We start from the raw sequence: 121,896 nt of genomic DNA on the forward strand, positions 1-121,896 counted from the left end.
GCCTTCTCAGCCACGGATGGGCAGAAGTAAAGCTCCCTGCTCTATATTCCCTCAAAACTTTTCTCTATCTCTTAAAGCTCTTCATCATTACCCCTTATGGTGTTCTTTTCTACCCAGACCAGGAGATTTTGGTGGCCAGAAGGTGCGGAGTCTACTGAGGTTCAGACATTGTGGGCTGGAATGGATCCAGGAAGTCATTGTGTACAAGGCCTGCCCCCAGGATGATGAGATGGCCAAGACACTGAGCCACAGCCACTGGGTCCGATAGGCCAGCAAGCCCACTTGTCAGAGTTGAAGGAGCTGCTACCATGAGGGACTCTGATGTGTCAGACAGCAAGCAGTGCCGGTGTCAGCTCTCCTACCCTTTGCTGACAGAGCGGGACCCAGGTATGAGGGGGATATCCTTCCCATTACTGAGAGCAGAACATGGCTTTGGTATGGTAGGTATGACTTGGTGGTTCAGTGCTTGGGGAGCCTCAGGAGACAGTGTCCTCGGCTTCCCATGGACATAGATGGTGGCATTCCTCAGGTGGCATGTCTGGGAGCCCACAAGACCATCCCCAAAACTTCCCAGAAATAATCCTCCTAACAGCTCCCATTCATCCAGCTTCTTCTCTGGGCAAGGTGCTGGGTTAGGACTTTCCATGCGTGGCCTGCTACAACCTTCATAACAATACCAAGACTTGGATCTGTTACTAGTCCTATTTTGTACTTAAGGAAACTGAAGCTAAGGCATGTTACAGAACTTGCTCAAGGTGCAAGCTAGAGTGGCAAAGGTGGGATTTGAATGTAGTCTGGTTGACTCTGGGGCCTTGGGCTATTCACCAAAATATTGAACACCCTCAAGGAGAAATGACCGAGGGAGGCTTCAAGGTTGGGTTGGAATGAAATTTAAGTCATTTCTTTTAACATGGCCTCATTTTCTCTCAAGCCTGGTAAAGCCTGGGTGTTTGGGTTACATTTGTATCCTGGCTGCTCTAGGCACCTACCTGGCATCTGTAACTGTTTGTTGTGACACAGCTATGGCAGCAGGAGTCGGGACCATGGGCTTTCCTCCAGGACTCTTGCCTCTGGTGCCCTAAGCATGAACACTAAGCATGAACACTGCATCTCAGTGGTCCTACCTCCCTTGATCTTTGTACATGAGCAAAGATGGTAAAAATCTTAACAGACTTTGTTTGTGATTCATTTCTGCTACTTATTGGCTGTGTGATCCTAGACAAGTTAATGAGCCTTTCTGAGCTCAGTTTCTTAACTGTAAAATTGGAGGAAGAATAGCCACCCCATAGGGTTGTGGTGAGGAATGAATGAGGGAATAGATGTCTAGCCCTTTACTCACTAAAAGAAATCTATCATAACAACAGAAAAGTTCCAATTCTTCTCCTCTTCATTATTATTATCACCATTATTTTGTATGGCTTCTCAACCTCATGGTTTCTACAGCCCAATGAGGAAGATTCTGGGTTCTCTCCCTGCAGCAGGGAGGCAAGTTAGAGCCAAACCTGAGAGCTGGGACACCTAAGTTCTCTCAGCAAGGCCACCAAGTTTGCCATGGAACCATGGGAAAATCACTTTCCCTCTCCAAAGACCAGTTTCCCCATTGGCAGGTATAATAGTGCCTTGTTCACCTCACTGGGCTGTTGGGAGATTAACAGGCTACAAGGGGCATAAAAGCATTTGTAAGGGGTCAAGCCCTAGAAGGGGTTATTGTGTTCCTTGAAAGAAGAGTAAGGGATACAGGAACCCAGAGGAGCCAAACCGTCTCCTGCCTCCAAGCTTTTGCCTAGAACCCATCCTCCTCCTTGTCTGCCTCATTTATTCATTCAACATAAACTGATTGGGATCCATACCAGGAAAAAAAAAAAAAAAAAAGATGCTTCAAACCTTGATCCTGGGCCGGAAAGGATCCTGTGAGGACACTCTTGCAAAAATGGCTGACTTAGTGCCTTTGACCTCTTCATTTTCACCCTCCAAATTTTATCCAAATGTATCTAAATTAGCAGAACCGTATTCACACCCAGAGTCCTAGCTGCAAGGGAGTCTGGAAAAGGTAGTTCTTTTTTTTTTTTTTTCCACGTTCCACCTGTGTCCACCTGCGCAGTACAGGAAGGCAAGCCAGGAGGAAGCAAGGGTTATAGATGCCGCGCCACATTTCCACCACCGTTTCTGCCGGGGCAGAGTCTGTACATTGAATTATTCTGCCCAGGGTCTGCTCTTGCCCACATACCCTTACGACGATGGTGTGGGGATGCTGACATATAGGTTTTAATAGAGACTTCACTGAGGACTCATTTCTTGGAGCTGCCATCCCAGCAGGAGGCGTTTATGGGAAACTCCAAGAAGGCATCACCGTGTCAGGAAAACAAGAATACCCTCATTTTTCTCTCTTTTTCTTAACAGTTTTAAGATATAAAACATATATTATGCGATTCATCCATTTAAAGTGTACAATTCAGGGGTCCCTGTGTGGCTCAGTCGGTTGAGCACCTGACTCTTAGTTTCAGCTCAGGTCATGGTCTCGCAGTTTGTGGGATCGAGCCCTGCTTCAGGTTCTGTGATGACAGTGTGGGGCTTGCTTGAGATTCTCCCTCCCTCTCTCTCTGCCCCTCCCCCACTCATGTGAGTGTGCTCTCTCTCTCTCTCTCTAAATAGACTTTAAAAAGTGTATAATTCAGTGGTTTTTAGAGAGAGTTGTGCAACAACCATGATTTATTTTAGAACATCATCAGTAAAAGTAGACCTTCCTCATTTGCTCCCAAAACTGCCTGCTCTAAGCAATCACTAATCTACTTTCGGTCTTTCCATAGATTTGCCTGTTCTGGACATTTTACATAAGTGGAATCATATGTCACCTTTGTGACTGACCTCTTTCTTTCACTTAACATAATGTGTCAGTGTTCATATTGTAGCATGTGTAAGTACTTTATTTCTTTTCATGGATGAAGAAGATTCCATTGTATGAGTATACAACATTTTGTTTATCCGTTCATCAATTTTTTTTTTTTGAAAGAGAGAGTGCATGAGCTCTCGAGAGCAGGGAGGGGCAGAGGGGGAGAGAGATAGAATCTTAAGTAGGCTCCATGCCCAGTGCAGAGCCCCACATGAGGCTCAATCTCACAGATCGTGAGATCATGATCTGAGCTGAAATCAAGAGTGGGAGGTTTAACCAACTGAACCACCGAGGCACCATATCCGTTCATCAATTCATGGACATTTGGGTTGTTTTCACTTCTTAGCTTTACAACAAATGCTGTGGGGAGGGGTGGAGATTGAGCCTCAAGTTGGGCACTCTCTCTCTCAAAAGAAAAAAGCCAAACAAAAACCAAAAAACTAAAAAACTAATGCTGCTATGAACTTTGTGTGCAAGTTTTTGTATGCACATATGTTTTCAATTCTCTTAGGTATATATGTCTAAGTAGAACTGCTGGGTCATATGGGAACTCTCTGTTTAACTTTTTGAATGACACCAAACTATTTTCCACAGTGGCTGCACCATTTTGCATTCCCACCACCAGCAATGTGTAAGGATTCTGATTTCTCCACTTTGAGCCAACACTTGTCTTTTATTATACATGCATATAATCTCTATACCCAGTGTGAGGCTCGAACTCATGATCCTGAGATCAAGAGTTGAATGCTCTACCGATGTAGCCAGCTGGGTGTCCCTTATTTTATGTATAATATATAAAAAATATTATATATATATATATGTACATTTAAAATTACAATCATTCTAATGGGAGTGAAACAGTGATTCATTGTGGCTTTGATTTGCTTTGCCCTAACGACATACGATGTTGAACATTTCTCTACGTGCTTACTGGCCATTTATACATCTTCCTTGGAGAAATGTCTGAATGAACACTTTTGCCCATTTTTAGTTGGGCTATTTTTCCTTTCTTATTGAATTGTAAAGGTTGTTTATATATTCTGGATACAAATTCCTTATTAGGTATATGATTTGGAAATATGTTTTCCCGTTCTGTGGGTTGTCTTTTCACACTTTAAACACAATAATTTATTTTTTTTAAGTTTATTTACTTATTTTGAGACAGCATGCGAGTGGGGGACAGGCAGAGAGAGAGGGAGAGAGAGAATCTGAAGCAGGCTCCGCGCTAACAGTGCAGAGCCCAACACAGGGTTTGATCTCACAAGCTGTGAGATCATGACCTGAGCTGAAAGCAAGAGTTGGACGCTTAACTGACTGAGCTACCCAGGCGCCCCTAAAATTAAAAATGTTTGTGCTTCAAAGGATTCCATCAAGAAAGGAAAGTGTGGTTTTACATTTTTTTTTAAGTAAAATAAATGTTGGCAAGGTTGTAATGAAATTGGAACACTCATACATTGTTGGTGGGACTGCAAAATGGTGCGGCTGCTGTGGAAAACAGTTTGGTGGTTCCTCAAAGAGTTGAATAAAGAATTACCATATGACGCAGAAATTCTACTCCTAGGCATATACCCAGAAGAACTGAAAACAGGTATTCAAACAAGCACCCGGATACACATGTTCATAGCAGCACTAGGATGGTTGTAATTTTTGAAAAATGTTTATTGATTTTCAGAGAGAGAGGGAGAACATGAGTGGGAAAGGGGCAGAGAGAGGGAGAGAGAGAGAGAGAGTCCCAAGTAGGGTCTGCACCACCAGTGCAGAGCCTGACACGGGTTCGATCCTACAAACCATGAGATCATGACCAGAGCCAAAATCAACAGCCAGATGCCCAACCGACTGAGCCATCCAGGCACCCCGGATGGTTGTAAGTTTTAAAAATAGATAATAAAGGGCACCTGGCTGGCTCAGTTGGCAGAGCATCTGATTTCTCTACATCGTTGCCAACACTTGTCTTTTATTACACACAGTTTTTTTGTAATGTCTATGCCCAATGTTGGGCTCAAACTCACAAAAACGAGATCGAGAGTTGGATAAAGACATTAGTCATTCTTGGGGTGCCAAGGACATCCACGTGCATGCTCTGTAGCGTTGCATGGCAGTTAAGAGTGTATCGGTCCTACTGGATTTGAATCCAGCGTGTCACCTATCCACTTGGAAAGGGTGAGATGAGAGGATGGGTGGAATGACTCAGATGTCGTTTGAAGACATCTCTTAATTTTGTCCTCAGGACTGGGAGGTCATGGGTGGATGCAGGAGAAGATGCAAGAATTTGAGGCCCCTTCTGCAGATGTGAAAGCTGGTGCGCCCTATCTCAGGATCTCCCCGCCCTGGGGTGTGAAGCCAAAACGAACTCATTGCATCTGACAGACTGTCCAGGGAGATGAGATAAGTGGGTGTCAGGCAGAAGGAGGAAGGTGTCAACCACAGAGCAGAGGCAGGTGAGAGCATGGAGCTCCCCACCCTTAACTCTGTCCTCGGAGTGACATCGCACACAGCTGCTTAACTTCTGAACCAGTGATGGTCCCAGATCTCCTCCTGACCTGGATTGCGTACCTGGTGTCCTTCAAACTATCCATGCAACAGAGATCCAGGACCCATGCACTGGGCCAGCCAGGAGTTCAGCCGGCTGGCCAAACGTTTGGAGGTGGCCATGGTGATGGACTGGAGAAGTTTTTGAGGTTTTCAAAGAGGAAGTAGGGCTTTTGCCTGTGGGTCCATTGTTTCTCCCTCTTACTGAACAAGTCAGCTCGACACCCCCGGCTGTGCTTTGCTTCCCAAAGTAGAGGGTGCCTATTCTAATAATAGGAAGTCCTGAGAATTGTATCCCGCTTTCTATTTCAGCAGCAACCAGCAGGCCTTCTGATAACTGAACTGTGAATTTCCAAGGTCTAGGTCGTATTCCCACAGGCTGTATTCCCAGCAAGTAGTCCAGTGCCCGAGACAGAGTTCTCATAGTCCTGAAGGGAATCCAGACCCTACTGTTCCACGTTTGTGGCTCTTTTTACCTCTTCAAAGTGGCCCTCCAATAATTCTTTCTTGGGCTCCCCCTTCCTCCCTGGGACATTGCAGTCCCCACTTGGGTCTTGTGATCTGAAGCCAGTCACTCTCTTTCTCTGAGTTTCAGCTTTCCTGCCTGTAAAACAGAAATAATAGTACCCATCTCGGAGGGTCACTGTGCTGACCGAGTTAAGCAAAACATGTCAGAGTGCTCTGCAGGGTTCCTGACACATGGTGAGCGCCCAAATGCCGAAAACTATAATTATTGTGGAGTGTGGACTGGCGTGGGGACAGGACAGTATTGGGTGAGCACGATGGTCTCCAACTAGGGGCGGATGAATAAAGCAATAAAACAGAATGTAGTTAATCTTTCCAAGTGTGCTGCTCAAATTCTGGTCTTTCCAAAGTGAGCCAGGAACATTCATCACAATTTTAACACTATTAGGAAGCTGCCTAACTTGCTTGCCTAACTAGGCAAAGATTGATGTACAATGTTAACATTAATCCACATTTGTCAAGTGCTTGCTTTGGGCCAGGCACTGGCCTAAGAGCTTTAGGTGAATCAACTGGAGGAATTTTCAAAAGAACATTGTGAAGCAAGTACTATTATTATCCTCATTTGACAGATAAGGAAAGAGGCACAGAGAGGTTAAGTGACTTAGCGTACGGTCACAGAGCTGGGATTAAGTCCCAGCTAGTGTTCTTAATCGCTCTGCATACTACTTCCATACGAGGTCTTTTCCAGCCTTGTGTGGAAGAGGGAAGAATTGAGGAGTCCACAATACAGGAATGCCAGTTTGTCCAACCCTGCTGTGGAACACTATGCAATCAGGAAAAAGCAGGAGGCAGATGTGTTTGTTCTGCATGAAATGATGGTCACAGCAGATTGTTGGATGGAAAGAGCTACAGAAAAGTATATGTATCTTATAAACTAGGTTGTATAAAAACAAAGTTAAAAAGTTCACTTACTCGTTTGTAGGTTCATATGTGAATGTCAGGGGCTAAACACCAAAAAATTCACATTGGTCCCTAGGAAATTGTGAAGGAGGGGAGCTTCCATTTTTTTTTTTTTGTCTTTTTGTTCTCTGCTGTTTGAAATGTTTACTGCTAGTATGTTTTATCTTGTAATTAACAGAACGAAGAAGAAAGTAAGCGTCCATGAGCCAGGAGCCTGAAGACCCTTGTCCAGCCCTCCAGCTCTTGTCAAAGGCCTCTCTGGTGCCCCCCGCTTATCCCTGAAGGCTCCGAATCCTCTCTCCCATCCACAAGCACTTCCCAAGCCCCCCTGTGGTCACTGAGGACTTGCCTTGGCCTGGGTCTCTCATCTGGGTCCAGGTATCTGCACAGGTTCCCTGACTAAGAGGCTGTAGTTCTATGCCTGAGCTACCCCACAGGGATGTGAAACGTGGTGACATCACAGTTAGGCTAATGACATCACGGTGGACTTGAAAGGCTGACAGGACAGAAGACCTGGCAGGGCCCAGGAGATGAGAACAAGGAAGGGGTTGGCAGGTGGAGGCTGTTTTGGGTGGGAACTCGAGGCCCTATGTCCTCAGCCCACCTCCCAGGACATTCCTAGCCAGGCCTTTCAGGGACCGGACAGTCAGAAATCTCCAAGTCTACTTCCCTTTTTGTTTCGAATCAAGAGGTTTACAGACTTTTCTGAGAGTTGGGAGCAAGAGTGTGATGCCAGGGTGGGTGGAGTTAGCAGGTGGAAGATAGGAAGCCAAAGGTGCAGGTGACTCCTCCTCGGAGATGAGACTGGGGTTTTCTGTGGGTGCCTAGCCAGGCCCTGGCTCCCCTGTGATTCCAACAAGGCTGCGCGGGAAGGCAGGCTTGTGGCCTTGGAGGCTGGGAGGGCTCCAGCTTTTGGGGCATGCAGTTTGGGTGGATCAAGGCTACAAGCGGCACCAGGGAGGAGCTCCTTCACCAATCTGAAGGATAGTGAGAGGGCAGCTGAGAAAGGCGGGAAGCTCTTTGTACAGGTAGCTGACTACTCAGATCCTGAAGGCTCAGTATTCCAGCCTGAACGCTGTTGCTTTATCTTTTGTTCTGGGCATATGTTATGGAGATTCTCGGGTTAAGCTACAGAAACCATTTCAGGAGGGTTGAAGAAAAGCAATTCCTTTAAAAGATATGGGGAAGCTCACAGAATGTCTGGAAATGCTGTAGAGCCAGACTTGGAGAATGGGCTGGATCAGGAGAAGCTGAGACCCCGCCCCCCCCCCCAGGACCCAGCTCAGAGAGGATTCTGCAACGCCCTCTGAACCCCTTTCTTTCCTCTGTTGCCCTGGAAGCCGACGTGGCATGATGTGCAGGGTGGAGTCTATACTTACCTGCCTCTTTAGGGCCCCTGGTTTCTGATCCAGTCTGGATGGGGGCATCCAGTTGGCCCAGTCCATGTCATGTGCCTGTATCACGTGCTGGGTTCGGGGAGGTCGGAATCAAGTGTGTGGCCATCTTGGCTTTTATAGTGGGAGGTGCATTCTGCCTCCCTCCAGATGCATGTGGGGGGGAAATTCCACATTCTGAGCATCCAAGAAACCCAATAAATGTCTGCACTGGAAATAAAAATGAGTAGACAGTGGTTCCTGTCCCTGAGACACTCACAGGCACATAGGGGTCATTATGTGGGCAAATAATTCTGATGGGAAGTGATGGAGGCCATGGTGGGGGTGGTCACCAGTCAGGGGCTGGGCTGGCAGAGAAACACCGGTCATATGCCCCTGCTCGTGGTGGAGTGTCCAAGATGTCCCTGTGTGCTCCAGGCCACCTCGATGGAATGGCTGGGTGGAGTCTGATGAGTGGTTGGGCCTGTGTCACACGGGGCCAGACATTGTGTGATACGGATCCACCAACTGGGCAGAATTTGAGTCTCTAGAAATGTGTGCCTTTTCTTGCTCTCACAAATAATGAAACTGCTTGGCCCAAAAAACTGCTTCCTAACCAATGGAGCTTCTCTTTTGATATCTAGCCATTCCTTATATGCATTTTGCTATGCCACTGAATCACCTCTTACCCCTGTTGGGGCCTCAGCTCAGTATCGGGATGAGAGAAAGGATTTCTCAGGATAGGCAGATCAGAGATGGGACGAGAAAGAGGAGGGTGTATTTGCTGCCTCCGGGGCCTCTGCTCCGTGAGATCAGATTCCTTCTCTTTTCTGCTCCACTCCATATCCTTCCGTGTTGCCTGCTCTGGTCTATAACTGTCCCTGTCCCTGCACCACCATCACTGTCCTCCCTGTCATCATCACTGCCCGGTTCCATCTTGGCCAGGCCCCTGTCTCCAGAAGGACCCCAGCTTCAGCCGTTGAGCCTTGCTGTGTCCCTCTTGGCCTCACATAGCCCCACCCCACTCGCCCCAGCTCCACACACTGATATTCCAGAACCCCAGTTTGTAGTAGTCCCAAATCAGCACATTGTCCCGTAAAGTTGCCACAGGTAGGTAAAGGCTGGTGGGTGGGTCCCTCTCATCAGGTCTCACAGGCCCCCCCCCACCCCCGCCTGCCCCCTTCTTCCTACTTGTGGCAACTTCAAATGAAGCACCTTCCTGTCACACTCACTGGGGCCTCAACCACAGGCAGCAGCTGCCCGCCTGCCCACCTCCCTGCATCCCTCAGAGGGAACTTCTGCAGAACCAGGTGAAGAGGCTCACGCAGGCAGGTGAAAAGCCTCTGCTGGGCAGGGTCGGGAGGAGTGGGGGAAGGGAAAAAGGAGACCGTGCTTTGGCAGGCTGAGACACTCGAGTGAACGTGCTAGGGTCCGCGTCCGAGGAGCACTGGAGGAGGAGGGAAGTGTGGCCACTGAGGAGAAGGGGAATGAGCCTTGAGACACTTGCTGAGCTGAGGTGGTCCCTGTGCTGTGTGGCCTTCGGTGAAAAGAAGGCAGAGAAACGGACAGCTGAGCGAGCAGAGAATCTTCCTGTCAGGCCAGTCAGGGGACCCAGGGGACTCTTGGCCTGCTTTCTCAGACTGTCCCTGGTGAGGGAGCTGAGCCTGGGTAGTCTGGGCAGCAGGACCCTAGGGCTTCCTCTGCTGCCCAGAAAAGCTGTGTCGATTATCTCTGAGTTCACTCAGAAGTACCTTCCATGAGGATCTTCCTCTCCGTCCTCTTCCCCAGGGATGAGCATAAGGCCAGCTCAGCTCCTCACCTCTGATTGTCTCCATTCGATCTTCTTCCTGCACCTACGAAGAGAGCATCATTGGCTTCTAAATGTCAGTACTGAGTCCTTAGACATCAGCCTGTCCAACCCTCGTGTTCTGCAGATAGGGAAAATGAGGCCAGGAGGGGCAGTGACTCAAAGTCACACGGTGGTGTAGTGGAACGGCCAGCTCTAGAAGCCAGGCTCCTGTGTGGAGGTCCTTCACTGCTCACCTGTGACTGACCTGTCTTCCCATCGGGTAGTAGGGGCATGAAGGGGGAGTCTGTTCCAGAACTGGGTTGTTGCCACAAGATTCAGCCTCTGGGGAGTACAGGGAGCTCCCTGTCCTCCAGCCCGGACTTCCAGCTCTGCCAAGGCAACCAGGTAAGGAGGGATCCCAGCCCAATCTTTGAGGGCAGCCTGCTTACAAAGGGAGAGGACATTAGGATGAAGTCGGGGGGAGGGGGAAATCTGAAGGGACCAGATTCCCACTGGCCCCTGGTCCTGAGCACTCCTACCCCGCCTGGTACATCATGGAGACCTGCCCTGGGGGTACCAGAGATCCTCTCCCATGCCCCAGGGGCCAGACCTTTCCTGTGGGGCGTGAGAAGGGATAGCATAGCGCCTGCAGGAGGCTTGGCTGTATGACCACGACCTGGGCCTTGGCGGGAGGGAAGCTCAGGGCCATCTCGTGGGGTTTACAGTCTTTGATGAGGGTTTTCTCCAAGTTCATCTAGGCTCCATTCAAAACACAGTAGATGGTCTGAGACACAGTGGGGCCAAAGGGGTCAGGAAGGAAGGAAGGGAGAGAGACCAGGGCTAGGTGAGGGGTTGTAGAGGATAGGAGGAGGGCAGTACTGGGGTGGGTACAAAAGTCTTTGGGGAAATCTTCAAATGAGGGATGGGGAAGCCGTTTGAGTGACAGACATGATACAGGGTGGGTCTTAGCTTCTCCTCTTTTGGAAACCAAACTGGAGCCGGGACCATCCTGGGAACACAGGTGTCCCTGTCTCCCACCCCCAAGTCCCTTGCCCCCTGTCTGCCAGGTCTCCTCAGCTCGCAGGCCACTTCCTGACACCGTGGATGCCCATGGCTCATCTTGTGCCAGCTGGCTGTGCCCCTTGCCGCTGGTGCCAGCCAAGTCTGCCTTGCTGACCTGTCCCCAGGGCCTGGACCTATACCTGTGTGCCCTGCAGCCGGCATTGCTGGGCATGGCCCCACAAGGTCTCAGAAGCGACACCTTCAGCACAAGTAAGCCAGGGCAGAGGGCTGCACCGTGAAGGAGGCAGCGGGTGGGAGAGGACTCTTAGATTTCAGGACAGGAAAGGGAGGGGACCCAGTGTCACTGGTGAGGACGGAGCCTCAGGCACGCTTTACTTCCGTATTCTGGCCTGGAGTCCTGGCCTGGGGCAGGGCGGGGCTTTCAGGGTGACACCTGAGCTAGAGGAGGTGGATGGACAGTGGCTTTCTCAGGCATGAGCATGGGACCTGGAGTAGGGGTAGTCCGAGTCCTGGGACTGAGGATGGAGCCCTGCGCCTAGAATGTTTGAGCCAAAGGAGTCTTCATTATGAGATAGGAGCACTGACCGGGAGCCAGAGAGCTGAGGATAGAGTCCTGGTTCTGCCCTTCCCGGCTCTGTGACCTTGGGCACATCACCGAGGCCAGTTTCTTCTTCCATGGGAGTAGGATGTCACTATACCTATGTTCTAGATTTGCTGCACTGTAACGCACCATTTCATCACACAACTGTAACCTCCTGGAGGGCAGACTGTGCTGCCCGGTCCCTTATTTCCCCAGCACAGAGCACAGAGTGAAACGACAGGTCAGCGAAGTTGGCTGAGCGAATAAATGAGGATCCAAGCAGACATCTACTTTGTGACCTTTTTTCTTTTCAGTATTTCACCTTATATGTCTCCCACCTCCCTGGCTGTTGTGCCTCAGTCTCCCTTCCTCGCTCTTCTCTGCCTACCTCCTGAATATCCCCATGCTCCATAACTCAGTCCAAAGCCTTCTTCTCTCCCCTCCCCCACCCTTTAGTCTCACCTCTTCTCTTCTTTCCCTCCTCTCCTGTTCACTTTACGGAGGGTAGTAGTGCTGTTTGACAGCTACTTCTTTCCTGCAAGAAAGGAAATGATCCGTACTTGTGCTGTTTACGACCGTACCTACTGAGCCTTTTAAACGTGGCTCGTGTGAATGAAGAACCGAATTCTTATTGTACTTATTTTAAGTAGTTGAAACGTCATCACATGAGTCAAGTGGCTACCGTTTTGGACACAGCAGATCAAGGGTCGTCCTTATGCGGTCTCCTCGGGGTCCCTGGCACCCAGATTTATGTCTTCAGCTTGGACCTCTCTTTTATAAACTCCAAACCAAACAGATAAACAAACAACCAACCAAATTCCAAACCAATTCATCCAACTACCTACTTGGCTTCTCCACTTGGATGTCTAATAAGGTTCTTTTTTGTTTTTAATGTTTATTCATTTTTGAGAGACAGAGAGAGAAGGTGGGGGGGACAGAGAGAGAGGGAGACACAGAATCCCAAGCAGGCTCCAGGCTCTGAGCTGTCAGCACAGAGCCCGACACGGAGCTCAAACGCATGAACTGAGATCATGACCCCAGCCAAAGTCAGACGCTTAACCGACTGAGCCACCCAAGCGCCCCTCTAGTAGGCTTCCTGATCATCTTCTCTCCCTAAAATGGTTGAGCACCACAGACATACTAGGTCCTTTTGTTGGCAAGTCCAAGTGCAGACCAGGAAGGCCCAGGGAGGGGAAATGCCTGCCCAAGTCACCCAACAGGCTTGCAAGGCTATGGCGATTTCCCAGCCTGAGCAGGGCAGGTTAGATGGGGAACAGAGCTTTCCCCCAGGTAGTGGGGCCCTGACCACTGTCTTCCTTTTCCCGCTCAGCGCTCCAGCCACCAGGGCTGCATGCAGGCTCCACTGATGGCGAGAAACTCACGGCCAAGCACTCTGCGAGCAGGGACCAGAGGGGAAGCCAATGGGAAAGAGCTGGAGAGGGGGCCCGCTGCCCATCCTTCTGTCCCCACAGCAGCTCTTGCCCACCCCCCTGGCAGAACAGAAGGAGCCCCATCCCCTTAGCTTTCTGCTCCTGTCTGTCCTGCCTGCTGCCCACTCCCATCTCCAAAGAGCTCCCATTCTGCCTTCACCCCTTCTGTCCTGCATATCCACTTCTCCTGCCTCCTCCTTACCTGCTTACCTATGGGGCCCTACCTTCTGTCCGATGCCCCCGCCTCTTCATGCGGCCCCCAGATCCCTCCCACCCCGTCATGGCTATGCCCAGCTTGCTGATGAGTGTCAATGAGCCTGGGCCCCCCACGGCCCAGAGGGAGACCCTGTATCCTTACCCAGGGGCCTCCCAAGCCTCTGGCCAGATCCAGCCTTTCCAGGCCTGGAATCCAGGACCTGGAGCTGTCAGGACCTACTCCTCAGGGCAAAAGAGTGCTGGCAGGGCGGCTCCAGCGAGGCGGACCCCACTGGGCTCCCGGACAGGCACCGCGGCGCTGCCTTACCCACTGAAGAAAAAGAATGGCAAAATCCTGTACGAGTGCAATGTGTGCGGCAAGAACTTCGGGCAGCTCTCCAACCTCAAGGTATCTGCGTCTTGGGCTCCGCTGCTCCCCTCGGCATCCTTCAATGACCCCGTGCTATCCTGCTTCCAGAATCAAGGGCCTTAAAGCCAGAGCAACTCCTGGGCAGCCTCTAGGCTGTGACCTGGGATGCTTCCTTTGGCCTCTCGGTGTCATGTTTGTGGAGAGGAGATGACAAAACGGCCGCCAAAAGTCCTCTCCACTCTAAGAGATAGTCTGTGAGAGCGTCCACTGCACTCAAACATGGGGAAACTGAGGGAAAGTTTTGCCCAAAGTTACTTCGATTTAATGGTGAAGTTAGGCCTTGATATTAGCCTCTCAACATCTAGTGCAAAGCCCTTTCTGGATCCCCAGTTAAGCCTCTTCTTGTTTATTTGTTTGAAGGTCTGGTGGGGGCATAAATTTTAGTGAGCCCAGGCCACCCACCTGACAACCAGCTTTTTTCACGGGGGACCCCATGAAGCAGCACAGTGCCCGTTGGGGCCATCATCCACATCGCCCAGAGGGGACCCCATGGGCACACCTCTTTGTGTCAGCAGAGATGGGGATCTACGCACATGTTGGCGGCACTGAAGTTGAGGAAAAGTTATGGTTGTTGAGGAGGGACGCTTCCGGGTCCCCAGGGCAAGGGTGCTTAAACTTTAATGAGCCTCAAACCACCCGGGGAGCTAGGAAACATGCAGATTCCTAGGTCCCAGCCCCAGGGATCTTCAGTCAGCTGGCCTGGGGCAGGGCCTGAAAATCTGCATTTTTTAAAAAATTTATTTTGTGAGAGAGAGAACACAAGGGAGAGAGAGCACGAGTGGGGAAGGGGCGGAGAGAGAGCTAGAGAGAGAATCCCAAGCAGGATCCACACTGTCAGCACAGAGCCTGACACGGGGCTCGATCTCACGAACCGGGAGATCATGACCTGAGCCAAGATCAAGAGTCAGAGGCTTAACCAAATGAGCCACTCGGGCACCTCATTATTTATTTATTTATTTATTTATTTATTTATTAGTTAGTTAGTTAATGAGAACGTGCCTCTTTAACATGCTCCCAGATGGTGCTGATGCTGCTGGTCTGTGGACCACACTTTGAGTCGCACCGCCTTACCTAGCCTTCTGACCACTGTCATGTCCCTTCCTGCAGGGCAGCAGAAAGAGTGAGGGTACCCTGGGGAAAGGCAAGAGGGGCCTTGAGAAGCCTCAGGGCTAAATAGGGGTCCCGTGGGGATGTGGGGAGAGATTGGGACAGGATCCCAGACCCTGCCGGAGGGGTCTGGGCAGTTGGCAACATTTGTCCCACACCTGGCTCAGGTCCATCTGCGTGTGCACAGCGGGGAGCGCCCATTCCAGTGTGCCCTGTGTCAGAAGCGCTTCACTCAGCTCGCCCACCTGCAGAAGCACCAGTTGGTGCATACCGGGGAGCGGCCCCACGAGTGCCTGGTGAGACCCTACTTCCCCTCCCCTGTACTCCTGGGGGCTGGTGAGTAGTTCCAGGGCCCCGGAGGGTTGGCACCTGTAGCCTCTATTCCCCAATCCTCCTGAGCAGGTGGAGACAGGACTGGAAGCAAGGGTGGAGGTGGGGAGGGAGGTGGAGGGAGGTGAAAATGACCCGAGTCAGCCTGGAAGGGCCAGAATGTGATACGGGAGCTCACTCCCTGGGCCTGGCGTGAGGAATAGAGATGAAGGCCTATGGGAGGAGAATAACAAAGTTGGGGGTGCTGGGGAGTGAATACCTATTACCTACTTCCCAGGGCTGCTGCAGAAGTAAAAGGCCCAGTGTGTGAAAGTACGCACTACGGGTAACACAAGCTTGGTGTTAGCTCCCTCCCTCTGAAACTCACCACAGCCCTTGGGAAGTCAGAACAGCAGGAATGCTTCCCCCGTTTTACAGAAGCAGTCGTGAAAGAAATATAGAGGTTCTAAGTCTGGGCCACTTGGGTTCAGATTCCAGCTCTACCTCCAGCTTGTTGTGTGATCTTTGGCTAGTGGCTCGCCTCCTCTGAGCCTCACTCTCTCGCTGAAATGTGGGAGCTATATTGGTACTTAGTCATGCTTCTCCAGGGTCCTGGGGAAGACCATGTGAGACCAACTCCTGGCATGCCGCAGCTCCCAGTAAATGTTAATTACGCCCGCTAAAGCTGTAGACCCACGCACGAGGGTCCTATGTGATTATCTCGTTCAGTCCATCATCCCTGTGAGGTTAGGTGTTTACAGTAACGTGTTACCAATAAGGAAACCAAGGCTCAGCCAGGAGAAGTCACCTATGCGAGGTCACACAGGGAGTAAGAACCAGGATACTAACCCAGGTCTGCCTGGCACCAATGGGCCAGACGCTGTGGGTCCCAGGGAGAAATCATCAGGGGAAAGCTTCCGGGCCTGCATTACGGGGGGGGGGGGGGGGGGGGGGAGGGGGGTGGTGGGGGGTGTCCAAGGTGGGGAGGGGAGCAGAGCTCCTGAGCCAGCCAGGTGGGCAGAGCTGACACCAGCGCCCCTTCCCACCAGATGTGCCACAAGCGCTTCAGCAGCTCCAGCAACCTCAAGACCCACCTGCGGATGCACTCAGGGGCCCGGCCCTTCGGGTGCAGTGTCTGCCCAAGTCGCTTCACCCGGCATGTTCACCTGAAGCTGCACCAGCGGCTGCACGCCCGCCGGCCCTGCGGCCTAGCTCACACCCACCTGCCCCTGGCGTCTCTTGCCTGCTTTGCCCGATGGCACCAGGAAGCTCTAGGTCTTGTGGGGGTGTCATCAGAGAGGCAGCTGGGCTGGGATTCGGAAAAGGTCAAGAGGTCCTCGGCATCTGGGGCAAGTGAGGGCAGCCAGCCTGAGCCCTGGTGCCAGGACTGTCCTGGGGAGGGGGCAGGGCAGAGCGATTAAAGGATTTTTCTCTACGGCAAGTCGAGGCCTCCTGAGCTTCAACAGTGGCGGGGGAAGCCACTGTGTATTGGTCAGACTTCGCAATCCACCAGGTCAGGGGACACAGCCACGGAGATTCTGTGATGCTCTCCCCTGGGGTGGGGCAGGCAGCCATCTCCTGCTCCCGGTCTGGGACGAGGCCCTCCAATCTCAGCTTGCCAGTGGGTAGTTCGGCCTTCCAGGACTCTGCACGGTGCAGACTATGCTGCCACGCACCGGGCACATTGCTCTTTTTCCTGAACAGATGTTCCAGCACCTGCCCAGATGCATGTCTGCTGCTTCCCACCACCTTCTTGTCTCACAGTTCGTAAGAAGCCATTGTGCCTCCTTAGCTGGTATTCCCTGCCACGGTCAGGGGGCGGGGTGAGCTCCTCCTTCTGCACCTGCTAGGAGCTGAGCCCCCTGTGGGGTGGAGGGACAAGAACACAAGGATGTCAATGTCTACTCATGACCCGGAAGCAAGATATCCCCCTGTGTGCCAGGACCAGCCACCAAAGAGGGCAAAGGGCTAAGGAGGTGCGAGCTCAGGGAAGAGGTAGAGGCTCTACAAGGAGTATAAGGAGGGAAGAACTGGCAAAGAGAGCCTGAGGAGCTAGGACCCTCCTGATGACCTTTCTCTCTGCGGTCCCAGAGGATTCCCTCAGATGTGCAAGGTCTTCTGCCCCCCACTTGGGAGTTAGCAACAGGTGGGGAAAGGGCACTGCCTGAGAAGCAAGATTATTAATCACAATAAACAGTAGCTATTATTGGGGTGCCTGGGTGACTCAGTGGCTAAGAATCCACCGACTCTTGATTTGGACTCAGGTCATGATCTCACGATTTGTGAGATCCAGTACAGAGCCTGCTCGGGATTCTCTCCCCCTCTCCCCTTGTGCCCCCCCCCCCCCGACTCATGTGAGGGCGCGCGCGCTCTCTCTCTCTCTCAAAATAAATAAAGTATAAGAAAATACCAATAGCTGTTATTAAACAGTAATATGGGAATGCAAACTGGTGCAGCCACTCTGGAAAACAATATGGAGGTTCCTCAAAAAATTAAAAATAGAACTTCCTTAGGACCCAGCAATTGCACTAGGAGGTATTTACCAAGGGATACAGGTGTGCTGTTTTGAAGGGGCACGTGCACCCCAATGTTTATAGCAGCACTATCGACAATAGCCAAAGTGTGGAAAGAGCCCAAATGTCCATTGGCTGATGAATGGATGAAGAAGATGTGGTTTCTATATACAATGTAGTATTACTCAGCGATGAGAAAGAATGAAATCTTGCCATTTGCAACTACATGGATGGAACTGGAGGGTATCAGGCTAAGCGAAATTAGTCAGAGAAAGACAAATATCATATGACTTCACTCATATGAAGACTTTAAGATACAAAACAGATGAGCATAAGGGAAGGGAAGCAAAAATAATATAGAAACAGGGAGGGGGACAAAACTTAAGAGACTCTTAAAGATGGAGAACAAACAGAGGGCTACTGGAGGGGTTGTCGGAGGGGGGATGGGCTAAATGGGTGAGGGGCATTAAGGAATCTACTCCTGAAATCATTGTTGATCTATATGCTAACTAACTTGGATATAAATCAAGAAAATAAATTAAATAAACTAAAAAAACCCCAGTAATAACTGGCCAACTTCCAGCAGGGGGCCTCCATTCGCACCCCTGTGGGTTTGAGAGCGGCTTCCCCACCAGGGACTGGGCAAGATTCACCCTGTGTTGTAGGCTCCCCAGGAGCGCAAGAGAAAACTCTTATGGGGAGCCCCTCTTGTCAGGGCAATGGCGTGGTGGGCTTTGGCCTTCCCCGCAGTAATCAACGTCCGAGTTTAAGCCCACCTCGTCACCACTTTGGCTCTGCGCCAGATGCCAACCACTCGGGCTAGGCCCCACCCACTCCGCAAGACCAAGCCCACACCGGTCTTGATCCCGCCCCTGCGTTCTAGCCCCTCCTTCTCGGGGGAGGGGAGAGACCTCTTGTTCCTCCCTGCCTCTTGACCCCCGCAGAACCTAGGTCCCTCTTTCCCCGCCCACCTCGTGCAAGGCCAGCATGGGGGCTGCCAGCACCCGGTGTACCCCTGGCGCCTCCCCAGGCCTAAAGAAGTAGCGCGGACCCGACTGAGAGCATGGCCTGGGCGGGGGTGGGCGAGGCTCTGGCGGAGCTGCCCGGGTTGGGGGCGGCCCCTGCGAAGCGCACCTCGTGCCCTGCACCAGGGGTAGCATCTGGGTCAGTCCCCCGCCCGCCCCGAGTGCGGGCGGGGCTGCTGTTTGCTCCGGGGGGCGGGCCGGAGAAGGCGTTTCCCTGCAAATAAGCGGATCCGGGTGGCCCCCGTGGCTCCGGAGCGGTCTGGTGTCCCGAAGCCCGGGGCTTTGCCTTTGCCATGGCCGAGCGGCACGGGGGCCTGGGGGCACGCCTGGCCCGCCGCTTGGCAGGGCTAGGGCTCGGGAGCAAGCGCAGGGGGAAGAGGACCCCGGAGGAGGCCAGAGCTCGGGATAGGTGAGGGGGATGGAGGAGGGCCGCAGGGGCTCCCCTTGGCCCCAGGGATGTGTGTGTGCGTGTGTGTGTGTGTGTGTGTGTGTGTGTGTGTGTACGCGCGCGCGTGTGAGTGAGCGCGTAGTGGATGTTCAAATAAGCATGTATGAGTGTCTCGGAGCATAAAAATATACGTGTCAGTGTACTAAGATTTTGGATACGTGAATGTGAAAACGATCTTTATAAAAGTATCTGTGCTCTTTTAAAACTTTAAAACAACTTTTGCAATTCCGTAAACGCGATAGGCGGCCTGCAGACAGTGATTTCCTCTCCTGACACAGTTTAAAGGCAAATGCGGTAGCTCCCCCCGCCCCTGTGGACTTTGATTCTCACATCACAGGCCAGTTTACCTCTGGTCTTCGTTCCCTTTGTCATGAGCAGGACAGGTACCTGAATTGCCTCCAACTGCATTGCATTTGCCCTTATGTGCCACAGAAAGGATTTCCCCTGTCGTCCCAGACTGTAATAACAATAAACTTTATTTGCCTTTCATGCCCTACCTGGATTATCTCGTTTAATCCTCACAGCAGCTCTTACGAGGCAGGTATTTCATGTGATTCAGATATAGAAATGGAGGTTCAGAGAGGTGAAGTCACCTGCCCAGTCACACAGCTGGGAAGTGGCCGAGCCTGGTTACAGGCTGAAGCGGCCTGACTCCAGAGCCTATATCCTGAAAGCCCTGGATGTGCTAGAGAGATTTCAGGACTGCAAAGCCAGGGGGCCAGAGCCTCATCCTAACCCTAGGTGCCACTGGGCTTGTCACCTTGAACAAATTGCTTCCTCTCTGAGCCCATTCACTGGTGGCTAATGTCTAAGTGAAAGGAAAAAGGCTCTGGACGGCAAAGCTGAATGGCTGGGAGGGAGGACAGTGAAGAGGATCCCAGCAGCTCACAGTGGAATCTGAGAAGAGCTAGGAATGTGCTCTCAGGCACGGGGTATTGTGTATCTACGGAGTTATCCAGCAATTTGTTCTGATCTTATCATGACAGAGCTGTCTTTGGCCCCTCTGGGAGGGGTGGGAGCGTGATGGGGGCAGAGTGAGAGGAGGGGTTGTACTGTTCTTCCACACCAAAGAGAGAGGGGAGGGGAGGGCCTAGCCACCCTGAAAGCCTGGAAGCCTGGATGCCCGGGGGGGGGGGGGGTACCCACACCCTGACACTGCCCTGCCCGCCCCCACTTGGAGGACACACCCTCTCCCATTACCCTGTATGGCAGGAACCTGCCCTATAGGCCCAGGTGGCACTGCCCCTCCCTTTCCCCACTTGAGAGGAGGCAGGGTTGGCATGCAGGTGAGTCAGGGGTTGGGAGGACAGGGGAGGGACTGCACATGCTCGTGGGCCAGCGTGATGATACATCTCATGCATGCACTTGGAGTTGGTTCTCACCAGACGTGGGAATAGGACTCCAGCACTAAGGCACAGGCCTCTGATCCCTGCTGATTGCCTGGAGTTGGGCGCAAGGTGTGTGGAGGAGGCAGTCAAGGCACTTCCCCACCTTGCCCCCATTAGTGCTGTGATGTCTAACCAGCTTTTGGAGTGGGACGGTCCTAGTGTCTTAACTCCAAGGGTCACTAGCTGTGTGACTCCAGGCAAGTCACTTCACCTTTCTGGACTTCAGTTTCCTTACTGAAAAACTATGGGCATAATATCCACCTTCTAGGATTATTGTGAGGCTCGAAGAAGATCATATGAGCACCATACCTAAGGCTAAGCCCGGCATGGCATGGGGAGGGCCTCCACAAATGGCAAGCTTTTGAATTATTGAGGTGCTGTCCTGCTTCTATATTCTGACCCTGCTACAGACCTAGTCCTCATTTTTGTCTCAAGCTTATCCTTGTCTCTTTCTCTCTCTTTGGGAGTACACAGCTGGGGGAGGGAGCAGAGAGGAGGCTGCTGCATAGACCTTGCCCCACTCGCAAGGTTTCAGGAGCTCAGCCTGCCTGTGTGCCCTGAGAGAAGTGGGGAAGGACCCCAAGGTCCAGTCTAGGGGTGGGAGAGGAGGAAGCTACTTCACTCCCTTCCCTTTGCTTCCTTCCTAGGCCCTGGGGTGGCCAGAGCTGCCCTGACCTGGCCCAGGGCCTGGGCAGCACCAACAATGTCAGCCTCAAGGTAAGAAAGAATCCGAAGGGGTGGGAGAGGAGGAGGGCCAGAAGCTTGGGGAGGAGCTGGGCAGGCCCTGAGAACCTGGAGTTCTCTCATCCTCCCTCTGCCACTGATTTACTGTGTCACCCTGAGTAGATGTCCCCCCTCCCCCACCTCTGAACTTCAGTTTCCCTATCTGCAAAATGGGGACAATAATGCAGCTCAGAGGTGTTGTGAGAAAGAAAGTAAACATGTAAAACATCCAGCATGAGGCACTAGCTGTTCTGGAAGCATAAGCTTCGTCATGCTCAGGCCCTCTGGGGAGGCGCTGAGGGCCAGTGCCTATTCCCAGGACCCCCTTCTCCACCCTCCCTCCTCTAGCTTGACCTTGTCTCATCTTTGGCCCCCGCCTTCCTGGCATGGCTCCCCAGGGGGTAAAGCTGGGCCAGTGGTTTAACCCTCTGGCCACAGTATCCCCATCTTCAGTGGGGACCCGAGCCATGGCTTGAACAGTGACGGGGTGTCCTCCCTTTAGAGAAGCAAATAGCCTTCTCTGGAAGTGGCTCAAGCAGCCATGTGTCTGTGGTCCTGAATGCCATTAGTAATAACTAGCATTTAATTGAGTACTCATTATGTGCCGGTTACCCTGCACGGCTTATCTCCTACAGTCTTCACAGCACTCCCAGGAAGCAGGTACTGTTATTATCACACCCATTTTACACACGGGGACACTGAGAGTGTGCCAGGAAGTACCAGAGCTGGGATCTGAGCCCGGGTTGCCTCGCTGCAGGCCCCTACATTAACCACTGTACCCTCTTGAGGTGTTTAGCCCCTGAGGAAAGAGAGACTGAATCTATTTCATAGATGAGTAAATTGAGGTATTTGGGATCAAGGGCCGCTGCTAGGAGGAATTTTGACCCCAGACGTGGCTCCTCTGTTGCCAAGGACACAAGCCTGTCCCTGAAAATTGGTGGTTTGGGGAGCAGTGTCCATATGGATCTGGGATCCCTGGCCCTGTCTTCTCATTCCCACGGCCCAGCTGGGCCCCAGAGGAAGACAGCAGATGGAGGTTAGGTTTGCCCCACTTTCGGGGGAACCCCCTTCCCTGGCTCCCCCACGGCCCAGGTGCACCTCTGCGCCCAGTGTGTTTGGAAATCTCAGGCTGTGAGGGTACTGGGGAGGGGGCTGCGAGCTGTCTGGAAGCCCGAAGCAGGCAGAGGCCACAGGCACTTGTAGCACGCATGCCCATGCAGCCCCTAATCCCCAGAGCAGCTGGTGCCACAGGGCCAGAGGCCTGTGGATGCCTGGGAAGGCAGCAGTCGGCCTGAGAGTTGGGCCCTCACTGAGTGACTTTAGTCAAGTCAGTGTCCTCTCTGGGCCTCACTTTCCTCATATGTAGAATGGGAGGGGGTGAGTTAAATGCCGTGGGCCTTCCCAGAGCTCTGCCCTTTTGTCTAGTTCTCACGGGCTTTACGGCAGCTCTGCTCAGCTTCTCCTGTGCCAAGGAGGGCAGTCAGGGGTGTTCAGAGGCGCTTGGGGGGACAGGGGAAAGTGCTGTCGCCGGACCCCTGTCTCTGCTTTCCCCCAGGCCCAATCCCAGAGCTGCTCAGAATGGGACCTTCGGGCAGGGAGCTGTGGTTCCTGGCTTTGGAAGAGACGACACAGCTCAGGGGGATCCACCCAACCCCTGGGGCGCCTACAGAGGCCAGCTGTGGGCAGTGCTTCTGACCTGGCCAACTGTGCCTCTGTGGGACCGGAGAGCCTGGCACTGGCAGCAGAGACTGCTCGAGACTTGGCCCTCGTGCCCGCTGCTGCTCCTGGGTGTTTGGAACAAGGAACCTCAGGCTGCGCTTGCCTGCAACCCCCCTACACTGCTCCAGACGTTCCTCTGAGGCCTGAGCCACACGGCCGCCTGGAAGACCTGTTGCCCCGCCCAGCATCCTTCCCCACGGCCCAGGGGGCAAAGGGCGAGCCTGTGCCAGCAGGGCCGGCGCTGCCAGATCCAGCCCAGACCCTGCCCCGGAGTCCCTCTGCCAGGAGGACCCGCTACCACATCACTATCACCCTACAGGGCCATGGGCAGGCACCTGGGGAGGAGCACGAGGAGCCTAAACCGGCCCAACCAGCTCTCCACCCCTGCGGCCCTGAGGAATCCAGGGGCTGGCGGGAGCCTCCCCAGGGGCCCCGCCCCATCACGGGGTGCCTGACAGACCTGCCCCAGGAACCCCGGCCGAGAGCCCCACCGCATCGGGAGATCACAGCCCAGCGGCAGGAGCTCCGGGCCCACTGGACACCTAGATCCCCACACAGACGGTGAGTAGAGGTCAGTCCCCGCATGGGGCGACAACAGGAGGGGAAACCGGCCTGGCTGCCCCGCTCTCGGGTCTCTGGTCTCTGGGCTTTTCCAATTCAAGGCTCATTCATTCAGCTCCCTGAGCATGAGCTGACTGTACCATCTCCTCCCGACCCCAGCTCTGCCCTCCTCTCCCTCCCCTCACCCACAGGCTGCCTCCAGGAACGACTGCCGCTCTCCTCCTCTGTCCACCTGAGGCGGGGGATAGCCTGTCATAGAAGGGATGGGGGAGGGTCACCTTCTCAGCAACACCCACCACTCACTCCCTGGTGCTGTTCAGGAGACCTCAGACCCAGCCTGCGAATGGGCACCCAGCCTAAGCGCTGGGTGTCCGGGGGCAAGCTGCTTAACCTCTCTGGGTCTTGAGTTGTTGAGTAGATTTGGTAGCTGGAGGTGAGGAAGGAGGAGGTGGACACAGGACATGCTTTGAACTCCAGGAGTTGGTCTGTCCAAATAGTAGGGATGCTTGTTACTAACGCCTCGGTCGCAGCATAATTACCTTACCTGGCTCTGGGGTGGCTACCATAGGAACAGCGCAAGGCTCCCAAACCTTGGTTTTTATTTGTATTGAAATGACTCTCCTAAATCTGCCTGGTAGGCCCAGAGCTAGAAGGGTGGGTCCCCTCAAACTCACTGAGGAGGGGGTGACATCTCTAGGGCCTCCAGGCCTCAAACCGGGCTCTGAAAAGTTCCTAGTGATGATGGTGGTGGCTATTATTTGTGGCTTGTTTTCTAAGCATAATTCGTTTCAGTCCTCAAATAGCCCCATGAAGTAGGACTAAAGTTGCTCACCGCCCCCATTACAATAGGGACACTAAGGCTCAGAGAGGTTACATCACTTGCCCAAAGTCAACTAGAAAGCAAAGGGGTCAGATATTTGAACCTGGATGCCTGTGCTCTAACCACTGCTTTATCCTGCCTCTCCCGGAGGTTTCGCTGGTCCTGTGCAGACAGCAGAGGGTCGAATGCGGTTGCCGTAGAGGGTTTATAGGGACCTCGCGGAGGTGGATTTGGCAGCAGCAGGAATGCCCAGGCCCCTGGGCAGGAGTTGGGGTACCTCGTCCTGTGGCAAGGAAGAGGGAGAGGTGGACCCGGGCTTGCTCAGAGACCTGCTCCAGTGCCCCAGCTGGGAGAGAAGGGCTGCAGAGAGAGGGAAGGTAGGCAGCGGAGGCAGGCCTCGGAGAGGAGAAGGAAGAAGCAGTAGGTTCAGCTGAGGGGACCTGGGCTCTATGTGCCACTCCCTGGCTATTTGGGGACTCGGTAGCTAATGACAGACTCTGACCAGAGGCTAAGGCTCAGGTGCAGAAGCAGGAAGCAGGCCTCCAGGGATAGCCTCCTTCTAGGTCCCCTTTCTGGGGAAGCATATCTGGGCCAGGATTGACAGATATTGGGGCAGGGGGGAGGCGCGACACAGTTGGGGCTGTAAGTGGGAATGTGTAAGATACGTGTGCGTCCATGTGTGTGTCCGTGTTCAAGTGCAGGCAGATTTCACGAGGAGGAGGAGGGGGACGGCTGTGAGTGGCCTGTGTGTCTTGTGAACAGGCACGTGTGTCATTGTGTCTGTGTGTTTCCGTGCGTGTGTGACCTGCATGTCCGCTGTGTCTCTGAGTGTCTGTAACTCTGACTCTGTGTCTGACCGTGTGGGTCCGTGTAAGCGCCCCGGTCTGTCTTTGTGCCTGTGTGACTCGGTGGGTCCGTGCTAGTGACTGTGTGTCAGTGTGTGCCTGTGTGACGCAGCGTGTGTTTGTGGGCCTGTGGGCCTGTGGACTGGTTTGGCCTAGTTTGGGGGTGACTCACAGGTAAGCGGGGAGAATCCAGGACTTGTTGGGTTAGACGAGGCTCTTTCCCACACTCCCCCCACCCCCTCCTCAGCCTCTCCCTTTTCCTGCCCCACACACCTCGCTTGGAGGTCACAGTCACCCTGCCAACAGGTCCATGTTGGTCTGGGCCCCTGAAAAAGAGATGGCTTTGGGAATGAGGACTTCTGCTAGCCTAGAAAGGGCATCCTGGGTCATCGGGGGGTGTCTTCAGAGCAAGGATGAAAGGGGGCAGCTATGGGCAGGCAGATTTCCAGCAGAGTTTGAAGAACACTTTAGCAGTCATGACTGTCCAGGGATGGGACAGGTCAACTGTCAAATGGTGACCTCTGTATCCTAGAAATGTGCAGGCAGAAGGCGATGAGCACATGTTTATGGAATGAGTGACTGGCAGGGGTGTTGCTCACGGGCTGGGCTGGCTTGAGAAAGGCGTGGAATCCTACTTGCTGGCAGGTCATTTACAGTATTTGATCTGATGACCAGTGGCTTCCTTTGAAGCTCTTCTTCAGTTGCTTTGCCAAAACCAATGGGGCCTTCCAAATGTAGTTCCTGTTTTTAAATTGAATTCTTTGATCCCTGGACTCCTAGGATACCATTTCTGGGTACAACAAAGCAGGGCCTAGCACATCACCTAAAACTGTTAGCATTGGATGAATGAATGAATGAATCAATCAATCAATCAATCAATGACTTAAAACCCAGGCTCTGCCACTTACTATCAGTGCCCTCGGGGGTAGGGAATCTCACTGAAATCGTACTTACTATTTTTTCAGAAATTAAGAGGAGACTCAGTGGGGGGCTCAGTGAAAAGGTGAGCTCCTTGTCAGGAGTCCCAGCAAGCAGACAGGGTTCTGATGGAAGAAAAGGGACCCCTTAGTGAGGACAGGAGGAGGCCAGGGCCTCAGCCAAGGGCTGTGATCTAGGGCCTCAGGCGTCTGGTTGTGTCCTGCTCTCAGGAATTCTGGTCTGAGGAAAGGATTGGGGATTCATGTCAGCCCCCTACCTTTCCCATTCACAAGGCTATTCCAGGGCCACTCATAGCTTCCATGGTTCTGGAGTCAAGCAGGCTTCCCTGGGCCTCAACCCCTTTCATCTCTGCTCCTCATAAAACCTGAGTCACTGTGAGGGCCACAGAGCAGGATCAAAGTTCTGGGTTCTACCAGGCTCTCAGGAGGGAAGAAGATAGAAATGGGGGAGGGAAGTTGGGGGCATAGGTGCATTTCTGGCCTTAGCTTCTCTTATAATGGCCCCCAGGGGCTGCCTCATGGATAGGAGGAGTGGCCTTAAAGACAGGCTGGCCCTGAGGCTAAGGATGAAAGGCCTGACCTCTTGGGTCCTTGAGATCTGACAATAAGACTGTCTTGGTCAGTGCAGCTTGGAAGTTGGGGTGGGGGCCGGGTGGTCCCCCAAGGACTACTGTGGTTCCCTTTAAAAGTAAATCTCCAGGGGCGCCTGGGTGGCTCAGTCGGTTGAGCGTTGAGCGTGGAACTTCTTCAGCTCAGGTCATGATCTCGTGGTCTGTGAATTCGAGCCCACGGGCTCTGTGCTGACAGCTCAAGGCCTGGAGCCTGCTTCGGATTCTGTGTTTCCCTCTCTCTCTGCCCCTTTCCCATTCATGCTATCTCTCTGTCTCTCTCTCAAAAATGAATAAGTGTTTAAAAAATTAAATAAAACAACAAAAAAAGTAAACCTCCAAACCAGGGTCTCCGTTCACCAGATAATTACATTAAGGAGTTTGGTTTGGTGGCTAAGCATATAGAGTTGGGATTCAGTCTTGCCTCTGCCGCTGTGTGATTCTGGGCAAGTTTCTTTTCTTTTCTTTTTTCTTTTTGAGAAAGACAGAGAGAGTGCAAGCAGGGGAGGGGCAGAGAGAGAGGGAGAATCTCAAGCCGGTTCTGCGCTGACAGTGCAGAGTCTGGGCGAGTTTCTTAACCTCCCTGAGCCTTTTTTTGTCCTCTTCTGCAAAATGGGAATGTTTGTTTATAAGTTATTCTTTGAGGCATCAAATGCATGAGATTCTTTTGAAGATTCAGTAGGACAATGAACATAAAGCAGCTAGCAAGCCTGGCCCAGAGTAAGCCCTCAACACATGGCTGTTATTATTACTATTACTATTCTTTTTAATGTTTATTTATTTTTGAGAGAGAGAGAGAGAGAGAGACAGAGCAGGAGAGGAGATGGGAGGAGATAGCAGAGAGAGAGGGAGACAGAATCCGAAGCAGGCTCCAGGCTCTGAGCTGTCACCACAGAGCCCGACACGGGGCTCGAACCCACGAACCATGAGATCATGACCTGAGCCGAAGTCGGATGCTTAACCACCTGAGCCACCCAGGTGCCCCTATTATTACTATTCCTATTAAACCGGAGAGATTCACCTGAGAGTTTCTAGAGAACAGAGGTCTTCTTCTTAGGCAGTTGGTATTATGACCCCCTATCCAGTAAAGGAGGTAATGGAGACCCAGAGAGATCGAGGGAGTGTCAAAAAACAAAGTAAGACCCAGGCCCCGGCTCTCAAGATCGGAATTTGATATGTGTCTACTGAAGAGGCTCACAGGAATAGCGGGATATGCTCAGAGCCTTGGCCTAGGGGACAGGAGGAAGCTGTCTGGACACGGACTCAGACGTGATTTCTTTAAAAAAAAAATTTTTTTTTTAACGTTTATTTATTTTTGAGACAGAGAGAGACAGAGCATGAACGGGGGAGGGTCAGAGAGAGGGAGACACAGAATCTGAAACAGGCTCCAGGCTCTGAGCTGTCAGCACAGAGCCTGACGCGGGGCTCGAACTCACGGACCGCGAGATCATGACCTGAGCCGAAGTCGGCCGCTCAACCGACTGAGCCATCCAGACGCCCCTCAGACGTGATTTCTAACTGCAGCCTGGCGACTCAGCATCTCCGTCACCCTGGGCCCGCCGCTCCTCTTCTCTGACCCTCAGTTTCTTCATCTGCACAAATAATCCCAGAGGAGAAAATTGAGGGAAAATACATTCAAATCCAAAGTGCTGTGTCCTGCTGGGCTTCGTTCAGGCCCACAGATGCACTCAGATGTGCACTTAGGCTCGGACAGCTATCACCAACATGCTCTTGCCGGTACACGCGTGTGCACGCCTGCTAACATTTGGTCACGGTTCTCCGAGGCGACTGTGGGAAATCTATGCGCCAGTGGTTTCCTTTTTATTTTTTTAATGTTTACTTATTTTTGAGAGAGAAAGAGAGAGCTGGGGAGGGGCAGAGAGAGAGGAAGACAGAGGATCCGAAGCAGGCTCCGCGCTGTCAGTGCAGAGCCCGATGCAGGGCTCGAACGTACGAGCCACGAGATCGTGACCTGAGCTGAAGTCAGACGCTTAGCTGACTGAGCCACCCAGGTGCCCCAGTGGTTTCATTTTTAAGCGACTTTTCATTCTTTTTCTCTTACTGGAGCCGGACAATAACTATGAAACATGTCCTTACCGTTCCAGTTTTGTGGCTGGGGACCCTGAAGCTCGAAGGGGAGAAGCGGCCGGCTTCTAGATCATACAGCTAGTAAGCAATAGGGTCAGGGGAAGCTCAGCTTTGCCTGAGGTCACAGCCCACCTTTCCTTCCCTTCCCTTATAATGGTCAGGAACAGGGTCAGAACAGTTGCCTGGTTTGCTAGTTTTTGGCTCCTTGGGCAGAGTCGCAGCCCCTTCCATAGACCAGTGAGTCTGCCCCATATGCTTTTTTGCTGTCTCCCTTCTCTCTCCTTTAGGCTCAGGCCTCAAGTTCACCCCTTGAAGAACCCCTGGCATTGGGGACCATCTGAAAGTGGGGAGATAGTGGGAGAGCTGGGAGTATCACGCCCATTTTACAGATGAAGAAACAAAGACCCAAAAAGTCAAATGACTTGCCTGGGGTTACTGAGCTCGGGCTTGGCAGGGGTGGTGCCTCTGTCCTGCCGAGAATCACTCTCACCACCCCCTGACTCTGTCTCTCTTCTTCCTGGCACCATCTGCAGGCAGCTGGACTACAGTGAGCCAAGGACGCCTCAGGACAGGTTGCTGGGGCCCAACATGGAGGAGGCAGGTGGGCCCCCAGCTCAGGCTGAGGCTCCAGTGGTGAGTGCCACGCTGATGTGGCGGCGGCCCCCTGCCCAGGAAGAGATGAGACACCGTTTTCACAAGGTGTCCCTGGTGTCGGGGGCCCGGATAGAAGCCCCCTCGGAGGAGACGCTTGAGTACAGCCACGGCCGAGAGGAAGTCAATGGTTTTGCAGCACGGGAAGAAACAACGATAAATTGCCAGGGACCCCGGGATGAGGCTGACTCCAGGAGCTTCCAGAGCCATGGGCCCATCTTTTCCAAGAAGTACATACTAGCCCCCAAGGAGAAAAGGCCAGTGGGAAGGCTGAAGGAGGCCGTAGGCCAGGGCGATGGCAGTCCCCAGGAGCCCAGGACTGAGCCAGCAAGCCGGGGAGCCGTGGCCAGGACTGAGATTTTGGTGCCCCTGCCTGGGCCCCGCGAGCCAAGCCCCCACCCGGGTGTAAGTCTCATCAGCGGGAGCCCCCGGAGCCTCGAGGAACGGCGAGTGACACGCACTGTGCAGACCACCGTGGTGGTGGGAGGGCATGTGGAGCGACGGGTGAACAGCTCTGTGACTGTGGGGCCAGTGCTCTCGGGCGAGGCCCTGCCACGGGGCCGCAATGTTGCTCGCGTCGCACGGGCAGTGGTGGTGAGCCCCCAAGCTGAGGGCTCACCTAGCCGCAGTCAAGCCCGGGAGCTGATCAGTAGCCTTGTGCCTGGCGAGCGTAGCCTACCTGCCAGCCGGCTTCCCAGGCCCACGGCTGTTGTGCCAAGGAGCCCGGGTCTGGGCAGCACGGTGGGGGCAGCCTTGGGGCAGCTGCCTGACACGGGGATGGCAGAGCCAAAGGACAGATCTGCTCTGGCCCCTGCACGCGTCCCAGAGGATGTACACCCACTTCAGAACCTGGACGTCCCTGCAGCTCACCCAGACCAAGACCAGAGCAGAGCCCCAGAGGCCAGAGCCTCTGAGGTCCCAAGGGTGCAGGGAGCCCCCCGCTCCACCCAGCTCCCTCTCCAGACTTCTCAGGACCATGCACCATTACCTTCCTCTCCCAGACACCAGGCCCATCCCCCCTCCCTGGGCCCAGTCCATCCTCCAGAGCAGCCTGTGGTGCCTACTCACCCCAGGACCCAGCTCAGTGGCAAGCCCAGGGGACCCCAGGTGCTGCCCTCTGTAAAGAGGGAAGGACTCACAGATCCCTCTGCTGTCACCATCCCGCCCGCGGTGAAGACCGAGGTTGTTGTTACAGTCCCTGGACAGCCTCTTGCTCCATCTTCTACAAGGAGGAAGGCTGTCCCCAGCTCAGGAGGGCTTTCTGCTTCGTCCCCCCCAAGGAATACGTTTGTTCAGGACTCTGAAGATGTCACTATTTTCTCCTTTACCCAGAAAGAGAGAGCACAGGGCCCTGGTGTTCTGGCTGACCCACCCCCCGCCCAGAAAGAGGTTGTGCAGGGTCGCAGTGCTCCCGTCACCTCATCCCCCAAGCCAGCCAAGGTTGTCCAGGCCCCAGAAGGCAGCCCTAGCTCCCAAAAAGAGGCTGTCCAGAGTATAGAAGGCGGCCTTGCTCCTCTCATCAAGGATGAGGCTGTTCGACGCCTGACTGCTTCCACTCTCCTATCCCCCCAGCAGGGTGAGGTTGTTGGCGGCTCTGCAGTGAGCCCCATCTCATCTCCAACCCAAAAGGAGGCTATCCAGGGTCCTGGTGCTTCTGCTGCTCCGCTTTCCACCCAGAAAGTGATTGTCCAGGACACTGCTGTTCTCCCTGCCCCCTCCTCCGTGGGCAAATTGTCCCCCAGCCCGGGAGGCCTTCCTGCCCCAGTACTGATGGGGGCAGAGGCCAGTCTAGAGTCGCAGCTTGTCTCTGACTCCATTGAGGGCAAGATGCTCCCAGAGACAGCCAAGGAGGAGGAGGTGGCCCTGGCTGCTGACCTGGAGATTTTTCTGGATACTCTGCGGAGCATGGAGCCCCCGGAGATCCTCCGTACTCACCGGCTGCCACGAGCCCCCCGCTCCTCCTACCTGGCCATGTACGCCACGTTGCCCGCCATCGAGGAGGACCAGCCTGGACCATGCGTGCTGGGACCCGGCCCCCAAGAGGTGCCCACACGAGAAGAGAAAGAGGAGGAGGAGGAAGAAGAGGAGGAAGAACCAGAGAATCCTTACTTAAGCGATGATGAGAAGCTCCAGCGTAGGCAGGAGAGCTCCAGGCCCAGCTCCTCCTGGGCCTCTCGCCCTGCCAGGTCCCCCCAGGCCTCTAGTTCTCCTCTGGAGATGATGAAGAAGCACGTAGCAGATGCCAAGGGCCCCCACCCAGAGCTGGGGCCCGAGTGGCAGGTGGGGAGCAGGCCCATTTCCCGTCTTGGAGGCAGCCTTCTCTTTGGCGGTCGGGTGCCTGGCACCCAGGAGGCCCCCGCCTTGGAACCACTGGGCACAAAACTGTCTGCTCTGCCACCCCACGTGGCACCAGGGCTCAGGAAGGTGCCAGGACAGCTGCCTCTGCTCTGCAGTGAAAGGCCACTGCCAGAGAAACCTGCATGTGTCCGGCCCCTGGAGGAGTGGGTGAGTGAGGCCTTGGGTGAGCAAGGGAGGGTGCCTGGCCTCGCCTGGGGCAGGGTCTGGATGGTATGAGGACCATGGTGCTGGGAACAGAGTCTCGAGAAGCCAGAGGATTGGGTCTGATGTCTAGTCCGGTGTGACCTTACACAAGCCACATCTTTCTGGGCCTCAGTTGCCCTATTCACACAGCAGAAAGTTTGCACTGTGAAGTCCAAAGGGCTTAGTGGCCCTGATCTCTTGGAAGCTGGGGAAGGGGAGCAAGAGGCACCCACCCCTGGGATGGGGTGACAAGGTCCCTGGAGGTTGGTGACATCCTCTGCAGGCCAGCTCCTTGGGAGTGGAGGCCAACAGGGAATATGTGGGATCCTCGGAATGGCAGGTTGTGGGGAGGCAGTAAGGAGGCAACTCCGTAAGACTTTTTATCACCTCCATGCCAGAGCCCAGCATTGAAGACCCAGGGCAAGCGGAACACCAGGCCTGGAAAGGTAGGGTGGGCACGTGGGGTGGGGGGGCAGCTGGAAGCAAGGACCTAGGGACAGGGCCTGAGGATTTCCTCTGTGTCTTCTCCAGATGATCCTCTTCTCAGAGCCTGGCTGCCAAGGCAGCAGCAGGGAGGTCTGGCAAGACGTTGCCGACACCTCCGGCTGGGCCAGCGTGGCCTCCGTGAGGGTGGTTCGAGGCTGGTGAGTGCAGACTGCCAGGGCGGGGCTGGGGGGCTGCTTGTGGACCTGGGGGATGCCGGGGCAGTGAGATGTGCCCAGGCCAACCGGGCAGAAACCCCTTTCAGCCACCCTGCCTTGTGGGTACGTCCTCTCCCCATCACTGACCCTGGGTCTCTGTGCCCACAGTTGGGTGCTATACGAAGAACCAGAGTTCCGGGGCCGGAAGCTGGTCCTGCCGGAAGGAGATTTGGAACTAGGAGCCCTGTCGCCAGCATGGAGCAAGCAAGGCATTGGCTCCCTGAGACGGGTTGTCCGGGTGAGTGGCTGGGAGCGGGGGTCAGATGTTGCCCTGCCTTCCCCAGGCCCCAGCTCCTGAGGAAGGGGACAGCCGCAGGTGCCTGGAGTTGTCTATAGGTAGTCGCCTCTAGCTTCTTGACCTCCAAGCCACCTGGGGAAGAAAGAGGTTTTGGGGTGCGCAGCCTGGCTTGGGGAGGGGCAGGCAGAGGCCAAGCCCCAGCTTCGGAAAGCAGCCTGGGGGAGTCTGAGCTGGCGTTGGAGAAGGTTCGGTTAGAGCAACAGAAATGGGGGGAAGGGTCTGTGGGTGCTGGCCCACCACCCAGGGCCCAGGATTTCAGGCCCACATGCAGACTTAGGGTGCCACAGACGTCTGTTCATTCATTTGCTCACCGATGCTGCTTAGTAGTTTGCTGTGTGCCAGGCACCGTGCCAGGCAGTGGGTTGGAGGAGGAGACCTGCCCTCTGCCCTCTGCCCTGCAGGACTCATGCACATGAGCGTATGAGGGTTGGGTTTGAAGCAGGAAAGCCATATAAGCAGATTAGGGATTTATAAACATCTCTCTGGCTGCCGGGAGGAGAAATCCCTGAGCCGGGAACATGAGGCAGGGCTGTGATTTCCAGGTGAGGGGCCCCTCTGAATTTTGAGGGAGAGGTGTGTGGTTTGAAAAGGCATAGTCAAGGGGTGCCTGGGTGGCTCAGTCGGTTAAGCGGCCGACTTCGGCTCAGGTCATGATCTCGCGGTCAGTGAGTTCAAGCCCCGCGTCGGGCTCTGTGCTGACAGTTCAGAGCCTGGAGCCTGTTTCAGATTCTGTGTCTCCCTCTCTCTGACCCTCCCCCGTTCATGCTCTGTCTCTCTCTGTCCCCAAAATAAATAAAAAACGTTGAAAAAAAAATTAAAAAAATAAATAAACGTTAAAAAATTTTTAAAAAAATGAAAAGGCATAGTCAATATTCTAGTTTCATATCCGTAAAGTTGGGGAAAAAATACCGTTTTCATAACCCAAATTTACAAACTACCAAAATTAAGCTGGGTAACACCATCTTGACCACCAGGGAGACACAGAAGAGAAAGCAATAGCTCTGAAAGCAAGGCCGATCAGATTTTTTTTTTTTAATGAAAGTACAAATAACCCTAAGACAGAGCTGTTGCAATCCTCCTGGTAAGAGAGGACGAGAACTGACGAGTCTTAACTAGGGCAGTGGCCCAGCTATGCGAAGGGGGAATAGTTTTGAAAGCCTCTCCAGAAACACCTAAGTGTTTGTGGACAATTTATTGTGAGCTTCTCACAATAAATTCATCTTCATGTAGGAGGTAACGAGGTACGGGAGAAAAAAAACAAGGGCTTTGAAGTCAGGTGGACCTAGTTTCATGTCATTCGTTCAGCATTGATTGGGTGCCTAGTGTGTTCCAGGCACGTGGGAGGTGCTGGTTGCAACAGAGAACAAAAACTACATTGCTCTGTTCTTTGCCCTGCTACGCACAGGCTTTGTGCCCTCGGGCAGGCCGCTCAACTTCACTGAGCCTCACTTTCCTAGCCTGTGAATGGAGTCATAACTCCCGTTGGGAGGGCCAAGTGGGATGGGGTAGGGCACGCCCTTAGCATCGTCCCCTGCCCTCAGTAGATGCTTCCTAAGCGTTTGATGAGGAGTGAGGGAATGAAAACGATCCTAGTGGGGAAGAAACACCCAGAATGCAGATAGGATCCGCTGCTGCCTAGGATAAGATGTGGGTAGAAGCCAGTCTGGACAAGGGCGGGAATTGTATACAGAAGAAGAGTCAAAGTTAGGCCTCAGGAAGTGGCTGTCCATCCAGTTCGTCTCTCAACCGGGCTGGAAATCAGGCTATCCAGGGCATGGCAATTGGCAGGCTCTTGCTGGAACTTTGGTAACCGGTACCAAAGGCCCAGCGCCAAAGAAAGGGCTTTGGTCTCAGGCTTGTGTAGCCGACCTTGCTGAGAACACCCCAGTCACCCTCCTGGCTTCTGCGGCGATGGCCACAGAGGTTTCCCAGAAGTGCCCTGGGGCCTGGGCTGGACAGACTTGGGGAAGCAGATACTGGTGGGGAGGTAGTCTCTGAGGGGTTCTGTTTTACTCTTCCTTTTCCACCTCTCTCCTTCTGCAGGACTACATTATCCCAGAGATCATCTTGTACTCTGAAGAGAGCCTCAAGGGGGAGCAAGTGAAGCTGACGGATGCCTTGGAGGACCCCCAGGGCCTGGAGAGGCCCCTGAGGGTGGCATCTGCCACTGTCTCTGTAGGACTGTGAGTCTGGGCTATTCTGGAATCCCTTCATTTGGCATTCATTGTGCTGGGTGCTGGGGACATAGAGGTGATAGGACACAGCTCTTGCCGTCAAGAAGTGCTTAGTCTACTGGAGGCAACAGTCGAGTAAGAAGACAGTGGCAGAGTTCTGGGATGGGGGAGCATAGAAAAGCACCAAACCAGAGAAGAGCACCTGAAGTCAGAGAAGCCTTCGTGGAGGAGGAAGCACCTCGGCTGGGGTGAATTGGCCCCAGAAGAATCTCAGCGCAGTGAGAGCAGGGCACGAAGGGCTTTTGTATATTTTGTTCACTGCTGTATCCCTGATGCCTGAAGCAGAGGCCGGCACAGGGTTGATGCCCCTAAATATTTGTTAATTGAATGGGGAAGAGTATATCTAGCAGAGGGAACAACACCCGCCAAAGCCCAGAGGTGAGAGATCTAAGCCTCGAAAGTTCAGGCTGGCCCAAGAAGGCAGCAAGTGGGGAGATGTGAGGCCCAGGAAGAAGGCAGGGAGACAGATCAAAGGGCCTCTGTGCATCTGGGCTGTATTGTGGGCTAACGGGGAACTACTTGGGGTCCCTAAGTGGGTATGTGTGCAGGAGAGAACTCTCCAGCTGCTGCATGAAATTAGAGAGTGCCAGGCCAGAGGAAGGGGGACTGATGGAGTGGTTACTGCAAGAGATTATGGGGGCCTGGGGGGCCTGGGTGGCTCAGTTGGTTAAGCGTCTGACTTTGGCTCAGGCCATGATCTCTTGGTCCATGAGTTTGAGCCCTGCTTCGGGCTCTGTGCTGACAGCTTGGAGCCTAGAGCCTGCTTCAGATTCTGTGTTTCTGTCTGTCTCTGCCCCTCCCCTCCACCGTACTCTGTCTCTGTCTCTCTCTTTCAAAAATAAATAAACATTTAAAAAAATTAAAAAAAAAAAGATTATGGGGGCCTGAAATATCCCCCAGCATCCCCTTGCTGGGGGGCCTCTTCTCCTAAAACTTCTTCCCTCTAAGCCTTCCCCCCATCCACCAGTCTGTGTCCCTGGGTATCTGGGATACAGCCGCCTCTCTGCCTCCCCCCCACCAGGTGGCTGCTGTACCCTAAATCCTTCTTTGAAGGCACTCCCTACATCCTGGAGCCTGGAGAATACCCCACCTCGGAGGCCTGGGGTACATCAGACCCCAGTGTGGGCTCCTTAAAGCCCATGAGATTGGTAAGGGGCAGGTGGTCCCAAGTTACCTTGTCCTGGAGCCTGGGGGAAGAAGCAGGGCCTGGGAGCTGCTTCTGGGAACGGGGGCTGAGGACAGGGGGAATTAACCCAAGGGATGGCGGAGAGGGAAGTCACAGGGTTGGCGATTTTTAGGGGGGGTCTCAGGATCAAGTAATTCCTGAGTCACCAGCCCCATCTGTCTTCCTCTATCTCTGGGCTGGTGTCTCAGCTCTGTCTCCTCTGCAGGGCTGCCCAAATGTGGAGAAGCCAGGGGAGCCCAAGGTAAGAGTCTGGGCTGCAGGGTCAAGGAGGGCCTTTGGGTGGGTTGTGTGTATTTGTATGGCTCTCATAGGCTGAAGTGGAAGACAGGAGAGGAGAGTGCTGGGAAACAGAAGCTGAGAAGCTGGGTCTGGAAGGGTGGAATCCTATGAGCTCACTGGGAAGTGGCTTCTGATGTGTAAGGACCAGGTCAGAGGTCAGAGAAGAGGCAGGAGTTACCTAAGGGAATGGAGCTCAGTGAGAGAGTAGGAGGACTTAGCTCTGGGCTGATGCTGGGCAGAGCCATCTGGGCTGGCTGAGTGTATTTGGGTCCAGATGCCTCCCCACAACCCTCCCACCACCCTTTCCGCCAGGTTGTGGTTTATGAGGCCACAGGCTTTCAGGGCCAGAGCTGGGAAGTAAGCAGAGACATCTACAACCTTCAGCAGCCAGAGGACAGCCAGAGCCCCCACCTGGCCTCCGTGGGGTCCCTGCGAGTTCTTGGGGGCTGGTGAGGACTCAGAACCTTTCCTTCTACTTCATCCTCCCTTCTGGCCTCTACCCTCAGAGATGGGGAATGCCCAGGGCTGCCTAGGGGTGGGGGCAGCTGTCTTACCCACCCGAGGTCCTTCCCTGACCCTGTCTGTCTGCCTCTGCCTTTCCCCAGCTGGGTGGGCTACCAGAAAGCAGGCTTCCGGGGCCACCAGTATCTGCTGGAGGAAGGGGAATATCCTGATTGGTCACACTGGGGAGGCTATGACGAGGTGCTGACCTCCCTGAGGGTCATCCGGACGGTAAGCAGGAGCAACTGGGCCATCCCTCTGCCTGTGGGTACAGGCGGACTCCCCCCAGTACAATCTGTTGAGCGAAGAGTTTGTACTCTCTTTCCCTGTTCTCCAGAGCAGCTGGAAGTGTTCCCTGAGGTCTAGCTTCTCTCCGGCCTGCTGCCTTTCCCAGGGCCACACTCACTGATCGCCTCATTCCAAAGTCCCCTGGTGGGCTGCGTCCGCGGGGCCTGGGCACTCCTTGGGGTTTCCGTGGGTGGGCAGGAGAAACCTGACTATCCCTGGGGCCCAGGACTTCGGGAACCCGGCCGTGGTGCTGTTTGAGGCCATGGACTTCGAAGGGCACGGCGTGGAGGTGAGCGAGGCATTGCCGGACGTGGAGCTGGCGCGACACGGCCCCCACACGCAGGCCATCCACGTGCTCAGCGGCGTGTGAGTGACCCTGGCTCCGGGAGCTAGGCGGGTCTGGAGCGGCTCCAGCGGAGAAGCCGGCTTCGCCCTGCTGACCCGCGCCCCGTCCTTCCTGCAGGTGGGTGGCCTATGAGAAGGTGGGCTTCTCCGGGGAGCAGTACGTCCTGGAGAAGGGCGTGTACCGCAACTGCGATGACTGGGGAGCGGGCAACAGCGCCCTCGCCTCGCTGCAGCCAGTCCTGCAGGTGCGTGCCGGCGGTGGGGCGGGGCCATGGGGGAGGGGCTTAGTGCCTGGGAGGTGCCCCCACGGTGGGGGCGGGACTGGAAGAAGCCGGCTCGGCGCGCGTGGGGCGGGGCCTCTGGGAAGGGGCGGAGCTAATGCCTGCCTGAGAAGCGGGAGTGCCATGGAAAGGGTAGGGAAACTGAGGCTAGAGTCTGGCACTCTCCTTGAGTCTCGAAACTTTGGGCCCTCCCTGCAGGTCGGGGAGCACAATCTGCACTTTGTCTCAAAGGTAAGGAGCCTGTGGGGGTCTGTCTCCTTTTCCCCATTCTCTCCCACTGCATCGCCCTCCATTCTCATCTCTTTCTGTCTCTACCTCCAGATTCAGTTTTTCTCCGGCCCCAACTTCCTGGGCGACCACATCTCCTTTGAAGATGACCAGACCTCTCTGCCTGCCTCCTTCCAGCCCCAGTCCTGCCGTGTCCACGGCGGCAGGTGAGGACGTGGGGGAGGTGGGAAGTGGGGCGCACCTGCCCAGAAGTGCTTAACTCAGCTTGGAGATCTGGGCTGCAGGAAGGTCTTTCAAATGATTTCTTTCCTTGGGCTTCCTTGAGATAAGCTATTTTGTCCCGAAGCATTCAATCTTAACACAAACAAAGTAAAATAAAGTTTTAATGGAAAACCTAAAACTTGATGGTATAATACAAAGAACCCCAATCTTGTTTCATGTATCTCTCTGCCTTTTCTTTTCTCTTTTCTTTTCTTTTCTTTTCTTTTTAGTGGAGGATTTAAAATCCCCAACCCTTGGGGCGCCTGGGTGGCTCAGTTGGTTAACCATCCAACTCTTGGTTTCAGTTCAGGTCATGATCTCACAGTTTGTGTGTTCGAGCCCCTCATCAGGCTCTGGGCACTGGGCTGTCAGCTCCGAGCCTGCTTGGGATCCTCTCCCTCTCTCTGCCCTTTCCTTGCTTGTGCGCTCTCTCTCTCTCTCTCTCTCTCTCTCTCTCTCTCTCTCTCTGTCAAAACAAATAAACAGACCAAAAAAAAAAAAAATCTCCAACCAAACATAAAGTTTCACAGGTAAATACTTCAATATATATCTCTAATAAGAAAGAACCCCCCCAACCCGCATAGCCACAGTTTATCACATCTGCTAAAATAAATAACTTGTTAATATTACCTAGTACCCAGTCTATGTTCAAATTTCTCCCATTGTCTCAAAAAATGCCTTTGTGAAATTGGTTTGTTTTTCTCAGAATCCAAACAAGGTCCACACATTGCTTTTGGTCAATTGGTCTTTAATTTAGAGTAGTTCCCCTTCCTTCCCTCTGTTTTATACCATTTGTTTGTTTAAAGAAACCCAGTAGGGGCGCCTGGGTGGCTCAGTCAGTTAGGTGGCCGACTTCAGCTCAGGTCACGATCTCGCGGTCCGTGAGTTTGAGCCCCGCGTCGGGCTCTGGGCTGATGGCTCAGAGCCTGGAGCCTGCTTCCGATTCTGTGTCCCCCTCTCTCTCTGCCCCTCCCGCATTCATGCTCTGTCTCTCTCTGTCTTAAAAATAAATAAAACGTTAAAAAAAAATTAAAGAAACCCAGAAATTTGCCCTGTAAGTTTCCCATCTTCTGTATTTGACTCATTGCTTCCTTGTGGTGTCTTTTTTTTCCTTTGTGCCCCATATTTCCTGTAAACTGGTAGATCTGAAGGCTTGATGAGATTCAGGGTGTTTTCTGGGCAAGAAATCTGTGTAAGTGGTACCCTGTCCTTCTTACTACATTACCTCATGCACAGGTCTGGCTGTCCCACCTTTAATGATATCAAGATGCCTACATTATAAGATCTGCAATTTATCTCTCACTAATGGTTTTAGCATCCACTGATGATATTTGCCTAGACTCACTATTTCTTTAGAGGTTACAAAATGATGCTTTTAAGATTTGGGGTATTCCTTCTATAGATGTTATCTGGAATACTTCCATAAAAAAGAACTTTCCTTTTCAACTATTTGCTTACCTGAAATAGTTTATGCAAAAAAGGCAGTTTGCTCCTTTTCCAAGGATCAATTCTCTTGATCAATTTTCAGGATAATTTCTGAACTGGTGCCCTAGCAACCTCGAGAGCTGAGTAATGAAGTATTGTTTTTTAAGTGTTGTTACGAATGCATGGATTTATATGCAATTGAAATGTCTTAGTGCATTTATGTGCTCTAATCATTCTATCTTTGGCAAATGGGAGCCCCTTCAAATTGCCTGCTTCTGAGATGACTCCAATAGTTTTTTGTGATTTCCTTGTTTTTCTGGTACAATAAGATGCTCTAGGATCACTTTGTACATTTTTCCCCTAAACTTGGAGTCAGTTATGTACCAAGGGACTCTGATTCCAATGGTATTTAGATGGAAGCTGGGTGTTTCAAAACTATAATACTAAATTACTACTAACAGCATAAAGCAGTGAATGCTGTTTGAGGCTTCTCCGTGGTTCTTTTTGTCCTCGGGACATTCACTAAAATCCCTTTTGGTATGAACAGTTCAAAATATCATTTTTAAGACATTTGAAATAATACTTTTGTGTGTATGGTTATGCCACCAACCTGATATACAGTTAGGTTCATTTGTTTTATTTAATTTATTTAAATTTTTAAGAATACGTTTCAGGGGCGCCTGGGTGGCGCAGTCGGTTAGGCGTCCGACTTCAGCCAGGTCACGATCTCGCGGTCCGGGAGTTCGAGCCCCGCGTCAGGCTCTGGGCTGATGGCTCGGAGCCTGGAGCCTGTTTCCGATTCTGTGGCTCCCTCTCTCTCTGCCCCTCCCCCGTTCATGCTGTCTCTCTCTGTCCCAAGAATAAATAAAACGTTGGAAAAGAAAAAAAAAAAAAATTAAAAAAAAAAAAAAAGAATACGTTTCATTTTTATTTATTTATTTTTTTAGAGAGAGAGCATGCACAAGTGGGGGAAAGGAGCACAGGGAGAGAGAGAGAGAGAGAGAGAGAGAGAGTATTTTAAGCAGGCTCCATGCTCAGTGTGGAGCCGACATGGGGCTCGATCCCATGACCCTGGGATCATCACCTGAGCTGAAACCAAGAGTCAGAAGTTCAACCGACTGAGCCACCCAGGCACCCCTAATTGTTTTTGCATTACATAAAGCATTTACAATATCCCTGTCTTAGCTTGGGCTGCTAACAAAATATCATAGACTGGGGGTGGGGGGTGTGTTTGAACAACAGGAATTTGTTTTATCACAGTTCTGGAGGCTGGGAAGTTCAAAGTCAAGGTGCAGGTTCATTTGGCTCTCCTGTGAGGGCTTGCTTCCTGGCTGGTAGATAGCAGCCTTCTTCCTGTGTCCTCACCTAGTGGAGACAGCACTTCCTCCTCTTATAGGGACACTGTTCCCATCATGGGGTGCCACCCTCCTGACCTCATGTGAACCTTCCAAAGGCCATCGTTTTTGAGGTTAGGGCTTCAACATGTGAATTTTGGAGAGACATTCAGTCCAGAACAGTTCCAAAGCCAAGTCAGTCAATAAGATCTATCTCTATCCCTGCGATCTTTCCCCCCCCTTCCCCATAGGTAATCTTTTAATTTTTATTTTTAGTGTTTAGTTAATTCATCTATTGTTTTTTTCTAATGAAAATATAAGCAAATATACTCTCTTACATAAATTTGCATCTAACTATAGAAACCAAATATATTTGTTGCCCTTCTCCCTCATTTTCTGACACAAAAAGAAGCATAGTACAATCTGGTGAGTATACTGAGGACCACTGAATCGTACAGAGTGAATTTTATGGTATGCGAATTTTATCTCAATTTTTTTTTTTTTAAGAGAAGCATACTATAAACGCTGTTCTGCACCTTTTTTCCCTAACAGTTTGGAGATCACTTTACATCCCCTTAAGAGCTCTTCCTCATTCCTTTTTACTGCTGTATTATTATACTCGACACTCTTAGTTGATTCAACTATCCCCCACTGATGGACACTCAGGCTGCTTCCACTCTTTGTCCTTGCAGACAGTGCTGTATGAAAAGCCTTGTGCGTGTGCCATTTCATGTTTTTGAAGGAGGTTTTGAGATTCCATGAAATGGGATTGCGAGTAATTGTGAATAGAGTTCTGCTCGATGTTGCCAAATTTCCCTCCATAGGGGCAGTAGGGTTTCATCCAGTCAGTTCTTAAGTCTTGACCTCAGTCTCTGCTGCTCAGGGCCTGTTCATCCTTGACCTCCCATAGACGAGGGTGGGGGGGTGGTGGTCACAGTCAAGTCTGCATCCACTCTGCTGCATCTCAGAGGGTCTGGGCGGGCCAAGCACAGGACAGGGCAGGCTCAAATACCTACTTATGCCCTCCTACTCTTCCCCTTCCCTAGCTGGATCCTGTTTGATGAGAAGAACTTTGAAGGTGACCAGCACATTCTCTCCGAGGGCGAGTTTCCCACTCTCACGGCCATGGGCTGCCTAGCCTCCGGAGTCCTGGGCTCTCTCCAGAAGGTACCCCTGGTGAGTACCCTTGTCCAGTTCCGGGCAACCGCTGAGGCAGGGGATGCTGCTGGGGGAGTGTGGGCGCCGAGTCTGTCCTCACTGTCAGCTCGGCTGCTGGGGCTTGAATCCAGTCTTCCTCAGAACGACCCCAGCTTCCCCTGACCCCATGGCTTCAAAGTCAGTTCCACTTACTAGAGATTTATTGAGCACCCACTGTGACAGGTCTTGGGGACACTGACACAAACCAGACACAGCCCTGATGTCAAGGAACCCATGACCACACTGACATAAAGATTACAATGCAGAGTGGTGTGTCCAGATGTAGAGGTGGTATGGGGACAGTAGGGACTAGTGCCTCTGGGGTGGGCAGGGGACGGCAGCCAGACTGCTGAGGTGGGGCTTCTGTGCAGGAAGGAGTGGAACAGAGAGCCGTCTCTGCTGTGCGGTGGAGGACAGAAGGGTGGGACAAGGCAGTGGGGTTGCTGCTACAGTAAGCCAGAATAAACGATGATGTCCTGCACCAGGGAGGAGACGGAGGGAAGTGACACAGGCCATGTTAAGGAGTCAGAGTCTATAGGACCGGGTGGGCCCGCTGTTAGAGCACAGCAGACAGCTGACCACTGAGCCCCTACCAGGCACTGGGCAGTGTTTCAAAGGCTTCCATGCACTAAGATGTTTAGTCCTCACCAAAGCCCGAAGAGGTTTGTTACTACCATCCGCTCCCTTTTCCACATGTGAAACTGAGGCACAGAGAGGTCATGCGACTTGCCCCAGGTCACACAGCTGGTAACAAGCAGAGCCAGGTTCTCCCAGAGGCAGCCCAGCTGCTGAGTCCAAGCTTTACAACTATGTGCTGGGCTCTGAACGCAGACAGACTGGATTCTGAAGCCCAGCTCGAGGGATTTGAGCAAGTGGTTTAATCTCCTCCAGACTCAGTTTCCCCTCTGTTAAGCAGGGATAATCAGAGCACCTACCTTATAAGGTTGTTGAGAAGTTATAACGAGGTCAGGTAAAACACTTAGCACAGAATCTGGTGTGTGGTAAGCCCCGAATACGCGAGAACTGCTATAATTACCCATATTATTATTATTACTGTTCTTAGAAGTACCATGGACTGGCACTAGGGGGAGGTTTGAGGGGACAGTAGGGGGCCCAGTCTGGTACATGCTGCATCTGAGAATCTGGGGGACACCCAGCTGGGGGTGTCCAGGAGCCCAGGACCCTGTGAGGCAGACCTCAGGAGGGAAGAGGGCCTGAAATACTGATCTGGGAATCGGAGTATCTGGAAATGGGGGCTGAGTCTGGCGCCGGGGCTCTCTCAGCCTCACCCCTTCTCCATACCCCTGGCCCCAGCACTTTTCAGAGCCCTCCATTTTTCTGTATGGACTGGAGTGTTTTGAAGGGAAGGAGATCGAGCTGGACAGGGAGGTCCGCAGCCTGCAAGCCGAGGGCTTCAACAACCACGTGCTGTCCGTGCGGATCAGGGGGGGCGTGTGAGTGTGTTGGGGGGGCATAAGGGCGGGGGCTGCTAGGGAGCGAGGGCTGGGTCTCTGGCCTCTTGCCCCTTCCCACCTCCCCTCCACTCCCCACCCCCATCCAGGAGGGAGGGAAAGGTTCAGGCTAAGGAGGGTCTTGGACCCCAGCCCAGGTTCTCCAGGACCCTCCTCTGCTCTGCAAACCGCCACTTCCCAGCCTCCCTCTCCTCCCTTGGGACCCTAACACCAGGCAGAGAAGTCTCAGCATGAGAGAAAAGGAGACGGAGAATGTTCTCTCATCTGTGCCTCCTCCTCTGTCTGTGTGTCTGTCTGTCTTCCTCTCTGCATCTCTGGCACCTGCTGGACCCAGCTGGGTGCTGTGTGAGCACAGTGACTTCCGGGGACGTCAGTGGCTGGTGGGCAGCTGTGAGATCACCAACTGGCTGACTTACAGCGGGACGCAGAGGGTGGGTTCCCTCTACCCCATCAAGCAGGTGGGTAGCGTGTCGGGTTGTGTGTTTCCCATATTTCCCAAACTCAGCCTTTGTGTATTTTTGTCACAGTTTTGCCACGTCGTCATTCCTCTTGAACCATTATCTACTTAACACTTTTCTCTAAACCAGCTCACTTGTTTTTTACACTTTGTCCTTATCCTAAGGGCTGATAACCATAAAATCATGGGTTTGATGTGTATGTATGATTTTTCTTTAATTGACATGATAATAAACACAGTACCGTTGAATTTTTAGCAATAAGTTCATCCACTTAGGGTGAAAAATCATCTCACCTACCAACCAGAAATAATAGGCAGGCCTCACTCTGGGAGACACTATCCACTCCTGAGTTTCTCTGTCTGTGAGCACGTGTCTGGACCTGTTTCTCATTTATGTGCATGTGCATTGAGGTGGAGGCATGGCCGTGGTGTGTGTGTGTGTGTGTGTGTGTGTGTGTGTGTGTGTGCGGGCGCACACACATGCCTGTCTGAGGATATTTCTGTGGCCGTGATATCATTTGTATCCACGTGTCTGTGCTTCGCAGGTGACACGGTTGGGTGTGAGGTGTGTATATGACCACACGTGCCTGTTTTTGTGACACTGTTGAGACAGTATGAAGGTATTTGTGTGGCCCTTGTATTCACACTCTTAGGGCATCATTTCTAGAAGAAACCTTGGAGGTTATCTCCGGCCCTCACATTTACAGTTGGGAAAATAAAGGTCCACAGAAGGGAACAAGGATTCGCTCTGTAATCTTGGGCAAGTACTGTACCTCCATGGACCTCAATGTCCTCATCTTTAAATGTTAAAAAAGAATTTCTTAATGTTTATTTATTTTTGAGAAAGAGAGAGACAGAGTGCAAGCAGGGGAGGGGCAGGGAGAGAGGGAGACACAGAATCTGAAGCAGGCTCCAGGCTCTGAGCTGTCAGCACAGAGCCCGACACGAGGATTAAACTCACGAACTGTGAGATCATGACCTGAGCCGAAGTCGGATGCTTAACCAACTGAGCCACCCAGGCGCCCCTCAATTTCTTCATCTTTAAAAGAGGGATAACATAGGGGTGCCTGGCTGGCTCAGTTGGTAGAGCACATGACTCTTGATCTCAGGGTCGTGAGTTTGAGCCCCATGTTGGGTGTAGAGATTACTTACCAAAAAACTAAAAAAATAAAATCTGTTGAATAAAATAAAATGAGGGGGTGCCTGGGTGGCTTAGTCAGTTAAGCGTCTGATTTCGGCTCAGGTCATGATCTCACCACTTGTGAGTTCAAGCCCCGTGTCGGGCTCTGTGCTGACAGCTCAGAGCCTGGAGCCTGCTTCGGATTCTGTGTCTCCCTCTCTCTCTGCCCCTCCCTCGCTCATGCTCTGTGTCTCTCTCTCTCTCTCAAGAATAAATAAAACATTAAATTTTTTAAAATAAAATAAAATGAGGATGACATATATGATGGAATTTTCTGGAGGACTAAAGACAGACAGTGTTTATAAAGCCCACAGGATGGTACTTGAGTGGGTAGGCATTCCACACACGTTAGGTATGATTCTTCTGTTATTACCATCACCACTATTCAAGGCCGCCGGCCGATTTGTGGCAGAGCCTGGTCTGATGTGTGACAGCTGGATGCCCTCCCCACCATGGTACTTCTTCAGCATAGACGTGTGTGTGTGTGTGTGTGTGTGTGTGAGTGTGTGTGTCTGTATTCCTGCATACATCCATCCTTTTAGCAAACATGGGGTGTGGGGTAGGCCGGGGGAGGGGCCTGCACATCACTTAGGAAGCGTGTTTGCACGGCTGTGTGTATCCGTGTGTTTGTATCTGCCACAAACTTCTGTGCAACCGTGTGGACCTTGGGTGTTGCTGCCAGTGCGTCCCTCTGCACATGGTTGTGGGTGTTTGTGGACGCGGAGCCGTGTGGCCGTGGGTGTGCACCACGGATGTGCCCCCCGGTGCGTGGGTGTGAAAGAAAGGGTGGCTTAGAAGCAGGGCCCAGGAAGGTTTCAGGGCATGGAGGAGGGCTTGGGAGCTTGGGATCCTGGCGGGTCCAGAGTTGAGGGTGTCGGGGGCCCAGGTGGGAGCATCCCTGCCCAGGGGTCCCTCACTCAACCTCCCCTGCTCAGCAGCGCCGGGCTTATTTCCGCCTCTGGAATACTGCACTGAGGGGATTCCTGGCCATGCCGGACCATGTGGAGGACATGAAGGCGGGCCGTGTGGTGGTCTCTCAGCCCCAAGAGGGAGGCAGCTTCATCTGGTACTACGAGGACGGGCTGCTCAAGAACCAGGTACGAGTTGAGGGGCGGGGACAGGGACCCCAGAGCCTCAGGCACTCAAAGGCCCATTTCCAGGGGAAATGCCAGCCTGCCCGTCAGAAGCAGGACCTGCCCTTGGGCCAGAGAGATAGAGAGATGCCAGGACACAGATGCCAGGACCCTGGGCAGGTAGAGGATGCAGGCGCCGCTTCCCTGGGCAGTTCGGGCTCTTCTCTGGGCCTCGGTTCCCCATCTGTAAAACGAGAGCGTTGAACCAGACCCTTCTAAGGGACCTGCCAGCTCTGAGATCCTGGGGAGAACTTGGGTCCTATTAGTAATGACAGATTCATGGGGCGCCTGGGTGGCTCAGTCGGTTAAGCCTCCGACTTCGGCTCAGGTCACGATCTCACGGCTCGTGAGTTCGAGCCCCGCATCGGGCTCTGTGCCGACAGCTCAGAGCCTGGAGCCTGCTTCAGATTCTGTGTCTCCCTCTCTCTCTGCCCCTCCCCCACTGGTGCTCTCTCTCTCTCTCTCTCTCTCTCTCAAGAATAAATAAACATTAAACAATAATAATAATGATGATAGATTCACTCCACAAACATCTCCCGAGCACCTACTATGTGCTAGGCCCTGTTCTAGGGGCCGGGAATACAGCAGTGAGAAGACGGAAATGACTCCTGCCCTCCCGAAGCCTACATCGTAGGAGGGGAGAGACAGAGACAATTTAAATGAGTCAAATATCTCTGTGCCTTAGGTGATGCGAAGCGCAGGAGAAAAAAGTAACTAGAGGAGACTAGGGAGTACCGGTAGCTGTGACAAGGCCGACTCTCCCCCAGAGGGTGGCGTTTGAGGGAGCCATCTGTGTAGATGTGCGAAGGAAGAGTGTTCCAGGCAGAGGCAGCAACAAGTGGAAAGGCTCTCGGGAGGGAAGGTTATGGCGGTGCGCACCTTTGTAGGCCATCGAAGGGGTTTCGTCTTTTACTTACTCTCCATTTCATAGGTGAGGAAACTAGAGCACAGAGAAGTTAAGTAACAAGCTGAAAGTCACACAGTCAATTAGTGTGTGAGAGCTTGTCCGATGTTAAATCCTGTGCGTTGGGAGTCAGCCATGAAAGTCTTCCTGGATGAGCTACTTTTTTTCCAGACCTTTGATGGTCTTTCACACCGAACCCTCACAACAGCCAGCACTCAGGGATTCCCATCCCCAAGGAAAACAAAACTCAGAAGAATTAAGAGATTGGCCCAGGGTGACAGTCCACGAGAGCCAGGATTCAAAGCTGGGTGTGTCAAGGGTGTCGGGCTGGAGGAGACCCTGTGGGAAGGAACAGTGCCTGATCACCTGCTGGGGCCTCAGGTGGCCCCTACCATGAGCCTGCAGGTGATTGGGCCCCCCAGCACGGGCTCCAAGGTGGTACTGTGGGCTGAGAGCCGCCTGCCCCGCCAGACGTGGAGCATCAGCGAATCGGGCCACATCTGCAGCGAGATGTTCGAAGGCCGGATCCTGGATGTGAAGGGTAAGGGGGCTCGTGTGCGGGAGAAGGCACCTGAGGCGGCTGCGGGCAGTGGAGTCCTCAGCAATCTCTGACCATCTTCCCCATCTCTTACCCCTTCCCACAGGCGGCCGGGGCTATGACCGGGACCACGCAGTGCTGTGGGAGGTGGCCAAGGACCGGGCGTCCCAGATCTGGACAGTCCATGTGCTCTGACCACCCCCACCTCCCAGCCCTGGAGGCTTTCCCTGGGATGAAATGTTTTTATAGGTTTTTTGTCGTTGTTGTAACATAAGCTATTTTCTAATATGCTCCCAGGTATCCTCATCTTTGTGCACCTCGATATTTGGGGCTGGGGTGCCGAATTGTTCACCTGCCTTCTTTGCCCTGTACTCGCCCTACTTTTCTCCCAGCTCAGGTTCTAGGGCTCAGGTGTAAGGCCTCCCTCTGCCACCAGAGGGAGCCCTGGGCCCAGACTGACCGTGAGTGTGGTCTTTAAAGCTGTCTGTCCCCCCTCAATTGATGGGTTCCAAGAGCCTGCTCTGAGTCCAGTCTGGCGCTGAGCTGTGGGGCACAAACACGAGCCAAGCCCCTTGGTACCTGCCCTCAGAGAACTCACAGTCCAGTGGCAGATTTTGACAGGTAGGGTGATACACTGAGTGATAAGAACGGAAGTAGAAGGATGCACCGGGGAGGAACCTGAACCACTTAGGGGCACAGGGCAGGCCGCTCGGAGGAAGGGATGCTCCTTCCTGAGGTGTGGAGAATGGGAAGGAGTCAGCCAGGCTAGGGGGTGGTACAGGGAGAGTGTTCTAGGGAGGCAGACAGTGTGATGGGGTCACAGTGGGCCAGGCAAGGGAAGTGAGTGGGAGACACAACATTCGCCTTGCCCACCAGCACTCCTCTTAATTTCCCCCCGCTCCAGTCTCCAGGCCTAGAGGTCTGGCCTCTCAAAGAAGCTAGGACAGGGGGTCTGAGTTCTTAACCCAGCCCAGAGATGGCAGGACCTAGAAGAACAGCCCCCTCCATCACCCAATTGAGCCAGCACTTCCCGGTCCCTTGGCCAAGGTCTTCTAGGAAGAGGCAGAGACGGTCAAGGCCCTTGGGGGCTTCTCTGGGTCTCCCTTCCCTCCTCATAGCTCCCAGTACCACCACCGCAGACCCAGGAGGGTAGAAGTGGTTAGAGCAGTTGTGCGTCCTTCCTGCCTTCCCAGCCTGGGGTCGGCGGGGAGGAAGTGGGCGGCCTCCTCTTCATCCTTCTCAGCACCCCTGCTGGACCAACATCCAGTATCCGGTGAGGACAGGAGGGTGACTGTGGGGCTGAGCCCTTGCAGCTGGGGACGTCCGGGGATGGGGTTGGGGCTTCCTCTGGGACCATCGTGCCCAAACACCCAGGGATGGGTGAAGCAGGTGCAATTAAAGAGGTTGGTGAGGGTGGCAGGCTCTGGGCCATGTCCCTGCGCAGGGATCCTAAGGGGAGAGGCCAAGGCACTGGGACTTCGAGGCAGGAACGCTGGGGTCAGCGCCCTCTGGTGCTACCTCTCCTCCTTCCCCTGCATGGGAAGGTCCTTGGTGCTATCGCCAACCTGGCTCTTGGGGCCCAGTGACGTCCAGTGACCACACACGGGACCCCACTCCAAGTACAGGACAACTTTATTGACGTCCAGCTGGGTGGTACTTGCCCCCTGCACATCAGTACCTCCTGGTGTTGGTCATGCCTCCAAGGCACTACCTGTCAATTCCCACAACCTGGTCATCTCTGGCACCAACCCCTCCCAGGGGCTGGGTGGGAGGAGCTTCTCTTGCTAGAGATGATGGCAGCCGAGCAATGGTCTCAGGGGGCACGGGGCTAGGGCTGAGGCATGTCACCTCAGCTGAGGTAGAAGAACTGGACGAGGATGTTGGCCAGGAAGAGAAGGACACTGCCGCCGCTCAGGCTGCTGAGGGGCGGGGTCGCACTCTTGGGTTTCTTGGTGGTGGTGGCGGCGGTGGTGGTGTTTCCCAGGACTCCGGTCTGTATCTGCAAAAGAAGAAGTAGGACGAGCTCGGGGCACTTGCAAAGCTCATGTTATCTAGAGACCTAGTTCCCCTACCCTGATACCATAGTTCTCAATTCTCTGTCCCTCATGACCACGACTTATGCCGCAAGGCCCTGCAAGGACAGTTGGTTGCTTCCTGCCATGACACAGCCAAGGTGAAAGGGGGTTCCTCCTCCCCTTACCACGGGACCTTCCTTTCACCTCCGCTAAGCCACCAGCTCCTCCAGGGCATGGGGGATGGGAACCTGTGGTCTCGGCCCCTGACCTGACTAGCTGGGCTAGGGTCTGAGACTCTGAGCCTGTTTCCTCGTCTTCTGAATGAGCCCATCATATAGTCTTGAGGTCCTGTGTCACACGGCCGGGCGGGGAGAAGGTACCTGGCAACGGGTGGGTGGGTGCGGAGGTGGGGAATGTGTGACCTCTTGCTGGAGGAAAGCACCAGGTGGTTGATCAAACTGTTCTCAGTGCTTGATCGGGCTGCAACTAAAGCTGCTCTTGATGGAGATTAAGCTGTTTTTGATGGTGATCAAGCTGTTCTTGATGCTTGATCAAGCTGTTCTTGATCAAGAACTTGATGGCTCTGGCCTCCTACCGGGACCAGTGCCCTCAGGGCACATGGGATACTGTGAAAGCTGCCTCCTGGAATAGCAGCTGAGTCTGAGTCTGTTTCTGGAGCAGGAGATTTCCTTCTTCTTTGCATTCCCAGACACACTGGCTTCTCTCCCTGGGGGGATCCCTGCTATCTCCACGACCAGGTCTGGCTCCACCTGAACATGTCTTGGCCCCTTCCCAACAGGGCCACTTCCCCAGCTCCCCGCGGATTGATGCCTTCCTCACTCAGAGATGCTTCAGCCCTTATCCCACAACACCCCCTTGCGTGCCTCAGTGTGCCTGGTGCCCTGTGAATGCTCCCCAGCCTCAGGTCCAGGATTCTGCCCAGAGACAGACCTCAAGCAGTCTGACCCCAGCCAGAAGGGCTGGAATGCTGGGACCAGGCCCCTGAGTCCTCGGTTCCCCTGCTGGAGCCTGTGTTCCCATGCAAGAAGGCTCAGTGCCGGGAAGCCTGTATTTCCTCCCTCCCACGCCAGGCAGGTCTGGAGAATCCTGGGCGGTGGTGCCAGGGGCTCCCAGGGTCTGTTCTTACCTGAATCATAACCAGGAGACTGATGGTGAGTAGGAGGAAGAGGAAGCCCTTCATCTTGGGGGAATCTTGGTGGCTCTCTTGGTAGCAGCTTTTAGAGATGAAGGCAGGGTTGTCTGCAGGCTGCTTGGCTTGGCTGCTTTTGAACCAGGAGGCAGGGGAGGCGGGGTAGAAGCGGGAAGAAGGAGGGCCCAGGGGTGGGGGTGCTGCTTCCTTTTTACAGAATTCAGGATTGAGTACACCAGGCCCTAGATTCTTAAGGCCCCCTGTAGATGGTGGGTTCTGGATGGGGACCGAGGCCAGTCTGGGGACGGAGGTGGGCAAAACAATGCAGCAGCTGCGGAGACAGTAAGCAGGGCTCTGGGCCTGGAGTCATGCAGAGTGGGCACGGAATCTTGGTTTAATCGCCTACCAACCCTGAGACCCTGGGCCAGAAACTGTCCCTCTCTGACTTTTAACACAAGAGCTGCCAGGGATTAAATGCAATATAATTAAGATCGGAGCAGGGGAGGGGAGCGGATTTAAGACCTAGAATTTTGTAATTTGGATACAGAAAATAGCAGATCGGTTGTTTGTACTGTCGACCTTAAAACATTTCTTTGATCAGCAAAAATGGGTTTATTCAGGAAGAGCAGAGAATTGCAATTTGGGATAAGCAAGCGACACCAAAAAACCAGAAGATAGATAAGCAAAAGAGAGAAACTTTATTTAAAACAGAAGGAGGAGGAAGTTGGGAGGGGTTGTTTTGAACAAAAGTGCCTGCAAGTCCAGAGTCATGATGATTTCTCATTGGCTGAGTTGCTGGGTAGTCAGTTTCTTTTAGGAGTTTGCCGTGTACAGCTCTTCCTGTTGGGGTCTGTAAACTGACAGTTCTTTCTGTCATTGAGGTTGAGTGGTATGGCAGGAGAGCTCCCCCTTCTAGCCTCTTTGACTCCATTTTACTGAGGTTTCCTTTTATTTCCACATTTCCTTCTTCTGATCAAGAACTTTCTTGAGAAGCATCTCTGATCAAGAGTCAGGTTTTCCTAATTCAGTGGCCTTTTGTCCCTCAGTGCCAGGAAGTGCCTTTCCTGGGTGTCATGTCCCGATCTGAGGGCAATTGTACAGGCTGGAAACTCACATTTGAGTGAGAAGGAGGGGAATCAGGAGAATTCTCAGGCACTTCCCAGCTAGAGTCCATAGTTATCAAGGATGTAGTATTGGAGATCATCTCTTTATTGGGTACATTATTTTACAAAGGTTTGACAGGCAACAAGTATAGAAACAAAAGTAACATGACAGGGGTGCCTGGGTGGCTTAGTCAGTTAAGCATCCAACTCTTGATTTCAGCTCAGGTCATGATCTCACGGTTCATGAGTTTGAGCCCCACATTGAGCTCTGTGCTGACAGAGCCTGTTTGGGATCCTCTCTCTCTCTCTCTCTCTCTCTCTCTCTCCTTCTGCCCCTCCCCCACTCACACACACACACACACTCTCTCTCTCTCTCTCTCTCTCAAAAGAAATAAACTTAAAAAAAAAAAAAAAGGTAACACTACAATTCCAAATCGTATGGTGGTTCCAAACCAGGAGGACCCTTGCTCTGAAAGTAGCCAACTGAAAATATTGGCACGTATTCCAACTTAGGGGAGAAAAGTTCTCCCTGTGGAGGCAAAACCCTGAGTCCTGTATGCCTCCTGGAAATGCCTGCTTAACTTGGCCACAAAAGCAGAACAGTGAATACTCTGCAAGAGCCCATTGAAAGAATTAACTGAGTGCATTTGCGAAAATACAGTGCAGGTATGAACATAAAGCTCCAGCTGGTGAACTTTTTGCAAAACAGCAAAACTTCAAATGTGTTTTTTGTTTTAATTTTTTTTAACGTTTATTTATTACTGAGAGAGAGAGACAGAGCATGCACATGGGAGGGGCAGAGAGAGGGACAGACACAGAATCTGAAGCAGGCTCCAGGCTCTGAGCTGTCAGCACAGAGCCCAATGCGGGGCTTGAACTCACAAACCGTGAGGTCATGACCTGAGCCAAAGCCAGACACTTAACTGAGCCACCCAGGCGTCCCTCAGTGTGTGTGTGTGTGTGTGTGTTTTAAATGTCTATTTACTTTTGAGAGAGTGAGTGGGGAAGGTGCAGAAAGAGAGGGGGACAGAGGATCCAAAGTGGGCTCCATGCTGACAGCGGAGGGCCTGATGCTGGGCTCACGAACTGTGAGATCATGACCTGAGCCAAAGTCGGATCCTTAACCGACTGGGCCACCCAAGCGCCCCCTACCGAAGTGTGGTTACTTTTAATGGAAGCAATTAGGCCTTTGCAATATTGAGGTATATCTCCTTCTATTAAATGTGGGTCAAAGGAGGCAGGGGCCAAGTGCATTGGATGTCCTGTGACTATCCAGGGGGTGGATCTGAGATTTAGAAGGAACAATGGCAATGTGTCAGGCCAAGGTATTTGGAGGGTTTCTACAATCTTTGCCAGTTGAGGTTTATTAGTGCCGTGTTCAACTGGCCCTGAAGGTGGAGGCACAATTGTGTGGGGCTTGAACTCATGAGCTGTGAGATCATGACCTGAGCTGAAGTTGGACGCTTAACCAACTGAGCCACCCAGGCGCCCCTTAATGGTCTTTCTTTTAGGTGACTCATCTAGGGTACAAGTGAGGTGGTTTGCCAATTCAGTTAAATCTGGAGTAGACATAGTTTCCCATTCCATCCTGGTCCTTTTAACTAAAAGAGAAAGATCCTGGGGCGCCTGGGTGGCGCAGTCGGTTAAGCGTCCGACTTCAGCCAGGTCACGATCTCGCGGTCCGTGGGTTCGAGCCCCGCGTCAGGCTCTGGGCTGATGGCTCAGAGCCTGGAGCCTGTTTCCGATTCTGTGTCTCCGTCTCTCTCTGCCCCTCCCCCGTTCATGCTCTGTCTCTCTCTGTCCCAAAAATAAATAAACGTTAAAAAAAAAAAAAAAAAGAGAAAGATCCTGGCTTAGCCCATTAGTAAATTTGAAGGTCTCCCCAAGAGAATCTAACATCTAAAGGAAGACCAGAATTTTCTTTGGAAACAATCTGAAGTTAATTATAACAGTCATGAACAGGTTCATCATATTTTTGTGTGCAAGCCCGAATTTTGTTCCCATGACAGGTTTAGGAAAAACTGTTGCAATTGCTCGGTTGAACTTTTTGGCAAGTGTTCCAGCATTTTGCCATGAGTTAGGGGCTTGTTTTTTAAAATCCTGTTCATGATGTTCCCATCAGGCAAGCTTTATCCAAGGTTTGGCCTGGTCCTCACCAACAAATCTGAAAAACTGGTCTGGTGAATTTGAATAGCTAGTAATTCTTCAACAATCCTGTGAGGGTCTTCAGTCAGTTTCATAGGAAACTCTTTAGCTATGACTCACAATTCAGCCTTCATCCGGGGAACAGAAGACTTTTGGGGGTAATTGAATCCTCAGAAGACTTTCTTTTTATTATTTTTTTTTAAATCCTGGGGCGCCTGGGTGGCGCAGTCGGTTAAGCGTCCAACTTCAGCCAGGTCACGATCTCGCGGTCCGTGAGTTCAAGCCCCGCGTCAGGCTCTGGGCTGATGGCTCAGAGCCTGGAGCCTGTTTCCGATTCTGTGTCTCTGCCCCTCCCCCGTTCATGCTCTGTCTCTCTCTGTCCCAAAAATAAATAAACGTTGAAAAAAAAAATTTTAAAATCCTCAGATGACTTGACTTTAAAGGGGTCATGTGTCTGGAAAGAAAGAAAAGGGGAGAGGGAAAAGAGAGGCCTCATAAGCCCTTTGTCTTTAATTTTTTGCCTCGGTCTAGAAATTGTATTTTGCAGAAAGGCGATTTTAGATTCCTGATAACATTTGGAAGCTTTAAAACATCAAAAGAGGCATCCCATTCAGTTTTGACAATTTTAGATCCACGGTTGTTCAATTCAGTTTTGAGAAAAGTAAGTTTGAAGATATCGAAAGTTCCCCATAATGAGCATTCATGTTCTAAATTTTGGTTAAGTGATCCATTTAGTTAGAAATGCACATGAAAAGGGACTGAAATTTTTAAACATAAAACCAGCTGGTGTGCCAGAAAGGAGGGACACATTCTCAAAGCATTTTGGTTCCTGGGATCTCATTTGATACAGGTTTTTCTAGAGGGGAAAAAATATATATCCTAAACAGTCTAGTTCCAATGGGAATAGTTTCAAAAAGCAGTCAAACCAAAAGCCAAACAAGTACTCTAAGAAAGGACAAATCCTTAAAACAGATCCTGAATAAAGCCTAGAGGGCTTAAAACACAATAATGAGTGGAGCTTGAAATCCAGCAGTCAGAGAGTTACCTGCAAGCTCCAGTGTCAGTGAGAAAGCAGTGAGCTCAATGGTCCTGGTAGGTACTAGCACCTGTTTGCTCACCAGCCTCAGAGTTGTTGAGGCGGTGGGGTGGGATGGGGAGGGGATAGGGTCATCTCTGGATCCCACTTCTGACACCAAGTAATGTCAACCTTGAAATAAAACTATCAGTTATTCTACTAGCAAAAATGGGTTTATTTGGGATACTAGAGAATTACATTTTAGGACAAGCAACCTACAGCAAATACCATAGGCTAGTCCAACAAGCAAAGAAGAGAAATGTTATTTTATGAAGAAGGAGGAAGTTGGGTAGAGTTGTTTTGAACAAAAGTCCAATAGAGAAAAGCATGAGATCAAGGTGATGACAGTTTCTCATTAGCTGAGTTGCTAGTTCACTTCTTGTAGGAGATGCAATGTACATCTCTTCCTGTTGAGGCTATAATTCATGGTTCTTTCATATTGACAATTCTTCTGTTGGGGTCCATAATTGACAATTCTTCCTGGAATTGGCCTTGAGTGAGATGGCATGAGAGCTCCCCCTTCTGGCCTCCCGACCCATTTTAATGAGGCTTCCCTTTATTAATTTTCACAGTATCAATCTAGGATGGATGGGAGGAGGGCTAGTTGAGGGACAAGCAGGTGACTAAAACTGTAGCAGAAGGGATTCTGGGTGGGGATGGCCATGAAGTTCCAGCATGGGGTGGAGAATGAGATAAACCACAAAACTGCTTAGATTGTGCTCTATTCTATTTTTTTTTATTTTGATTTGTAATGTTTATTTATTTTTGAGAGAGAGAGAGCACGCGAGCTTGAGTGGGGGAGGGGTGCAGAGAGGGGTAGATACAGAATTCGAAGCAGGCTCCAGGCTCTGAGCTGTCAGCACAGAGCCTGAAGTGGGGCTTGAACCCACGAACCACGAGATCATGACCTGAGCTGAAGTCTGGCACTTAACCGACTGAGCCACCCAGGTGCACTGGTGCTCTATTCTTTACGCATTCTCTTACTTTATTCTTTCAGTGGGGCTCTACAATAGGTTTTATAAATATCCCCATTTTCTGATGAAGAAACTGAGACTTAGATATTAAGTGACCTGTACAACGTGGCAAATGGTGGAGCCAACCCCATTTGAACTTGAATACCACAGCCATGTATGTAACCTCTGGGGCTTCCCCAGACCCAGAAGTTACTGTTTAAGTCTTGATTTCCTGCCCCTCTCCCTCCTAGAGGATTCAGTGGTTGACTCAAGCCCAGCCATAGCCTCACCCACTCGCCCTTCCTTAGTCTATTTTGTGCCATATTTGCATGGCAGGTAGTAAAAGAAAACCCCTTTCACTTCCCTTCTGTGGTTTTAAGCCTCATGTTGCAAGCCTTAGAAAAACCTGAGTGGGCCTTAGGGGCCTCTAACCCTGGCTGAAAAGAAAGAAAAAAGAACTGAGAGTGGAGACCCCTGGGAGAAAGCCAGGAAAGGGAGGGAGCAGGAGTCTTGAGGCCCCGGGGGTGGGGGGGGGTCCAGAGGGAAGTGGGAGGAGCTCTCAACTACCCATCACTGGAGTCTGAGCCTTGGGAGGAAGAGGGAGGGGGTTGCAGCACGTATTACAATATGGTCTGTCCTGCATCCTTCATCCCCACTGAGAGAGGGGTGTGATCCAATAACACCACAGAGCACTCTAAGGTAAATCTTCCTCAATCCGCCCATCCATCCACCCATCTGCCTATCCATCCATTTCAGGCAATTTATTGACACCTACCGTGTGGCAGGCAAGATGAATGAGTGAGGGTCCCTTCAGGTGAGGACTTCATAGAGGGAGACAAATACCATAATAATCACAAAACTGAACAGGAAATGCTGTAACAGCAGCAGGACTGTTAGAATGCACAGTGTGATTCTGGTTGGGAGGAATGGGGGTATTCATGGAGGAGGGGACACTGGAGCTAGTTCTTGAAAGATCAAGGTGGGTTTTCCCAGGGGAAAAAGGCAAAAGTATATGTTCTCATTGAACACAGGACAGAGCATGATAGTTTCTGGAACACTGAGAAGGGTGGAGGGCAGAACTCATAATCTGAAGGCCCTTTAAACGCCAGGCTAAACTAGAGACGGTGGGTGCTTGACTCAAGGCAGCCTTGATATGGGTGGGGGAGAGGGGAAGGTGGGAGAGATGGCCAGGGTTTTATTCAGAAGGAATGTATGGATTCGGAGGACTTCTCTCTCCTTTATTATTTACTTTTCCCTCCTCAGCTGCTAGGACCCAATAAACTCTTTAACCCCAAAGGAGTCATAATTGATAAGGGTCTTTCAGGAAATGATCTAAAAGCAAAGAGGACTCTGTCCATTCTCAAGAAGAGAGACTTCCACCACCATCTAATGCCAAGTCTGGGGTCTACTTCCTCATCTTACAGGTGGGAAAATAGGCCCAGAGACAACCTTGTTCTGGGCCTCCCTCCTGTCAGTCCAGGATCTGTCCGCTGTTGTCAAATAGTGAACACCCGCCCCGGGGCGGAATGAAGAAGAGGCCGAGTGGCCCCCACCCCAGAAGTCCAGAGGGAATCCTTGGAAGCCAGACAGAATGGCCTCCAATATCCTCCCACACCTAAGTCTTATATGAGCCTGGAGACCTCGGAAAGATTTCCAGAACCATCCAAGGTGAGGGATAGTGAATTCTAAGTCCAAAAAATAACTATGAGGTGAGCTTAGACTCTCTTGTTTTGTTTTCCTAACTTTGTTTCTAGAAAACACCTTTTTAAAATCAGGAATGTGACAATGGTGTGAGATTTCATTTGCACAAGAATCCTATGAGGTGGGTTCTGTTAGTATCTCTATTTTACAGATATGGAAACTGAGGTTCAGTGAAGTAGCTTGAGCAGGAACAGCCAGCTAGCAAGTGACAGAGCTCAGCTTTATAGACTTGCTAAGTTATGCTGGCCCTTAATATATCCTCGATAAATGATGGCTATAATTATTTGCAAGTTTCTATGTGAAATGTATACTTGTTTTATAATAAGGCTCTCACTTGTTGCAATAAATGTTTTTTTTTTTTTCAACGTTTTTTTTTTTTTATTTTTTTTATTTTTGGGACAGACAGAGACAGAGCATGAACGGGGGAGGGGCAGAGAGAGAGGGAGACACAGAATCGGAAACAGGCTCCAGGCTCTGAGCCATCAGCCCAGAGCCTGACGCGGGGCTCGAACTCACAGACCGTGAGATCGTGACCTGGCTGAAGTCGGACGCTTAACCGACTGCGCCACCCAGGCGCCCCTGCAATAAATGTTTTTTAAAAGACTAATAAACTGGCCTACTGGGGCAGAGGGCTCCCACCTCTCTCACAAGAAAGAGATATTTGCTGAGTGTCTGCTGTTCCAGGATCTCAGGCTGGGCTTCAGGCTCTGGGTAGGAGGGAGTTATGTGGTAAATCCTGATGCCAGGGTAAATGCCAGTTCATGCTCCCCAGTCTTGTTGAGGTGGGAGGCAGTAGACAGACCACAGCAGTCTCATGAGGCCAGAACCCCTTCCCCCTGACTTCCCCATGCTTTGGTCCTTGCTTACCTTCAAGAGAAGAATGAATGTAAGCGAGGTGACAGTATAAAGTTGCTAATCCCCTGACCATGGCTCCAACCCTCCAAAAACACTTGGCCCAGGATGACCTCAAAGTTTCTCAACTCCTATACCTCAAGCCTCAGAGAAATTTCTGGGAGCAGCCCAATGGCAAGAGAGCTCTCCCACCTCCGACTTCCAGTCACACCTTCCACCTGAATCCCTACCTTGGCAGTGGACCTGGACCACCAGCACCTTGGCTTATCTTTGCCTGCCTGTTTTACCAAAGTGGGAGCTTCTAGAAAGAGCACAGATTTTGGAGGCAGACAGTTCTGGGTTTGAATCTACTTTTACCGATCACCTGCATAGTCCCGAGCAAATCACTTTCCTTTCCCGAGCCTGTTTTCTCATCAGTAAACCTCATAATGTTGGCATCTGGCACTTGGAAGACACACATTAATTCGTAGTTGCCTCTCACTCCAATGGGTGGGTAAGGAACCCCTCAAGTTGCTGCCCCTCCCCTGAATTCAGTAGTCAAATGGAAAATATTACAAAGTGCAGTCTGAAATATGCAGAGAGACAGTTTTGGTGGTTGAGTCCAGGCATAAGGAAGTGGGTGCCTGAGAGTAGGAGTCATAGGTTTTTAGACCACCGCAGCTGAAAGGTTGAGAGGCAATGATATAGTTAAAAGCAGGAAATGTTTTTGAAAACTTACTTTGAATGGGTGTTGTGATAGGTACTGTGAATACGTTATTTCCTTTACTCCTCAGGGCAACCCTGGGCGGGGAGGGTATTATCCCCATTTTACAGATGAAGAAACTAAGGCGCATAACTTGCCCAAGGACACACAAGTCAGACACCTGGACTCCTGAGGCTAGAGTCCATGTTCTCTAGTTGATCTAACCTAACATCTTACTTTTTAAGATGAAGCTGGGGAGAATTGTCTCACTCAAAGTCAATGTCTTATCCAAAGGCAAAGGGAGTCTCACCTGAACTTTTACACAAAGGAACTAGGATTTGAGCATCCCTGTAAGGCGCCATCTGATTAAGAAGTGAGCAGAGAAATTCAGATTTAGGAAACATTTATTAAGTACTAGCATCATTTCAATTCATGCTCAAAAAAGCCCCCGCGATGTACTGTACTGATCAGATGGGGAAACAGACTCAGCGGGATAATCTCCCCCAAAAATCAACTCAGCAAAAACGGTTGCACTGTCCGATTACACATTCAGGTTTCGGCGGCTTCGTGAGTCTCCCCACTTTCGCGGGGGGAGGGAATAAAGAAACCCTCCATTTCTCCAGACTCCCGAGTCCCCTCACAGTGGTGGATTCTGGGATTTGCAGCATTCCACGGAGAGTTCAGACTCGTGGGCCAATAGAATCCGAGCACAGGCGGCGGTACTCTCGAATTAGCCAATGAGAAGCGCACGGGTCCCGGTCGCCTGGGAAACCGCGTGACAACAAGATGGCGGCGCCGCGGGACGGCTCGGTGGCCCTGCGTGGTGAGTCTTTGCTCAAACCTTTGCGGCTCCGGAGTCTCCCACGCAGGCTGGGGTCCTCGCTCCGAGAGCCCGAGGACCCGCGAGCCCCGCGGCCGGGTTGCCCAGCAGCCTCCCGCGTCATGGGAGCGGCTTCGAGTCCCCGCCGACCGTGGCTTCCCGAGGAGGCGGGAGGAGGCGACGCAGCTCCCAGGGAAGGGTTAGGTCGTGACAGAAGTCGCGTCGTGAGCGCTTCCAGCTGGAGACAGAGGACTTGAAGGCGTGCAGGCGGCCGGGTCCTGTCGGCGCTGGAGAGCACTGGGGCCTGGTGTGGGGGGTGCCAATAGGCTGAGTACGTGCGACGAAGGACGTTATCAGTCAAGCACAACCCTGACTTGGGTCCCAAAGATGTAGGGGCATGGGACACAGCTTTCCTCTCAAAGCCCCGGTCTGAAGGGGAGACAGTCCAACCTTTAGGAGCCTCCAGCCTGAGGGGGAGGTCACAGCCCCTGGAAGCCCCCTCGTGAGGGGAGTAGACGTGGCTCTATCCTCCGGCCCACCCGCGGTCTGAGGGAGGAGGAGACGGAGTCCTGCGCTGAGGAGTCCCCAGACTATAGGGAGAGGCAGCCGTCACCCTCAGGGGTCCCTTATAACCCATGGGAAAATTAATCTGGAGACAGTGTGTTGGATTGGCCTGGAGTGAGACAGGAAGCAGGGAAGTCAGGTGGCCTCCGTTGTGATAGCCCCAAGGAAGGGCAGTGAGAGCCCCACTAGGATGACCAAAGTAGGCATGGAAAGGAGGAGCTCTGTGAGAGACACTGCAGTTTAACCCACAAGATATGGTAATTGATGGGATTAAGAGAGAAGGAAGGAGAGGAAAATTTTGTGGTTGGATGATGTGGCCCCATTAAGAAGGGAGAAGTGGGAGGAGCTTATTTTGAGGGAAGATGTTGGGTTTGGTTTGGGGACCAGATCCCTTTTTTTCTGTGATAGCTTTGTTGAGATATAATTCCCATGCTATGTATTTCACGCCTTTGAAATGTAAATTTCAGTAGTTTTTAGGATATTCATGAGAGTTGGGCAACCATCACCACAATTTAGAACATTTTCATCAGTCTAAAAAGAAACTCTGTACCCTTTAGCAATTACTCCCATTAACCCCCCCACCCCCACCCCCACCTGCTGCCCCCAGCCCTAGTCAACTAATCTACTTTCTGTCTCCAGATTGTCCATTCTGAACATTTTATATCAGTGGGGTCATAACATGTGGTATTTTGTGATTGACATCTTTCCTTTAGCATAATGTTTTCAAGGTTCATTCATGTGGCAACATGGGATTCATTTCTTTTTATTGCCGAGAATACTCCATAGTAAGGATGTACCAGATTTCTTTATCCATTCATTGGTTGATGAACATTTGGGTTGTTCCCATTTTTTGGATATTATGAATAATGCTGCTATGAACATGTATACAAGTTTTTGTGTGGACGTAAGTTTTCATTTCTCTTGGGTACACCCCTGGGAGCAGAATTGCTGAGCCAGGTATGTAACTGTTTAGCCTTTTAAGGAGCTGCCAGACCATTTTACACAGCCACTGCATCATTTTACATTCCAGCTAAGGTTCCAATTTCCCCACCTCCTCACTGACACTTGTTAATTTCTGTCTTTTTTTTTTTTTTTTTAACCAGTTTCTTTTGAAGGGTCGTTATGGTGATGAAAATTTGGAGAAGGGGGAATGATCGGGTTTGATGAAAGTTCGTGGAGGGCAGTGTTAGCCACAAAAGGAACATCGCCTGTTAGCACGATAAAAACGTTCTAAAAATTGATTGTGGTGATGGTTTCACAAATCTAAGAATATACTACAAACCACTGAATTATACACTTTGAAAGGGTTAAGTATGTGAATTAGATCTCAATAAAGCTCTTTTTTTTTTTTTTTAAGGTCAGTACTGTATGATTCCATTTATGGAACATTCTTGAAATAAGAAAACAGTAGTGGTTGCCAGGGGTTGGGGATGGTAGAGGGAGGAGTGTGGGTGTGACTAGCAAGGGGCTTACATGAGGGAGATCGTTATGGAAATGGAATCTTTGTGGTGATGGAGTAGTTATCTTGACTGCATTAGTGGTTACCTGGGTGAAATAGCAGAACAGGGTAGGATACACACGTATAGTAATGTAAAATGTCACTGCTGGGAGCCACTGGGTGAAGGGCACACAAATCCCCTCTGTACTATTTTCCTAGTTTCCTGTGAATCTGTAATTTGAAAATAAAAACTTAGAATATAACAAAACAGACAAAAACAATTAAAAAAAAAAAAGAGCCCAACCAAGGGAAGGGTGCACTTAGGAGTGGGGACCACATTCCAGGAAGGGGTTCCAGGCCAGGGGAGCCATGTGTGTAAAGGCCTGGTGCATTGGAGGCTGGGCTGGCTCAAGTGTGGGGGTGTGGGGGGGGGCAGAGGAGAGATGGGGGAGTGAGGTCAGGAGACCCGGGCGGGGACCCGATCACCTGTGTTATGGAATTTTGAATTTCTTTCCTCTGGTGAGAAGGAGCCATTGGGAGCTTTTAGCAGGGAAGCGGCATGGCAGCTTTGTGTTTAAGAAGAGCCCTCTGGCTGGAGGCTGGCACAGGGGACCACGAGGGCCATCACACTTGGCCACAAAAACCATGAGGATGCCTGGATGAGCCGGCAGGGACTGGGGCAGGCTAGGGGCAGATTTGGAAGGCTGGATGATGGGGGTGAGGAAACTCTGGGCCTGGGGCATGAGTCCCAAACTCCAGAAGGCCGTCTCCAGCTGGTACCAGTCCCCTTGCTGGGAGGCTTCAGGGGCACCAGTGGAAGCCAGTGCCACACATTTTCAAAGTGGAACTGCCTTGGATTTGTCCTAAAAAGACTTGATTCAAGCCCTGATAGAGGTCCTTTGGTTCTAGGATTTCTAGATACTAGCCACATAATATACTTAATTCATTGAATAGAGTAGTGGTCTTTAATTCCATCCCTGATGTGCATTCATCTTTCCAGAAGGAAGAGGGAAGGAAGGGAAAGAGGGAGGAAGGGAAATGAGCATGTGTGAGTGCCCCCGTTGTCTAGTAACAAACGTCACAGCAGCCACAGTTCACATTAAAAAAAAAAAAAAAAAATTTTTTTTAAGATTTTATTTTAGCTTATTTATTTTTTTAAAGATTTTTTTTTAGGGGCGCCTGGGTGGCTCAGTCGGTTAAGCGTCCGACTTCGGCCCAGGTCATGATCCCGTGCTTTTTGGTTTCGAGCCCATCAGGCTCTGTGCTGACAGCTCGGAGCCTGGAGCCTGCTTCCGATTCTGTGCCTCCCTTTCTCTCTGCCCCTCCCCTACTTGCGCTCTGTCTCTCTGTCTCCCCAAAATAAATAAATGTTCTTTAAAAAATTTTAAAGTTTTTTTTATTTTTAAGTAATCTTTACACCCAACGTCGGGCTTCAACTCACAATCCCGAGATCAAGAGTTGCAGGCTCCACCAACTGAGCCGGCCAGGCGCCCCCACAGTTCACATTTTTAAGTGTTTCCTTTCAGTGTGGCACTGGGCTCCGTGCCTTATGTAAGTTTTCCCTGAATCCCCTTGATAACCCTGCCTGGCTGGTACTACCACCAACCCCACTTTATACCAGGGAAGCCAAGGCACGGGTCATTCTGGTGGATGGCAGAGCCTGTGCAGAGCCTGGGCCCTTGACCTCCCTTCCACAAAGAGTGCCTTGGCCACGTTCTGCCCTTGGGTTGCCCCTCTGTGGCTCTGAGAATCAGAGTGATACCTGGGTTCTTGTGGGAGGGGAGGGGACATTTGGGCTTTGTGTCAACCAGCTCCTTGATGGATAGACAAAAACTCCGGGCCTTCTGGGTAGTCTTATGCCCCGGCTCTAAGTTGGGAGAGTCCCAGGCTTCCAGCCCATCTCTGTACCCCACCCCTCCCCCATCGCCCTTTCCCAGCCAGGCCCGGGGCCTCCAGGATCAGAGCAGAGAGCAGGATATCCAGAGGATCGGGCAGACATCCAGCACAGGGGGCCTGAGGCAAAGCTGCCTCCAGAAACCTCTTCAGGGGAGTGGGAAGAAGTGAGGGGTGCTGCTCCCTGGACAAGGCTCCCTCCTGGGACAAGGGGCCAGGAAGAGGACGTTTCCCTGGTCCTGAAGCCCTGGGTCCCCTCTGTCCCCAAGGACTGACTTCCTTCTTTCATCTCAGGGAGTTCCTGACAGCTGAAATCTAGAAGCAGAACTATGAGCTCGCCTTTGGCCTCCCTTGGCAAGACCCGAAGAGTCCCCCTGGAGTCAGAGCCTGTGAATCCAGGGTAAGGAGCCAGCCTCAGGGGGGGTGTCTTTGTGTTCATGCCCCTGCCTCCTCTTGCCACTACCCACCTCCCCCGCCCCCGTCCCCCAGTGGACTAGGAGAATGGCTCCTAGTGTCTCAGGGAAAACAAGGAGGAGTCACATAGCTTTCCCTGACCCCTTTATCTTTCTCAAAAATTTTTAACTCCTTCATCACGTCTGAGCAAACACTGGGCTGGGCCCTGTGGTAGGTATGGGCCGGGTGGGAGAGGCGCAGCCCCCATGTTAGTCTGCAAGCATTGATGGTACCACTTCTCCAGCCTGGCCATGGTGGGGGGGTGGGGGGGGTGGGGTCTCTCGGCAAAGGGAGTTCTTTACATCTGTCCAGCACTTTCATCCTTTCGAAGCATTTTCTTTACCTCTCTCCTTTCTCTTCTGAATACCTCTTTGAGTCATTTGAAGGCCAAGGAGATCCAGAGCGGTTAAGCGACAGGCCTGGGGTCCCAAAGCCATTTCAGAACAGAGCTGGGGCTGGGCTCCTGGGCCTGGGATCTCTTGTCTTCCACCCAAGCCTCTGCCCCTCAGCCCTTCCCCTCCCTTCTCCGTTGGGAGGAGGGGACACCTCAAAGCCTGTCCCTCAGCTTGTCCCAGTGCCAAGGATGGGATTCGGGGAAGGGATGGCCCTGGGAGGCAGAGGCCCAGCCTCCCTCTCCTTTAGGCTCGGCTGGGGATCTGGTGCCCAGAGCCACTCCCCTGATGACATTCCTAACTTGTCTGTCTTCCTTCTCCTTCCTGCCCGGGTTCCCAGGAGGCGAGGGATAAAAATCTACGGAGATGGTAAGTGTGGGGTCTGCCCTGTGTGTCCCCCTCACCTCCCACCTGCTGGGTCTCCCTGGGGTCGTGCAGATGGAGAGAAGGAGAGCGATTGCTGCACTGCTCCCTGTGGCTCCCCCAGCCCCCGAGGACAGGGCGTCCTGGCAGCTCTCTGATCAGAAGGCCCCACACCCTTAGCAGAGGTGTCATTGCTAACATTTGAAGCCCTCCACTCGCTGTGGGGTTGGCTGGTGGGGTTTGAGCCCCGTCCTCCTCCTGACAGCCTCCTCTAGCCCATTACAGCCTTTTCTTCCTGAAGCCCCATCCTTGCTTTGCTGACCCATCCTCGCTGCAGGCTCAGACCTTTGCATCCCAACCCCATTCTTGCCTCCACTGTGCTGCTGGCATGGGAGAACTGCAAGAAGAAGCCTGTTCTCGTTGGATCCTTGCTCCCTGATGTCCCACGTGTTCTATCCGCATATACTTGGGGGTACAGAGTACAGGCTGCTTCATCCTGGCCAGAGCCCAAGGCCTCAGTTTCCTCCGGGGCTCAGCCCCAGAACAGTGACCTGGGCATCTCTCTGCAGAAGACGAGGTAGATATGCTGAATGACGGACGTGGCTCAGAAGAAAGGATCTCTGTCCCTTCCTGCTATGGAGGTATAGGTGCTCCTGTGAGTAGGCAAGGTGAGAACAGAGGCCTAAACAGGTCTGGGTCCCCAGCAGCAGGAGAGGGCCTCAGAGAAGGGGCGAGGCCCAGAGACTCATGGACCTACTCTTGCCTGTTCTGGGTGAGCCCACGGTTCCCAGGCTGCCCTCCTCACCTGGCCTGCACTGTCTCCCAAGGGCTGTGGTGACACTGACCCCAGAGGTGCCCAGATGGGGCTCACAGGGAAGCATCCTGGAGGAGGGAGAGTGGAATAGGCCTGGGCACAGGGGAGGCATGGGCGGGCAGGGTCGGAGTTTGCTGTGGGCCTGGAGGAGCTGGGCGTGAGGTCAGAATGTTCTACTAGCTGTGATATCTTGGATAAGCAACCTCCTGTCTCTCTGCCTCCACTTCCTCTGTGAGGTGGGAGGCAGTCCTGCACCAAACACCCCTCCTTGTTATAGGACAGGGAACTGAGGTGGAAAAGGAGACCAGAAGCACCTGGCCCCACAACCATTCAGACACAAAGTCGGGATCTCCTGCATCCCAGCCGGGGACACTTTCATTAGTAACCGCAACAGCCAGGGCTCCTTGAGGAGCCATCCTGCGCGCTCTCTGCCTCTCCCCTGGCACTTGCTCCCCACCCCACTCTCAGCTGGCGTTTGTCCCCACCAAGGTCACAGTCAAGGACTTGCCTGCCTGTCTCACTTCTGTGCACAGCAGCATTCCACATCGGCCACCGGGCACCGTGCCCTCCTCTGATCGCCCTGGGCTCTTAGCTGCCATGACACTGCTCTCCCAGATTTCTTTCTGCCTCTCAGGCTCTTTCCTCTCTTTGCTAGCTTCTTCTTTTCCTCCCAGCTTTTCAGTGCGACGCTGCTCCCCTGGGTTCTCCTCTCTCTCCCCGCTCCGCCTTGGGAGCTCATCAGTGCTGTCTGTGCTGACCGGGCCCAGAGGTCTATATATCCGTTACAAAGCCTTGACTACAAGTCAGAGAAAACTCTTCTGAACATTGAGGAGGACTTGTCCTGCCCACCAAGAAGTCCAGGAAGCAGCTCCAGGGTTGTTAATCCATTGACTCGAAGACATCCTTGAACAGGTTTCTCCGTCTTTCCACTGAACCATCCTTGACATGTTAGCTCACGTGGCTGGATGGTGACAAATGCAGTTCCTGCTTCACACACAGGGCAGCACGCAGGGGAAGGAGAGGACCCATTCCTTCCCGTGTGTCTCTCTTGTTTTCCTTCTTTTCTTTCTTTCTTTCTTTCTTTCTTTCTTTCTTTCTTTCTTTCTTTCTTTCTTTCTTTTAATTTACCTCCAAGTTAGTTAGCATATAGTGCAACAATGATTTCAGGAGTAGATTCCTTAATGCCCCTTACCCATTTAGCCCGTACCGCCTCCCAGGACCCCTCTAGTAACCCTCTGTTTGTTCTCCATACTTAAGAGTCTCTTATGTTTTGTCCCCCTCCCTGTTTTTATATTAGTTTTGCTTCCCTTCCCTTGTATTCATCTGTTCTGTGTCTTAAAGTCCTCATATGCTTGAAGTCATATATTTGTCTTTCTCTAATTTCGCTTAGCATAATACCCTCCAGTTCCATCCACGTAGTTGCGAATGGCAAGATTTCATTCTCTTTGATTGCCGAGCAATACTCCATTGTATATATATCCCACATCTTCTTTATCCATTCATCCATCGATGGACATTTGGGCTCTTTCCATACTTTGGCTATTGCTGATAGTGCTGCTATAAACTTTGGGGTACATGTGTCCCTTCGAAACAGCATACCTGTCTCCCTTGGATAAATACCTAGTAGTGCAATTGCTGGGTTGTAGGGTAGTTCTATTTTTAATTTTTTAAGGAACCTCCATACTATTTTTCAGAATGGCTGCACCAGTTTGCATTCCCACCAACAATGCAAAAAAGATCCTCTCTCTCCGCATCCTCGCCAACATCTGTTGTTGCCTGAGTTGTTCATGTTAGCCATTCTGACAGGTGTGAGGTGGTATCTCATTGTGGTTTTGATTTGTATTCCCCTGATGATGAGTGATGTTGAACATTTTTTCACGTGTCGGTTGGCCATCTGGATGTCTTCTTTGGAGAAATGTCTATTCGTGTCTTTTGCCCATTTCTTCACTGGATTATTTGTTTTTTGGATGTTGAGTTTGATAAGTTCTTTATAGAATACTAACCTTTATCTGATATGTTGTTGTATGTAAATATCTTCTCCCATTCTTTCAGTTGCCTTTTAGTTTTGCTGACTGTTTCCTTCGCTGTTGCAGAAGCTTTTCAGTTTGATGAGGTCCCAGTAGTTCACTTTTGCTTTTGTTTCCCTTGCCTCCGGAGATGTGTGGGGTAAGAAGTTGCTGCGGCCGAGGTCAAAGAGGTTTTTGCCTGCTTTCTCCTCGAGGATTTTGATGGCTTCCTGTCTTACATTGAGGTCTTTCATCCGTTTTGAGTTTATTTTTGTGAATGGTGTGAGAAAATGGTCCAGGTTCATTTTTCTGCATGTTGCTGTCCAGTTTTCCCAGCACCACTTGCTGAAGAGACTGTCTTCAGCAAGGATATTCTTTCCTGCTTTGTCACAGATTAGTTGGCCTTACATGTGTGGGTCCATTTCTGGGTTTTCTATTCTGTTCCATTGATCTGAGTGTCTGTTTTTGTGCCATCTTGTTTTCTTTCCCCAAATTTCTAATTTTGAAGAACTTGCAGCCTACAAAGCAATTAAAATAATAGTACAGTGCACACCCATATAAATGTCTGTTATCTAGATGCCACAGTTGGTGATATTTGGCCACTAATTTGCTTTCTCTCTGTCCATATACACATATGTACGAATGTAAATGTCTTTTTTTGAGGAACCGCTTAGAAATCAATTTCAGATATCATGACATTTCACCTCTAAAAACTTTAGCATGCATCTCCTACAAATAAGGACTCACGTGACCCCGGGACCGGGACCGCACCCAAGAATGCGGAGGACTCAGGACTGCTGTGGAGCACCGCTTCTGCGCTCAGATCTCCCGAGTTCCGAAGTAGCTCATAGCTATTGTTTTTCCCGATCTAGGTTCTGGTCAGGGCCATGCACTGCATTTGACTGTTACACCTCTGTGGAACAGAGTCCTTGCCTTTTGAAAAAGTGACACGGACCCTGTGAGGAACCAGGCCATGCGGGTCTGTGTACTTGTTTGTCGTTGGTGCGGACTTGCTCCTCTCTCCACTGTGTTCCTGTAAACGGGGGGTGGGGGTGGGGGTGGCAAGGTGTAGGCGCTTCATTTGATTGAGGGTGACTTTCTGAAAATGCTTCACTGGTCATGTGACCTGTGTGGTACAGCACTCACTCATACTCCTTGGACACCTCACTGCACCTCTGCCTCAGTTTCCTAAAGCAGTTCATTTCCTCAGGGGCACATTGTGAGGACAGCATGAGCTGATATGTGTGAAGTATTTAGGACAGTCCCTATTATCTAAGTGGCAGCTGTTAGTATCACCCTTATTTCTGCTTCTGCGGACCCCTGTCCCCCCTCCACTGGACCCCCACACTTCAGCCTCAGCTCTAGGACTTTGTCTGTTTGGTAGTCCCTGTATTCCATGACTCGGAGCTGGTGGCCACCCTGTCGAGGAAGTTGCGGGACCTGGAACAGCAAGTGAAGGCTCAGACTGATGAGCTGCTGTCCAAGGTGGGACCCCCAGCGGTGGGGGTAGGCCCAGGGTCTGGTCTGAGGGGTGGAGGGGCCCAGGCTGGGGAGGCCAGTGAGTTCACTGCCACAGTAGGCCCGGGTGGGTGGGTTCTAGAACCGTCTCTTCCACTGAACTTCCCAGTTCAAGGGCCAGGTATGGCCTGGGGCTGATCTGGGTCCCCGGGAGCTGAGCAGAGAAGCTAAGGGTCTTCTCTACAGCTGAGTAAGGCCACTAGCCTTGGACCACGTGGCAGCAGTGACTGCTGAGCGCTGGGCCACTTGGGCACACTCCACGCCTATCCCCATTTCAGTGGAACCACAAGGATATCTGAGGCATAGGAGCAGCAGCTGTGCCAAAGGATGGCAGGGGCAGGGTCTTTCAACTCCCCGGTGCCCCACAGAGGCAAAAAGTTTGGATCTTCCCATCTGGAAGATGGGTTCTCTTGTGCTCTGGGAACCCCCAGGCCTGCCTGCTCCCCCTCGTCTTGTTGCTGTAGGATCGGAAGATACGGGCCCTGGAGGAAATGTTGCAGACCCTCCGGGAGCACCAGGGTAAGGGGCACTCCCGGTGGGCTGGTCAGCCTTCCTGGGGCACCTCCCTTGGGCCGGTGGCTCCTGGACATCAGGGCTCCAAGAGCATCAAGCTGAGTCCTATGGTGAGGCCTGGACAGCTGAGCCCGGAGAGAGGCAATGACGCACTCAGGGCAGTGCCCTCCTATGTGGGACCGGGTCCCCCCGAATGCAGACATAGCCCAGCCCCAAGCATAGGGCGCGCCATGTCGGGGAACATGGTGCCCTCAGGAGTCCCCGGGTTGGGGGGCTGAGGGGGGTGGCTGGCGGTCTCTTGAGAGTCAGTCCAGGCATCCCCGCCTCAAGGTCAGGGGGAGAGTTTTCAGGGGACCCCTCGAGTTCTCAAGGGGCAGCCTCTCCAGATGACCCTCAGGGCAGAACGCCGGGCAAGGCCAGAGGTGGTCTGGCAGCCTCCTTGCTGGGGCGGCAGAACCCTTCCTGATCTTTCCCTGAAGGCAAGGTCACCCTGCAGCGGCAGAAGCAGCTGGAGACCACGTGCTTGCAGCTGCAGCGGCAGGTGGGGGAGATGGAGGTAAGAGAGGCGCCTGCCCCTCAGGACCTGGCTGGGAGCCCGCCTGTCTGGGTCTCCCTCCCATATATCCCACGTGGGGCCCTGCCCCGTGTTTCCCTCCTCGGGTCTAACCTGAGGAGCTGGGGCAGAGAGGAGGGATTCGAGTCTGCTTTGCGGGTGGCGCTCGCGGGCCTCTCAGCGTCGTGGCTGAGGCCCGGGTGGAGGGGCTGCCACTGACTGAGACCCGGAGGCGCAGAGGTTTAGGAGGCGGGGGGACCCGGAGTCGTGACCGTTGGGGATGAGTTCGTGTTGAGTGAGGCAAGATGTCTAAGCGAAGACGGCTGGGAATGTGAAACCGAGAAGGAGTGATGTGTGTTGCAAGAGATGAAGACGGAAGAGGGCCGCTGGGTTTGGCACCAGGCAGGCTGTTGGTGGCCGCACCCGCGCAGTTCCAGTCAGTTGTGGAGAAAGGGGCTGGGTAGAGTGGGTTCAGGAGAGAAGGAGCTGAGGAAGCAGTGACAGGAAGTGTAGACAAGTCAGAAGTTTTCCTGTGGTGGAGGGGACGTGAGGCCCTGCCCTAGAGAGGCTGCGTGTGGCTCACCGCGTCCTCAGTCCTACGCGGTCCGTGTCCCTGCCGCTCCTCCACTCAGGCCAGATGCATGGGGTGCCCCGCTGCCATCAGGGCCACCTTCCGTGCGGCCCTCCATGCCAGACCCTGCTTTAAGCACTCGGCCTGAATTACCGTCCTGGGTCCTCACAAGCTTATGGGCCAGGTGTTGTTATCTCCGCTTTACCAGGAAGAGCCCGAGGCTCGAGGGGGTGAAGTGGCTTCCCAAGGTCACAGCCAGAAAGCTCCCAAGACCCTGGGGCCCATCTCTTCTGCCCAGTTGACTCTGGGAGCCGAGGCCTGAGGCTGGGGCCTGGGCGGATGCTGCCTGTTCCCCGAGGGGCTGAACTGACTGTGCCCCCTGGGACCTTTCCCTTCTCTTTGCACAGCGGTTCCTCAGTGACTACGGGCTGCAGTGGGTGGGCGAGCCCGAGGACCAGGAGGACTCAGAAGACAACTCAGACTCAGAGGATGGCAACACAGACTGGATGACAGCCAAGAAGTTCTGGAAGCCAGGTAGAGTAGGGCGTCTGCCCCTGGCCCCTCCTACAAAGGGAATTCTCCAACAACACCTTCCTTTGGGCCAGTAGCTGTCCAGAGACCATGCCATTCGTGCTCCTGACACAAGAACTGGGAGGAAAGGCCTCAGCCTCCATCACTGACCACCTAACCCGCCACCACTTTCTTCCTCTGGTCTTGCCTCCAACTCTCTCCTGGCTCATCTTTCGAAGGCTCCAGGGACCCTGAGATACAAGATGTAACAAGACCCCAGGCTTTGTCTCAGGCTCCACTCCGTAGTTTACAAAATGTCGTCCATCCAGAAGATTTTCAAAAACGATTTCTCTGCTTTGGAAGCTGCCCCTCAGTCCCAGGGCTCAGTCCCCTCTTTGGACCTCCTTTATTAGCTTCACTTCTAGCCAGACCGTTGAAAGGGACCTGTTTCCGTGAGATTCCACCAGTCTTTATTTTTAACTTGACTGCTAATATCTAGAGGGCTGCACCCCATAGATTTGGGGCCATAGAAAGCCCGGGTCCATTCTCTTCAAAGCATGGAGGTGATTGCCCAGAAGGTACACTTCTCCAGGCTCCGGAGTCAGTCAGCCCGGGGCCCTTCTCTTCATTCCATCACCCGTTCCAGGTGTGGCTTGGGCACGTGACTTCTGTTCTCTGAGCCTCCAGTCCCCCATCAATAAATGATGGTGTACCCTTCCCCGCAGAGTTGGAAGGAGTCAGTGGGTTAGACGCAGAGCACCTAGCACTGACCTTGCATATCATCAACCCAACAAGTAGGGGGTTTTATTGTTCTGCACAGTCAGATGGCAGTGGCAGCCTCATGGAAGCACTGATGAGCATAGCTCCCGAGGGGAGTGTTTGGAAGATGACAATACTGTCCTGATTTCAAGACAGGCTTGTTGCTGAGTGAAGAATGAGACTCAAAACATGGGAGTCCTGCCTCCCATTCAGGCCTGCGCCCTGGCCAGACCCCCTAAATCTTAGGGCACAGCTCCCTCACTGCTTTGTTCTACTAAACACGTCACTCCCCATCGGAAGTGGAGCTTGCAAAGCATTTTCGTGAATAGCTTTGACGTGGGCCAGGGCTTGTTCCATTTTATAGATGGGAAAACGGAGGCACTTAAGTCTTTGACTGTTGAGTGAAGAGGGCAAGACTTAAGGCTGAGAGCCTATTTAGGAGGTAGGTACAGTCATCCAGGCAGACGATGAGATGATGTCCTGTGGAAGGGTGATCCTGGCGGGCAGGGCGAGGAAGGGCGGGGCAGAGATTTAGGGGGTGGAATCCATGCCCTTGGTGATTGTGCGTTAGGGAGCTGACAGGAGGAATTGGGGATGGCCCTGGGACACCCCCTCCTGCGGTGAGAGGCCGAGCCCTGGAAGGTGACTGCCAGATGCTGTAAGGGCGTTTCTGGGGTCCAGGGCCAGAGGCCTGCCAGCACCATGCCCTGGGCCCCCCGCATGTCCCTGCTGGCTGGAGGGCAGGCTTCCTCCTGGCCAGTGGGGGCCTTGCTGCTCCTTTGGGGGTCAGACCAGCCAGCTGGTTTCCGGACCTGGCCCTGTGGATTCCCACCCTCTCCCGCCAGAAACAGAGCTGACTTCACTCTGCTCTGTGTTGTTTGTTTATGCCCACAAGAAGCCGGCTCTGAAGCTGAGTGCCTCACAGCCAAAGCAACTTGTGAAAACCCTCTGCCAAAACTCCATCTGTGTGTCCTCTTCCTTTGGCTTTCTTTTTATTTATTTTTAAAATGTTTATTTATTTATTTTGAGAGAGAGAGAGACAGAATGGGGAAAGGGCAGAGAGAGAGAGAGAGAGAGAGAGAGAGGGAATCCCAAGCAGGCTCCACACTGTCAGAGCAGAGCCCGACATGGGGCTCGATCTCATGACTGAGATCCTGATAGCTGAAATCAAAAGTCAGACACACTCAACCGACGGAGCCACCCAAGTACCCCTTCCTTTGGCTTCCTGATTCTTCAACATGGAGGGGCCTCAACTGAGCTCTTCTGCCAGATGAACGAGATGCTTTTCATCTCCAGCAGCTTTTCCTCCTGGTCCGTTCCTTCTCCTCCCCCTGCTTTGTCCCCAGGTGCCAGGCTGCTTCTGCCCCCGGGGCCCTCGGGTACACAAAACCGGCCCTTTGCTGGCCCCATACCCTGGCTCGTTTCTCTGGCTCTCCCTCTGTTGGATACCACTCCCCGCAGGCCCCAGGCAGCAGACCGGTTGAGGGTGGCCCAGGGCATCTGTATTGGGCCAACCAGTCTAGAGGCAGGACTCCTGCCTTGGGGAGGGCAGTCCATTGCCCTTTAAGGGGACCCAGCACAGGGGAAGCCTTGCAAGGACTTGGCCTCAGGCTGGATCATTCACCCCTTCCCACCCTCCCCACGGGTAAATTGAGCATTAAATAGGATGCCAGGTGCTTTGGGGTATGCAGAGACATGAAAGGGACAGTCCTACTCTGGTCACAACCCATGGCCAGGTGTTGAGCCTCAGGGCTGAGAGCTCCTCACTCCCCCTTGTCCCCTCTGAGCTCCCTGCTCTCACTCATCTCAGTCTTCTCTGAGCTCCTCCTCCTCCTTCCCTGTCCCCCGTGAAGCTGCTCACTCTCCCACCCTTCACCACCAACTTCCTGCCATCCCCCTACATCCCCGCTCCCCCTGCGGCCTCTGCCTGTCCCCTAGCACCCTTCCTCCCAAGCCCCAGTCTCCTGCACCTGGGTGGAGCCTCTTCCCTCCCCTGCCCGGAAGCTGTGCCGTTTCCAGTCTTCACTCATCCCTGAGCCTCCCTTGAGTCCCTGGAACTGGCCTGGATTAGACCCTAGGCAGGCTAGGCTCCTCCCCACCCTCAGCCCCCCCGTCAGGCCTGTGCTGTGTCCCCCGAAGTGCCTGGTCCCCTTTTGTCCCCTCTTTGGAAGCTTAGCTCAAACCCAACCTCATGGAGTACCTGCTCGAGTGCCTGCGGCCAAGACTGTGCCACCTGCACTGTGCCCAGCATGTGGGAAGGGGCTCTGCATTGGGGTGACAGGGTTAAAGGCTCCAGCTGAGGAGTGGGGGACCTGTGTGGGCGAACTGCTTCACCTATCAGAGTCCGTGTCCTCATCTGTTGTGGAGCGAGGAGATGGTGTGTGACGCCTGGGCCTGAGAGCACCGAATGCCACAATGCACGTGGGGGTTCTTGCAGGCTGCTGCATGGTGGCTGATCGGTGACCACGAGCATGGCTGCTTGGCCCCTGTCAGGCCCCAGAGTGCCCAGCACGGTGCTTGGCCCGTGGGCAAGGGCTTGGGCCCGCGCACATATTGGTGGGGGTGCCTGGGTGCCCAGGCCTAGACAGTCAGGCACGCCAGGACCGTGCAGAGCACGGATGAGGTGGGAACAGGCAGTATGATGCTCAACCGTGGGGGCCAGAGAATTGGTTGTGGTCTCCCCTGGCAGTGATCAGACTCTGAGGCCCTGTTTTCTTTCCACTGGTTCCCCTGAGGAGCAGAGTGAATGCAGGTCCCCAGAGCAGGGCCAGGCTTGCAGGTGTGTGGAGATAGCGGGTCTATTTCTGGTTCAGCCTTTGGGGGAGGTGGTGGGGACAGGCCTGCTGGGGCCCCGGGGCACCACGTTGGTATTCACAGCAGCACGTGTGTCCTTCCTGCAGGGGTGATGAGCCAGCCCAGGGCAGGCCCACCACTCACCTGCTGAGAGTGGCAGGGTCTGGCCCTCCTCTGGGCTCCGCAGCCTCCACGGTGGCACTTACCACGTGCCATTGTCCCTGCTGTCACCCCGTCTCCTTCATTCAAGTATGATCTTGAGGGGGGAAGGACTCTGGGTATGGGGATACCCATGATTCTCAGGGCCTTGCAGAGCTTGGACGCTCCGGACATGTTGGCGGGATGGAGGGATGGATCCAGAATGTGCTTCCTGAGCACCCACTAGGGCTGGATGCTCTAGCCTGCATTCAAGGAGTGCCCATTGTGGCTGGCAAGACCAGCAAATGGAAAAGGACAACAGCCTGTGCCAAGGCCCGCAGGCTCCAGGGACTCGGGAGGCTTAGTCTCCAGGGGAGGGGCTCCTGGCAAGGCGTCTCAGAGGGCATGGTGAGTGAGCACACTGAGCCAGTGATGAGCAAGAGGGTGTGGTGTTAGTGACAACAGCCACCATCTGCCAGGCACTTCCTGTGAGCCTCAGAGCCACCTGTGAAGTGAGGACTTTTATTATCATTTTATAGAAGAGGAAGCCAAGACCCAAAGAGCTAGGCCCACTTGCTCAGAGATCACACAGCTTGGAAGCAGTAATCCTGGCACCGTGGCTCCAGAGAGTGATGGGGGAACAGGCCGAGGGGAGGCTAGGGTACCCGGGCTTCGAGGGTCTCAGGAGTTGAGCCAAGGAGCTTGATCTTGGTCTCCATGCCTAACTCCTCTTTTTAATAGAATCACGGGCTCCCAAAGTTGTCTGAGGCCTCAGAGATGATCTCTCCCTGAACCACACCCCTCCTGAGAAAGGGACCCCAGGGAGCAGAGGCAGCCTGCATGAGGCACCGAGAACAGAAGCTTAGAGTCACCTGGGCCCTGAAAGCTGCAGGAGCGGGAGCAGGTCGCTTTCCAAGGTTTAGTTTCCTCACCTGTAAAACGGGAGTGGTAACAGCTGCCTCTAGGTGCTTGGCACAAAGTAAACACCGAGTCGTCCTTACAGTCCGTTCCTCCTGCTGGATCTTGCGGGCGGGCGGGATAGAGGTTCCTATTCTGTCCCATCCCAAGGAAGAGAGAGAGAGGAAATGCCTCATTAGACCTCTGACCTGCCTCACCCCATGTGACCTGGCAAGAGGCCGGGCTTCTTGTTGCGTACTCCCGGCTGGCCGCGTGGTGGCCATGCCAGGATTCCTGCCTTATTCTCTCAGCCCAGGTCCGCCTGGTGCTGTGGTTCTGTCTCCTGGGCCCCTTGTGTCCCCCTGGGCTGCTGCACCCCATACGTGCCCAGCCCACCTGGCTTTCACTTCTCCATGCCTTAGCCCCACTGGCCGAGAGCCTCCAGCACTATTTTCCTCAGCAAACTCTTTTCCCTCTAGTTGCTTCTTGGCATCCTCCCCTGGGCTTCCACCAGCCCTTTCCACTGCCGACCATCCCGTGCCCATCAGCTCTCTGAAAAAGCCTTGGCCCCAGCGTATCTGAGTGGTCCTGGGTCCGCTTGATGTGATCTCCGTGGGCCAAGTCACCTGACTTTTCTGGGCCTCACTATCTCCACCTGTAAGAGTACAGGGCTGGGGACAGGAGTTCGATGAGATGAGCTTTCGCGTTATTTTTAGGCTTACCAATGTGTTCTGAATGTAGTTTGTTGTTAAAGGAAAATAGTGGCTTGATATTGTTCTGAGTCATACCAGGAATGCCCAGAATGTCCTGTGAGTTTTTCTTGGGAATCTCAGGAACTCTAGGGGACCCCAGGAGGAGGTGGGGGGCCGGTGCAGCCCCTGCAACCTAGGAGATGTAGGGGAGGGGGAAGTCCAGCTGGGGCCTACCATTTCAGCAGCCACAGAGGCAACAGGAAACAGAGCCACCCACATCTGTACTTCCTCCGCACAGCCACCACACCTATAGAGCCATTGCACCACTATGAGGAAAGGAATTCGGTCCCCAGAGTCCCGACCCACATCCTGTCGCAGCCTGGCTGTCCTGGTGAAAATAGCATCCAAGAAGGCCCTGAAAGTCACTGAGGTTTTCTAGGGTCACACCCCTAGTAGATTGGGAGCCAGATCGACTAGGGACTAAGGCCCTTAGTCAAGGACTAAGGACTAAGAACAGGCCCCTGGCCTGTCCCTCTCCAGCATCCCACCTGCCCTCCAGCCTTTCCACTCTGGCATCTGTTGTGGCTGTCCCCACCACCCCCTGAAGCGTATGCACCCCTGTGTGCACAACACATTTTTCAGAAGAGGAGGCCAAAGCATCTTTCAGCTTCTCAAAGGGATGTGTGACCCCGGAAATAGTTGTGTGTCCCCTATCTGTTCTGTCCAGCAGCTGTCCTGACATCCCCCCCGAGTAGCCACGTGTCCCTACCCCCAGGCTCCCCATCCGGATGGTGCCGATGGGTGGGAAAAGCAGACTCTAGAGTCAGTTCCTCCTCTAATTTGCCAAGTGACCTGGGGCAAGTCATTTTTTATCTCCGTGGGCCTGTTTCCTCATGTGTAAAATGGAGATCAATGACTGCTGCGTCATAGCCTCTGGATCGGCCTGAGGTCCGTTTGTGCAAGGTGGGGTTGGTAACAGTAACCAGCTGGACAGAGTGCTTGCTCCGAGCTGGCCCTCACTTGCATCTTCCTGGACCTCGGTAGCCATCCTGGGAGGCAGACACTATCATAGCCTTCTAGGAGAGAATGCTGTCGTGCAGAGCATTGAATGACTTGACCAAGGTCACACAGGTGGAAGCTGCAGAGCTGGGATTTGAACCCAGACAGACTTCATCCAGAGCTGGGAGCTCTGCATTGCGCTTTTCAGTGGCTGACCCCGTGCCTGACACGGGCAGAGCTGGGATCAGATCCCGCTCCTGCCACTTACTCCGTGCATCCCTAGGCAGCCATTAACCCCTGACCTGCGGTTTCTTCATCTGAAGAACGGGGGTGATTGTAGCCCCTACAGCATAGGGTTGGTATGAAGAGACAGTGGCATTATAGGCATTAAGCCTCTAGCATACGGCGAGTGTTCAATAAAAGACAGCTATTATCTAGTGGTAGTTGTCCTTCTTCCTCCCCAGGTGGCCACCTAAGGAGGTGCGAAGGCCACTGCTTAGCATGCAAGGGGCCATGGAAACCAGGGCTGCTGGGGCACACAGCTGCCATGAAGAGAGGCTCATGGGTGTTTATCCTCTTTACCAGGGGACTCATTGGCGCCCCCCGAGGTGGACTTTGACAGGCTCCTGGCCAGCCTGAAGGATCTCAGTGAGCTGGTGGTAGAGGGTGACACCCAGGTGACACCAATGCCCGGGGGAGCACGGCTCCATGTCCTTGAGCCCATCCCACTGAAGCTCTATCGGAATGGCCTCATGATGTTCGATGGGCCCTTCCGGCCCTTCCATGACCCCTCCACACAGGTAGGAGGGGTGGGGAGGGGAGACAGGCCACTCTGGTGCCCTTGCCCCCTCCCCTTGCTCACCATTAGTTGGTGGTGGGGGGCCCAGCCCACCCCCCATAGGTACCCAAGCCCACGTGCAACTTGCAGAAACAACCCCTCCCCCCCACCAAGTCCTGGGGCCCTGAATATGTGCAGAATGTGACCCACTGGGTAAGCCCAGGGCCCGGGGCCCGCCGTCTGGACAGGAAGCAGAGCGGTAGGTGCCGCACGGGTCCAGTCGGGCCTCACTCTTCCGATCCCTGCCGCAGCGCTGCCTCCGAGACATTCTGGACGGCTTCTTCCCCTCAGAGCTCCAGCGACTGTACCCTGACGGGGTCCCCTTTAAGGTGATGGGCTGCTCCTCAAACCACCCTGTGTGGGGATTTGGGAGGGGGTGCAGACAAACAGCTTCCTCAGGCATCACCCGGTCTGAGGTGGGAAGCCACTGCCCCACCTAAGGGGACCCCAGTCTCTGATGACCTCTGGGGAGGAGGGCGAGCCTGAAGCCCAGCCAAGAAGGACAGGGAGGCTGCAGGGGCTGCAGTTGCCCGGTTAGCAAGGGCACCGGCCTGTGGCTAAGCGGCAGGCAGTGCCCCCTGCTGGCACCCTGGAGGCACAGCCTTCGGCCTTGTAGGCCCAGTGCCCCTCCCCAGCGCCCAGGACACCCTGACAGCCTGGGGTCCCTGAGACTCCATGCAAAAGTGGCCTGACTTGCCCCAGGGGCTCCTGAAGCCATCTGATGGGTACGGAAGGCAGTGCCGTGGGGACAAATGTGGGCCTGAAGGACACGGCATGAGCCATCCCCCTGCCGGCGGGGGTGAGATGAGGGGTGCAGTGGGGGGAACTCCTGAGCCGCAGCCGGAAGGCGGTGCGTCATGCCACAGCAAGGGTGCACGAGGGCGTGTGTGCCACCACCACCCCCCGGGCTTGGAAAACCGTGTGAGTCACGACTGGAGGTGTTGGAGGTAGTGCCTGCCAAGGCGGGCTCTGCCCTCTCCTAACACCCTGGTCCCTTGCTTCCTGGCTGGCTCCTGAGAGGGGCTGTCTGGGGAGGATGGCAGTACAGTGGCTCTAGCCGGCATGGCGAGGGGTGCTTGCAGGAGGAGCTGAGCCCAGGTAGGTGAGAGCAGCATGAACTGCAGCTCTCTTGGGGCCTCAGTTTCTTCATCCGTAAAATGGGGATTGCACCAGACCGTCCCTCGAGCCTGTTCCTGGGGGTGGGGGGGTGGGAGGGCGTGCTCTGGGCGAGCAAGGGTGGGGGTGGAGCCCAGGGCTGAAGGTCGAGGCCCACCGCTTTCACCCTTCCTTCTTGCCAGGTCAGTGATCTGCGCAATCAGGTCTACCCGGAGAATAGGCTGGAACTGTTCCCAGGTGAGGGCCGCGTGGTGGGCTGGCAGAGGATTCGCAAGCCCGTGGACAGGATGGAGCCCCCAGGTGAGCTTGGCCCTGAGGCCGAGCCAGGCGGCAGGGCCGCTGTGTGGGACAGGCTCCAGGTGGCCTCCTCCACCATCACCCGTCACTCCCAGTCCCTCCCCAGGCCAAGGCTCCCAATGCACTCCCTGCAGGCTCCAGGATGACTGCTGAGAAGTTTCTGAACAGGCTCCCTAAGTTTGTGATCCGGCGAGGCGAGGTGATTGACATCCGGGGCCCCATCCGGGACACCCTGCAGGTGAGGCCAGCCCTAGCTCCCCCAGCCATCTTGGGCTCCCTGGCCCAACCTACCAGAGCAGTGGCTTGTCTGGAGACTCAGGCTCGAGGGCTGCTGAAGGGGGCCTGGAGGGAGAAATGAGGCTCTCAAGGCAGTTCCACTGTCTCCTGACAACAGTCTGGGGAGGGCTGCATCCAGAGATGGGCTGTCTCCGTGGCAGTACGGCTGTAAGAAGGCGAGAGCCAGAGTCTAGGCCGGGGTGAGCCCAGGGCCCAGGCCACCCCCTCGAGGTCCAGACCAGACTATCCAGTTCAGTCCTGGATACCCCTTCCTGGCCCTCAGAAACATCCTCCTCCTTCCTCACTCCCCATCCCGTGGCTCCTCCCCTGTCTCCACCCATGAAAGGTACCAAACCTCAGTTTCCCACCACGCTGCCTCCTTCGCCGCACATTGCCAGAATCCACGTCTTCTCTCTGTTCCCTCTGCCCGCCATGCTAGTCGAGGCTCCAGAGTAGCCCTCTCAGATACCTGCAGTGGCCTCTCACTGGCCTGCCACCTCCCCTCCTGCCTTGTCAACTGTCCTCCCCCAGCAGTCCTTGTGCTTCTGTAAAAACATAAGTTGGATCTGGGCCTTCCCTGTTGAAACCCTTCAGTGGTTCTCGGGTAAGGCCAAGCTCTTACCTGGCACTCAAGGCCCACCACTCCTTGTTGGTCCTCTTCCCACCTCTAACCTTTTCTTTTTTCCAGTCCAACCTGATTCTCAGCTTTAGCCACATGAACTGCTGGCACTTTCCCAAATATATCACCTCCAGAGAAGCCTTCCCTGACCAGGGGATCTCTGCCCATGTTGTCTGGAACATCCCTGTGCCCATTCCATTTCTATGGACTCCTCATCCTTAGTCACTGCTCAGGGGTGGTTTCCCCTGGGAAGCTTCCCCTGGGAAGCTGGTCATTGTGTGGGGTTCTGTCTCCCCCACTATGCTGAGGGACTTCAAGGCTTCTTAGGGGAATGATGGGGTTGCCTTCCAAAGCTTCCCTTCCATTTCTCCTGCTTGGGCCCCAGTTTACACAGAACACCCCTCCCCTTTTGGCTCACTGGTCTCATCCATCCCTGGTAGGGAAGAAGTCCCCTCTAAGGATTGGGGGGAAGGGTGTGACTCTAGCAGAGCCCAGGGCTCTGTCCTCTTTCATCGATGCCTTCCAGAACTGCTGCCCATTGCCTGCCCGGATCCAGGAGATTGTGGTGGAGACACCAGCCTTGGCTGCTGAGCGTGAGAGGTGAGGGCACGGTGAAGAGGTGAGGACCTTGGGGTTGGGCCACCAGGGGGCACTGATGGCCTCTAGGTCCACAGGAGCCAGGAGTCCCCCGAGTCACAGGCGCCCCTGCTCTCCATGCTGCGCATCAAGTCTGAGAATGGCGAGCAGGCCTTCTTGCTGATGATGCGGCCCGAGGACACTGTTGGCGATGTGCGCACCCTGCTTGCACAGGCCAGGTGGGCATGGTGTGGGGCCGGCAGCTACGGGGAGGGGGGTCTCTGGTCCCAGGACACGGCCTGATCAGTTCTGCCCGGTCCCCAGAGCCGTGGACGCCACGACCTTCGAGATCATCAGTACATTCCCACCCACGGTCTACCACGACGACACGGTCACGCTGCAGGCCGCAGGCTTGGTGCCCAACGCAGCGCTGCTGCTTCGGGCTAGCCGGGCCCCACCGCCTGCCCCAGGCCCTGGCCCCTGATCCAAATAAAGCGCCCGCTCCCACACTGGCTGCTCCGCGTGCACACAAGGCTCTCTTGGCGGGGCAGCCCAGCTGGGCGCCAGAGAAGGCTGGGGGGAAGGGGCGGTGCAGACCCGCCCCTCGGTAACTCGAGCTCCAGCTGGCGGGCCTAGCTGCTGGGTCTTTGTCCTCTAGGTTCCTTTCTCCCCAGAAGGGCTAAGCAGATCCAGTGGAGGGAAGGCAGGCTCCAGCTCAGCCTCAGCTGGTGCAGAAGGGCCTCATGTGCAAGCGTGCCGCGAGCAGGTCCCTGTGCACAGACACAGAGAACCACACGCACATGTGGCCACTTCCCCAACATTCTGCACAAAGCCACTGTGCCCAGACTGGCAGAACTGCGGCCATGAACCCACTTCCATGACACGCCCATACTTAGCCAGGATGCTGGAACCCAGGCAGGCAGCCACATGGCGCGGTCACATTACCGAAAGGCATACAGATGTGCTACACTCACCAAGCCGGGCGTGTCAGGACACTATCACATGCATGTGATTCAGGAAGTGACCCACCCACACTGTTTGGAGAAACGCTGGTCCACACAGTTATGCATATGCCAGACATACACCCACATACGTGCGCGATCATACACAGAGGTGCCACACAGGAGACGGCCCGACCGACCTGCCCGTGGGACCACGGCCTCAGACAATCCCATCTACCAGCCTTGCTCAGACCAAGGACTCAGGCCATATCAAACAGACACGGTGTCAGTGGAATGGGACATTTAATTGTCTCTAGGGGACAAGGAATGCGGGGCCTTTGGCAGAGCCCTGGCTAATGGAACCCACAAAGGTGCCCATCAGCCAGTGCCAGGCAGGGTGGCAGCCTCAGGGCCTGGCTGACAACAGCCAGCACTTGGGCTGTTGCTTAAGACAATTTCTGAGACTAGTGGGTAAGGAATGTTGCCTTTGAATGGAGAAGAGGGGGCTAAATTAGAGAGGGGGAGGAGGGGGGCTTGGGTTGCGGGGAGAGATTCTAAGGTCGGAAGGCTAGGAATGACAGGGAGTTGGTCACAAGGTCCTTCATGGCCGGCGGTGGCTGCGGGGGGACGTGGTGATGGAGTCCAGTGGGCTCAGGCCAGTTTCAGGAACTCCTGCAGTGTATTTTGTTCCACAGCCTCCACGAAAAGCTCATAGTCCTAGGCGAGGGGAGGGGAGAGATGGTCAACCTGAGTGCTGGTGTTTTGTCCCAGGTCTGACTGACTTCTGAGTCAGCAGAAGTCCTACACTTCCCCACTCCCAACCCCCGGGGTTCATACCCCACAATACTGGTCCCCGTTGACAATCTGGGGTGGGGTGGCCTTGGGGTTGCCCGCCAAGGCTCGCATCTCATCCCGCAGGGCGTTGTCCTGGGAGATGTCCACTAGCTGGTACTGGATGCGCTTCCCATCCAGGATGCGGGTCACCTCGCTCTGCTGGGACTTGATCTGGGGGTAGAGGGCGGTCAGGGGTTAGTGAGCAGGCTGGAGGATTTACGGGGGAAACCTGGGCAGAAAGACAGGGACTGTGGCCAGTAGTTTTTGTGTCCCTCCACACCCTGGGCGAGGGTTCTGGCCACTAGGGAGTTAGGAGGATGAGTCAGGTTTGCAGCGGGGCAGGATGAGAAGAGGGACCACCATGCGGAGGGGAGTCAGAACGAAGGGAAGTGGGATAAAGTTCAGAGTGGAGAGAACCAGGAACTCAGCGAGGGGAAGGCAGGGCAGGCCTTGGTGGAGGCAGGTTAAGGGGCCACCCCTGCCTAGGTACACACAAAGTGGGGGAGAGGAAGAGCACGATCAGGACGTGATCGGGGTCGCAGGGGGGTTGCAGAGAGTGCGTGTCTGAGAGATGGGATGGGCGCGGGCAGCTCGTCCTGGGGCTGCTAAGGATCCAGGATGCCCAACGGAGGAGTTCAAGGCACAGACTCGGGGCCCGCGTTGGGACTCGACCCAGGAGGCCGAGCCCCGCACCTTCTCGCCCCCCGCTCCGCCCTGGGGGCGGGTCTCCGGCGCCGGGCCGTAGCGCCCGGGCTCCGCCGCCCAAGCTTTCACCCGGGGCGTGCACTCACTTCGCGGGAGCCGGTGACCGACGTGCTGTAGACGCGCAGGCCGCTCATGCTGCGGGTGGACTGGCAAGCCGACAAGCGGACGGATGGCTGGCTGTAGCGGCAGCCGCTCGGCCTGGAGACGACGCCGCCGCGCTCGGGAGCGGTTTCCTTCCTGCTCTGCCCGCGAGTCACCGCTCTCAGGACCAATGGGCGGCGCGGGCAGGCGTGCGGCCGGGGCGGAGCCTGCGCGACCCCGCCCCGCGCGCCGCTGCCCCCTCCCCTCCCCCTCAGTGACGGGGCGCGCCGAGGACCCCAGTGCTGCGCGAGGCCGTCCCCTCCCGCGCCTTCCCTGATCTGGGGGTTCAGCGTGAGGTGGGGGGAGGGGGCTGGTGGCCGGAAAGGCCAGGGAGGGCCTGGGTGACGGCTTGGCAAAGGCCTTTTCAGCGTCGCCCGGGTTTGCTGCACCCAGCTACCCACCCTCAGTGCCACGATAGCACGGCGCAGCTGGAGCTTTGAAGGCTTGGGCTGTTTTGAAACCTACAGTTCCTTGGCTAGGGAATCTTGCTCCAAGGGACCCCTTCCCACAGTCCCCGGGTGACACTCATACATGGCTAACCCCATAGCACACCAAAGCAGGGACAGCCCCTGCAGGGAGATTTCCCCACAAGTTCCTCTCTACTCAGGCAAGTCTAGACAAGGAAGGGTGGTGGCCGGAGACAGGGCCACACCCTCAAGGCACCAGATGGAGGCCAAGGTAAGAGTTTGCTAGCTCTAGAACGGGTGGAGGCAGCAGTTGGTCGGGACTCCGGGGAGCCCGGCCCGCCCTTGTTCAAGATCCACAGCTGGTCTCAGGGTGGCCCTAGCTCAACTCCAACCCCAGATGGCATTCTAAAGCTGCTCCTGCTCCCAGAAAAAATCCAGGGGGTTGAGAGACTCATCAGCCCAAATTGGGCTCAGCTGTCTGTCTGGGGTTGGCCAGGACTGCCCTCACAGGCCCCCACCCCACCCCAGGGCTCAAATAGCAGCCCAGAAAGACCACCTTAGCTCCGTGAGGCAAACAGGGCCCTGCCTGGCTCCAGGGAAGCCACTTCCTCACAGCAACCTAGAAGCAGACTTCCTCTCAGAGACTTACTGAAACTCTTTCCAACGACAGACTTGCTCAATGACTCAGGGCAGCTTCACCCAATAGAAAGTAGTGTCAGAAGAGATCTTATTTGTCCCCATAGAGAACACCAGAGGAGCGGAAGTGGTAGAAACACAGATGAGAGGCTGGACCTGCCAAAGGTCCCTCCTTGCTGCTGTCTGGGGAACTTGGCTAAACACCCGGGCCTTGGTTCCAATAAGGCAAAATGAGGGGTGGAGTAAGGGATGGTGATAATGGTGATAGAAAACTGAGGAGTTTGTTAAATATTTTATTTTGTAATCAAAATAGGCAATACAAACCAGTTGACATAACAAGGATTCATATAAATAACTGCTTATAAACTTTGAGGAAAAATACCCGTGAGCATGGTGGCTGGGCTCCCAACACAGGGTGGAGACCAACCAGGCAGCTCTGCTTTTAGGAGGCAGGAAGGAGCCCAGAGGCTGAGGGGATGGCTGGGTGGGGCTGCTCTGAATGGAAGGGATACATCACTCCATAAATAAGACACAAAATTGTAAAAACACTTAACGAGTCTCATTCAGACCCAAGAATGAGGTCCAGGATGCTTCTCTGACAGCTCAAAGCTTAGCAACAAACTCAGTGGCTGGCTTCTGAACTGCTCAGTGCTCCTCCATACCCTTACAAAGCCTTGGCTTGGCCTGGCTCCAGATCTAGAGGAGGCCTGGGGCCAGCCCAACAACCGGATACAAACAATTGTGTTCTGAGATGCTCCATACATGAGAAGGCAAGAGAAAATAAAAAGCACAGGGTCCCCAAAGGCCCCAGAGAAACAAAACCCAGCAAATACAGAAAGCTAGAACTTAGAGCCAAGCTATACCGGGTACTCTGAACTTTCAAAGGGGCCCCAGAGCAATAAAGGGAAAGGACCCTGCCCCTAAACAAAAGAGAGGCACAAATCAGGACTGGGCTCTGGCCTCAGCCCCAGGAGGAGGAGGTGAGTAACTTGACAGTTGCCCTGTGGCAATATGAGGGAAAATCCTGCCCAAACCCAGAACCATAGAGAAGAGTTTACAAGGGGGCTACCTGGATGGCCTGAGAACAAAGGAGAAGGGAGCTGTGCTAACCACATGGCCAGGGCCCCATGGGACAGAGCAGCTGGAGAATGGGGTATCCTGTAAAATGGCATGACAGCTCAGATTAAGGAGACCTGGATACAATCCCTAGGCCAATTCTAGTGGGTGCTTTGCTAATAAACAGATCACCCTGAGGCATCTGTGAGAACAAGAGTCCTGAGGAAGCAGCAGTGGGACCAGGCCAAAGAATACCCCGAAAGCCAACTTAGATCCCAGGCAGGCTAGCCGACTGGTCTGAGAATTCTCACATGGCCACTGTGACTGGTACTCAGCCTTTCCAGTGGACATCAGCAGGACCAAAGTATGGAGTGGGAATGAACGTGGATCCATCCAGAGGACGGAAAAGGGAAGTGAGCAGCCTGTTTACCTTTGACGTCAGCCTGGGGCTGGGAACAGTCTGTGAGGACTTATCAGTTAACCTGCAAAAGTTAATTAGTAACTCACCCTCAAAGGGTAAATCAGTATGACAGGACAAATGCAATCCAACAAGGCAAAGCCAGTGTGGGGCAGGGCAGGCACAGTTCCTTAATCAGCCCTTGGCCCCAGATGCAGGTTCTTACCCCCCTCCATCCCTTCTCTCTGGGAATAGCAGCAAATAGGAGGCAAGAGATTGTCAGGGCAGGACCTGCAAGACTGGGCTCTCAGCAGACCAGATCTTCCCTGGGGGAACGGAGTCTATGCCACCCCCAGCATTCCTCACTGAGTGACACAGTTTTCTCCCATATCCTGGGCATATCTGTCTGACATGGTGGTCCTTAAGTCCTCGATGTCACGGCGCAGCTGTTGAACCTCTTCTAGTTTCCTCCTGATCACATCTGGCTTCTGCAAATCTAGTTGAATCCCTGGGTGCTGTGCAGCTGGGGAGAAGAGCATTTCAAGAGAATGTTAGTGAGTCAGTTAGGAGATGCTTTCAATGGAGGGGGTGGTATGGATACGCAGTACTTTGAGACCCATGGTCTTAAAACACATGTTTTTAAAAAAGCAGATGGGGATAGTGGGCTGAAAACTTGCTAAGGGCCATTTTCTGTTTGTCCCGCATTCAAGTACCCATAAGGATGACTGCTTCCAAAACAGATTTACTGAGTATCTACTTTGCAAAACACATAAACTCCCAGGGGCAGTGACCAGGTCTACAGAGCCTTGATCACACAAAGGATGGGAAAATTGGATGGGGGTGACAGAAGAATGAAAGCCACTCTCTCCTGTGTCCCAGACTGGCCTGAGGACTCACAGTGAATGCCCAGGAGCAGGGAGAGATTGGGGTCATGGCCCTGGGCCCTCTGGGTCACAATGCTACAGACAGCCTGCAGATCTTGAAGGCAACTGGCCAACTCCTGGTGCAGTTCAAATGCCAGCTGGGCTGTATCTGGTGAAGATGGAGACCCTGGTTGGGCTTGACGCAGGTGTTCCTGGAGTGTCAGATTCTTCTCGATCAGGTCCTGGTTCTGTACTGAAAGCTGAGCCGACAGATGGGCAAACACATTAACCCAAGCCCAGGGAAGGGCAGACTATTTATACATGTACGTGAATACACGAGTCACAGGGGATATTGACCCCTCCCCACCACTACCAACAGGCTTAGCACTCCCCCTATTCCCAAAACTGGGCCTAAGTTCTCCTGCAGGTAGGTCAGGCCCATAGGGTTCCAGTACTGGAGTCTTCCCCAGCAGACTCTGAGTCATCAGCCTCCAGGTTTCTGTTCAGGAACCAGAGAAGATACTCCCGCCCCTCGGAACTCTATCTGAAGGCAGTCCCTCAGCCAACTCTGTTAACCAGGCTATTAGAGGAGGCTTAACGTGAACTGTGAAATCTGAGGAGACACTGGTTTCAATCTCTCCCTGCCACCCTGACAAAAGTGGCCACCAGCCAGCCTGATCAGAGTGTGTCAGAGGAATAAAGGGGGCAAGAAAGACAACAATACAGCTAGTGGCCACTGGGTGGGGGCCTGAGGGAGCTAGGAACCTGGAGGACACAGCACTGGAATGTGCCCTGCTTGCATTTTTACACCTTCACCTCAGTAGAATCAGGCTTTTCTACAAAGACCAGCTATTCATGTATGTCTGTGTCTCCTTCTCTCTCTCTCCCTGAACAGCTTAACCCATTTTCCCCTCCCTCCCTCTATTCTGTTTTAAAAACACTGAATAGAGTTCTTCCTCCAGTCCCAGCCTTTCACGTACACTGGGCCATGTGACAATCCCAGCTCTGAGAGACTCCTTCCTAGGTCAGTGAACTTGGTCACCCCTTGCTGACAGCTCTGTATACTCCATGAGGACCACCGAGCTCTCAGTCTTCTTGAACCCTTCCTCCCCAACCCCACAAACCTGTGGCTAAAGGAAAACAAAGGGAGAGAGACTGACTTCTTGCATCCAAAACACATTCCTGGGTAAATGTGGCCTAAGATGGGATTACGACCTTTAACAGAAAGGATGATGCGGCGTCCCTTTCCATTCTTCTGTCAAAAACAGTTGTTCAGCAGGGACCTCTCAAACATGAGGGCTCTTGTGGGAGTAGGGATGGGGAAGGTACACTGAGAAATCAGGCTTGTGGAGGCAGTACCACGAGGCCCAGATGCTGCTGCTCACCTCTTTCACGGCTGTGCGAAGCTGCTGCAGGGCTGTCTCCCTCCGCTGGGCCTCCTCTTTCAGGGCCTGGCTTGCTCCTTCTTCCTGAGCCACCTCCTGCTCTAGGCTCTGAATCCCAGGGCAAGGAGTGGTAGGATTGCATATGAGGAGTAACAAATCTGGTTTAGACCATGTCACCTCTGGCCTGGACTACATAGTAAAGCCCCACCCCACCCATACACGGCTTAGAGATTATCTTAGAAAAGCCCTGATCTGCTACTTCCCTTTGAAACCCTCCTATAGTTGCTGACCAATTAGAGGTCAGCTCCTCAGCAGGGCATTCCAGACTAGTCTGGCCCTTACCTACTTTTCTAGCCACATCTCTTTTCACCTTCCACACAGCCTCTACTCCAGCCACATCAAATGACTGCACAGCCTTCATTCCCAAAGGCTCCAGCTCCAAACTTGCTCACTCTCCTTCCCCTTTGTCTAGGCTACTCTTCTGCTCTATAACCCAGGAAACCTTCAAGGCCCACCTGAGCCTTCCTTAATCCGCAAATCAGATTCTATTAATCCTACTCTCGCCCTGCTACTCATACTTCCATCATGGCTCATGAGTACACTTGTTGGCAGTGCACATGGTTCCCCCCCCTCTCCATAACTTTCTTGAGGGCAAGAAATGCCTATTCAGTTGAGTTCAATACTTACTGAACACTGTGACAGGCACTGAGGATACTGAAAAGAATACCAAACAATACCAGTCTTTGAGGAGCCCACAGCCAAAGCCCTTGAGAATACTGTGTATTAAATGCTTCTGACAGAGATAAGGGGTAGGAGTGCTCCCACAGTCACCTAATCTAGTTAGGAGGGAGAGGGGGAGAGGGAGGGAGAGAGAGAGTGTGTGTGTAGGGATGGTCAGGGTCAGGGAGAGGGAGGTATTTATGTTTGTTATTTTTTGCCTCATTCTATTCATTCCAACTCCCCTCCCCCAATTTTGAAACTTATTTGAATAAAGTATTTAAAAATTTTCTGAATTTTCCCATTTTGTATTAATAAAAAACTGCCAAAGGAGAACATCTCATCACCATGAAATACCCAAGGTGACAGTTTTCAATCTACTTGATTCCAGCAAATTCATCTGATATTTTAATTTGCCTGAGAAGTTTCATCATGGGTAAATGTAAAAGGTGGGGCTTTTTTGGGGCGCCTGGGTGGCTCAGTTGGTTGAGCATCTCACTTTGGCTCAGGTCATGATCTTGCAGCTCGTGAGTTTGAACCCTGCATTGGGCTCTGTGCTGACAACTCAGAGCCTGGCACCTGCTTCAGATTATCTCTCCATCTCTCTGTCCCTCTCCCACTCACGCACTCTCTCTTAAATATAAATAAAATATTTAAAAAATATATATATATTTAAAAAAAGTTGGGCTTTTCCAACCTTTTTGAGAGCTGAGGGTTTCAGAGTATGTATCTGAGACACATTAAAAGCTCTACTAGGAACCTGAGATTTTAAATGGATATAAACACTCACTAGGCTTGACTATCTTCTTATAGGACTTGAAATAGGGGAACTAGACAGACGTAGCCCAAACTACATGATGGCAAAGGCAGGACTGCAGCTTTGAGCTGCTCTCAGAGTGAGTGCATTTCACAGTTTTGATGAGAAAACCTCTTTTGGAGTCCAAAGAGAACCTGAGTGCACCTGCTTTACCTAGGGTTTTTTGGAGAACCCAATTAAGGACACCTCCCTACTCTGGCCCAAAATAGAAACCAGGAGTTGTCTTTAGTTTTTCCTTATTCTCTAACCCCCTACATCTTGTCAGTCACAGATTCCTCTTAATTCCACTTCCTAAAATTCACTTGAATCTGTTCCTCACAGCTTCTTCTCCTTGCTATGCTGCCAGGTTCCTTCATCATCTCTCACCAGGATTTCTGCAATAATCCACCAGCCTCCAGCCTTGTTTCTCTCCAAGTGCCAATCTTTCCACACTCAAGCCTGAGTTGCAAATCTGACTACCTCACGCCTAAATTACATTCTATTCGCACTGTCAGTATGGAGCCCGATGTAGGGATTGAGCCCACGAACTGTGAGATCATGACCTGAGCCAAAATTAAGTTGGACTCTTAACCGAACGAGCCACCCAAGCGCTCCGTGTGCTATTCCTTCTATCTGGAATTCTAAAACCAAAGTATTCAGCTCTTCTTTGCCTAGCTAACTTTTCCTCCTTGTTCCAGGCTCATGATCTCCAGAAACCCTTCCTTAACCTGCCCTGCTCTCACTGACTCTTCTATGCTCCCCCAAAGCAGCAAGGACATTGTTCTCATAATACTGTGCTAAAACCTCTTCCCCACAAGATTGTAGGCTAAAAGCACTGATTGGGTCTCATTCTTGCTATACTCCTAACACTGAGCAAATTGTATGACACAGAATATAGAGTTGGTCGAATTCTAGAGATTCCATCAAGTCCTGCTCACCGTGTCATAAGGACACCAGCTCACCTGTACTTGTGAACGCAGCTGATCCATCTTCTGTTGTTGCTTCTCCACAATCTGAAAGGCAAAGTTATCAAGGAAGGCTATAAGCACAGGCTGATGGTAAGGTCAGAGGGCAAGAGGCTACATCAGGATCTATGGTCTATTAGTGCCACTGTGGCTATAGCCAATCAATAGTGAAACCAGGGTGAAAGCAATTTAGCTCTACTTACAGAAAAAAACCCAGATTCCCTATCCTAGCTAGCTAGCTTCACACTTCTGTACTCTACTCACAAAGAGGTTTAAACAGGAATGTAATGTGGACTATGACCACTACTGGGAGGAAGTGGGGAATTCACTCGGATAACTGTGGGCCAGTAGAATAAACTTTATATATAACCAGTGTACATTTTAGTTCTTTAGTAGAGGACAGGACCAAAAATTCAGTTTAATGAAGTCTGGCCTATCCAGAGCTGTGATGAATGCTATTATTTATAGCTTTGGTCACAAGGCTGTTCAAGGAGAGACCACGAATAGGCCATTTCCTGTCCTTTGAGACCTCAGGTATTCTCTGAACCATTTCTGGGGTATATTTATTTATTTTGAGAGAGCAAGTAGGGGAGGGGCAGAGAGCGGGGGGATAGAGAGAGAATCCCAAGCAGGCTCTGTGCTGTCAGCACAGAGCACAAGCAGGGCTCAATCTGATGAGCTGAAAGATCATGACCTGAACTGAGATCAAGAGTCGGACACTTAAACAACTGAGCCACCCAGGTGCCCCTCTGGGTCTTTTTTTTTTTTTTTAACCTACCTATCAGCCTCACTAATAGGTTTGGACTTTCTTCTCTGCTAAATTAGGGCCACTTTGCCAGTTAGAACTCTGCCCAATGCAAGAGGTTCTGTGTGGGGCCTAAGCCATGAATGAAGTGCACCAAGCATCAATGTACCATTTTGGAGCATCTAGTTTGGATGTTCAAAAGCATATCCTCTCCTAATTCTGCTTGCCTGTTGTAAGAATAAATATCTAAAATGCAAACTTATTATGCAGGGGTGACTTCTCAGAAAAGAGAGGAAAGTTCTGGGTAATGCATCTTAGGTGGCCCAGGGCCAGAAATTCATGGTTCCTTCCCAGTACACAATCTTCTCTTCCTTCTCAGCCTGCCCTCTATTACAGCCTGGACACACTCAGTCACCTTTCGGAGGGAATCACATTCTTTCTGCCAGGACTCCATTTCCACTTTTGGACCTTCTCCCTGTTGGGCTGGACCTTCTCCACTGGCCTCCTCCACACACTGCTTATCTTGCAGGCTGAAAGACAGTGGCCTCTTTAAGAATTTTGAAGTCAGGCAGATGTGGCTTTGACTCCTGATTCTATTATTTATTGTACGTTTGGGGTAAGACACTCAGGCCCTTCCAAGCCATATCTGGGGATAACGTGTTAGGTCTGTTGTAACATAGGGTGTACCACACACAAGTTGCCTAGCGTATGTTAGTTCTCTTCCCTAGAGGCCAGCATCTATCCACTCTTCCACCAATTCTCTACCTGCCCAATGCTCTTTTATATTTGTTTTGATATTTAAAAATAAACACTCATCACATGTATTTAGATTATAAAAGTCATACATGTATACTGTAGAAATTTTGGAAAACAAAATCTTTTTTTCTTGGCACACATAGTCTGGGGCAGGGTCAACTTTGACCCCAACCTCTCTTCTGACTCCAACCGAAGGTCTCCTCCAATGGATCCCCACAATCACTTTCATTATGGCTCATCTGCTGAGACAAACAACAGGGTCACTATGGTTGAATTTGGGATGAGAAATCCAATCCATCCCATTAGAAACTGGATTTGGTCCAAGAGGCTGTCGAAACACAGCCATCACATTTTCAGAAACTGCAACTGATATGGAAGAGGCTCTCAAAATACCCTGAGAATACATTATGGCATCTTGTTTTGTTCTTAGAACCTGTTGTGGCAATCGAGAACAATCCCTAGGGCTGAAGAGAAACAGATGTTCCTAGTAGCCTTTAGCTTACAAGGTTCAACATGTAGATCACCCCCCACCCTCCACCCTTAACATCAGGATCTGCTTTTGCAAATATACAGTTAACTAATTTCCCAGTATATAAAGTAGTTCCCTTCGCTCAACACATACATACTCAAGGATTACTATCCATTATTATTATTATTATTATTATTATTATTATGCCAGGCACTGGGTTGGACCTTCCAAAGGATATAATGACAAACCCCCACTGCACTACTACACCCTCCACTCTCCATCTCAAAGACCTATTCCTTGCCCATAAGCAGCTATCCTATTATTCATATTCCAAAGAAACAAAGCTCAGAAAAGTAAAGTGATTTGCTCTAAGTCACACAGGTAGTAAGTAGGATAGACCTAACTCTCCACTCCTTTCTTCAACTACACAAGGGTATTTATTTACCTATGTCTACTGGAGAATTCTGCTCCTCTCTGTCTCAGGCTTTCCAGTTGACCCTCCTTCTCTCTGCAGGCTGCCTGGGTTTCCTCCAGCAAACTCTCCAGCTCGGTTACTCTCTCCTGCAGCTCTGTACTCTTCAATTCAGAATCCTTAAGCTGAGAGACAGGATCCCATACTTACGGTCAATAAGCCAAGGAATACTGCGTATCTCAAAAAAATGAGCAGTCCAATTGCAAATTGGACAGATGTGAGTCTGGACTTGACTCCTTTGGGTTTTTCCTTTAGGAAGCCACAGGGTAACTGCATACAGCAGAGGCTGAGGAAGTCCCCCTGCTTGGCCACTCCTTGCTAGCCCCAGGTATGCCCAGACATTGCTGCTACCTGCTGGCTCTGCTTCTGATGATCTTCCAGGGTGGGCAGGTCAGCCAGGTAACGCTCCAAGGTCTCAATACGCTGCTGCTTCTCCCGGTTCTGCTCTGATTCCTTCTGACATTTCTTTTTCAAATTATTGATATGTTTATCACGACCCTTGACCTAAGGAAAGAAGTCAAGAATCTGTCTCCACTGACTCCTCTAGGACTCTGAACATCACCTTTTTTTCTGAAATGATCATGGTCTCTGCCCTTAGAGCTGTAAATGTCGTTCTACTACAATGAAGACAGGGAGCTGTTCAAATTTTGCCATTTGAAATTAGGGCATAAACCGCAGAGTTAACACACCTGAACGTTCCAATCAAGGGTAGGGAAGAAGGGCTCCTTGGGGAGTTTTTAAAAACTGGTAGCACTTCTACATACAGGCATACCTGGGTGACACTGCAGGTTTGGTTCCAGACCACTGCAATAAAGTGAGTATCACAATAAAACATGTCAAGTGAATTTTTTGGTTTCCTAGTTCACATAAAAGTTATGTTTACACTACACTGTAGTCTATGAGGTGTGCAATAGCATTGTGTCTAAAAAACAATGTACATGTCTTAATTAAAATATACTTTATTGCTAAAATATGCTGATCATCATCTGAGCTTTCAGCAAGTCTTAATCACAGATCACAGGTCACTAAAACAAACATAATCATAATGAGAAAGTTTGAAATACTGCAAGAATTACCAAAATATAACACAGAGACATGAAATAAGCAAATGCTGTTGGAAAAATGGCACCAAAAGATTTTTATCAAGGCAGGGTTGCCACAAATCTTCAATTTGTAAAAAATGCAGTATTTGAGACACACGATAAAGTGAAGCACAATAAAACAAGGTATGCCTGTAATAAAGAATCCATCTGGTTTTTGTCCTGGGGTTCTGGGAAAAAACTTCTATACTCTTAGGATTTGCCAAACAATATGAGCATCTTTGTTATTCATAGTGGTCTGGTCTGTTCCAGTGAAATAGGTAATGCTTTCTTCCCTGAACAGAACATGTGATTTAAAGCTAAGCAATCATCTGGAAGGGCTAATGAGACTGTAAACTTCTTGAAAGGAGGAGCTGTGTCCATTTTGCTTATTATTATAGCCCCCACACATAAAAGCCATAGCTCAGTGATTGGCACAAAGTGGGCACTCAACCAAGATTTGCTGAATGTACACTTTTTCTCCACTATTATGGTTTTTTCTTTGGCTTATGAAAAAAGGATGCTAGAGAAAGTAGAGAAAAAGTAAGGCATATCTACTGATGTCAAAAGGAGACACAGACCTAATTTAATCCAAAGGTAAGAAAGTACTAAGAGTGGATCCCTGAAAATCAGCCAAAGGCTTTATCCCAGGTATAATCTCTATCCTTTCAAGCTCTAAACCAGTGAGTCTCACATTTTAATATGCATCAGACTCAGCTGGGAAACTTATTGAAAATGCTGATAACCAACTCTGAATTTAAAAAAATGGTGGATTACCCAAAGACCTTTATCTCTTCTTCTAAAACATCTCTCAAATGACAGGAAGGAAATTAGAGTACTAATTTTAAAAAGCTAATAGAGAAAGAGATAAAAGTATATGAGAGATTTCAACGTGTTTACAGAAGATGAAAGTGGACAGGGGATAAATTACTCAAAGAGTTATAACCACAGTGGGCATTACAGACAATTTGGAGAACAATGTGCCCTTCACACCCTCCCAGTACTTCTCAACTCAAAGCACCAGGTACATCTGAGGCAGGTATCAGCCACAGATCTGAAAAATAGGGCACTCATTGGAAGTCTATATACAGGTTAGCTGGATACCATTTTCACCCTAAGTTTCCCCAATAGGAGACTGCAGATTTATCCTCCAGAGAAATCAGAGAGATTCCAGACTCAAGAATATCAGTCACAGCAGAGCGTGCAGCGCTGGGTTGCAAGGAAGTATAAGTAAAAATCTATATAGAGAACTGTGGGACTCTAAGCCTAATCTCCTTCTCAGTATTGAGATCCTAAAAGCCAAAAGCATTCCTGTCCCTAGCCTCACAACTAGGCAGGAGGCTGAAGATTCTTTTCTGGAGAGAGTGAGGTAAGATACTCAGATACTAATATTTGAGGGTCCTCGAGAGAGAAGGTAGTCCAAGTCTAATCATCCTATAGTGAACTCCACCAGTCAACTATCACGAAGCTAGAGCTTCTACCCAGTTTTTAAATACTTCATTCTTAATTTTTTTTTTTCAACGTTTATTTATTTTTGGGACAGAGAGAGACAGAGCATGAACAGGGGAGGGGCAAAGAGAGAGGGAGACACAGAATCGGAAGCAGGCTCCAGGCTCTGGGCCATCATCAGCCCAGAGCCCGACGCGGGGCTCGAACTCACGGACCGCAAGATCGTGACCTGGCTGAAGTCGGACGCTTAACCGACTGCGCCACCCAGGCGCCCCTAAATACTTCATTCTTAAACAGAAGTGCCCATTCATTCAAGGATCACTAAGCCTCTGACATGAAAGACACCAAAACAAAATAAAAGGTTCTGAAAAAAACAAGAAACAATACTATAAGCAGATGTAGACATGCCAAAATTATAATCAGTATTATCAGAGAGAGAAGATATTGCATCCATGAGACAAAACGAGCAAAAATCTCAGGAATATACTCAGAAATACAGAGAAAAGAAGAGTTAAGGGTAGAAATCTTTGTGGAGTGGAGCTGGGCACAGAGCTACTAATATTTATTATAAACATATTGGTATTTTATTATTTCAACTTGGATACACGTATTTTGATTAAAAGTTTTTTTTAACAAGCCTCTAATCCTTGCTATACCAGTGGCACCAACATCACCTGGGAACTTGTTAAAAATGCAAGATCCTAGGCACACCCCACCCCAGAATTACTAAATCTGGATCTGTATTTTATTTTATTTTTATTTTTTTAAATTTTAATGTTTATTTATTTTTGACAGAGAGAGAGAGAGAGAGAGAGAGAGAGAGAGCGCACATGAGCGGGGGAGGGACAGAGAGAGAGGGAGACACAGAATCAGAAGCAGGCTCCAGGCTCTGAGCAAGCTGTCAGCACAGAGCCCGAAGTGAGGCTCAAACCCACAGACTGGGAGATCACGACCTGAGCCGAAGTCAGACGCTCAACCAACTGAGCCACCCAGGCGCCCCTGGATCTGTATTTTAAACAAGATCACCCAGTGATTCTTAGGCGCATTAAAGTTTAAGAAGCACTGATCTGGTTGATTTTGATGCAAGTGGTCCAGAACTAAACATTATTAAACTGGTCCCCCAAGAACATCTGCATTAGAGCAAGCTGTGAACAGAAGCAAAGAGTTTAAATTGGCTCCTTCTATGATGACCAATCTTGGCCTAAGGCAATTCTTTGTTTTGTTTTTTAATGTTTATTTATTTTGAGACACAGAGAGAACACAAGGAGGGGAGGGGAGGGGGGGAGGGGGAGGGGAGGGGAAGGGGGAGGGGGAGGATGAATCCCAAGTTGGCTCTGTGCTGTCAGCACAGAGCCCAACAACACAGGGCTTGATCTCATGAACCATGAGATCATGACCTGAGCTGAAATCAAGAGCTGGATGCTTAACGAACTGAGCCAGGCACCCAGGCGCCCCACTCTAAGGCAATTCTAAGAGCACTAGCACAAATGTAAAAATTCCCAAACTGGCTGCACACATGGAATTCTTCTCTACTTTTTAGGCAGAATAAGGAAAAACCAGGCTGAATGATATAAATTTACCACAGGTGTTTAAACACTTGCAACAGTACCATCTGGTATGACTGCCCAGGCTGGTTTTCTACCCAAGCCAGCTGGGGTAGTGAGGGACTTTGTCTGTGGTACTTTTGTGGAGATAAGCAAAAAGGAGAGGTGCCATTTCCAGTAGACCAGTCCTGCATGAAAAGTCAGTGTAAGATCTCACCCAGTTGGCTCCTCCTAGTTCCAAGAATGGGGGCCAGAAACAGCTTAGGGTTTGACAGGAGAGGGCTGACTGCCAACTCCTTTGTGAATTAGAGAGCTACCAGCTCCTTAGCTCACCCTTTCTTCCTGTTTCTTCCCCTCCTCTGAGTGCTTCTGCAATGCCACTTTGAGTGATTCTCTGATGAGCTGGATTTCAACTTCTGAAGCAGAGAGTTTCTTTTCAAGCTCCATCTTTTCTTTGCTTAGGGCTTCTGTCTTCTGTGCAAACTGCGCACGTAAGAAAGTGTTCTCTCGCTGCAATTCCTGCATAAAGATTCTTGATATGTGACTGTTCCTTACCCTTACAGCCCCATGTACTTTACTTATCCTCAGTATTCTTTGTGGTCAAATATTATCTTCCTCTAAGAATTTCTTTAAGTAGTGCTTCTCACTGTGTGGTTCTAGGACTAACACCTTCAGCATCACCTGGGAATTTGTCAGAGATACAAATTCTTGAGCCCAACTCCCAGCCCACCAAATCAGAAACTCTGGGGATAGGGCCCAATAATCTGTGTCTTAACAAGCCCTCCAGGTGATTCTGATGCACACTCAAATTTCAGAATCACTGCCTTAAAGCAACACCTGAGGTGCTAGTAGTAAAATGGAAGGAACACAGGATAAGATCTCAGAAGACCTGTGCTCAAGGCCTGGTCCTCCTCTATTTTCTACATGACCTTAGGCAAAAATTCTTCCTCTTTCTTGAGCCTCAATATTTTCATCAGCAAATTAGAGGACTGAACTAGATTTTACATAAGGGCCCTTCTCACTCTAACATTCTGATGCCATAACATAGAACACAATCTTAATAGGTCCACTAGGTGGCAAAGCCAGTACTATAATCTGCCTAATACCCATCACTCAAAAGCTCATATTGCAGAAGCAGCTTAGTCAACAAAGCAAGATTTTTTTTTAGGAGCCATTGCCATTAGTGAAAACATGGCTTCCTTTAGCTGCTTCTAGACATGGAAGAATAAAAACGAGAATGGCTGTAAATCCCGTTACCTCTGCCTCCCCCTCCATTTGGCTAAAGTCTGGGAGATTAAGACTTAGAACATCACCCAACTCTAGAACCTTACTATGTACCTTGCTCTGCCTTCCTCTTCTCCCAAGTATGTCCTGACACCAAGGCATACCTGATTTTACCCTTAAATCTTTTCTGCCCCCACAAAGGCAGAACAGGGGATGCTTTATAATTAGGATGTCTACTCTTTGAGGGCTTTGCTTTGTCCTTGCTTTGAGGGCAAGGACATTTTACATCACTTGATCCCTTTTCTATCTCCTGGATACCTAACAGTACGAAGCAAAGGGAAGATACTGAGTTATGACAATCAGAATACCATTCTGGCTGCCAATGCTTACCTGCAGCCTCAGCAAGCAGACATCCCCGAAGGGGGCAGGGCGGCCCAAAAGGGCACTGTGGACTTGTAGTTCACTCTCTCGTACTTTCTGCTCCAGCTGAGAAATGTGCTTCCTTTGCCTGCAAAAGCCAGCAGAATGAGGTCCAGGGTCCTGACACTAACCTACTTGCAATATGAGCCCCCACCTTCCTTAGTTGAGTACAATTCATAGTATATAAAACAAAGGCCTTGCATTATGGGCAGTATTGTTTTACTGAAGGAAGAAGAGAAAATAAAAACTGACTTGGGAAATAAGGAAAGATCAGTTGCAAAGAACTGGCTGCCCCCTACAGGCACTTCCAGAGCCCCTGAGGACACACAATTGGCCTATCACATTAGTCAGATAAAGGACTCGGTGCTTATCAACCTAGCTCTACCAAGAGGCAAGGTGTAGACCCAAACAGAGGGGGATGTGCTATCCTTGGGAAGACCTCATTAGGTGCCATCAATGGGGGCTGGGAGAGCAGAGGCTGATCTTAGGGCACCCCTTGCCCTCTTACTTGTCAATGAGGAGCTCCTTTTCCTTCAGAAGGTGTTCATTACTGTTCAAGATGCTGATCCATTGTGCTGGTTCTAATGTGGGCAGTGGAGGAGCAAAAGCAGCGGGATGGTGGCAGACGGCTCCATTCTGAAGCTGGAAGACAAGCAGGCCCAGAGAGGCTTGACCTTGACCCACAAGCACCTGAAAACACCTGAGGAGTACCCAGCTAGGTCTCTAGTCAAGGTTCACTTTGGCTCAGCCTGAGAAGGCCCAGTGTTTATGAAATAATTTTAGCTCTGATGCATGACTGGAAAGAACCTGCCAGGGAGACTTCTGCCAACTGGACACTCCCTGCTCAGAAAGGCTCTAGGTTCTAAGAAAAGGTCACTTATCTTTCATTATCTGGCAAGAGAGGCAAACCAGGAGCTAAGATGTCCTCACCAACCAGGAAAGGAGAATGTATCCTGCTTCTTTCCTTTCCTTTCTACTCTTAAGCAGTACAAGGCCTTTTTTTTATCTTTTTAAACACAAAATTGATATAATAGAAGGAAAACAGGAGTTTAGAGATGGGTTTTAAACCCTAGCTCTGCCACTTACCAGCTTTGTGACTCTGGACAGATTACTTATTCTAAGAACTTGGTAAAATCTTTACATTTACCTCATCAAAGTGCTACAAGATTTAAATAAGATTCTGTATGTGAAAGTCCCTGCCCTAGTGACTGGTACACAGTATGCAGTACATGATCATTGTTAATGTTATACTTTTTGGGGTCTTCTGCTGTAACCCTCTACTCTGGAGGACCTATCTGGTGTTTAATTAGACCACCAACATGGCATTCACAAGCCTTCACTTCCTATCTACAAACATCTTCTCTTTTTCTTACAAATGTTTTCTTTAGAATCGAAATTTATAGGACAAAACCTATATAGTTCTAAGATCTGCACAGAACCTGTGAAATCCAAGGAAAGGGGTCTCTACCTGCATTTGCTCCATCTGTAAACGGATCAACTCCAGCTGCTGTCGACACGTGCTGAGCTCACAAGATCGCTCACGGGGATGCCAAGGGTCAGGGTTCGGCTGCCATACCTGAGAGGGTATAGGCTTGGAGAAGCCAGGAGCAGGCTGGAGTCCCAAAGGGAGCACTCCACTGCTGTTAGGGTGAGGTCCATTCCGCTCACATACCACCCCACTGCCCGGTGCCTTCTTGGTCTCAGGCAACACTTTGTATAACTCCTTGTTTGTGTCGGCTCTTGGGTTGTGGAAGTGGACTTGGTAGTGGGGATCTGAATAAAATGTCTCCATCACCGCCGACTGATTAAGGGTAGACTCCATACTGGGAATATCAAACTTCCTCACCTCTTCTTCTCTTTCATGGCCCACTGCTGGAAACCAGGACTGCTCAATTCCATTTTCTCCGGTAGCACCACAGAGATACATGAAATCTCTAGATAGGCCTGGAGAACGTTTCATCGCACCAAGGTCTCCATTTCTTGTCATCCCCACACCTTCAGCCAGCCCTGATAAAGGGAGTTTGGAGGAAGAGGGTCCAGAAGGTATAGAATTTGGCTTGGCAGGAGAGGTCCCCAAAGTAGAAGGTATCACATGGGCTGTTGGAATGGTTATGTGGCTTTTGATGGGCTGGAAAGGAGGGCTGCTACTTGAGCTACAAAAATCTGCAAAGAGAATAGTTTTCCGTAAGTCAAAACTGAAGGAGCATACTTTTTTGAGTATGGCTGCCACACCAGACATTCTCTGTCCTGAGACCAGGCAGAGTGGACACTATTATCACAAGTATCAGGCAGAAAGACAAGGCAGCCTAACTTAGAAGTATGTATTCTAGGATCTCAAATGCCATTCACAAGGTAAACCAACCAAAGGCAACATTAGCTTTACTTTTAATTTACACTCTGTCCTTTGTATATGAATAAAAAATCTTGCCAGTCAACAAACAAAGCTTAAAACTGAACTTAAAAAAAAAAATCACTTACTTAAGGGAAATGGATTAGGTCTTACTCTTCTGGGAGTTGGGGAACTCTCAAGCTATAATCCGATCCAATAAAAATATTCTTTCCAAGGGAGGGCTGCCAGAATCCTCTGTGGCTTCCAAAAGCTTCCCAGCAAAGGTAAGCAATGAATCTAAACTATCCAAAGAAAAAGGTACAGTGGATAGTGCTGCTCTGTATCCAGGACAGGGAGTACAGCATCTGAATCAGGATTCTATTCTCTCTCCCACGCACCAGACCTGACTGCCTGGATATGTGAAGTTATTCTTAGTAACTCTCAGGTTTCACTCCAGCACAGTAAGCACTCTCAAGTGGGTACACACTGAAATCCTCTATTTTATATTTTGCCTTTCACTTCCCCCTTGTTTGTATCTAACTGTGACTTTTCACTTTTCCTTTAGATTCGATTTATGTTTCCTTTAGCTCTTGATTGGTCTTGGGAGACAACTCTCTGATTAGCTCCGCTGCAAAAGGTTCACATTTCTACATTATTTCCAACTTTCAAGTACTACTCTGAAAAAGATTACAGGGTCACAGAACTAATGTGCCAAGGAAATGGACTGCAAGCAAACAACAAGACAGTAATATTAGGAAACATACCTGTTACTTTCACCAGGAAAAAAACTGAGTAAGGGGACAAGGAATAGAAATGTCTTCCTTTTTCAACTATGTCCAGTACTCATTTCCAAACCAAGCACATCTACCATGGAGAAGAATGGACTACCAATTTAATTCATTTCTCTTTTTCCTTTCCATCAACCAACACAGAACACACTCAGCTAATGAGGACAGATACTATAACCTTACTATAGATTGGCTACCATCTTCTGATATGCGTTTGTAAGCAGCTCTTTAAAAACATGGACATGCTGGGGCGCCTGGGTGGCGTAGTCGGTTAAGCGTCCGACTTCAGCCAGGTCACGATCTTGCGGTCCGTGAGTTCGAGCCCCGCGTCAGGCTCTGGGCTGATGGCTCAGAGCCCGGAGCCTGTTTCCGATTCTGTGTCTCCCTCTCTCTCTGCCCCTCCCCCGTTCATGCTCTGTCTCTCTCTGTCCCAAAAATAAATAAACGTTAAAAAAAAAAAAAAATTTAAAAAATAAAAACATGGACATGCCAAATTATCCCTTATCATGTATGGGATAAGGCAAAGTATCTAATCTCCCATACTCAGATGATCTTGGGGATATAAAAAGCCATACTAAAACAAAACAAAAACCAAATCAAAACAACAACAGTTATTTCTGATAAATGTGTCTGCCTCTCAGGACCAAGACAGAAGAACATTTCAGAGGCAAAGGATACAGTTTTTGATGTCCCATAACATAAACATAGGAATAGTCAACAAGGATAAGGTAGACTGGTAGTGATGAAAACTTCCAAGGATAGTAAGCTCCCAACTTGAAATCCTCTGTTAACAACATCATAACATCCACTCTCACCAAGGGTCTCTGCTCTCAAAGTATAATTATGGAACAGAAGACAGTGAGGTTGCAGCATATGAGGGGCTGCTATTACACTGAACTTTGCGACACCTCCTTCCATTCTTCATCTACAGCACCACTCACTCTTAAGACTCACCAAATTCAGTTTTGAGCCCACAACTCCCAAAGTAGTAATGCCAAAACCAAAGCCAAGAAGAAAGGTACCAAATGACCCAGGAGAATATGGTTTTCCTAATTTTCTAGGAGTGTTTTCATCTACAGACAAAAGAACAAAGGAAAATCTTGGGGCGCTCAGTTGGTTAAGTGTTTGACTCTTGATTTCGTCTCAGATCATGATCTCACGATGGTGAGATCAAGCCCCATGCTGGGTTCTGCACCGATGATATGGAGCCTGCTTGGGATTCTCTCTCTCAACCTCTCTGCCCCTCCCCAACTTATATGTGCTCTCTCTCTCTCACACACGCACACAAACACACAAACTTTTAAAAAATAAAAAAATAAAAAGAATAAAGTAAAATCTTCATCATTTGTCACTTATCTACTAGGTTTATCTACTTATAGTAAGGAATCTGCTGTGATTCTGATAAACTGGTATTAAATGTCAAGTTACACCTTAAGTCTGGTTTGTATTTTGAAACAAACAGCAACACTTATTTTCAAAAGGGCCACTTACCTTCTACAATTTTCAAAGGCTTTCAAAATTTAAAGTATAGGATATGTGATTTTTTGGAGAGAAAAGTCTACAGTTCTCAGAATCATTGGGTTTTGGCCACTTTAAGGGTATTCATATTTCTAAATCTCTCCTCTCAACAATACCCACTGCCCTGCTCCACCCTCTCTCCCCCAATTCTAACAACTCTGCTTTCTTGGTAAGGGGTAGATTTCCCTATAACTAAATCTTTTTTTTTTTTTTTTTTTTTTTTTAAGTAGGCTTCATGCCCAGCGCAGAGCCCAATGTGGGGCTTAAACTCACCACCCAGAGATCAAGATCTGAGCTGAGATCAAGAGTCAGACACTTAATGGGCTGAGCCACCCAGATGCCTCAGCTATTGCTAAATCTTGATCATTTCTGTCTATATCTCATACTGGTTTATGAAGTAAGGTAGTCTGAACTAAGCCAGAGACTATTTCAGTCTTTAGCAAAGAGCTGAAAGCCTCTGAGTTCTCAAGTATATATCTCTACCAGTCCCTTGAGAATCTTCAAGGTAAAACATCTTAATGAGGGGTGGAAACAAAACCAAGCCTGTTTAGTTTAAAGATGCAACAATGAAAAAAAAAAAAAAAAGATGCAACAATGAACTATATTTTATACCAGTCAAAAGGGTTCTTGTCAACTGGGCTCCAAACAAAACCAAGCTAGATTCATAAACAAAATGAACAAGAATTAAGATAAAGACCATTGTACAAAACTGTTTTGGCAGAGAAGACACCTTGGATCCTTTAAAAAAAAACAAAAACAAACAAACTTCTAGACCAATGGCTTTGGTCACTACATCAAGGCTACTATAATTTTGGGGTGCCTGGGTGGCTCAGTCAGTTAAGTGTCTGACTTCGGCTCAGGCCATGATCTCGCGGTTCCTGAGTTCGAGCTCCGTGTCGGGCTCTGTGCTGACAGCTCAGAGCCTGGAGCCCGCTTCGGATTCTGTCTTGCTCTCTCTCTGCCCCTCCCCTGCTCACACTCTCTCTCTGTCTCAAAAATAAATTAAAACATTAAAAAAAAATTTTTTTTAAGAATGCACAAGAGGAAATATATATATTTTTTCCCCAAAGGAATAAAAAGCATACAATCTGTGTAACGATGTGACTGAATTAAATACAGTCAGTCAATTCAGTAGGCAGAGTATCTAGACCACTGTTTGATTTTTAAAAGATTATTTAGTCAAAATGAAAAAGGTTTCATGACTGCACGTGTAGACAAAACCTAGGGGCGCGTGGATGGCTAAATCAGTTAAGTGTCCGACTCTTGATTTTGGCTCAGGTCATGATCTCATGGTTCCTGGGATCGAGCCCACATCGGATTCCATGCTGACAGAGTGCAGTCTGTTTGGGATTCTCTCCCTCTCTCTTTGTCCTGCTCGTATAGGCACACACGCTCTCTTTCTCAAAATAAATAAACTTAAAAAATTTAAAAAACAGAAATATAACTCACATCCATTCAATTCATCCACTTGAAGTGTACAAGTCAATGGTTTTTACTATATTCAGTGGTGTATAACCATCACAAAAATCAATTATTGAACATTTTATCACCACAAAAAGAAACGTCTTATCCTTTTGCAGTCACATTCCATTTCCCCTAACTTCCCTAGCCTTGGGCAATCACTAAGTTATTTTCTGTCTCTATAGATTGGCCTATTCTAGACATTTCACATAAATGGAATCATACAATATGTGGCCTTTTGTGTCTGGCTTTATTTAGCATAAATATTTTAAAAGTTCATCCGTTTTGTAGCATGTATTAGTACTTAATTTCTTTTTATTGCAGAAAAATGTACTATTATATGGATATACTACATTCTACTCATCCATTCATCAGTTAATAAACATTTGGGGTTGTTTCCATTTTTTGGCTACTATGTATAAGGCTATGAACATTCCTATAACAAGATTATGTGTGGAAATGTGTTTTCATTTCTTTTGGGTAGGTGGAGTGGAACTGTTGAGTCATAGGGTGACTCCATGTTTACCTTTTTGAAGATCTGCCAAACTGCTTTCCAAAGCAGCTATAACATTTTACATTCCCACCAGTACTGTATAGAGGTTCCAATTTCTTTAGATTCTCACCAACACTTGTTATTATGTTTTTGATTATAGCCATCCTAGTGGCTGTGACATCTGATAAAATACTAGTGACTAGTTTTGTGACTTTAATCAAGTCATCTAAACACTTTGAAATTCAGCTTTCTCCTCTGTAAAATGGAAATAATAAAATATTTCATAGAGTTCTTAAAGACATTAATGAAAAATGTAGAAAAAATTTAGTATAGTATCCATCACAAAGTATTTAATAAATAGTTTTTAGTTATTATTATGAGGTCCTCTGCCCTCTAAGAACTCACTATCTAAATGCAAAAATAAAATACTCTTGGGGCACCTGGCTGGCTCAGTTGCTAGAGCATGTGACTCTTGAGCTAGGGGTTTTGAGTCTGAGCCCTACATAGGGTATACAGATTAAATAAACAAACAAACAAACTAACTAACTAAAAAGAAAAAACTCTTGTAAAGTACTGTCTGGCAGTTATTACTTAATTTATGTGCCCCCAAAATGGCAGGCACAATAAAGATACAAGATTGCAGAGAGGGAGATCAGTAATGGGTGGAAGGGATGAGAAAAGTCTTATCATACACTTTACTAGATTTTGAAATATAAGATCAGCATAGCTGGGAAGGGCAAGAGGAGGTGGAAACAGCACGAATGGGCCCAGATTAAAGAAGGAAAGCACTCAGGGACATGTGGCTGGCTCAGTAGGTGGAGTGTACAACTCTTGATCTCAGTTGGTGTTGTGAGGTCAAGGCCCATGCTGGGTGTGAAGACAACGTAAAAAATAAAATCTTTAAAAAAAAAAAAAAAAGGAAAGAGTTCAGAGAGCCAAAAATAACAACAACAAAAGTTCTGTGCTTTTTCATAACATAATAAAACACCATACTTGGTGACAGTTAAGAAATATGTCTGAATGGGTGGAATAAGGCCAGATCACAGAACTCAGCAAGGCTCCTGAACTTTATCCTCCAAGTAATAGAAGCAGTTGAGAATTTACAGGAAAGGAACACTATGAAATCAGGCTTTTAGAAATTAGTCTGGCAGTAGAGGGAAACACTTGAAGCCAAGAAACCTACTAGAAAGTTGTTTAAGATAGGACAAACAGTAAAAATTGAGAGGAAAGGACCAGTTGTAAGAAACATGGGAGTAAGAAAAATCAAGCAAACTCCATGGCTGAAGGGACTGAGTTATGAATACTCTGGAAATGACAATATACCTGGAACACAATGTGAAAATGACAACACATATTGGTAATCAAAACATTAATTCACACTTACCCTCTGCAATGTCTGAGCATGATGTGCCAATGGCTGTGTCCCCACTGTCAGCTACACTTGAACAGCGGCTGAAGCGACTCCGAAAAGCCTCTGAGATAACTGGGGTCTGCCACTCAGTCCCCAGGGAACTGCCCTTTTGAATTACACCGGAACCTGAAACAAGTGTCATTTCCCACCTTTAGTGTGAACGAGCTGATATAACCCCCACAAGACTGTTTAAATAAATCACTTAAACCTATGAAAAAATAGCAGCACCCTACCCTTCTCTCTCCTGTACCTATTTCAGTTACTCTGAGTTAGTTAATTTTATTTTTTTATTTTTGAGAGAGAGTACAAGTAAGGGAGGAGCAGAGAGAGAGGGAGAGAGAATCTCCACGCTGAGCATGAAGCCCAGTGCTGGGCTCAATGTCACGACCCTGAGATCATGACCTGAGCCTAAATCAAGAGTCAAACGCTTAACCAACTGACCCAGCCAGGTGCCCCTGAGTTAATTTTAAATGGAAATAGCATGAGAATTGAGAATGTTCACAGACAGAAATAAGACTTACCAAGAACCCAGGAGTACTGGGATGGAAAACAATACTATTTAATAGTAGCTACTACCATGTTTTGAAACCTAGAAGCCATAACACTTTATCAACATGATCTCATCTTCCTTACTGAACAGTATCATCACCCCTATTTTACAATGGATAGAGCTGAGATTTGAACCCAGGTTGTTTAGATTCCAATATCCACATTCTTTCCCCTTACAGGGTTGCTTTTGGCATTCTGAGCATGACAATTCTTCAATGTGTAGTCTATATGTGGCAGGATGGCCTTGCATCCCTGGTCACTATTAAAAGCCAGTAGCAGCCCTAACCCCATCCCACCATCACTGTGAAACCTGAAAATACCCCATATGCTTCCAAATGTTCCCTAGGTTAATAGGCAGTCCAGTCTGTTGTTGAAAATCATTGCTTGACTGAACAAGGATACCCTGTGGGCAGGGTGAATCCAGATCAAGGTAAGTCTTGAAAGTCAATCTGAAGAGTTTAAGACTTTGAGTGCAATGCAAAGAAACCACTAAAATTTCCGAATGGGTAAGACAAAACAAGACTGATGAGATATTTTTAATTCTGTTAGCTTGCTATTTAAAGGCCAGTAAGTAGAAAATATTCAACAAATAATTTGCTAGTATTTATTGTTAAAAAACCACTAATTTTCTAAACTGTATCTGATGATCAGTGTAAACAGACAAAGAGGAAATGGTGTCTACTTATCCATTTAAAGTGTCAGAGTTTGAGTTGAAATCAGAAAATAAAGTTCTACAGACTCTTTGATTTAGTGGGAAGCAAATGATATCTCAACACAAACCACCCTCTCTCTTGTTCCAGTTTTAGTGCTTCTCCCATCTTTTTCACCCACTTTCTTCTAATTTTGCTACACTTCTGCTTTCTACGGAAGGCACCCTAACTTTCTCCAAGGACACCTTTTTATTCTTTGGGTCACAGTGGACTGCCTGATTTGAAATAATTTATATACGTGCAGTAATCAGTAATAATCTTTCATAGAAGATATACCCAACAATCAGAGCTTCTGATCAGCCTAAGATTAGCTGGTGTTACTATCTGTACTAAGTACTAGAAAGAAAGTAATCTGACTTCTTGATGAGTCTATATGGCGTTCTCTCTCTAGTTAGCTTACAATTTGCCAGACCCTTTGAAATAAGGAAAACTGATTAAGAGCCTCTATTACCATCTTCCTGGCCTCTTACTGGAAATCACTTCCTGTTTTACTACTAACCTTCCATTCTTTATGGGTACCACTTTTCTATCTGCTCACTCCACACATCAATTCGGAAGAGATATTTGTTAAAATAAAATTTTATTTTGATATAGGTAAAGAGGCTTATGCTTATTTCCAAATTCAAATTTGAAAGCAAAATTTTTTGTGTGTTATGTCACATGTCCTATCACCAGCATCTTCATCAAAATATTAAGACCATCATTAATTGAATGAGAGATTACTAAAGACAAAAGCCATCAGAAGAGCAGTGAGTTTTGTTAGAAATTGCTACATCCCAAAAACTTGTGTGTTATACACATAATTGTCATAAGAAATTGTACAATCCAGCCCTGAAACAATGTGTGGCATATAGCAGATGATCAATAAATATTTGCTGAATGAATCTTGAATTGATTCAACAAATGCTTTTTAAAATGCATAATTTCTGCAAGGCAGCATGCCTAGGAGAATACAACAAATATCTAACAAATGTCTGCTGTAAGGCACTGTGGGATTTTAAAGTTAAATAAAGCATATCCTGGGGCACCTGGGTGGCTCAGTCGGTTAAGTGTCTGACTTTGGCTTGGGTCATGATCTTGCATTTCATGAGTTCCAGCCCCACACCGGGTACTGTGCTGACAGCTCGGAGCCTGGAGCCTACTTCGGATTCTGTGTCTTCCTCTCTCTCTCTGTCCCTCCCCTGCTCACCCTCTGTCTCTCTCTCTCTCAAAAATGAATGAAGATTAAAAAAAAATAAAATAAAGCATATCCTTAGCTGAATAAAATGTACCCTTTTCTTCATAAATACCCCAGATTCAAAAAGTTATTTTTCTATGCTACTTCCTACTTGAATATACTGTATCTACTTAATATGTTTATTGTGTATACATATATTTATATATGTTTAATATCCTTAATATATCCACTTAGTATATCTGAGCTTTCAAAATCTTGTCAATCCACTCTAAAGATAAATTCCTGAGTCTCTAGTGACAACATAACTGAGACTGTAGGCATCCAAGAAGAATTCCAATCTTTGTGGGCTAGCAGATGACTGACACACCCACAGGACTACAAAGACAACATAGAACACAGTAATTTATGCTGTGTTTTTCTGATTTCAAATGAAACTATGTTCCAAAGTCATTCTGTTCCTTCATGTGTCCTCCCCTCCCAAACAATCACGTGGGCTTGTTGGAAGCCATGTAGGACCCGAGATAAACAGTTGTTCTCTTGGAGAGGACTGTTTTTCTATTGAATATAGCCTCCTGTTATTTTTGTTCTTTTCAAGCATTTCAGTGAATGCTTGTTTGCTGAATATTTCCTTTAAAGGAAACTTGTTACGGAACAACAGAGCAAAAGTCAGAATTTAACCCAGAAAACTTTGACTACTCACCTGGCGAAGTCACATGAGAGATCCTCTCACTTGGGTATTTCTCCTGCATGGCCATCAATAGTTATTTAAGCCAACTGCAGAATGAAGGAATAACCAGTCAGATCTCTCCATTACTTTTAATTCCCTATAACTCACTCCCATTCAACCCAAACTGCCAAAACCACACAGAATAGTCTTTAGTCCTCCACTTGTTTTACTCCTAAAGATATTTTTTAAGGCAAAGCAACTCCTAATACTCCTTCCTACTTCTCTTCCTAAATTAAGGGAGAGAAAACCTAGAACCAAATAGAGATTCCCAATACTGATCCTATATGATCCTAGAACCCCTCAATTGCTGCAAAAATTAAAAATGATATATTTTTTAAATGTTTATTTTGAGAGAGAGAGCATGAGCAGGGGAGGGGCACAGAGAAAGGGAGAGACAGAAAGAATCCCAAGCAGGCTCTGCATCACCAGCACAGAGCCAGAGGTGAGGCCTGAACTCACTAACTATGAGATCATGACCTGAGCTGAAACCAAGAGTCACCCAGGCACCCCCAAAATAATATTACTTTTATTTATTGTTTTAAGTTTATTTGAGAGAGAGAAACAGAACACATGAGTGGAGGGAGGGGCAGAGACAGAGGGAGAGAGAGAGAATCCCAAGCAGGCTCTGCACTGTCAGCGCAAAGCCCAATGTGGGGCTCAAACTCACAAACTGTCAGATCATGACCTGAGCTGAAGTCAAGAGCCAGATGCTCAACCGACTGAGCCACCCAGGCACCCCTAATATTACTTTTAATTAACAAACTTTGCCATGGATTTTCTTAGCCATGAAAATAGGATGGGGGAGTGGAGTGGAGAAAGAACTAAACAACCAAACCACCAGTGGAGTATTATACCTTCAGTTACAATTAACTTAAGTTCTCCTATTCCTCCAGTAATGAAAGTTAGTCATATGATTCACAAACAGAATTCTTGGTCATAAGCATAACTCCAATTCTCAGCTGGAAACATGAGGTTTTCTTCCCATTTCCCCACTTCTTAAAACACTTACATTTATTCTAATGTTAGGCTGTGAGAATTCAGCATAAGCCTGATTACTATCTGTGTAAACAAAAGCTTTAATTAACTGTAACTAAAAGTAGGAAATATCTTATTTTTGAATAGTATTTAAGAGGCATGGCAGTACAGGGAAGTGGTTCAGAGTATGCACGTGTGATCAGACAGCCTGAATGTGAAGTCTGACTTCTCAATTAGCTGTGTAACCTTGGGGAAATTTCTTAATATCTATGTCCTTCAGTTCCTTCATATAAAAATGAGGATAAAAACAAAACCTAATGCATGCTAACTCATTTAGAATTAACTCACAACAGTGCCTGACACATATTAAGTGCTTAATTACATTTTTATTATTATTACTTGTCAGTTCATGTCAATAAAAAAGAGGTACATGGTGGTCCCTGGAAGATAAAGTATGAATTTAGAAACTGAATTTATAAGAGCTCCCAAAGAGTTTGGAACAAAATCAGTCAGTAGATCACAATTCTTAAGAGGTGAAATTCAACTCTGAAGGGAAAACAAAGGCTATATGGGTACAGATTTCTCTAGTATGCTTTACTGACCTCTATAGTTTTCTCTTAGTAACAACAACCCAAACCCTCACTTATTCACTGCATCTACATTAATGGTACCATCCCCTGAAATCCCAGGTCTTGACAAAGTGGGTAAGAGATTGTTCAGTAAAAGCTTCAACATATACGGCTATTATCATTCAGTGTGTTAATGGTGACACAGAAGGATTAGATTATCTGCCTAGTAGTGATATCAAATGGTCATTATCAAAATCCTTTCCTTCACTCATTTCTTTAAAGTATAACAAAAATGGTAGTAGGCCCATTGGATTCTGAGACCTTTGCAAATTCAGAAGAGTTGAAGATAGGATGACAAAAGAACTCTCAATTAAAGAGTTACTCTAGGGGCACTTGGGTGGCTCAGTCAGTTAGGTGTCAAATTCAGCTCAGGTCATGATATCATGGTTCACGAGTTTGAGCCCCACGGTTGGCTCTGCTGACAGCTCAGAGCTTGGAGCCTGCTTCGATTCTGTCTCCCTCTCTCTGACCCTCCCCTGCTCATGCTCTGTTTCTGTCTCTCTCAAAATAAATAAAAACATTTAAAATTTTTAATAAAATATTTTTTAAAAAAAGTTACTCTATAACTCAGCAATTCCACTACTAAGTATATGTTCAGGAGAAAAAAAAAAAGCATGCTCACACAAAATCTTGTATATGAATGTTCAGAGCAGCATTATTTATAACAGCCAAAAAGAAAAAAACTTCAAATGTCTATCAACTGATGAATGGATAAATTCCACTTATATGAAATGTCCAGAACTGGCAAATCCACATAGATAGATTAGTGGTTGCCAAGGACTAAGAGGAGGGGCAATAGGGAGTGACTGCTAATGGATATGGGGGTTCTTTCCAGGGTGATCAAAATCTCCTGAGATTTGATAGTGGTGATGGCTGCACAACCTTGTGAATGTACTAAAACCACTGAATTGTACACATGTAAAATTGAATTTTATTGTATGTGAATTATAATTAAAAAAAAGAACTTCCAAAAGAAGCAAAACAATATGGAAGAGATCATTCTTAACTTTTTCCTACTAAGTTCAGAAGTAGATGAGCTATTGGTGGAAGTTTTTAGGATCATTTGAAGGAGATAAAGATTTCCTGAAATAAAAGTGAGAGAAATGAATATACAAGAAGTAATGTAAATAACCAATTACACAGCCAAGAAAGGTAGGAGTGAATGGAAGCAGACAAAAAAAAAAAAAAGCACTCAACATTGATGGTTTCTATCTTCAAAGCCCTTTAAACTATTTATTCATCCAACAAATTTAATATGTATTCAGTACTTTCTACCCACCTAGCACTGTGCTAAACACTCTATAAGTATCATGTCTTATCAATGCTCACATCAAACCTATGAGGCAATTACTAGTATTACCCTCATTTCATGGATGAAAAAATGAAGGCTTACAGAGGTGAAGGTCATACAGCCAGAAGAGGCTTCAAAGCCAGGACTGTGCTCTAATGCTAAAGGAGTCTAGTTAGCATTTTTCTGTGTGTGACAAAAAGAAATAAAGGAAGTTACCAAGGCACCACAAGTTGGGGGTTTCTGCTTCAGACCCAGCCAGAGCTGCAAGCCCCGAAGAAGTTGGGAGCAGGGACACAATTTCTTCACTTTGCCCCTGGTCACCACACAGGCTCTCTTTTCCAAGGTGCTACCCAAGAGTTAGGTTTGACTGTTATATTTCTCTCCCTAAAGAATTATAATCTTAGTGTGGAATGTCACACTTGGCAGCTGCTGAGAACCACATCAAGACAGGAATGGATTTGAAAGGATACACAGCTGACACAAGCACAGTAAGAATCTCACACCATCAGGGTGCCTGGGTGGCTCAGTCAGTTGAGCCTCCAACTCTTGATTTCGGCTCAGATCATGGGCTCACGGTTCGTGGGATCAAGCCCTGCATCAGGCTCTGTGCTGTTAGTGCATGCGGTCTTTCAAAATAAACAAACATACATTAAAAAAAAAAAAAATCTCACACCATCACACTGTCATGACCATGATCATTCATTAAACCATACCTAAAGAAAGAGAAGCCAAATCCTTGCCAAGAAGTTATCTTTACAAAGTCCTGAGAAAAGGACTTTGGATAAGTAATGAGGCATGGTTATCTTAATCATCCTGGTATTATCGACCCTCCTGACCCAGCACACAGTATTCATCAACCAAAATTTACTGAGTGCTTACTATCCGCCTGGCTCTGTGCCATATGCTGGAAATATACTGGCGTAAAAGACAAACAGGGCTCTGATCCTCCTGTTTTATCGTGAAGTGCTGGATACCTTCCATTGAGCAAACATGCTGTAACCCACTAAACTTGTGGTTCATCCAAAGCACCAGCTCCTCCTCGTCTAGAGCAGGGTTCGGAAATCAGGATGCTCCTGACATTTTCGGTCAGATAAGTGTTGGGGGGGGGCGGGAGGGGGTTTCTGTCCTGTGTAAGGTGGATGTTTAGCGGCATCCTTGACTTCTAGATGCCAGGAGCAATCCCCGAGCTGTAGAGCTGCAAATGTCTCCGGACGTCGTCAAATATCCCGTGGGGAGCAAAGTCGGCTCAGAAACTCTAGCCTGGCGCCTTCACAAGTGCTGTCTGTCCCCCAACCATAACTCTCTACTCACCCTTTAAGCCTCAGCCCCAACTTCGCTTCCTCATGGAGGGCTCCCTGCCCTCCCGAACTACACCGGCGCCTGGTGCTTAGCGCTCTGCGTACTTGACCAGCCCACACCACTGAGTGCTAACGAACGAGTCGTCACCCGAGCAATGTCGCCTCTTCTCCCGGGACTGCGTGCCGCGTGAAGGCAACCAATGTGCTTCCCGCCGTCCCGCCGGCGACTGGCACGGGGCCTACCCTTTACAAAGGTAAAGCAACTGCTGTGGAGTGAAGGATGGAGAAGCCAGGCAAAGAGGGCGGGGACGCGAGCGAGTCGCGAGGGGGCGTGTGCGGGGTATTATTTTAGGAAGCCCAGCGGGTGAGAGACCCATAGAGGACGGCTGAGCGGCTCTGCGCATGCGCCTCGCTCTCCTGCGGCCCCCGAAGAAGGCAGGTCAGGAGTGTTTCTGGGGCTCCTCCGGGGCTCCCCAAGGTGGGGCGCGGTCTGTCAGCCCGTCAAGGGCTCCCGAGGGGAGGAGGACTTACGTGGGGCCGAAAGCGGGCGGCGAAATCCCTCACCCTGGGACGCCGACTGCGGCCACCACGTCAGCCGCAAGCAGCAGTTCCCTCCCTCGGCTCGCCTAACGGCCGTTACACACCCGCCAGGCCGCGCGCCTCAGAGCGCGCGCCGCCCCGCCCCCGCCCCCTTCTGCCCGGCTGGGGCCAATCAGGAGTCGGGCCGCGCCGGTGTCCCGCCCCTGCACGCTGCGCTCGGCGCCGGGAGCGAACGGATCTCTCTGCGCATGACCTCACCGCCCTTCGGAACCTTCTGCCCTGCCCCTAGCCAGGTCTCGCCTGTGGGCGGAGCCCTCCAGACTCAGGTCTGAAGTGGTTTGCTGGGCTTGGGCGGATCAGGAAGCTGGATGCCAGGGAAAATCTTTCAGGAACCCCTGCCCCCAACCGGTCCCACCCTTTTCCCATTCCCCACTACCTATAAGTGGTCCCACCTGAGATAAAGCAAAGGGTCAGGTGGTGGTCCCGAGTTAGGGTGTGGCCTGGGTCACTGCCTCGTCAGGGTTAGGGCTCATCTGTGGCTGGGGCAGGGCGTGGGCTGGGTTAGGGTCGCCAGTGGTCAAGACTGTGACCAGGACTCAGGTTGAAGAGTAACTAACAGATCGATCTTGCCTCCCTACCCAAACTCCGTCCCCAGGAAAAGAACTAAGTTCATTTGCGTTAATGTATACTTCAGAATCAGACCGGGGAATTGTTAAAAGGAGGAACAAAGCCATCAGCCAAAGGATAGTGACAAATTCCGGGTTTCTGGAAACCTGACCTGGGAGGGAGAGGCATTAAAAAGTTGGGATTTCTTAACTTTGAAGAACCAGACTTAAAGAGAATTAATTACTGGATCAAATTCAGTCTAGAGTTAGGACTCGGGATGTGCTCCAAAGTTCTATCCCCACCCTGGTCTCATAACATTTTAAGGTAACAATATAGAAGGCATAAAATAGCAGATTTAATGGATAATGAATCTGGGTATGATGTGATAGATGCATTTAGGGGATATTCTCTAAATTAGGACCAGAAACCTTTCTTAAATAGTAAGGATAGGTGTCTAAATGAATAAATTTGTAGACTGGTGGGTAGGAGATAGACTAATGGGTGGTGGAAACCTCTACTTGATTGCTTCTGTTTCTTTTGTGGAAAACATCTGTGAAGAGGGAGGGAACGGGCATATAGGGGACTGAGAAGAACGGAGAGTATTTGAAGAGCTGATACAGAGAACGGAAGACAAAGCTAACTGGAAACATAGTGGAAGTGCTGAGATTTAAATGTGCTGAGGTTTAAATTTACAAATGGCACATAGTGCATTTATGCAGTTTTCTCCAATGGATATCTGTCCTTTATATATATATTTAGGGGTGCCTGGGTGGCTTAGCTGGGTAAGCATCTGACTCTTGATTTCAGCTTGGGTCATGATCTCGTGGTTGGTGGGTTCAGGCCCAGGGTCAGGCTCTGTGCTGACAGTATGGAGCCTGCCTGAATTCTCTCTTTCCTCTCTGTTTCCCAGTCTGCCCCTCCCTCGCTCTCTCTCTCTCTCTCTCTCTCTCAAATAAAAAAAATAAACTTAAAAAAAGATTTTATTTTTAAGGAATCTCTACACCCAATGTGGGGGCTCAAACTCACAACCTGGAGATCAAGAGTCAAATGCTCCACCTTGACTAAGCTGGCCAGGTACCCTGGATATCTGTATTTTAAAAGTAACTCCATTATCATACTACTAATTTTCAAATGTGAATGAGTCTTCATGTCTTAACAAAGATCAGATGTTAATTTCAGAGAATATTCACAATCAGTTTTTAGATATGAGATAGTCTTAAATCTTCAGTTACTTTATTATTTTTAAAAGACCTGGCGTTCCTGGGTGGCTCAGTCAGTTGAGCATCTGACTCTTAATTTCGGCTTGGATCATGATCTCATGGTTTGTGGGTTCAGGCTCCATGTGGGGCCCTGTGCTGGCAGTATGGGACCTGCTTGGGATTCTCTCTCTCCCTCTCTCTCTGCCCCTCACCCACCCGTTCTCTCTCTCTCTCTCTCTCTCTCTCTCTCTCTCAAAATAAACAAGTTAAAAAAAAAAGACTTGCTGCAAATTTAATAAAATTTGGAATTATCACCTGAGTGAAAAAAGAGTTGGCCAGATATATCCCACCCCAGCTTAATCAAAGAAAATAAGAACATAAACTAACTGCATCTTAGTTGTAATCCTATCATTAGAGATACTGCTTTCACATGCATTAGTGTTGTCTAGTGGCTTATTTTATAAGCATCTATTGTTACACAGCACAGAGGCTTCTTTCATTGGTCAACTAAATATAGTTTAAGCTCAGTAGCTTCTTTGTTTACTTAATTTTGTTTCTATTTTTTTGAGATATTTAAGCATAGTACAATCAGTAATATTTTGCCTTTTTCCTTCAGGATATATATATATATATATATATATATATATATATATATATATACTTTAAATGTTTATTTATTTTGAGAGAGAGCAGGAGAGGGGCAGAGAGAGGGAGAGAGAGGGAATCCCAAGCAGGCTCTGCACTGCCAACACAGAGCCCGATGTGGGGCTCGAACCCATGAATTGAACTGATAGATCATGACCTGAGCCAAAATCAAGTCAGACGCTCAATGGACTAAGCCACCCAGGCACCCCACCTTCAGGATATATATATATATATATATATATATATATATATATATATATATATATATTTTTTTTTTTTTTTTTTTTTTTTTTTTTGGGACAGAGAGAGACAGAGCATGAACGGGGGAGGGGCAGAGAGAGAGGGAGACACAGAATCGGAAACAGGCTCCAGGCTCCGAGCCATCAGCCCAGAGCCTGACGCGGGGCTCGAACTCCCGGACCGCGAGATCGTGACCTGGCTGAAGTCGGAGGCTTAACCGACTGCGCCACCCAGGCGCCCCAGGATATATTTTAAATAAGGGCAAAAGTGGGGCGCCTGGGTGGCGCAGTCGGTTAAGCGTCCGACTTCGGCTCAGGTCACGATCTCGCGGTATGTGAGTTCGAGCCCCGCGTCGGGCTCTGTGCTGACTGCTCAGAGCCTGGAGCCTGTATCAGATTCTGTGTCTCCCTCTCTCTCTGCCCCTCCCCCGTTCATGCTCTGTCTCTCTCTCAAAAATAAATAAACGTTAAAAAAAAATTAAAAAAAAAATAAGGGCAAAAGTTAAGATTTAAATAGACCAAAAGGTCTATTTAAATACTCTACTCCAGGTCTATAAAGTGAATATGAAATCCCAATGAAATGTAATTACTTGCATGCTGATTTAATAAATGTGTGACTTTTTGGGTGCCTGGGTAGCTCAGTCAGTTAAGGGGCTGACAGGCTCAGGTCATGTTCTCATAGTTGGTGAGTCTGAGCCCCATGTTGGTTCTGTGCTGACAGCTCAGAGCCTGGAGCCTCTTCAGATTCTGTGTCTCCCTCTCTCTGCCCCTCTCCTCACACACTCTTCTCTCTCTCTCTCTCTCTCTTTCTCTGTCAAAAATAAATAAACATTAAAATTTTAAAAAAATGTGTGACTTTGGTGTGCTTAAAATAATATAGGGGTTCCTGGGCGGCTTAGTTGGCTGAGTGTCCGACTCTTGATTTCGGCTTAGGTAATGATCCCAGGGTCATGGGATCAAGCCCCACATAGGTCTCCATGCAGAGCATGCAGCCTGCTTAAGATTCTCTCTCTGCCCTTCTCCCTCGCTCGCATACACACTCTCTCTCAAAAATTTTTTTAATTAAAATTTTAAAAATGATAATATGGACTGATCATCTGATTTAATTTTTAGGAGCTATTAAAGCATTAAATGAGAAGAAAAGTTCTTGCAAATAAAATGTTAAAACTGTTAAATTTGACTTTTTTTAACATCTTTTTTTTTTTTTTTTTTTTTTTTAGGGAGCACAATTGGGGGAGAGGGACAGAAGGGAAAAGAGAGAATCCTTTTTTTTTCTTTAAGTTTATTTATTTTGAGAGGTGAGGGAGGAAGAGGGACAGAGAGAGAGGAGAGAGAATCCCAAGCACGCAGAGCTAATGCAGGGCTCAATCTCATGAACCATGAGATCATGACCTGAGCCGAAATCAAGAGTTGGATGCTCAATCGACTGAGCCACCCAGAAGCCCCAAGACTGTTAAATTTAACTTTTATTGTTTGTACCAAAATACTTTCCCAAGAAATTGATTTCCAAAATGGTCATAGATATCAATCAAAAGTATTTCAAAAACAAAACAAACAAAAAAGAGGCACAAGGGCCTTCTTGTGGTTTTGTAAAAGTGCCACTCTGCCAACCTGTTAAGCCTGTCCTGTCTCCTGGTCCACACCACCTACTTCCTGCACTCAGCTATCCTTTCTGTAAGGTTAACAACTGTGTCTTGTGTAGGCTTACCACAGGAACTGGGGCATAGTAGGTTCCAACCCATTTTTGAATGGATACATGATAGCACAAACACTGATGCCTATAGAGAATAAAGTGACTTCTCACAACTACACACACTCATGAAGTGCTGAAGCTTTGTAGTCAGATTACACAGAAAAGGAGTCAAAGTAGGAAAATTCCTTGTTGTTTATTGGCTATACTCCCTGCCCAGTCCCCTACCGTATTGAGCAGCCCAATCCTGTCCTTGGAAGAGTTCCAGAGATGGGAATGGATGGTGGGATGAGGAAGCACAGCTTGAGGCTCAGCAGCCACATTCCTTACCAGATAGTAGTTGGGACACACTGGAGTTTCATCTTGTCTCCCTAACTAGAGGACAGACTACTCGTCTCTCCCTAAATCTTCCTCTACCCCACCCTTACTTCAGGCAACAAAACTAGAAGCCAAGGGCTAGAGTTGGGGAAGATATCTCGGCAGGATTTTATCACAGCATCAAGCCTATCACCATCAGAATAAAGACAGCTATCCAGGCTTCTGCAGGAAAGAAACAAATGATTACCAACAGGGTTTGTGGATTTAGGCTTAGATATTCCACTTTGGGGAATTATTTAGTAATCCACTCATGCATTCTTTCAACCAAGGTTTCCCACTGTCCCGACAGTCCCTCCCTTGGGGGTGAGAGATGGAGTACAGGGATGTAACATACTCTAGTTCAATGTGGACCCCACTCATCTCCTCTCACTTATTACCTGCCTGACCCTAATCCCCTACTCTAAGTCATTTCTGTCTAGTCTCAGGTTCTGACAAAGTGTAAAGCTCTAACTGTAAGTACCAGCAACCCACAATGACAACTCTGCTGTGTCCTGCTGAGGAATCTGAGACTCTAAGAGGGTAACTGACTTTTCCCAAGTCACACAGAGATGAGCAGAGATAGGATCCAAGACCAGCACCAGTCAGAACCCAGTGTGCACCCCCCAGACCCTGGTGCACCCGCCAGAATTTCACACCAATCCCTGTGTACCAATCTGCCAAACACGTGCTGCTGGAGGCATTGAACTCAAACCACATAGAAAAAAAGATTGAACTCCAGGAAACATTCTGACAGGATTCCCATTGTTGCATCAAGATTGGGCAAGAGGGCTGACCCTTTGTTGAAGCAGGGCCTCACAATGGTGTGATGATGAGTCTTCTGCCTCTAATAAGAACGGACTTACTAAGATAGGCTTTTCCATGAGGGTCGGAGTTTTGGAGGACTGTTATGAAAGGAGAGACTGTTCCAGACCAGCAAGGAAGATACACAAAAGTAGGCTGGCACAAGGGACAAACAGACTACAAGAAGA

At 50.4% G+C, this 121,896-nt stretch overlaps 5 protein-coding genes and 1 long non-coding RNA gene across 16 annotated transcripts; 3 read left to right on the forward strand and 3 right to left on the reverse strand.

Annotated features, from left to right (window-relative positions):
* Positions 1-9,461: 9,461 nt before the first annotated feature.
* Positions 9,462-17,351, forward strand: ZNF683 (zinc finger protein 683). The gene is given in 7 exon segments (XM_047085381.1): positions 9,462-9,549; positions 10,006-10,411; positions 11,074-11,278; positions 12,940-13,643; positions 14,939-15,067; positions 16,130-16,425; positions 16,427-17,351. Coding segments are annotated over 6 exon segments (1,731 nt in total). The 5' UTR covers positions 9,462-9,549; positions 10,006-10,297; the 3' UTR covers positions 16,710-17,351.
* An 11,993-nt stretch (positions 17,352-29,344) lies between these two features.
* On the forward strand, positions 29,345-48,461 carry CRYBG2 (crystallin beta-gamma domain containing 2). Its single transcript, XM_047084484.1, has 19 exons — positions 29,345-31,912; positions 32,347-32,394; positions 32,480-32,592; positions 32,758-32,887; positions 34,991-35,130; positions 36,203-36,329; positions 36,573-36,608; positions 36,959-37,095; positions 37,252-37,378; positions 37,662-37,801; positions 37,899-38,025; positions 38,260-38,292; positions 38,383-38,495; positions 42,356-42,485; positions 43,821-43,960; positions 44,313-44,436; positions 46,554-46,712; positions 48,034-48,193; positions 48,297-48,461. Exons 1-19 carry the CDS (start codon positions 29,345-29,347, stop codon positions 48,383-48,385), a joined length of 4,641 nt encoding a protein of 1,546 aa, XP_046940440.1. The 3' UTR covers positions 48,386-48,461.
* A 1,564-nt stretch (positions 48,462-50,025) lies between these two features.
* LOC124515527 (uncharacterized) lies at positions 50,026-51,441 on the reverse strand. Its single transcript, XR_006962831.1, has 3 exons — positions 51,353-51,441; positions 50,586-50,847; positions 50,026-50,189 (listed from the first exon to the last, which is right to left on the reverse strand). It is a non-coding gene; the product is annotated as an uncharacterized LOC124515527 (long non-coding RNA).
* A 5,803-nt stretch (positions 51,442-57,244) lies between these two features.
* Positions 57,245-82,783, forward strand: UBXN11 (UBX domain protein 11). 6 transcript variants are annotated; one of them, XM_047084206.1, is made up of 17 exons: positions 57,246-58,299; positions 60,420-60,433; positions 60,532-60,689; positions 64,876-64,981; positions 65,767-65,795; positions 66,359-66,457; positions 69,994-70,094; positions 70,592-70,646; positions 71,120-71,196; positions 72,172-72,298; positions 79,138-79,352; positions 79,642-79,719; positions 80,689-80,806; positions 80,938-81,041; positions 82,225-82,298; positions 82,373-82,513; positions 82,599-82,783. In XM_047084206.1, the coding sequence occupies exons 4-17, from the start codon at positions 64,911-64,913 to the stop codon at positions 82,756-82,758; spliced, it is 1,449 nt and encodes a 482-aa protein (XP_046940162.1). In that variant the 5' UTR covers positions 57,246-58,299; positions 60,420-60,433; positions 60,532-60,689; positions 64,876-64,910; the 3' UTR covers positions 82,759-82,783. The 6 variants fall into 6 exon arrangements, with proteins under 6 accessions (XP_046940164.1, XP_046940162.1, XP_046940161.1 ...); XM_047084208.1 differs by having other exon boundaries at positions 57,245-58,299; positions 60,420-60,689; positions 80,689-80,743; XM_047084205.1 differs by lacking the exon at positions 60,420-60,433 and having other exon boundaries at positions 60,490-60,689.
* A 718-nt stretch (positions 82,784-83,501) lies between these two features.
* Positions 83,502-85,002, reverse strand: SH3BGRL3 (SH3 domain binding glutamate rich protein like 3). Its single transcript, XM_047083272.1, has 3 exons — positions 84,841-85,002; positions 84,053-84,220; positions 83,502-83,932 (listed from the first exon to the last, which is right to left on the reverse strand). The coding sequence occupies exons 1-3, from the start codon at positions 84,886-84,888 to the stop codon at positions 83,867-83,869; spliced, it is 282 nt and encodes a 93-aa protein (XP_046939228.1). The 5' UTR covers positions 84,889-85,002; the 3' UTR covers positions 83,502-83,866.
* A 172-nt stretch (positions 85,003-85,174) lies between these two features.
* Positions 85,175-116,247, reverse strand: CEP85 (centrosomal protein 85). Of its 6 annotated transcripts, XM_047083266.1 has the most exons (15): positions 116,163-116,247; positions 111,412-111,485; positions 108,249-108,401; positions 102,122-102,438; positions 101,744-101,851; positions 100,784-100,917; positions 100,246-100,363; positions 98,965-99,150; positions 94,911-95,063; positions 94,533-94,684; positions 93,278-93,392; positions 92,115-92,165; positions 89,640-89,747; positions 88,289-88,514; positions 85,175-87,914 (listed from the first exon to the last, which is right to left on the reverse strand). In XM_047083266.1, the coding sequence occupies exons 2-15, from the start codon at positions 111,464-111,466 to the stop codon at positions 87,754-87,756; spliced, it is 2,037 nt and encodes a 678-aa protein (XP_046939222.1). In that variant the 5' UTR covers positions 111,467-111,485; positions 116,163-116,247; the 3' UTR covers positions 85,175-87,753. The 6 variants fall into 6 exon arrangements, with proteins under 6 accessions (XP_046939222.1, XP_046939221.1, XP_046939227.1 ...); XM_047083265.1 differs by having other exon boundaries at positions 101,744-102,438; XM_047083267.1 differs by lacking the exons at positions 85,175-87,914; positions 88,289-88,514; positions 89,640-89,747 and adding an exon at positions 89,764-90,475 and having other exon boundaries at positions 101,744-102,438.
* Positions 116,248-121,896: the final 5,649 nt, after the last annotated feature.

Source organism: Lynx rufus, unplaced genomic scaffold, assembly GCF_022079265.1.
Source record: "Lynx rufus isolate CCGP_SWC_20201006 ecotype Redwood Valley unplaced genomic scaffold, mLynRuf1.p SCAF_2, whole genome shotgun sequence".
Taxonomy (NCBI): Eukaryota; Metazoa; Chordata; class Mammalia; order Carnivora; family Felidae; genus Lynx; species Lynx rufus.

What these genes read in the sequence shown, in the direction of transcription:
- CRYBG2 (XM_047084484.1), top strand. Translation starts at nt 29,345, where the DNA reads ATGGAGGAGGCAGGTGGGCCCCCAGCTCAGGCTGAGGCTCCAGTGGTG. An exon ending in GTGAGGGTGGTTCGAGGCTG is followed by an intron (nt 32,593 to 32,757) that starts GTGAGTGCAGAC and finishes CTGTGCCCACAG; the next exon opens with TTGGGTGCTATACGAAGAAC. An exon ending in CGCTGCAGCCAGTCCTGCAG is followed by an intron (nt 38,026 to 38,259) that starts GTGCGTGCCGGC and finishes CCCTCCCTGCAG; the next exon opens with GTCGGGGAGCACAATCTGCA.
- UBXN11 (XM_047084206.1), top strand. Translation starts at nt 64,911, where the DNA reads ATGAGCTCGCCTTTGGCCTCCCTTGGCAAGACCCGAAGAGTCCCCCTG. An exon ending in GGACAGGATGGAGCCCCCAG is followed by an intron (nt 80,807 to 80,937) that starts GTGAGCTTGGCC and finishes CACTCCCTGCAG; the next exon opens with GCTCCAGGATGACTGCTGAG. An exon ending in TTGGCTGCTGAGCGTGAGAG is followed by an intron (nt 82,299 to 82,372) that starts GTGAGGGCACGG and finishes CTAGGTCCACAG; the next exon opens with GAGCCAGGAGTCCCCCGAGT.
- SH3BGRL3 (XM_047083272.1), bottom strand. Translation starts at nt 84,888, where the DNA reads ATGAGCGGCCTGCGCGTCTACAGCACGTCGGTCACCGGCTCCCGCGAA. An exon ending in CGGTCACCGGCTCCCGCGAA is followed by an intron (nt 84,221 to 84,840) that starts GTGAGTGCACGC and finishes CTCTACCCCCAG; the next exon opens with ATCAAGTCCCAGCAGAGCGA. An exon ending in ACGGGGACCAGTATTGTGGG is followed by an intron (nt 83,933 to 84,052) that starts GTATGAACCCCG and finishes CCCCTCGCCTAG; the next exon opens with GACTATGAGCTTTTCGTGGA.
- CEP85 (XM_047083265.1), bottom strand. Translation starts at nt 111,466, where the DNA reads ATGGCCATGCAGGAGAAATACCCAAGTGAGAGGATCTCTCATGTGACT. An exon ending in GAATTCTCCAGTAGACATAG is followed by an intron (nt 93,393 to 94,532) that starts GTAAATAAATAC and finishes ACTGTCTTTCAG; the next exon opens with CCTGCAAGATAAGCAGTGTG. An exon ending in AGCTGCGTTCACAAGTACAG is followed by an intron (nt 89,748 to 92,114) that starts GTGAGCTGGTGT and finishes CCTGGGATTCAG; the next exon opens with AGCCTAGAGCAGGAGGTGGC.